General features: G+C 38.5%; 6 protein-coding genes and 1 long non-coding RNA gene across 27 annotated transcripts in view; 3 read left to right on the top strand and 4 right to left on the bottom strand.

Annotated features, from left to right (window-relative positions):
* Positions 1–215: 215 nt before the first annotated feature.
* LOC111948031 lies at positions 216–1882 on the bottom strand. 2 transcript variants are annotated; one of them, XR_002874017.1, is made up of 3 exons: positions 1831–1882; positions 919–1059; positions 216–388 (listed from the first exon to the last, which is right to left on the bottom strand). It is a non-coding gene; the product is annotated as an uncharacterized LOC111948031 (long non-coding RNA). The 2 variants fall into 2 exon arrangements; XR_002874016.1 differs by lacking the exon at positions 1831–1882 and having other exon boundaries at positions 919–1140.
* A 256-nt stretch (positions 1883–2138) lies between these two features.
* Positions 2139–3096, bottom strand: syce3 (synaptonemal complex central element protein 3). The gene is made up of 3 exons (XM_023959327.1): positions 2820–3096; positions 2512–2689; positions 2139–2419 (listed from the first exon to the last, which is right to left on the bottom strand). Exons 2-3 carry the CDS (start codon positions 2615–2617, stop codon positions 2241–2243), a joined length of 285 nt encoding a protein of 94 aa, XP_023815095.1. The 5' UTR covers positions 2618–2689; positions 2820–3096; the 3' UTR covers positions 2139–2240.
* Positions 3097–3294: 198 nt separating this feature from the next.
* On the top strand, positions 3295–6355 carry LOC111948029 (forkhead box protein I1-ema-like). The gene is made up of 2 exons (XM_023959326.1): positions 3295–5015; positions 5134–6355. The coding sequence occupies exons 1-2, from the start codon at positions 4415–4417 to the stop codon at positions 5700–5702; spliced, it is 1170 nt and encodes a 389-aa protein (XP_023815094.1). The 5' UTR covers positions 3295–4414; the 3' UTR covers positions 5703–6355.
* An 18675-nt stretch (positions 6356–25030) lies between these two features.
* Positions 25031–33297, top strand: LOC101171011 (gamma-aminobutyric acid receptor subunit pi). 2 transcript variants are annotated; one of them, XM_023959324.1, is made up of 10 exons: positions 25037–25770; positions 26810–26891; positions 27015–27127; positions 27217–27284; positions 27378–27595; positions 29251–29333; positions 29476–29613; positions 29706–29858; positions 31734–31927; positions 32003–33297. In XM_023959324.1, exons 2-10 carry the CDS (start codon positions 26839–26841, stop codon positions 32333–32335), a joined length of 1353 nt encoding a protein of 450 aa, XP_023815092.1. In that variant the 5' UTR covers positions 25037–25770; positions 26810–26838; the 3' UTR covers positions 32336–33297. The 2 variants fall into 2 exon arrangements, with proteins under 2 accessions (XP_023815093.1, XP_023815092.1); XM_023959325.1 differs by lacking the exon at positions 29706–29858 and having other exon boundaries at positions 25031–25770.
* afap1l1 (actin filament associated protein 1 like 1) lies at positions 32805–67141 on the bottom strand. Of its 6 annotated transcripts, none has more exons than XM_023959323.1 (19): positions 67042–67141; positions 45842–45967; positions 45461–45544; positions 45290–45372; positions 44095–44230; positions 43849–43944; positions 43547–43761; positions 43294–43473; positions 43127–43210; positions 42613–42682; positions 42284–42388; positions 41995–42206; positions 40704–40849; positions 40547–40619; positions 40184–40298; positions 35932–36099; positions 35198–35373; positions 34896–35021; positions 32805–34050 (listed from the first exon to the last, which is right to left on the bottom strand). In XM_023959323.1, exons 1-19 carry the CDS (start codon positions 67061–67063, stop codon positions 34024–34026), a joined length of 2244 nt encoding a protein of 747 aa, XP_023815091.1. In that variant the 5' UTR covers positions 67064–67141; the 3' UTR covers positions 32805–34023. The 6 variants fall into 6 exon arrangements, with proteins under 6 accessions (XP_023815091.1, XP_023815090.1, XP_011478686.1 ...); XM_023959322.1 differs by having other exon boundaries at positions 45836–45967; positions 67042–67114; XM_011480384.3 differs by lacking the exon at positions 67042–67141 and adding an exon at positions 49344–49824 and having other exon boundaries at positions 45836–45967.
* Positions 67142–68414: 1273 nt separating this feature from the next.
* Positions 68415–111372, bottom strand: ablim3 (actin binding LIM protein family member 3). 12 transcript variants are annotated; one of them, XM_011480374.3, is made up of 23 exons: positions 110994–111372; positions 100222–100356; positions 89076–89259; positions 85194–85309; positions 83276–83405; positions 83038–83131; positions 80990–81077; positions 80834–80892; positions 80650–80721; positions 77967–78128; positions 77099–77128; positions 76847–76973; positions 76289–76384; positions 75930–75980; positions 73152–73286; positions 71659–71729; positions 71287–71455; positions 70562–70591; positions 70171–70226; positions 69995–70061; positions 69897–69907; positions 69731–69811; positions 68415–69577 (listed from the first exon to the last, which is right to left on the bottom strand). In XM_011480374.3, exons 1-23 carry the CDS (start codon positions 111004–111006, stop codon positions 69464–69466), a joined length of 2091 nt encoding a protein of 696 aa, XP_011478676.1. In that variant the 5' UTR covers positions 111007–111372; the 3' UTR covers positions 68415–69463. The 12 variants fall into 12 exon arrangements, with proteins under 12 accessions (XP_011478676.1, XP_011478677.1, XP_011478674.1 ...); XM_011480375.3 differs by having other exon boundaries at positions 83276–83402; XM_011480372.3 differs by lacking the exon at positions 110994–111372 and adding an exon at positions 110096–110406.
* Positions 111373–115666: 4294 nt separating this feature from the next.
* Positions 115667–121896, top strand: part of sh3tc2 (SH3 domain and tetratricopeptide repeats 2) — a 19136-nt gene continuing 12906 nt past the window's right edge. Inside the window, exons 1-2 of one of the 3 annotated variants that reach the window (XM_011480370.3) lie at positions 115667–115900; positions 121015–121125. In XM_011480370.3, the coding sequence (XP_011478672.1) occupies positions 121101–121125 (25 nt within the window). In that variant the 5' untranslated portion in view covers positions 115667–115900; positions 121015–121100. Of the gene's footprint in view, positions 115901–119993; positions 121126–121896 lie in introns of those variants that run through there. The other 2 variants (XM_011480371.3, XM_004073528.4) reach the window with 2 other exon arrangements.

The raw sequence follows: 121896 nt of genomic DNA, 5'->3' as shown, positions 1-121896 counted from the left end.
GGACACCAGTGAGGTTCACAAATCATTGAAGAAAAAGGTTCAGCGCACTGTCTAGTGGGTCTAGGTGACCCAACTCCCAATGTTAAAGGGTCTAGGATGGCACAAGGGTTAAAAACACTGAGGTGAAAGTGTTTCCACAATTTACTGAAGGACACCTGATGAAAACACAAACAGCAGGTGGCAGTGTTGTTGTAAAAGCAGAACACAGACCATCATTAGAACCCAGGAACTTGTTTTTATTAACATATACTTAATATGTTTTATACAGAACTGGGAAAATGGAAATCCAGACTCTGGAACTAAACTGGTCTAAAGGAAAACTGGGAATCCGTCAAACTGCAGACATCTTGAAGGGGGTCAGCAATCGGCTGCGTCTTTCTTCTTCCGTCTTATGCAAAAACAGACATGAATGTTTATTTTTAAAGAGCTGTATACATGCGAGTGCTTTGATGAGGTTGTACATGCATTCCTGAAACTTTTAGAGGAAAAAGATTATGAATAAAATAAAAAATAAAAAGATGCCAGCACATCAAGGAAAACAAAATGCTGCAAACAAAGAAGCAAAAGAAATCAGCGTGCTCACTTAGATTAAAGTGAAATGTTTATGTCCTGCAGCAAACTGCATCCAGCGCGGGATTCTGACTGTTCCTCCGCTGCGTCATTAGGTCTCTGCGTTGTTGTTGTGTTCTAGTTTCACACACACACCTCCTGCTGAACATCACCCCCACCCACCTGCTGCCCCCTCTGACCAGCTAACGCGACCCATCTGTGTTAAATGTCAGACTATTTAAGTTTGAGTCACAACTCTCCCAACAACTCTTATGTAAAATTACAATGATTTATTATTTAAAAAAGTCAGATTTTTACTTGAATGTGTTGCATTTTTTTTTCTTTTACTCGATTCGCAGACAGGATTACCTTTTTCTCAAATAGTGCAGTTTGGGGTCAGGGCTGAGTGCTGCTGCTGCCTCGCTGGCTCCAAAGGTTTCTCCAGAAGTGCCAGCTTGTCAGGGTGGCCAACACAAACGATCAGATCGCATTGCTTCAGATGGCTTCTCACTGCCACAACAGACAGAATAGCTTTTGTCACGACGGCCTCCACTCCGCAGCAACTTTTATTACACCCAAGACCAAAACAACCTGTGTGAAAATAAAAAAATAAAAAACAGAGTATCCTCTGTCACGATCTGTTCTCTCCTGTTGTGTCAAACGGAAGTAATACTACCTGTCAGTGTGACTTATAGTGCTTCTGTGCTTTAACTGTATAAAAAGGTAAGTTATTTACCCAGAAATATGAACAAATTCAGATACATTCTAAATGCAATTCACAACAAACTGTGGGAGGTTAATAAAAATGTTTGATTTTCATAAAAAAAATGAGAAAATGGTGCATTTATGGCTCAAAATACTAACAAAATGAGAGCTTTTTATAATTTAATTGACACTAGACCCCATTTATTTGTTCCCTTGTTTGGTTGTCTGAAGGTTTTAGCCATTTAAGGGAGCGGATTGTTTTCATCGAGTAGGACCAGAGGGCTGACGACTCCAGCAGCCTCCTAATCCACCACTGTCCCTCGCGGCAAAAAAAGACAAAGTAAATAACAGCGGCCTCGCATCGGAAGGATGTTATTGACCCCACCCTTACATTGAATTGTTTTTTTACACATCAGCCAAAGCACAAGCTGACAAACGTCACGGAGCATCACGCCACCAGACAAGTGACGTCTCACAAAGAAAAGGAAAAGCTGCAGCGTCCAACGTCCACTTGAAGCCTTATCGCAGTTCGAATCTAGGAGAGGAGTATCAGCTTGCAGATATGAGGAGTGATACCTCCTAAGAGCGTGTGGGTGTGAAGTGGGCGAATGAAGACAAACTAAAAAGAAGAACAAAAAAAGGAAAAACTTGCACGCCATCTCTTCCATATGGTTGGACAGGGTGTCCAGCCCTCTCAGTATGTTCTCCAGATCAGTGGAGGAAGAGGAAACAGGCTCAGAGTTTTCCATCTACGGAATAAAAAAATTACACGTAAACAAAACATCATGACGTTAGACGAGTTGTAAAAGAAGCAACAGAAGAGTTTATCCATTTGTCAAAGTTTTGTAATAGTCCAAAAGTTTTACCAGAGGATGGAAAAAAAATCCCAGAAACACTTTTTATTTGCAATTAGTTTATTCTAAAACTTGAACAAAACACAAGACTGTAACGATGCAGCAAAGTCCGAGCAATTCCTGAACATCACATCACATTTCTGTAGGTTTCGCGGAGGCAGAGTCTGTCTCCCCCTCGGGCTCCGGGGCCGAATCCCCAAAAACTGCAGCTCTGCATCTCTGATATGCCTCCTCCAGCTGCCGCATGGAAGCTCCCTCCTCCGGGTTGGTCCGCAGAGCCACCATGTCGTAAGCCATCCAGGTCAGCTGCGCTAAAGTGGACAGCAGAGAAGAACATGGCTCCTCCACTCTCTGGTGTACTAACTAAGCAGAGTTTCACCAGCCAAATAAAATTGTTCTTTACCCGACATGTTCTCCGTGTCTTCAACCATTCGCTCCAAGTTCTTGTTCAGTTCCAACACGTCGTCGTTGCTCCCCGGAAGCTCGGACGCCGAAGACGAATCGCTCATGTTGGTTTTATTGTCACAAACGGACTGGCACGCGACGTTTTGGTTATGCTATTGCTAGCAACAGTTTAGCCGCTGAAGTGCAAACGTAGAACTTTTAAGTTAAACAGCGGATTGTTTTGATGTAAACATGATACTAATAATAACAGAGCCTCTCTCAATGTGTTTTTAGCTTTATAAATATTCAAAATGTATTAATACTTACGACAAGTTAGCAGAAATGTTGCCTCGTGCTTTTGAAGAGAAGTTCTGAAATTTGAACTAATGACTTTGGAACCGTTCAATGACAATTTACACGGTGGGATTTTTCGTTAGTGTCAGCCGTGGTTCGCAACTTTTTTAATATAAAATATATATATAAAAAAATACAAATCATAGTCTCAGCTTTTTTTCCTCTAATAAGCACTTTTCCTTTAACACAAAAAAACTAAGATTGACCAGAAAAAATAAGTTCAAATTAAAAAAAAAATTGAAATATCTTTATTGTCATTGTACATGTACAACAAATTTACAATGCAATTTTTCGGTGGAATAAAAAGGTCATAATAAATAAAAACTAAAACTGTGATATAAGACAATATAAAACACCAGCCATTGCACGCTTCGCTTAATAATTTAACCTTAAAAATGGTTAAGACATATGAAAGTTTTTATTTTTTATTTTTTTTATTTTTTTTATTTTTTTTACTATTAGAAATTAAAAGGAACACTTGGTATTCAGTGTAAAGCCTTTTATATAAAAAGTAATGCCTGGAATGTCCACAACTTGAAAGCTATTGGGTTAACTGACAATAACATGGACAACAATAAAGTATAGTGTTTTTGTTTGTTTTTTATGTGATACATAATACAGAAACAATGATAAAACATTGTTTAGTCCCCTAAAGCTGTGGAAAATGTAACCTATTTTTAGAAAGGTGTCTGTACTTTGTTATTTCAACGTAGTTGAAAAGTCAGAGGAGCAAATGTTAACATAAAGTTGTATTTTAAACCTAAAGTTCCATTTTAAAATTTGCGTAAAAAAGTATAAAGTGTCATTAATTTGCTTATAAGGAAACAAAAATAACAGACAGTACAGTAAAACAAGATAAGTTTACGATATTTACAGGATGTCAGAAGAATAAAATGTATGTATTCTGTATTATTATATACAAATGCATGGTAAAGTGGTAAATGGCGTACAGTACACTTATACGGTGCTTTTCTATTTTCTGTGATGGCCTCAGAAATTTTCCGGTCAAAGTTTGATTCATAACCGTCAAAAGAAGAAGAAATAACTATTTGGTTTTCTTTGTTTGACTGATTATTTAAAAACAAACAAACAAACAAAATCTTTATTTTCAATGTGCATCGCAACATAAAAATCTAGCAACTGAATTGTTCCAAAATGCGATGAGCTTATGCTAAACTGACAGGTTAAAGTGGAAAACTATTAAGATGACAGCGAACAAAAGCCCTCGGGGGACAGAACAAGCTGACAAGAGGAAAAAAAGGGGAGAAAAAGCAAAGACTATTCTCACCTGAGAAAGCAGCCAATCAAAATTTGACAGGGGGCGTTTCTAAGGGAAGGCATAAAGCAGGTGTGACAGGTGACATCCTGACATAGAGCAAGGGCAAACATTCAAGAGAGGAGTGGAAAAGACACTCCGTTTGTAGTTTAGAGACGCCTGGATGAATGAACGCTAAGACGCCCACGACGGACTAACAGACAAGAAAACCATAAAATTGTCAAGAATTTGCCTTAAAAAGGAAGGACGATAAAAGTTGAGGACTATTTGAGAGGTGAGAAGAAGTTTAACAATGTCTTCATTTGAGACTCAGAGCCAGTCTCCTCCTCGCTGTGGCCCACAGTTCCCAAACCTGGGTCAGGAGCCCCCCGAGCTCAGCTTGTACGGTGACTGTTACTACACGCCTCCATCACTGCCAAGTCCTCAGCGCACAAATCCAACTTCCTACGAACTGGCCGACTACGCCAACTCTCCACCAAATCCATACCTGTGGTTCAACAGTTCTGGGATCAACTCTTCGTCCTACCTTCCCACTACTGGACCTCCTGGTAATCCCGGTCCACCGTTTGTCCCTCAGCACTACGGTATGCAGAGACCTTATCTGGGTCCAGCTGGTCCTGGAGGCCCAGGAGGAGAACTGAGCTGGTTTTCTCTCCCCTCACAAGAAGATCTGATGAAGCTGGTCAGGCCCCCATACTCGTACTCTGCTCTCATTGCCATGGCCATCCATGGAGCACCAGACAAGAGATTGACACTCAGTCAGATTTACCAGTATGTGGCTGACAACTTCCCTTTCTACAACAAAAGTAAAGCCGGCTGGCAGAACTCCATCAGACACAATCTCTCACTCAATGACTGCTTCAAAAAAGTACCCCGAGACGAGGACGATCCAGGTACAACCTTCAGATATTTTGTGTTTCTTTCAATTTTCCCTTTTAATAAAGTTTCATTTCTGTTTGAAATATATTTAACTAAAGAATTGCATGTTTTAAAATAACTCTCATTCAACAGGCAAAGGCAACTACTGGACGCTTGACCCAAACTGTGAAAAGATGTTCGACAACGGAAACTTCCGTCGCAAAAGGAAAAGAAAGTCTGATTCCCTCTCTGGCGGCGATGGTGGTTCAGGTGCTCCAGAGTCGGGTGACAGTGAAAGGGGAAGCCCCAAGCACCCAGCCCTGAACATGTCTCCAACCTCAGACAGGATTCCCTCCCCCTCATTGTCAGGTCCCACACCTTGCCTGAGCAGCTTTTTATCTGAGATGTCTACAGTTTCTGCTGGAGCAACAAATGAGGTCGGGGGTGACGGGTTAAACCGGCCGCTGCAGATCAACCTTCCCTTAGATGGTTCTCATAGATCCACACAGCCGGGGAGCTTTAACAGTTACTCCCCCAACCCAAGTGGGCCAGAGTGGGTGCCACAGGTGCCGCCCCCACCTGTGCTCACTTCTTCACCCAACCACTCATCTCTAGGCTACTCCAGTCCCATCCTCAGCCAGTACAGCGGTTCCAGCGGGCATTTCTATCCATCCCTGAGCTCAGCGGGAATAATCTATCAGCGTGACGGTACAGAAGTTTAAGAAGACGTGATGGGGAGGAAAGCTGTTTGAAGAGACTGTTGAGAGGAAGCTTCACCTGGTGGGTGAAAAAAGTATGTTTGCGCTGACAGAGACAGTTGAGATCACTAAAGCGTGTGACAGCAGAGTCAAAAACTCTTGGATTCCCACAGGAACAGCTGAGTCAGCCTTGGATCGAGACTCCGTGGAAGCGCAGTTTTCCTCACTATCAGATCCTGCGTCAGCTTTTACTCCAACTGGAGCTCTTTCAGATCTTATTCATTGTTAGCAGATCCCAGATCTGATCTGCTGACTCCAGGCTATTCCACGCCGCTATCTGATTCTCCGATAAAATCCCCCTCACAACGCAGAGACAGCACATTTATTGGAGTAGTTAAATTACACTTTTGTCAACAATGCCTTTTTGCTAAGGTAACAGAACAAACAAAAGTGAAAGCAGACTGTTTGTCTATGCTGGGGGAAAAAAAATAGAACTTTTTTTTCCAGTCTTGTGGTGTTGAACATGTGGGGTAATTGTTATATGTTGTGGATCCGCATACACTATCACTGGTTTGTTAGCATAACTTTTATTGTACAAAATTAATTTGTAAAGTGTGCTACGTGGTGTTTTTAATATGAATAAAAGGTTTTGGAGTACTACTTCCTATATGACAGCATATCCATCTTTTTTGTTTGTTTTTTGGCATGTACCCATACTCCGTAATCCAAACATACACAGCTTAAAAAGATGAGAGCAGAAAAAAAAGACAATAAACACCTACTGACAGAAAACTGTCCTTTCGTGGAATCAATGACCAGTAGAGGAGAACCTGCATGTCAGTGTAACCTGATCTGATGGTGATGGATTGCCAACTGATTTTTCTTAACAGTGAAAATCCACATTCCCATGGTGTTCCTTACGCTAAGCACTAAAATCCCCCCGTGTGCCACAATCTATTCCCAGATACTGCTGACTGGATAAAAGCAGCTTAATAAAGTTGGGAAGGGGACCAATGACTTTGAGATGGCGATAAAGATGAAACTGCTAGAACAACCAAATGAAAGCCACTCAACCAGTACAGCTTTTACAGCTGTTAGAAGGCATCTGCTCTCTGTTTTGCAGCTAAACTGACCTTTTTATTCCAAATGAAGATACTTATGCTTAAAATCTATTTGACTTTAAAACTTTAAAAGCACAAAAAGTAAGTCTGGATGTATAAACAATTGCACACTAAAGCAGTTTTTACATTTTTTTCATTACTTGTTTACTACAAATGCTGAAGAAATGCACAAGAAAAGGAACGTTTCCACAGGATATCAAATAAAAGATCATCAGCATGTGTTTGTTAGTTTGTCAGGACAACCAAAAACAGAAAAGTTTGCATGGAAATATTTTTTTTAATGATGTAAGCTGAAAATGTAACTTACACATTAAATTTGGTTGTTTGGGGTTTTGTTGGTTTTCCTACAATCAATATGAGTTGAATCAGATTCTCCTGCAAACTGGAAATAAGTACAAACCTTTCACATTAACAAATGATGAACGTTTTTAAAGCTGTTAAAATATAACCATGTGAAATGTCATTAAAAAAAAGGGGGGAAAAAGAGCATTTTGTCTGTGCTGTTTTGCTCATTAATAGAACAATGGGTATGATGTTCAAATAAACAAACAAACACTTTTTCTGATTTCAACCTTAGGCTTTTATTTACCCTGAAACACAGGCAGCATGACAAACATTTATACCGAAAACAAGAGCACAAAAAACAAAAGAGCAGGAGAGATACTCTGCCCTCATAACACAGCACACTTAAAAGGATCAAGTGGAGTCTAACATCTCTGCTCTCGTAACAAAGTGTGTTAGTGGCAGGAGGTCAACCTCTGGAAATTTGCATAACTGATTTCAAAGTGAGAGACAAAGCTGCATTTGGATGGAATATGAAGCCTTACTTTATTTGTTTGGTCAGGCCTGCAAGCATATCTGATTTAAAGTGTGTGTGAGAAGTCTTGGATTGCCCCGCACCGCAAAACTCCACCGCTCCTTCCGGGAATTCTGACTGCCAAATTCTTATGCAAAATCAGGAACCCCTTTCAGCAGGTATCATGCTTTTTAGAGCGGGAGAAGAGATTCCAAAACAGATAGCAAGCATTAAAAATAATTTATGTAGTCTAGCGCGATGGGAAGAACATCACAACTTGGGAAAGAATTGAAATTAATACAAAACAAATAAACAAAACAAAAAATGAATACCTGAGCAAGTCAAAGAGAGAGCTTTAAACAGACAATCAACCAAAAAATAGAAAACATTATTGATTGAGAAAGTCTTTTAAAAAAACAAGTTCAGATGAACTTTTAAAAACCTTTTCTGCTATGTAAAGATCCTGGATTAACAAGAGTTTTAACATACATAATGTTTAGTATTTATAAAATGTTTTTAAGTAATTATAAAGGTAGTTATAAAAATCAGTAGTAGTTATAAATAAGTAGTTATAAAGAACTTTAAAAATCATTTTTTGCATGTGATGAAGCAGGACTGGCACAACTGAATGAATAATTTCATTGTTTTTGAAGTTTTTAACTTGCCAAACAGTGTAGGGATTTGCATGTAATGAGGCAGGTCTTAGACTGAACTGTGAAAAACAGATCAATTGGGGATGGGATTGAAATCGGATCTGTTTGTTGACCAGCAGAATCTAGGGAGCAAAAAGGGTAAAAGTAAAATATAAAGTGGAGAGAAAAAATTGTGATAATATAGAACATTGTTATTTCACTGTCTAAGCATGTTGCTTCCCTGTCTCACATTGTCCCTTTTTCAGTATTGCTTAGGCGTCTAATTGGTCCTTTTTTTCCCCCTCCCCATGTCAGGGCTTAGACTTGTGCTGACAGGTTTAACAAGGTGCACAGAGAACAGCGGAGGTCCTCCACCGAATCAATCCAAGATTAACACCCCCGCTGCCAACGGGAATACAGTTTGATATTGTCTTTGAGATCCCATTAACAGCAGACACCACCTTAACGTTGAACAAGTGTCAAACTGATGCAAATTTGTAACTGTCAATCCCCCCATGGGTGGGGATGTCAACTGGGGATTCCATGGATTGCAGTTGCAGCTTTGTGGATAAAAATCTGCAAAACCTGAACTGTTTATTTGAAGAAAAGTCAATTACTTTTCCCCCCTCAAATACCTAAGACGTGATATATCCTATAACCATGGAACATTATTTGTGTGTTTTTTGGGGTCTTTAATTAATTTAGTTTATGGACATTTAATGTCATGTTTTACATCTGAACAGAAAACCTGTTTCTGGATGTTTTTCTTATCTTTTCTTTACGGAAAACCAATTTCCTTTGCGAAAATCAGTCATGTAAAAATAGATTTCTATTTTCTCATTGGAAAAAAAAAACATTATGACAGAACTTTGTACTGAAAGCTTCCATTTTACCTGACACTCAGTGCCTTGTCTATGATTGAAGGATACCCAAAGAAGTCATCTGTAAGTCTTATGTCACTCTAACTGTGGACAGCTCTCGCCTCGGGCAGGAGAATTATTGCTCAACACAGCTATATGATTAAAATCTATAAATCCACATCTTCACCTGCTGCCTGGCTCGTGGCCCTCTTCCACACACCTGTTGAACTAACGGAACTCACCCGCACACAAGACGTCACACTCTTAAGAGAGATGTGTGTGAAGGCACTGCAATGCAGATGGGCCCGCTGTTTACAATATAAACTCAGACAGAGCCGAATATTCCAGAGCTGCCATGCATGAGAGATTTCGGATTGTCAGAGCTGTCCTGGGTTAAGATTTGTAGATGGAAAAGAAAAAGAACTCATCCCTGGGGGGACATTGGTTCCCCTCAGAGTGAGGAGATTCACTGCATCCCCTTGGGTAACTGTTGAAGTTCTGCTCCTGATGACACAAAAGCATTTTTCTTCCACTCATGGTTAGTGGTTGGGTGAAGCCATTTATTGTTAAAAAAAACAGTGCTAACACTTTATAAATCATAATGACAACAGAAACATCCCAAGTTACACAAATCAAAAGGCATTCATACCTCGTATTGTCTCCTTCTGCATCAATAACAGCTTAATCTCTATTGTGGTAGTTGTGAATTTGGTTCTTTCTTTCTCAAAGAGGTTTTGGCAGAAAACCTCAAGTTCCTTTAAATTCTTGGGCTGTCTTGCTTGAACTGCTCATTTGAGACCTCCCTAGAGCGGCTCAATAATATTGAGGTCAGGAAGCTGTGACGGCCACTCCAGAACCATTACCTTATTCTGTTGGAACCAATGACAGGTGGACTTGGCCTTGTGTTTTAATCGTTGTTATGTTGAAATGTTCAAGTGTACATTGGAGCCTCAGAGCAGAAAAGTGCAAGTTTTCCTGTAGTATCTTCTGATAACCGTGCTGCACTCATCTTAATGTCAATTTTAACCAAGTTTCTCATGTCTTTGTAGCTCACACATTCCCAAACCATCAGCGATCTGCCTCCATGTTTCACAGTAGGAATAGTGCTTTTTTTCATGAAAGGCCTTGTTGACTCCTTACCAAATCTAGAGTTTATGGTTGTGGCCAAAACGATTAATCTTGGTCTCATCACTCCAAATGACTTTGGTCCAGAAGCGTGTTTGGTGTATTGCAAGCCAGCTATTTTGTGGCATATGTGCAAAAAGGCTTTCTCTTTGCGACTCCACCATGCAGCCCGTTTTTCTTTGGGTGCCTCCTTATTGTACGAATTGAGACATCCACACCACAATCTTTCGGAGCGTCCTGGATTAAGGCTGAAGTTATGTGTGGGTTACTGGGTTTCTTTGCATCACTAATGATTTTTCTGATTTTTATTGGTCTACCTGACCATAGTTTGGTTTCAACAGAACCCCCTCAATTCCAACTTTTTGATCAAAGTTTGAACACTGCAGACTGGCATTTGTAGTTCCTTGGACGTCTTCTTATATCCCTCTCCTGTTTTGTACAGTTCAGTTACCTATTCGCGTACATCTTTTTGTCAGCTCTTTAGCTTTCCCCATGACTCAGGATCCAGAAATGTCAATGCAGAACTGGATGAAGGATGCAAAAGTTTGCTGGGAGACCAGAAACTCCAAAACCTTTTGTGCCCATACACTGATTACAGCTGAAAGAGTCACAGGTGAGGGTGATTACCTTTAGCTGCCTTTCAAAGCCTTTCATATCAACTTGTGTTCATGTATTCAGAACAAAGTCATCAGTGCATGTGCACTTTTGAATAGGGACATGTGGGAAGTTTCTGTTATCATTATTGTTTAAAATGGCTAAATGGATTTTTTTGACAATACATGGCTTCACCCAAACACTAACCATGAGTGGGAAAAAGGTTTATGCGTTATCCTGCATAAAAAATGATCATGAAATCCTCATTTCTTCCAGGGTATGTAAACCTATGAGTACAACCTCAACAGAAAGTGAAATTTCCAGGTACCAGTTCAACCCAAAACATGCACAAGGACACACACTCACACACACACATGCCCTCTGTATTTACTAAAACAGTGGTGTCCTATCAAAGATGTTTAGTAAACGGTAGCACAGAACGTCAAGCCCAGAGACGGGTGGTCATGCCCACTGCCATAAGCCATAAATCGTCAGCTCGCTGTTATGTGTAAACAAGCACACACTCCAGACACACGAGCGCAGGTGATGAAAGGCAAGGAGGTCATTTAACAACCTTTCTGTCTTTTTGCCTCTTCAAAGGTTAGTGGAATTTGCCGGAATACACTCTGTGCCATTCAACTTCTGTCCGCAGTTTAAAAACCACGAAACACCCCCCCCCATACTCAGACCTTTTGTTAAAGAACGATTAAAGACTTCCAATCTTCAAATGGGTTTTTAATCACACAAACATTTGTTCCTAAATTGCCAGCGTGCTGCCAGCGCAGTAATCCAACGAGCCCAGAAAAATCCACAGATGGAGTCCAGGTGTTCCTCCGGGGAGCCTGAAGCGCAGCAGCTCCTTCTCCATGAAACAGAGTCCAGAGATTAAGGCAGTAAATGATCGGCTGGTCCTAAACATGGTTTATATACACGATTTGGGGAAAAGTGAAGTTTAAAGACAAACACAGAAGGCAATGAGACGGTGTGTATATATGAATCAATGCTATTTCACCCTAAAATATTTTCCATGTCAACATGTAGTAAACATGGCAATATGAACAGAGTTTCTATGAGGGAGGGAGAGAACGGAGAGATCAAGATTTTATAAATGATAAGAAATCTGAGAGCTTGACTTTTTTTGTCCCCATTAAAATCCATTTTTACAGACAAATATGACAAAAAAGGCTTGACTCTGAGACTCTGAGCAAACCAGTTATACTTTAATAAATGGCTGTTTGACTAAATTAAATCCAGATTTACCGGTACAACTTTTTTTACAAGAAATCTCACCACAGCTATGTTGCAGTTTCAAGTACATTTCTTAGATTTAGTGCCACTTTTGAATTTAACCTTCTCCACTGAACGTCACAGTCTTTACAGTGCACCACATGCCAAAACCCTCACATATATACTAGACAGACAAGTCCTATTCATGAAAAAACACACTCCACTCCAGATGTGCTTCCATTCACATCATCCCATACTTGGATCAGTGATGTGAAGTTTAGCCTCAGCTTTGCAAATTATGAAGCTCCTGCTGGAGTTTATGAGTAGCTTTTGATGCCAGCAAAAGTCTGGAACTCTTTAGCTGTAAGATAAGAAAAGCTTTGCATTTTTTTATGCATCGTAGACTCCATTTGTTGTGTTTCTTCCATGTCCTTACTGCTACCATAAATAGGAATATGACAGTTTATGGTTCACTGTGTTGCAGCACCCTCTACTAGAAAGTAAGAAGTTACTGAGCCTTTAGAGAGAACATATTTAGTTCCTCTGATGTATCATTGTATCCATCTTTATGACAACAAAGGATTTTTTTGAAAAAATAAACATTCATAAAAAAAGAAATATTGTAATTTTTTGTACAAAACTGAACCAACCTATCCTCAACGATACCAAATTCAAAGGCTTAAAAAAGAAAAGAAATTCTATTCCTACTCTATAAAATGGATTATATATATTTGACATGGCTTATTGTGCACACTGCACAAATTCTTATATATATATATACTGTAAATGTATTTCTTTTCTTTATTTAAACAGTGACTGTGGACTTTAATTAACATTATTGCAGCTGTGAGCTGTGCAACAAATTTTCAACTCCTTGGGAAAAACATAGCTTAGCTGTCATCAGTATGCATTTGTTCAGCCTCTACAAATACAAGTTCCAAATATTTTTAAATATATAACATAAGGGTATCATTTACACATAATGTCCTCTTTCTAAATTTTCTATTTTACTTTGCACAGAAATAAAAAAAGCCCTTTTTGTTGTTGTCATTGCTAAACTCAAAACTAGAGACTATGAGACTAATCCTGGTACTGACCATTAATAAACTTTCTGTTTAAAAATAAATTCTGAATTCTTCGCACTGTTGAGCCAAATCCCTTTTTTTTTTGTTGGTTCAATAGTTAGGCTGGCTAGGTCAGGCAGGTTTGCCAGCCTTCGCTCTTGAAGGGAAAGGCACATGTCCCGGCATGATGCATCTGTTTTGGTGTGAGACATCAGTTTCATATTATCACCTTTTATTGTCAGTAACACTGTCATTATTCAAAACACACAAAAATGTATTACTGCTATCAGATTTCCAACCTGAAAAGTGTTTGACTTAAACTTCCAAAACTAACCACAGAAAGAAAACAAACAAACAAAAAAACTCCAAAATGCTGCCTTTGGTATAAATGAGGGAATAGCTTGAAACAACAAAATATTTCTAAAAAAAAGAACAACACAAACGATTTAATCTATTCACACACAGTCATTAAAATAATTAAAGTCCCAGTTTAACAACTTAATTTAGATGAGACACATTTATCTACAAAAGCAGCTTTTACTGGCTCATAAGCTTTAAATTAAAATGTCTGCACTTACTAAAATGAACAAGATTTTATGTGTTATTGTTGGCAACATTCAAAGCTTTTAGACTCTAAAGTATCATCGGGGATAAATAATTTTTTGCTACTTATTTTCGTAATAACAACAAAGCAACTGCACTGTTTGATAGTTTTTTCGCTAATTAAATTGGCAAAACATTGTATTGACATTAATCAAATGATAATTTAATCAACACAAATGCAGAAACTCAAACACAAACTCCCTCACTTAATCATTTCATCTGAAGAAATCTTCTGATAATTTGTGGGTTGGGTTAAAGTTATCACCTGTTCAGCCTGATTATAAGAGACTTCTTGGCTTGTTGATCGGTAAACCTATAGCTTCCTGTACAAACGAAAGCATCACAAACTAAACATGAAGTGGGAGGGGGGCAACAACCAAGCTGTCTTTTGATTTGGATGATAAGGAACCCCCTTCTCTCCGTTAGAAAGACAGCAACGCCAACCAAAATGTGGTCATCGCTGTGGATTGGTAATCACAAAAACTTGGTTCAATTTGATATATCAAAATAAAATGATAAATTAGAATAAACTTTAGCCCACCGCCAAAAAACAAAAAAGGGTTCACACAAACACACATCTTGTGTTTTCAAAAATCACAGTCTTAACAGTAAATTATGTTGTTTGCTCAGGTCAGCAGACACTTTTTGGATTTTGTGCCACAGCGCCAATGCAAGACTGTAACGCTAATTTTTGGGCAAATGAAGCTATTAAGATGACTCAGACATGTGTCCTGCATGTTTACACAAGCAGACACTGGTTTTGAACCACTTGAATTTGATTATTTTTGTCATATGTCATCAGCTAAAGCTGGGCAAAACTAGCTAGTTTGAATCATTTAGTTGCAAAAATATTTTTTGAAATGTGGTTCAATAAAGAAATAAAAAACAAGTTTAAGTCATGGGGGAAAAAAACTAAAAGAAAAAATTGGTCCCTGTCTTTGACAGAACCTATTTAGCTATTTAGCTTTTTGGTTTTTGTTTCTTTGTCTGTTACTTTAATGAACAAACCATTGTTTTTATCAAATGGGAGTGAAAGACTTAAAACCTTTGTTTCTTGAAACCACATATTTATACCATTGGAGGGGGATTCAAAAAAAAAAAAGAAAAAACCCTCAGGACAAATTTTCCCTGACTAGTTCGGGTAGGCACCTTGTTTTTACCACAAGTGAAGGCAGTGTTTCATAACATACAAATTATGAGGGAGATTTACCCGCCTGATGCTGCTGAGCAGGAGTTCTGTCGTTGGGACATTTCTTGCTGTGCACACAGTAAATGGGAGCTGTAAAAAGTCCAAAGTAACCTTCAGGCACTGGCAGTTTTAAGTTTCTAAAATTTGCTTTCTTTTAAATTTAAGAGTGGCAGATAGTGATCTCACTAAAAAAAAATCCCAATTGTACAAAGAAAAAAATAATAATAAATTGAGCAGATGCCTAAGTTCCTCTGAACCTTTAGACCAGACAGACAGGAAGGGAGAAAAGGCTATAAGAGTTCTTTCACCTGGATACTAGGATCACACAAGTTCACCAATCATCTAATTTATTTTGTTCATAGGTTTTGATTTTTCAAATCAGCTGTGTTTATGAATTAGGTTCGGAGATAACTGAAACTGGATGGAGTTTAAGTACCGTTGTTGAGAGAGAAGGAGGAAACAACTTAAGGGTTCACGTAAACCCAAAAGTAATTCCATAAAAACAAAAAAGGGTTTGCATTTCAAAAAGACAAAGTCAATTATGGGACAAATTAGGGGCGAAATAAACTAATGTTCAAGCATAAAGCAGGATACATATAAATGCAAAGTATTCCCTATTTTAAAGTATAAGAACAGGGTTGCAGAGGGATATTTTCTTGTAAATTGGTAATTGTGTATATAAAGAATAAAATAACAAAAAACTATGTTTTTTTTTAGGAAACAAGACAGTATGTTCACAGTCTGACTGCAAGCCAAGTATATTAGGTCTAAAAATGAGGTGGTGGGGGGGGGGGGGGGGGGGGGGGGTTGGACTATATCAGGGCAAACTTAATTCTACAACTATTCATGAAGTTATTTCATGAATAGTTGCAGAATATGAGCTGAAATAAATTTGTGAAATTTACTTCCTAATAAGTTACACGTTTTCTATTATTATGCTTTGGATTTGCACTTTACTTGTTTCACATGGTCTTTATTTCGTGTTGCTACTAATATTTATCATTTTAAAATAATTTATGGTTTCTTATATGTGTAAATAAAGTATTTGTTTTTATTTGAAAGGGAGTGGGGATGGATGAGTGAAGGAAAGGGGTGTGGGGTTGTTTAAATCCCAAGAACAGAGAGGGGTGTGTTTAAAGCACATCAACCTATTTTGTAAAAACACAAGTTCAGCGTCAGCAAATTCAATGATACTATTAAAGAATGGACCAAAGAAATGCCATCCTGTTTTTACACAGTTGTGAAACAAAACATAAAACCACACCTTTTAAAATCCTAATTGTTTACTGGATTAACATAAAATAAATTAGCTAAATTTTTATAAATTCCAAAGTGAAACCAGGAAAGTTACTAAACCTTTTTATTTTGCTGCAAGTTCCCCTTATTTCTGAACTAGTTGGATCAGTAGTAAAAAAAAGTAGTTTTGTTTTTCTTATCTATCTCTTATCTTGTGATTTAAAATGATACCAGGTCTGCAGTTTACTGCTTCACTTTTATTTTATAAAGGTACCAAAAAAAAAAAACAGCAAAGCAGACTGAAACACAGAGGGGTCATCTAAAGTAAGAATGGTTTTTCAGTTCACTGATTTTGAAAGTGGGAAATTAAAAATGGGACAGAAAATGAAGTGTGGAAATGGACAGAGTTCTTTGCAGATGTCTGATGAGATGTAAATGAGGATTTAAAAGCATGACAACACAGATGAGAGAGTAGAATTTGGATTGGAGACCATCACACAAATTGTAACAAAGGAAAAGGAAAGACTATGAGGGCAGCTATTCTGTAAATGGAATAAATGAATATATTTGCACAAAACATTTGTCTAATATAATCTATTTTCCAAGAACACCTAAACAGAAAGGATATTTTTTTTATTAAGGCATTAGCAATATCTAAAGTACTTTTAAAATGATCAAAATGTACTATATCTCTATACCAACCCCCCACAATTACAAAAGTATAGCACACAAACAATATGGTAGTTAAATAATACATTATAATACATGTCAATTTCCATGCGGGAACCTCCCAAATGAATAAATAAAGTTGTCTATCTTGTCTATCTAAAAGAAGAATATTTGTTTGTTCACTGAATTATTTCTCATAGAGGAACAAACAAATGACTGCATCTCCTAAACTGCAATACCCATTACTCTATAATTGTCTATTTAGCTCCCCAAGTCATTAGAAGTTTAGTATCCCTAATTATTTTCCTGCACTTATCAATTCTAATGTCTGTCCAGGCGAGATATACAGCATCGGCCACACAAACCTTTATTTTCCTACTGAGCTTTCTGGCTGGTCCTGACTAAATCAACTGGTGCATACTAATTGGTGTGTCTTAATCCCTGTGGCAAGAGGAGAATCAGCGTGTCTGTGCTTCCATTCCGGTACGCACACGAGTGTGTGTGTGTGTGTGTGTGTGTGTTTGTAGAGGACCCTGCACATGAGTTGGATCCTGCAGCTAGAGGGAAAATTCTTCCTTCACATCTGTTTGGACACCATGCCCTGAAATATAAACACACACGCACCAACACACCAAGGAGGAGAACACTGTTTTCATTCTAAGGTGGATTTATTTAGGGTATTATTCATCAGCTTCCACTGCTCATATTTATGTCATGAGGATTCACGAGAAAATGTGTTTACAGATGGGGTAATGAAAAATGGCAATTTATTTTTATAACTGAACCAGAGCCTATGTTTTTGGCTATAAAAGCTAGATTGATAGGAAAATGAGTATCTGGTTGGTAGCGGGATTCACCTCATCCTCAGCATAAAGGTGAATGAGCAGAATTCCCAAAGTAAAACAAGATTTTTCAATTTGACTGGCCTGTAGAAAGGCAGGATGGAAGTTGCCTGGGAGAAAATTCCCAGTATTACTAATGCTCCCTCTTTGGAATTGAATGAGATGCTGCACAGGTCAGGATGATAACCACTCCTGACATTTGTCTCATCTGAATTTAGAGTAGAATGACAGAAGAGACTAGATTTCCTCTGGGGAGAGGAGGGTGGGGGTAGATTCTGAAAGGAGAGACCATGGGTCAGTAGACTGATTTGATAAGTGCCACGCACCACAGGGGGGAGTCCTGCTTCATCAAGAAAACCAGGTTGGTTTGCCACCTATTGGAAAATAAATCACAAACTCTGGATTTAGATAATCATGAGGCAATGTAACGTATCATACATGACATTGTAGAATAAGTGACAGGCATACCATCTTTGAAGTTGAGATTCAGAAATTCAAATGATGTCAAATACAAAATAATAGCAGTTTAATGTAGAAAAACAAGGAAAATATAAAATATAGGGACTAAGCACCTAATATTTTCCATCTACACTCCCACCTACCTATACCTCCATCCATCCATCCATCCATCCATCCATCCATCCATCCTTTTTGGAAAATGTCAAGGTCATCAGATTGTAAAAAAAATGATGAAATTAAAACATTAAATAAAAACGTTTGTCATGGTGCAATTGTGTCTTAAAACAAAGTCTTAAAAATGCATACTATACCTCGTATCATTTTGCTACTTGCAGCATTAGGCCTCTACTTCACTAAAAACTATGACTTTTCTTTGGTCTGCAGTATAAAAAAGGTCAAAAAACGAAAACTGAAAAAACAATCTGATTTGTGTCTCGATTTAAACTTCAGTACAGTTCATGGCAACGCTTTTTGAAAACAACTAAGTAATTTTTGTTTGGAAAGCTGGCCAAGAGAAAACCTGATATGCCTTTAAAGACCCATTCCAAGGAAAATTGTTTTTATTTGGTGTTTTTAACATGTTCTTAAGGCATTTTATCAGGATGGGGAACATATTTTAAGAAAATTAATCTTAAATTTGCATTTCGAAATTTCTCTGTCTCACAGTACATTGCAAATGTTTCCAGTACTGGTGTGTGTTTAAAATGCAAATCAATACAACAGATTGTTAAGTGTGCTGGAGGTATGTTTGCTGCCCTACAGTCAAATCTGTGAAATGCCCTCTCTGAAAGCACCAGCTTGTTAAAGCTCCTATGTGTGATTTTAATGGGGCACAGCTCATCAGTGCAATGCGCTTTGCCTTGAGAGAATGGAACATTTTTACATATACTAGCAGAAGTTCAATTTAGAGATGTTGTTTGTTTTAAGATTGAATTGCAGCTTACTTCAAGTATAGAGAACTTTTGTTAATAATAAAAAGGCTGAAGTCAGATACGAGAAAACAGACATAAATATTTTCTACCACAAGGAAAAAAAAAGGTTTAGCCGACATCCAGGACCAGTGTTGCCCTCCTTATCCTGGCTGACTGAGTGACCTGAACCAACAACAAACCCCTTGTGATCCACCAGTGGTGTTGATGGATTCACACTCCAGCACACTCAATAAAACGGATTAGAGCACTCGAAGTGAGGAAGAACTGGATAAAAGTGCTTAATGTGGCTGGTCAAAGGAATGATGATGAAAAGAGTGAGACAACTGAGAGGACGTCAGATGTGGAGAGAGGTGACCGAAAGTTCAATTCTCTCGTGGTGCAGTTTAAGGACATATATTGTACTTGGAAAGAGCTTCGCTGAAAACAACAATCCTGTAGTTCCTAATAATAAACATAAAGGGGAGGAAAACCTTAAAAATCAACTTAAATAATTATCTAATATAGAATTTGCTTATAACTGTATGACAAAACAACCACTAATGGTCAAGTCAGTAAAAAAATATTTAAGTAAATATTGCTCCTTGATTCAGTGTATGTTATTCTCCATTCAAATGACCTTGTTTTGTAATTTTTGTGCAGACGGAAACATACCTAGCTCTCTGAAATTCACTCATCCCCTTTTGGGAACGCCTGTCAGAGGTCACAGCAGTTCTGGTAAAATTAGGAAGATAATGTATGCTCTCTAGCATAGCAGTCACAGCAATGTTGATAATGGAAACAGGAGGCAAAAACAGGATGGTGACGAATGGAAACCAATATGCTGGTCATGACAAACTCCCTTCAATGAGTAATGAGGTCATTTTTCAGTCAGGAAACTCTTCCACCTCCTCTAACGATCAATTTCTATTAGTTTATTTACAAAAGATTCATCTTTCTTCATGTGAGCATTTAATAAATTCATTTTAAAATTCTACTTAACAGCATCAACATTTTTTAAATCAGTAATTAAGGAGTTGGCGGTAATCAAAACGTGTTCAAAATAGGACGAAGGATATTAGACCAATCATTTTCTACTGAACGAATTTTAAACTAATTTTAAAAATCTACGCCAATGTGAGGAAAGTTAAGTGATTCTAAAGCTAAATCTTTTGTTATCTGTCAATACATAGTAATAATAATAATATTAAAAACGAATTAAAAGATCTTAGCCCCATTTGAGCAACATTTTGGTCTTAAAATAGAATTATTAGCTACGGTACATTAAAATACTGTTACATTTGAAATATTATTGATACCAGAGTATGTTTATTTTTGTAGTAAAGATAGGTCTTTTTGACTTGAAGTAAATTAACACCACTCTCCTCGTCTAACCAGTCACACAGCAGTTAATGATTGCTTATCTTTTTTTTTTTTTTTTTAACTTGCTTCAGTCAAAGAAGCCATTGGATTGCCTGTTGGGAAAAACAGACACACAACAGGCTTTAAGATGTCCCTGTAGTTCTTCAGATTCTCAGAAAGTGACATCCTGAGGAAAACAGTTAGGGTGATTACCAAGCAGAACGTTTACATCTATCAGGTGCTTTCATCTGCAGTGCCTTTGGGGATTTATTCAAATACCACAAGCTGTAAAGAGTTCGACCACGTCTGATCTCCCAAAGCCTCTGGTTTGCTCAACTAGTATGATTCCTCTTTCCTTTCCTCTGACAGAGTTTAAACTTTTCTAAAAGAAAGTTGGCTTTAAGCATTGTTCAGAGGTCTCTAAAAGTATCTGGTGTCATGCCAAAAAAACAAACAAAAACCAGCTAAGACTAAAATGTGCCCAAGCATGGTATCACCCAGCATAATTACACTGTGAGGTAAAAATGAATTGTGATCCACAGCACCGATAACAGACGCAAATGTAACATGGGTTTGTAAATATATCTGCTGGAAGGACTAAAGCTGCGGCATTTGACGCACATTCAAGAATGCTCATTCTTGAATGTGCATTTAGCCCACAGTGTTCACACTGGACAAGGAGGAAGGGGCTTCTTCTTTGTTTCATTTTTCTAGCACATGTCCACCACCTTCAGTTACATGGGCTTGGTGTGAAATGTTGAAGCGAGGCAGATCTTGCTCCAGGCTTTTTCTTTTACAGCTCAAATCCGATGTACGATGGACTTGGTGTCGTATAATTCATAATTATTGATTCTTCTTCGTGCTCGATTTTCAAATGTTTGGCATGTTAGTAAATTAAAAGGGACACCATCCATATGTCACTATACCAAATCTGAGTCCCTGATTGGTCAGTTTGACCTTGTTTGACTTTTAACATGTGTTCAATGGCCACATGTTTTGTAAGTAGAGCCTAAAAACAGTCTTAGAAACTTGCATAGTCATACATTAATGACACAGAAGCCCAAAACACACATTTTCATAGACTTTTCATTGGAAGTGATTGCTTGAACGCGCTTTGCAGAGCTCGGTGTTATCATAGCTAAATATGTATTTCTTTTTAAAAACTCTTTTTTTTACCACTTGATGGTAAACCTAGGAAAAAGACTGCTTTCTTGGGCAGTAAAGTTAAAGCAGAGTGTGAATTCATACCAATGGGGAGTTGTAGACCATTAGTTAAAGGACACTAAGAGTGATGGAAGCACACAAGTGTAGTTTTTACTCTTGTAAACTCCCAAGCTCCTACAGACAATAAAAGGGTTAGAATACAACACCTAATACATTGTGTATTTAATGACTGTTCATTAAGATTGTTCATTAGCAAAGTTTTTCTATGAGGAGCCAGAGAGCGATGAACGCTTGATGAAGGCAGCACAGGCGGCGGCTGGGTAAAACGATGACATGGTAATAGTTAGTTTTGAGAACTCATTAGAAAGTTCCTTGGCTTATAATCAGCAGTGCAGGAAAGATGACATGTTCCAGGAAGAGCACTTGTTTCGCAACAGATCAAAATGCTGGATTGCATCAGCTTTCAAGAAAACAATCTAACATTGTTGTCTCCCAACCAGAAGCTTACGAGGTGCCGCAATACACTTGCCAGCCACACAAAGAGCAAATGACAAAAAAAGATGTTAGAGTGGGCAGAATAAGCCGCTTATTTCACAGTGGATTAAGCTTTATTTTTTCCTTTTGAGGATAAAATACAAATCTCCAAATCTTCATGGATAGAAAATGACTTTTTTTGTATTCAGAGAGTCACTCTTACAATCAGAATTATTGTTTATGTTTGTTTTGCAATATTTTTTTAAAGCCAGCCGACCACACATATTACAACTTCTCAAATGTCGCCATAGTGCTTTCCTTCCTTGGAGACATCTCTTTTAAAAAGCTTTTCCAGTGTTGCACTAAACTTGTCATTAGTTGTCCTTAAGGTTGGTTTTTGCTCCCATTCCCAAACAGATTGTTGTGCTAAGCTCTGTAAACACAGAATCCAGAACATTTTAATTATACTTTTGGGAATAATTCTAGTCTTCAGAGACCCAAATACAAATATCATACAAGTAATCAGGGAGTGCAATCAAAATGAGACTGTAGATGCAGCTTTAGAGTAAACAAGAGAGAAGACAAGAAGAGTGTGATTAGATCCTACAGTATATTCTTTGGCAAATATGACAAAGAAAAAACACAATGGAATGCAGGTTTTCCCACTTAAAATGTCTCAAAAGTCTTGCACCTTCACATTTATCAGATTCCTTCAAACCTTAGAGACCATCAAGAACTTTGAGATTATAAAGTTCATGTACTTTAACTATTCTGTGTGTCAAAGCAAAAAATCTTTTTGTTGTTGTTCTTCAGGTCCTCACTTGAAGAACAACCTTCCTGAGGATCTGAGTGTTTCTGGAGGCTTAAAAATATATGAAAAACATTTTTTCCAATTTATCTTTTAGTTCGATTATTACATTATTTTTTAGCATTTTTTGTCTTTATGACAAAGACAATAGGATTTTATTTTAGGTAACTTGAGAAAAATATTAAACATTTTTTTTTTTTTCAATTCTTGCGTTGCTATTTATTTACTGTTTTCTTCCACTAGTCTAGTTTCTCTGCAGCATACTTGATTTTTTCATGCTTTTTTTTTCATGTTGTCCGTTGTTCATTTTTTTAGAAACCTGTGTGTTGCATAATTTAATATTCATGATTCATGAATTAACCTTTTTTTTTTTTTTTTTTACTCCAAGTGTATGCTGCGTCCAAAAGCAAGGAGGTTAGAATGATACTGATGGTGTGGTGGATTCTAAAAAAAAATTTAAGGGGGTTAAACAAAATAAATAAATAAATAAAAATTAAGTCAAATTGCTCATTTAGACCCATATCTGATGAGACATGACAAGAAACACTTCATTTTCCAACTTGCAGGTACGGTAGTCACATTAGCTGGCTGAAGCAGGAACTCTCATTAATTCATTTCTGCTCCCTCTGGGCATGGCAGCTGCTGCAGTCATTCATGTGAGCTTCTTCCCTGTCATTGGCAGCATTGTGACATTTCCATTTGTCACACGGCAGCAAGACAGTGGCTGATGTGTATCTGTTTCTTGAAGCGTTAGCTGACATGAAAATGAACTTTACCTGAAGAGTGGTGTGGGGGTTCAAACAGGCACTGGGACAAAGGTCTGAAAATTGGTTCAACTTTTGATGAAAATGCGGATGTTAAAAAATATTAATTACAAAAAAATGTATGCCAGGAGGAAACCCAGAACTGAAGCCAAGTAACAAACAAATGAAGTGATTTCTGAGACAAACTGGCATAACCGATAACACACACGTTGTTATCGGCTTATAAATTCTTTGAAGGGAACTTAAAGACAACTAAAACTACAACTAGCAGAATTACTTGTACATTATAATTCATGTAAATTTATAAAAAGTTTTGGAAAAAATCTGTTCTCTGTCTACTCCAGGAATGGTTTGACTTGCCTTGGCCCCTTTGAGGCATCACAAAAACAAAAACAAAAACAAAATTAAACAATTCTAATCATTTGACTATAATCAGTTTACTTTAATCTGTGCATCTATTTAAATGAATCTAAAACTAAATAATTTAACAAAAATAAATAATTGAATGAAAAACACAGTTCTAATTTATGTAACTTTGGGATGCCTACCTGAATCAGAACAAGTGGCATTATTAAAGTTAAGGACATAAAAAGGCAGACAGAAAAAAAAAGAATAAACAGCAAGAAATATATTAAACAAAAAACAATAAATACATAAATTAAACAAACAAAAAAACAATGTTTGTCTGAAACTTTAATGATCTAAAAATGGCTTTCCATCTTGCTGCTGTTTACCTGCATCAGGTGTGTTCAATCAATCCAAACATGGAATCATTCAGTTCAGTGTCAATCACCATCAAGGCAAAGCTGGAAAGCCCAGAAAACAAGCAAAGCGGTCAATCTCAGGAAGAGGAATTGGGCAGGCATACTCTAAAAGATTATTACAGAGCCAATCGAGACAGAAACTCTGTGAAAGATTGCATCCTACCTGCAGTCAGCGGATCAGCTTGTTAGTGTTCAGCCACTGGGAAGTGCAAAGCGGGAGATTGTTGGGCTGCAGTGGTTGTGAGAAGGACAGCTGCAGAGGTTTCGTCACACATGTTGGAGCTCTAATCAGCAGGTTTTTTGAAGCTGAGGACTTGTGATTACAGTTAAGACTGTCAAGCAGCCACAATAGAACAAGGGGCTCATAAAGATTAACGACACACCTCCAGCAGGATCCCAGATTAATGACTGCTGGGCACAGATTGCGGCAGCGTGTGGTCACCATCTTTACCAAGGGGAAAAAACAAGAATTCTCCAGTTGTGGCTAACACTTATTTTTACACCTTACAGTTTTTTAAAGCTTTATTGAGATGTCAAAGTTTTTTTTAACATTTTTTGACAGGTACACTTTGACAAATTAAGTAAACAACAGAAATCTTTTAGGGAAAAGCAGAAAAAAAGTAGCTTTTATGTCCTAACCGTGTGTCTCTTTTGGAGGCTTAGAAGACACTAATTCAAATAATGATGCTGATGTAAAGGAACGCACATCAGAGGTGAGGATGGTGAGGGCATGGGAGAACTAGATAGCGGAAAGCTTGGGAGCCCAGAAGGCGGGACAATGTCAGGGTAAATTGGAAGAGAGGGACTTAGATGGAAATTAGGTGCCAGAGGGATGAGAGAAATATAAAAAAGGAGTAATTTGGGAAGATTTTTGTGAGGGTGTGTGTCTATATGTGCGTGTTGACTTATCCAGCTGTTTCAGTTAGACTGAGGATGATGTTTGTTTTCTAATTTGGGGTGGATGTTCTGGTTGATTAATAGTTAATAAAAATCTTGTGTAATAGCGAGGTAAGAACACAATCAAAAAGTGACAGTACACATCTGTGCAGAGGTCGGAGGCATCTAGAAAAGGCAGCTCATGTGCGATGTTGAGTGGCGTGAACTAAGCGAGGGGATAGAGGGGGGGTGGGTGCAGCCAGGCTCTGTGCAAAGATGAATACAGCTGTGCAGAGAGGCTGTGCATGTTGCACAAACAGTAAAACAACCTGCAGCAGCAGCTCACACATCAAGATCACGTTATTATTCCTTATGGCTCACTGACAACTGCAGGAAAAACTGGGACCGACTCAGGAATCCCTGAAAAGAGGTGACCATTGGCAACACGGTGGGACATAGCAGGTGGAAGATTTGGAAAGGAAACAAAGGATAAGAGCCAAGAAAAAAGGAGCGGAGGAAGAAAATCACAAAAGACGAGTACTGACACTAATTAAGGTAAGGAAAACTTCAGTATAGCAGATGTGGAGACAATCTGGGGAAATGAGATGAACAGGTAAAGGGTTGATTTTACAGTGTTTTATATGCATGCACAGGCAAATCTGAACAACAGTGATGTGGACAAAATCCAGGATGTGGTAATGCGGGGACGCCCTTTTCTGGTTTGGCTTGTGGTTTAAAGGGTGGAGGCAGATTCAGATGAGAGGACTTCTCAAAAAAAATAAAAAATAAAATAAATGCTAAATTTCAAAGTGCTAATATCATTTTAAAAAATGTATCTAATGCAATATTTATACCACCTGTAAAGTGAAAGACATTTTGTTTTGAAACCCCAAAATCCTAACTTTCATTATGGTCATTATTATTAGAAACCACTTGTTTTCTCTGCTCTGCTAGGTGAAACTCATCAGCAAAAGAGTCTCGAAAGAACAGCTGAGGCGCAAACATATTTGCATAATTTCGATCATAGTAAGAGATGAAATACTGAAATGTATTAGTGGAAACAAGATTACTCTATGAGAGGATAAGGAAGTGAAAAGGTTGCGAGGAAAATCTGAACAGCAGCCACTGGGCCAGTTAATGACTTGGTTTAATTCAAAGGAGGCATTTTGATGAATAAACCATGAGGCAGCGGCTATCAAGAAAAGCTGACAAGATTCAGTTTTTCAATGCAAAACAAACATGTACTAAAAAATGTATCTGTTTTTTTTAATCTTCATCCATATCATCAGGATGCTGTTATAATGGATTTTAGGAGAAATTACTACAACTACAGCAGATTCTGATAAATTAAGAGCAGCTGGAGGGAGGAGGGGGAGATCAATACAGCATTCCAGCACATTTCACCAGCATCAATACTGCATGAAAGTGCTGTTTTATTAGATATAGGGGGGAGAATGGCCACTGTGCTGTGGATTTCCCTTGAGGCTACCTTCAGATAGATGCTGCCACCAAATGGTGAACCAGTGTCACCTTCTAAATGCGAATCTGACAAACCTTTTGTTCCTATTCTGGTTTCTTTTCTTTACCTGTGCAGCCGTGGTGGTCCCAGCCTTCCGATCCACAATGTCTGTTCAGCTGCACCAGGTTCTTCTTTTCTGCCTGACTCTCACAAAGGGGTAAGGGACACAAGAGTGAAAACAGCCAGGCACATAGCTGATCCATTGATATGCGGACAATCTGCCTCAGTGCTCAGTTCACTTTGTTGTCTTCTTGCTTCCCGTTGGTTTTCTTTACGTCAGAGGGTGCACGTTCACCAACAACCATTGGGGTGACTGGAATGACTCTCAGCTTCTACCAACGATTCAGAAACTCATGAAGGGATACAATCGATACCTCAGGCCTAATTTTAATGGTATTTAAATAAATAAATACACTGATGTTAGTCAGTTGTTGTGTGTTTGCTACTAAATTTTACTTTACCCGTCTCCCCTTCAAACAAAGAGGGTCCTGTGGAAATCGGAATGAGCCTTGACATTGCCAGCATCGACGCCATTTCTGAAATCAATATGGTGACCATCATCCCTTACGTTTTGTTTTGTATCTTCTAGCAAGGTGAAAATGTAGATGTCAAGTGTGGATCTTTGTTGACTCAATCCTCTCAGGACTACACAGCAACTATCTTCCTCCGTCAGCGCTGGCGGGATTCCAGGTTGGTGTTTCCCGGGAATGAGAGTGTGAGCGTAGACGGACGTCTTGTGTCTCTGCTCTGGATCCCTGACACCTTCATCCCAGACTCCAAGCGGTCCTTCCTGCATGATGTCACTGTGGAAAACCGCCTCATTCGGATCTTTAGCAATGGAACTGTCCTCTACGCCTTGCGGTACCTTTGTTTTTTTTTATTTTTTGTTGAAATTTCAAGTTAATCAACCATGGACAGACCTCAGGTTCCAAAAAGGAAACAAAAAACCACAATGATTCATGTATCCTCAGTGAGTTGCACCACCGGAGGGAATGCTACCAGATATCAGCTTGTTTGTTGCCCCTTAAACTTTTAGATCTGTCAAATTATGTCTTCTGCGGCCTGGTTTAAAAGAGTTTTGGCGTCTCGTCTGTCCCGTCATCCGACCCCAGAACGAACTGTTTTTGACTCAACAGCTTAATTGAGGGCAGAAAGGACAGCTTTTGTCATTCGCTCAGGGTGATCTTTGTTGTGCTTAACAAAAATGGGGATGCATCACATGCATTTTACACTTACAGGAAACATTGTTATGTTTTCTGTCCTGCAAGAAATATAACTTTATTAAGAATGTTTTTCAATGGCAAAATAATCTTAGTGTAAGTTAGCATGTGTTAGAGACGAGATTTATTTCTGCCTGATTTGTTGCTGATTTAAAGATTTCTTTTTAAAGAACCTCTGACTTATTTATATCTGTCTTTGCAGTGTTACATTTAACTTAAGAAGATCACAATTAATTTTCCTATTCTTTTTCATTTTTGCTTTATTAAAAAAAATGTTCACACAGTGTTTTAATCTTAAAAACTCTCTTGATTTCCATCAAAAAATCCCTTAAACATAAATAGCTTAGTTGTTGCCAAAGTAAAATGTACATGTAGTGGCTAAAATAAATGTGTTTTTTTTTAAAGTCTTTTAAGTCCCTACAATGAGCCCTTGCAGACTTTAGGGTCTTCTTGTACAGGCATTTTAGTAATTCCGAAAGTTAGAACCAAAATTTACGGCAAGGCTTTGTTCAGTTTTTATGAACCTCTCCTGTGGAACAGCCTCCCAGAGAGTTTCAGGGCTCCAAAGACTGTTCATGCTTTTTAAGGAAGACTTCAAACCTACCTTTTTAATCTGTCTTTTAGTTGAAATGCAGGAAAATATGCATTTGTTATTTATTGTAAATTACTTGATATATTTGGTTTTACTTTCTCAATTTGATCATTTTTATTCACTTTTAGTGAACTATAGGATCTATTAAGGTTTATTTATTTAATTATCAGGCTTTTAATCTCTGTTTTTGCCCATATGTATTTGACTTCTTTTACATTTTTTTTCAACTCCTCTGAGGGATTCTCCACATCGATGATTGAGCCTCCTTAATAAACAGGGTCACTGCAGCAGGGTTCCTTGCTTTGATGGGGGAGTCCTGGGGTAGAGTTCTCTGTGAATATGACTGTGGGGATCACTGTTGTGGACGGGCCCTAAATATAATTTCCCCACTTCTACTTTGCATCTTATTTTTTTGAAATAGTTGCATTCCTGTGTGTGTGTGGGGGTGTGGGGTGTGTGTGTGTGTGTGTGTGGGGGGGGGGGGGGTGAGAATGGTCAATGGTTAATACATTTTTGTGTGAAGGTCTTTCTTTTGGTTTTCAAAATGTTTTTGTCTCGTAAAGCACAGGTTACATCATTAAGAAAGGTGCTTTACAAATAAAGTTTGATTTAATTTGAAATGCTGAGGTGCATTGTGCAATGCCTGTTGAGACACAAGCCGCTTCTTGAGAAGTCAGTGATGTTTTTCTTGTGTGGTCCAACAGTATAACTGCTACAATTGCCTGTAACATGGACCTGACCAAATATCCCATGGACAAACAGGAATGCACGTTGCAACTGGAGAGCTGTGAGTATTGCTCCAGCCCACTCCATAAAGCATTTATACGGAATAACACAAACATCTTTATCTTGTCTTTATGTTTATCATTTCCATCATGTAGAGCTGCAGCCCAGTCAGCAAAAACCTAATGAATGTGTTGTGTTGTCAGGGGGCTATAACATACAGGATGTTGTGTTCTACTGGACCAGAGGGAATGATTCAGTGAAGGGTTTGGACACCCTGCGGCTGGCTCAGTACAGCGTGGAGAGCTACTATACATCAGTGTCAGAGGCCGTGTACGAAACAGGTAACATGTGAAGTCATGCAATGAAAATGAATCCTGTAATCCACAAACGTGCTGCATCATTTCTTTTGTCTGTGTGTTTAAATGCTTCTCAGGACATTACCCCAAGCTGGTGCTGCATTTTGCGCTGCGTAGAAACGTCTTGTTCTTTATCTTGGAGACGTATGTTCCTTCCATTCTTCTTGTGGTTCTGTCCTGGGTCTCTTTCTGGATCAGCCAGTCTTCTGTACCGGCTCGGACCTGCATCGGTTAGCCCAAAATTGTGCATGTTTAATTAGTTTCATACTGAATGACTGTTTATTTATTTTATTTTTTTAACGGAAAAATATCCTATGAAAAAAAAAAGTTCCCTGTTCCTGCGGGAATTCCCGTTTCGTCTGGAGTTTGACTTAGAAAAATAATTTTAGCTCTATTTGACTCACAAATCACTCCTTGAGTATTATGTGCAGTTATAATGCCAAGTACTAGAAAAATAATCATGCAAATACTTACCCTTACAAAATCAATACTTTGCAAATGTTATTCATGCAGCAGTTTCATCAGCAGCTCAGTTAGCATTCCTCATGGCTCATCATGCCACATAGATTTTTTTTTCTCCATGTTTCTTCTTCCAAAAATGCTCTGCTTTACTAGGAATTCTGCTGGTGTACAAATTATGGGATTAAAGCTTTAGTTAGATCATGTCAACGACTTAAATGTTATTTGAGCTCAAGGTGCAGTCATTGTCATTGGGATTTTAGAATCTTTTGACTGTCTCTGTTTCACAGACAAACATTTTCTAAAGAAACTCTTCAAATAACTTCCCAAACTGACTTGTTAATGTAAAGCTCTTTAAAATAACATAATGCGTTTAAAATATATTTTAAATTACAGCCGCATGCAGAGTTTTTTGGCCTGCATGCGCCACCTGCCCTAGTCGCTCCTCCATTACCCCCTTTTTACCTGCCCCCCACTGGCTGAGCGGCTTCTTCAAACCCATAACTCTCCACTCTAAATTTGCCGGCGTGGTCAGAACTATTTTCTTCAAAATGTTGGTTTTATATAGAAACTTTTTGTTTTTTAGCCGCCTGGCTAGGGAACAAACATGTCTATATAATTTTTTTTTAAATAAGCAAAAGTAAACTGTCATATTGTTACGGTCAGCTAGAAACCCAATATTCAGGTGTTAGATTTTCACAATTCTGGTAAAAAATGTGCAAACAGCATGGGAACACCACTTTTGCAACCCTAACGCCTTTTAAATCTTTTTTTTGGCTTTTAAATCAAAAACCATTAATTCCAACCTTTTCCCACTTAGGTAGCTTCTCAATGATGCTCAAGGTGATTTTTTATTTTTTTTATTTTATTCAAGATGGGAGCCTCTTCCCCAGATCAAAGGTCAACAACACTGGTGCTGGTAGACTAAAGCTAGTGGCTCATGTGTTCAAATTTGTGAACATCACTCAAGTAAAAATGTAATTTTCCCTAATAGTGGGAAAATAAGAAAAATTGCCAAATTTCACACTTTGCCACAAAATGCCTGCCAAGCCATAAAGGTCCTGTGGCTATCCAATAATAGTTTCAAAAGTTTCTTTTGAGACCCTCGACAAGTTTTTTTTTGTTAGTGAATTTTGAGATGGTGTGTTTATTAGCCCATAAGAGATTTTTGTCCCATTTTTGTTTGACCGTCTTGTCTGTTGTGATGTCATCACTTATTTTAAGGGGGGGCAGGGGCTCATTTACCATGCCTAAAACTACTTTTCAACCAGTACTAGGTGCGTGCAATTTTTGGTAAGCTTTTCAGAAAGTGGCGGAGCAAAAACTTTCGTTCATTTAAAAGATAAATTGCGAAAGCGATTTAATCCTTGCAGTCCAAAACTGACATGGGCCATAATAGTAACAAGTTTCACTTTAAGTGTTATTAGATAATATTAACCTTTCTGATTTATTTTTTCAATTTTGGTGCTAAAAAGTCATTTTGGATTGTTTTTGTTTATTGTCTTGAGACTTTTCCATTTCTTGCTTTTTAAAAGGCAATCTAAAAATTACACATTACATTTCAAGATTCATTGTGAAGAGAAAGAATAAATCAAGATTACATTTATATATATATATATATATATATATATTTTTTTTTTTTCCAGGAGTGACAACAGTACTGACGATGACTACTCTGATGATGGGTGCCCGCACTTCCTTACCTAACGCCAACTGCTTCATAAAGGCCATAGATGTCTATTTGGGCATCTGTTTCACCTTCATCTTTGGCGCTCTGCTGGAGTACGCCTGTGCTCATTTTTACACCATGCAGCACCAAACCCTAGAAGATCTCCACAGGGTGAGAACCACACATGCGCTGAACATGAAGATGCAAAACTCATTTCCTCCGCTCAAATATTGTTTTGCTTTTTAGGAGCTTCTGAGAGAGTTCTGTGAGTCTAACGGAAACGGCTTGATCCCCATCATGGGGCCGAGCCAGCCGAGCCAGTCTGCAGAGATTGGTTCCACTGCAGAGGAAGCCACTGAGCAGCCAGTGAACAGTGACATTAAGAATCCTCCAGCAACCAGAGAGAAAGTGCAGAGTCAGGGCTGTGGGTTGTCGTCTGTGAAGGATGCGTCACGCAGAGCAGTGTCTGTCTTCATCGTTGAAAATCCACACAACATCGATCGTCACGCCCGCACTGTTTTTCCCACAGCTTTCCTGGTTGTCAATATCCTTTACTGGCTTTATTATCTCTTTCTCTGAGTGCCAGTTCCAGGCTGTGGAATAGGAAGATTCACCACTTGAGGCTATTCCAACTCAGTAACTGTCATCACAGCCTGGATCTGAACTGATTTGATGCAGGTTTATCTAGGATCACCCTGATAAAACCTTTTAGCAAACAGATTGATTAAAAAAAAAGCTAAAATCTAAGTTCAGAACCGTTTTAATGGTAAAAAAAGAGGACAATGTCTCTATAAATGTGCATGTGGAAGTGATGATGAAGCATCTGTTACCTGTTTACAAGTCCATAAGTCCAAAAAAGGAGCAGTAAACTTGTTCCTATGGGCAGCTTGTTTTGACCCCACCCTATGCTGTGCTGCATTGAGATGCCTTCATTAAGTGACTCATGTAGATGTGCTCTTTTTTCTTGCTTTGGCTGTAATACATGGAGTCAACATAAATTTGCTTAACAGCATAAAATGTGCAATTAAAAACAACAGTGAGTCCTTCATTGTGAGTGTGCCGGTACATTTTAATGGGAAAACGTATCTGTTTGCAACATTAAACTTAAACTGTTTTCACGAATGAAAGCAACATTTATTTTTCCTTTATCCAGGTAAATCAAGTAAAGTGCAAAAGTCAACCACAAGTCCTGCAGACAGGAAGCTAAAGTGACATTTGAAGAATTTTTTTGAGTAGAAAAATTAAAATGTTTTATCCTATAAGAATGCATTAGTCATTATTTTTTATATTTCCATTATATATGAAAGACAAATTCCAATATGTGAACCAACAACTTCAGAAAGGTGAAAGACTGTCCAACTTTTTTTTAATTAGCAATGCTACTTTGAACTAAATGTTGCAAAAAAATAAAATAAAAAAGGCAGCATTTTAAAATTAAATATGCCACAATAATATTTTTATAGGAAAGTGCAAAAGCATCAGACCCTCCAAATTTAGATATCTGTAATTTTGGACAAGGTCTGATGGATCTAATCAAAAAAAGAAAAAAAAAGAAAGAACAGAATTTAGAGCTGGAATTGTGACAACTCTTAAAAACCCTCAGTCTTTCTTGGGTGAAAGCAAATATGAAAATGAAAGACAATAATATTCTAAATTTATCTTTGAAAGCCTTATGTTTTGGCACACTTTTGGATAAAGCATTATTGAAAGAAAAAAAAAGAAATCATAAAAAAACAGCAGTCAAAGTTAACTTTTGTACAATAAAAGTATCGTTAAAGCACCATAAAAAGAACAAAAATAGAAATAAAGTAAAAAATTAAACTTTTTTTTTTTTTACAACACATCACATTACTCAGGTTTTCTTTTCAGACATTTCTCTCAAACAGTCAAACATCGTGCTTTCAGTGCCATCATTGCGTATTTCTCCTTTTTTTTCCTCCTCGTCACTCTACTTTCAAATTTCTTATCTTGCATCCATCTTTCCTAAATACATCTCTTGTATTTTTGGGGGAAATTTACTTGAGTTCAAAAATTCAACAATGATCCAAAAGAGCCTTTGAAGGAGGCTGGAGAGAGAAATGTTCAGTGAGACTGTGTCTCCCCCTAGTGGCAGATATTTTTCTTGCATGTTTGACATTGCGTTTTCAACCATCACACGTCTGGGTTTCAAGAAAAGAACAGAAGATTTTCCTTACAGAGAGAGAATGTGGGGGAAAAGCCACACCCTGATATCCATTTAAAGATTTACACTTTCCATTAAACTCCTTCTAGGTTCCTTTTTTTGATTCCCATTCCTGTGGAAATAGAACACCAAGAGATTAATCCAAAATAATGTTTTAATTTACAGAGATAAATATTTTATAAACTCAACATACATTTTAAAACACAAAGTATTTCTTTCTATAAGAAATATGCGTACATTGTCTGAAAATATCTTTATATACACGATTTATTACAAACATTGCTAAAAAAACAAACAACTCCCAGCTTTTCGGATCTTATTTAAAAACAATGAAGGAAAAATGACACTTTGGCCGGTTTTTGACATGCACCATCACTGTCCTTACAATAGGGCTATGTTGGAAATTGGTTTTAGGAGGCTTATTTTTCAGAAGGACCTGGGGGAAAAAAACAGCTTTTTTTTCTTTCCAAATTATTATTTTCCTCTGATAGTTTTATTTTCTACTTATTCTCATTTAGATATCTAGCAGGCACTATACTGCAAAAACCTAAAAAAGAAAAAAAACTGTTTAAAATAATGTATTTTTTTCTGTCTTGCAATAAAATTATCTTATAAAAAAGTTTTTCAACAGCAAAATAGTCTTAGTTTGAGAAGACAGGTCTTAGTTACCTGATTCTTTTTCTTAAAATATGAATTATTGGTAAGACTATGCCTCTTATCCCATTGGTGGATTTTTTTTGGCTTATTTAAAGAAACTCTTTTTTTAAAATTATATTTACTTTTCTTATAAGTATTTTATCTTGTTATATAGTGGTTGTTTATTCTTTTTCTTTTAATTTTGCTACTGTGGGTTCAGAAATGTCCATGATGGCAAATTATGAGTCAACAGTATGTGCAAACTATAAGCAAAAGATTGCGTGACAGTTTACGAAGTTCGTTCACATAAAAACTAATCACCTTTGCTTTTTGCATGACGCTTCCAGAAGAGGATGCGTAAACAGAAGGAGGTCTTCTTCGCAATTCTGAGGCGCAGTTCACAGGCAAAGAATCACTGTAGATGTTCTGGATCTTTTTGCTGGATGGCTGCACAACAACGGGAGAAGATTTCTGATAAATCTTTTCTTAAAGAGATGCAGTTTTGAGCTTAATTTTCTTTCATATAAGTCCCCCAGCATCAGAAAAATGCCACAAGAACATGTCAAAAACACCAAAAACAAATTTTTAATCCCCTCCACACACACACAAAGCAGCAGATTTACCCTAACAGGGCGTTTTGCTTCCACCGGTGCCCCCAGAGCTCCACCTGCCTGGCTCTTCTTCAGATTTTCTTTGACCTGAGTTAGTCGCAGTTCCAGGTCCACCCTCTCCGCCTCTTTGGCTCGACAGGCCTCCTCCAGCTCGGACACCCGTGTCTCAAGGAAAAGCTTTCTGCTATCTGCTCCCCACATACATACATTTGCAAATGAGAGTGTTATGTGAGTGGAAGTACAAAACCCTACAATACATCAACAATTTTGTAGTAAAAAATACAAATCCTAAAAGTTCTGGTAGTAAACTCATGCTCCTTTCCCCACAGTTTTGTCCCACAAACAGGAAATGAGCTCATTAGATTTTAATTTAATTTCATAACCAAGTTGTTGGTTTTAATATTGGTGGTTTTCATTTGTGCCTGTGGGGGAAACGTCCCCTCACATGGCCTTAAAAAAAGGAGCTCAGGATCAAATGAAAGGAAGAAATAGAATTTTTACACAAGAAATATTTTTCAAAAGGTTTTCAAGAATAACATTTTCAAGAAAAAAGTGACAAAACATTAGTTATATTATTCTTGATTTTCTATTTGGGAAAGCAAACTTCAGAGTTTTTCTTGTTTTAATTGTAAAATATATAATAAAGATGTGTTTCACTTTACAAATTCCCAAAATCAGCATGTTTAAATTTCAACAGTGGCAGTGATTGCAGCATCTGTTTTATGTTCAGCCTTTGATGTTTTTACCAGAGGCTGTCTTTAGCTCTTCCTTTAGTTCCCTCTTCTCCTGCCGGAGTATCACCAGTGCGTTCCGTATCCCGTTTTTCTCACTTTCCAGTTCCTCTTTGTCTCTCAGGTAACGTTTGGCATCTTCCTCAGCTCGCGTTTTCCCATATTTTCCATACTGGTTGGCATCTAGACAGGAGCAAAGGTGAAGGTTCAGATGTGCAGAGGTTGTGGGAAGAAGATGCCTCACACAATGATTTATTTCCTTGTCTAAATAAAGCTCCTCATGAGAAACATTGACGCGGTGAACGGAGGTGTAATCATTTGACCTTAATAATACAGGCAAAAAAAATAAAAATTGGAAGAAAAACGTAATGCATAAAATCCTCATAACCAAAAAAAGAATGGCAAAGGTCAGAGTTGGGATAGGAGATCTCATGAGAACATCAAATAAATGTCAGATTCCACCCTGAAGCTCTCAGCCATGGAAAGTGAGGGACTCTTTGAAGTGAGGAGAGGGGAGAAGCCACAACTACCAAAACATCGTTATAAAAGGCCGTCATATCACTTTCAAGAACCGACCAATCTCCTCATCCCGTAAAGTAAATGACACCACCAGTGAAAGTGAAGAAGCGAAGCAAAAGCCAGGAGATCAGGAATGGAAAATTAGAGGAGGAAGAAGGATTGAAGCAGATGGTATCTGATGAGATAACTGTCAATGAACTGGACCGTCAGCAGCTTGAAGGCAGTGAAAGCATTACTGCTGTGGGACAGAAAACCAGGGGCATTATTATCTAAGCACATCTGAGGTGGTTCTCTCTGAAAAACTGGGAACTAAAAGTGTGGATGGATGTAAAGCTTACAGATGATGTGAAATACAAATTTGTCAAAACTAACGAGGTCTCACAGGGATCAATTTTAGCCTACATCTGCTTTTGACAATGGATGCCTTCCCCCTTTACAGGAAAAGGGATTCAAATTGACAATAAAAGATAAATAAATAAACTTGCTTTAATCATACAAAACAAGTTAAAACTGTCCATCTTGAGATTTTGAGGTGTTAGAGTACTTTGTTAGAGTTTCTTCTGATAAACTATTAACAATGACGTGGATCAAAAAGCAAGAAACATGCCAGACTATGTGCCAGTTCGTAATAGACAGTCACAAACTTTATAAATGTCACAAAGATGAAGGGAATTACTAAAAAGTGAGCATCAACAAGAGACACCTCTCTAACTTCCAGACCAAAGCCAAAAAAAATCTAGTGGCTGCAGTTTAACAAGTTACCACTTGGGGCTTTTAACACTAAAACAAGTCTATAATATTTTGTGTTTGCTTAGCTACATTTAACCCCTTTAAGCCTGAATTTATACCCAGCTATGAAAAAAAAAAACATTCAGTTAAGTTTTTGCTTTCAAGTTGATGCTAAATTCAGGTATTTTGGTAAATGGCGTATACTTATATAGCGCTTTTCTACCTTCTTTCAAAGGCCCGAAGCACTTTACTACGGAGCCCGTGTCCTGACATTAAGATATAAAAATATATCTTGTTCCCACAGGTTATTATGTCGTTCGCACGAAATACTATTCCGTTCCCACAAGATACTATTCCGTTCCCTCGAAATGATTAACTCATGCGAACGCAATAATTATGTCGTTCGAACGCAATAATTAATCCGTTCGAAGGCAATAATTATTCACGTCATAAGTCATTCACGCGGATATGCTCTTTGTACGCCGGCAAAAGCCGCTTTCAGCTGTAACTTCCGTGTCTCTGTGACCCATATTCGTTCAAAAAAGGAACATGAAAAACAAAATTGATCACTTTATTACCGTCTCAATGAATATAAGAAAAATATCAAAAGATTTATGATAACTAGGCTGCTTTGTCAAACGATAGCTCCTGCTAGGCTAGCTCCGCCGCAGAGCTCTCTGTTTGATCATCTATGCCGGCATTTGGGCAACTGGCTGGTCTGTTGTCAGACAGCTGATATTGTAGTTTAGGGTCGAATAGGAATAATAATATTCAGGACTTGTCTTTTATTAACTTTAGCAGTCAGTATCTTTACATTCGAAGGCTATTAGGCTACATGCTAACTGACTAGCCGATCATTTCCTGTTATTAATTTACGTCATAGATTTACAGCAGATACCTTCACATTTCTGTCTGTGTGTGTCTCATTACATTGCATTGAAGACACGGAGGATGTTTAGAGAACGGATTTATTTATTTTAAAAAGCACAGAAGCATCCATCTTATTCACGTTCACATCATCTGGTACGCCCTCAGTCATCTTGCTGCAAAAGCCGCTTCCTGCCGCTACTTCCGTGTCTCTGTGAGCATTCAATAGGGGTAAAAATAAAAGCAAGAATGGTCGATCTGTTATTTTCTCGATGACAATCTGAAAAATATCATATTAAGCTGGCTGCTTCGCCTAAAGCACTTACCTTTAGCTTGTAGCATAACAACAATGGCAGTACGTCACGTTTCCCAGAATGCTTTCCTGCCAATCATTGGCCAATCACCGTGTCCCTGTGACCAAGGTCTAACAACAAGACCAATGGTTGGCCGCAAAGCATTCTGGGAAACGTGACGTACTGCCATTGTTGTTATGCTACAAGCTAAAGGTAAGTGCTTTTGGCGAAGCATCCAGCTTAATATGATATTTTTCAGATTTTCATCGAGAAAATAACAGATCGACCATTCTTGCTTTTATTTTTACCCCTATTAAATGCTCACAGAGACACGGAAGTAGCGGCAGGAAGCGGCTTTTGCAGCAAGATGACTGAGGGCGTACCAGAGATCATCATCATGTGAATGAACGTGAATACGATGAATGCTTTGTGCTTTTTGAAATAAATAAATCTGTTCTCTAAACATCCTCCGTGTCTTCAATGCAATGTAATGAGACACACACAGACAGAAATGTGAAGGTATCTGCTGTAAATCTATGACGTAAATTAATAACAGGATCAATGATCGGCTAGTCAGTTAGCATGTAGCCTAATAGCCTTCGAATGTAAAGATACTGACTGCTAAAGTTAATAAAAGACAAGTCCTGAATATTATTATTCCTATTCGACCCTAAACTACAATATCAGCTGTCTGACAACAGACCAGCCAGTTGCCCAAATGCCGGCATACATCAAAGAGCTCTGCGGCGGCGCTAGTAGTAGTACTAGCCTAGCAGGAGCTATCGTATGACAAAGCAGCCTAGTTATCATAAATCTATTGATATTTTTCTTATATTCATTGAGACGGTAATAAAGTGATCATTTTTGTTTTTCATGTTCCTTTTTTGAACGAATATGGGTCACAGAGACACGGAAGTTACCGCTGAAAGCGGCTTTTGCCGGCGTACAAAGAGCATATCCGCGTGAATGACTTATGACGTGAATAATTACTGCGTTCGAACGGATTAATTATTGCGTTCGAACGACATAATTATTGCGTTCGCACGAGTTAATCATTTCGAGGGAACGGAATAGTATTTTGAGGGAACGGAATAGTATCTTGTGGGAACGGAATAGTATCTTGTGGGAACGGAATAGTATCTTGTGGGAACGGAATAGTATTTCGTGCGAACGACATAATAATCTGTGGGAACAAGATAATAACCTGTGGGAACAAGATATATTTTTATATCTTAATGTCAGGACACGGGCTCAGTACTTTACAGTCACAGTCCCATTCACCCATTCACACACTGGTGGCGGCTCCACTGCCAAACACTGGCGCCAACCTCCCACCAGAGGCAAGGTGGGGACACTTCGACTTGTGTGTGCAAGGCAGGTATTGAACCTGCAATCTTACGATCATTGGTCATGGGTTGACCACCCTACCACTGCACCACGGCCGCGCCAACCTTTTTATTTTATTTTTTGAAGCCAAAATAGGTATATTTTTGATAACAGCATATGTGAAGGAGTAGACTTTTAAAATTAAGAAAAAAAATAAACATTTAAAACCTGTGAACAAATGAAGGTGCGTTTTTGACTGACAAGTGACAATCAGACCATCAGCTGTACAACATCTTTAATGGGATTGTTCCAACTATGGCCAGGATCATAAGCCCCGCCTTTTCTGTGTTAGATGTAGGAAGCTGATTCGCTGTGGTGCCCCCTAAAGGGGAAAGCCGTAAGGAAAAGGAGATGATGGAGGTCACAGCTGACACTAGCAGTCAAAATCTCCCCACCTTTACACTTTTAATGGCAGTTCAAACAGGATATGTTCATGTGAGGCTCTCACTCTTTGCTTAGCTCAACATACTTACGAGAGTTTATTCGCTTGATGGAGGTCAATGGCTTAGTTCTGTCGGAGTCGCTGCTTGAAAAGTTTGAGCGCCGCTTCGCTTGATTCCCACTCTGCTGCTTACGGGTTTCCCTCAACTAGTCGGAGAGGATTAAGGAGGAGAGGCATGGGGAGGATGAAGGGAAACATTTTAGAAGTTAAGTTCATATGTATTTAGCTATACACTTAAATGAGACTGCTAAGTGTCTATATTTTTGTCCATTTGGGGTCAAAGGTGGATGTTTAACTTGTTAAAAGACCACTTTCCTTACAAAGTCAACTATTTTTTCATTAGTAAAGCTCCTTTAAGTACAAAAAAAATAGAGTGTCTGAGAATATGTCATACCTGCACGTCCTCATTAGGGACTTCATCATACGTTCTGAAGTCTTTAGAGGAACTGCTGGAGGAGGTGGCCCACCTGAGATCCCAGAGAGCAGAAAAAGTTCAGATCACAACATCCCTGCTTTGATCGGACCTCACCCAAGCATCCCAGCTCACTTACAGGAAAGAGCATCGTGCAGCATCTCGAATGTTTGCGATCGTTTCCACGTCAACATAGTCGTAATGCAAAGACTCCGGGTCTGTGGAGGAGCCCATCTCTGCCAAGAGGACGCCGAGCCATCGTCCAAGCTCCTCAGAACTGCTCGCCTGCCCAAACAGAGGTAGTTTTTTTTTTTTCACAGGTCAGTGGTTTTTTCATAAAACAGATTTGTTTGGTATTCCTATCCAAGATAAAAGAAAATGACCACTGCTAGGAAAGTTTGTTTATGAAGTTTCTATATTTAATCATATAAAAAAAATAGTTGAAGACAATAAAACTTCTTAATTTCAATCTGAATTTAATTTTCTTAAAAAAAGTAAAGAGAGGTTTATGCCAAATTTCCAACTGCGTTCCTAAATTTGCAAAATTGATGTGAGTATTGAGGCCAACCAATGAGCGGCAACTGTGAACCTACAGGACAACTTTGGTAGAGAGGCAGAACGGCCAGCCTCTGATCGGAAGGGAACAGGTTTGGTTACTGACTTACTTGCCTATGTAGCAGTGTCTATTGGGAAAACACAAAACCTCACAAGTATTTAGTGGTTATGTTGGTACCATCAGTGTCTCAATGTGTGTGTGACTGTAATGCTACATTCACACCGGGCATGTGATGTGGGTTCAAAAACGTACTAAACACGCAATTTTGGATGCGTGTTTAAGTGTTTACGCTGAACTGTTGCTACCAGATAATACTGCATATCCACCACCCACAGTTGGAAAAGCCAGTGCAAATCTCTTTAATCATGCTCCAGGCTTTTTTTTTCACAGCTCTATTAAGATATAAAAGACTTGGTGTCACATACTTCCCGTAACTACTCCTCAATGATCAATTTTCATTCGATTGGCACTTCCATGAATTGAAAGAGATATCATCCATATGTGACTATCAAAGCCAAATCCCTGACTGGCTGAATTTTCAGGCTGGTTTAACTTTCAATTTGAGTTCCTTGAACGTGTGTCTTATATGTAGAGTCCAAAAACGGTCATAGAAATTTGCATAAAATGCATGAACACAAACGTGTGCATGCACATTTACATAGACTTTTCATAGGAAATGCTTAAAGGTGTGTTGCTGAGGGGGCGGTGTCACGTAACTTCAAGCAAGGTAGAAAAGCACTCTATAAGTACTGGTATACCATTTTTAAGTTTACGCCATTGAGGATTGCTCTAATAAAGAATATGTCACTTTAGTAGAGCAATCCTCTGAATCTAACAATTGTAATACTAGTGCAGCTTTAAATGGAGCAGTTACCTCTAGAGCAGCCACTTCTGTGCTGTTTTTTAGAATACGGAAGGCGAAGGGGTGTTTGGGTCCAAGACCTGGAATGACCTCACACCCGTGAAGGGACAGTGAAGGAAGGGAGGTGTGAGGGTCCCCTTTGTCATGGTAAAAATGCAAAGAGCCTTTGCAAACGCAGCACCACCTTTCCCTCCACACCTGGTTAATCAGCACCGACAGGTAACCTGCAGAGAGGTGGGATGAAAAAGAATGACGTTTCTACATCCTGCAGACAAGGAAACACCCAGGAAAGTTGTTATACCTTGTCCAGGGTCTTTGTTGTTTGCTCGAGAATATTTTTTCTTAGAGAAGCTGATGATCTGTGAGATCTTGCGACCTGCAGCGAAAGCACTACGTTTCACCTTCCCTAGAAGAACAGAAAAATGATTTTAGCCTCAAGTTTTTAGTATTTAGCACTGGAGATTGGACAGTCAAACCAAATGTCAACTGATCAAATAATTTCCACTATAACACGTGAGAAGAAGTGACTAGAGATGGAAACTGCAATGTGAGTTGATGCATGTAGTTGGATAGTGGTTGTCAGCATCTTCATAGGCTTCTGTAAAAAATCAGAGTGTGGCAGAAGCTCACCATTCTCCTTGTCTCCAGCTGACACAACCACACTGTCAGAGTCAGACGTGCTTCTTTCAGCAGATAACCTCTGCAAATGAAACAGGTTTACACTTTCTCTACAAAACCTCAATGCTGTTCTTTTCTTTGCAAAGTTAAACGAGAGCAAGTGCTTGAAATGACTCTTTCTTATAACTGCAGAATCACGAAAACAGAACCCTACAAGTTTTTCTTCTCTACTTGCATCCTATCTGTGCTTCTTTGCCGTACATTTTTGTTTTCTGACTAAATGGTAAGCTTTACAGGATGCGCTTCTATGACACTAACTCACAGAGATCCCTGTCATTGCTGCTTCAGCACAAAATTACACTGCATATTTCCCCTTTCCCTTGCCAGACCTTTGTGATGCATAGAGGTGGGTGAAAGCAATTTGTCGGTGACAGAACAATTGCTACTTCACGCAGACCTTTCTTAAAAATTACATCTTAGGAATAGGATCAACAGGGAGGCCGATCATCCTCTCCTCCTCACATACCTTGTCAAGCTCATTTTTCCTTGGGATGACAGGAGATGCCGACTCCTCAGACCCAGTACTCTGACCAGTCACTTCTCTAACAACCTGTGAAAACATTTAAATGTCTTTCCAATCTGTTGTTGAGGACAACAGAATAACAGAAAAGTGTGTTTAAAATCTGAAATTACTGTGAGCCATGTTTGAGCCTGCTCCTTGCTCTGCACCGCCAGCACAATGCCATCTCCGTTGGGTAAGGTGAACCGAAGCTCGTGGTGCTTTCTCTTGCTGTCTTTGGGCACGTAAACTACAGTACACTGAGACAGCAGGAGATCCACATTGGGGGATGTGTCCTTGGAACTCTTGTAGCACTGTTACAAACAGATCCACAGTTTATTGAGGGCTAAAAGGGGCAAACAAAGTGCTGTCATTAAAGCCTCTAACTTGTAATCTGTTCTCTCGTATCACTGTGAGCTGCTTGCCCCACTGGCCGAAGCGTTTTTTGCGGAGCAGAAAGGCACAAATGCGGCAGTCTCGAGCGGGAGGCATGGAGCTCTCAACTGAGGGCCACTGATGAGTGAGCCGGATGTCAGGACTCCGCTCTTCTTCGTCATCCTCGTAAGATTCGTAGGAGCTGCTCAGAGCATCAGAGTCGTTGTCTGAACGAGAAGAAACAGATCACAGAGATTGACTTTTGGAAGAAAGCTGGCGAGAAAGCTTGAGTTTTCATTGTGTTTTCAGCTCACATGAGTTTTTGCGCTGTGAGTTGATGCATGTAATTGGGTAGTGGTTGTCAGCATCTTCATAGGCTTCTTCTATAGAATTTGGAGGGCTGGGCCTCCCTGTAAAAGCAAGGAATGCAATCGTGGATTCACTTCATGCTCCTAATTGCCATTAAAACATAGTGATTATTTATGTTTGGAGCAATGGAGGCCATGACAGAGAACTGCCACTAAGGTCATGAAGCTCAGCTGACGTGGGAAAAGGCTAACCTCGTGTGATTATGTACTCGGGCATCTTGCCAGGGCTGAGGGGTACTGCTTCCTCGTAGTACTCCTCTGGAGGTGGCGTTGTTGGCAGAGGGGGAGGAAAGATGGCTGAATGTGAGGCAGGGGAGTCTGCAGAGACCTGCAAAGGGTAAACAGAAACAAAAATGTTGTACAGTTTCTCTACAGCTGAGTAACAGCACATGAGAAAATACAGGAAAAAATAATGCATTTAATTACAGTCATCAGATTTATATTCCAGACATGCTTGTGAAGAGTGATGAGTATGTGAACATGGAAAACCCCCACATGGAATATAATCTGTGTGGTTTTCATCACCCTGTCTTTAAAAGCCATTGCAGGGAGGTGTTATGTTACTTTGGAGAGTAACGTTAAGAGAAGCTAGATATGAATATGAATAAAAAATACACGTCATGCAAACATATGTTGTCATTTCACCTTCATTTTTTAAAGCAAGGAAACTTCATTTGGATAGAACAGTTCATGTAAAAGAAAATTCAACAGCTTTAATTAAAACATGAAAAGAGAAATTCTAAAGAGATTTAAAAAAAGGGTGATCAATAAAATAAAAAGTTAAAGAAAGTTAAAAAAAAAGTTGAATTCACAGTAAGCTTAAAGTGACAGTGTGGAAGTGAACTTTCATAAAAGATTAATCAAATGCAGCTAAGACTTTCTGGAAGTCGCTCTCCAAACAGGGAGTGGATTTCCAGATATATGAAGCATTGAAGCTGAATGCATTCCTCCATGTTTAGCTGAAGTAAGTTGTGGCACATCCAGTCTTTTTCAATGGAGTCTGTAAAGGGCCTAGGTCTCCTGATGTCATTGTAATATATATATCTGTGTGTCATCTGTGCAGCTATGGTCACTAATGTTGTTCTTTGTAATCTGGGCCAGTTGGAGCATGAAGATGTTAAATAGAAGTAGCCCCAAAATAGAGCCTTGATGAACTCCACAAGTAATTTTTGTTGGCTCAGATGTGAAATTAAGAATTTATACAAAATAGTTTCTGTTTTCCAAGTATGTATGTAACCCCTTTTGCACTAGTCCAGTGAGACCCACCCAGGTTTTCACTCAATTGAGTAATATAGCATCGTCAACTGCATGAAAAGTGGCACTGAGATCCAAGAAGACCAACATGCTGGAAAAGCAGTAATTCACCTACAGCACTTTTCACACTTGCCTGCGGTTTTACAATGTCCGTATTCATGGCAGCGTCTTCCCTCAGATCCTCTCCAACGTCCTTTAAGTCTCCTATCGCACAGTCTGTCGCGGCATCAAAACGCACCGTTACATTTCAGTGTAGCGGTTGTTCAGAGCATGTATGCCTAGATGTGCTTCATGCTTAACGCACCAAATGTGTCAAAGAGCGACTCTACAAAGCTTGTGCCATTTCTGTAGACGGATGAGTTCATGTAGATGTAGTCTGTTCCTGATACTTGTGGATTGGAGCAAGAAAAAAACAAATATTACCGTAAGCCTTGCATCAAAGTATATACAAACTGATTCTGCATTAAAATAAATGGTGTAATCATCCACCTGTGTGCAAGTTGTGCATTGAGATTTTAGGTATAAAGGATTTTTTGCATGGTGTAGTTGCTTAAAATTCAACTTTCTTTAGTTGAAACAAATAAGTTTAAAATCAAATAAAGCATGTCTGATGGCAAATGGTATTTTGAAAGGGAATTTCTGATGGTTCTGCAAACTTAGTTGGATCTTTGGTCCTCACCCTGACCTGGTGGTTGGATTTGCTGAAGGAGATTCCACACTGACGTCTTCTTCTCCTGAATGGAGGAGCTGAGGTTTTCCTGGTCCAGCATCTTCAGCAGCACACTCAGCTCACTCACCAATGCATCCATGGCTGAAGAGGGGGAGGTGAAAAAGGTTCAAGGGGGCACGGATTTTGTTTATAAGCAGACAGGGCAAAGGTCAAGCCAACAAGTCTAAACAAACCCCAGGTGTATGTCCAACAACCTCTCTGCGCTTTGCTCTCCTTTTGTCCGGCTTTCATTTAATGTCAGCGTGGCTGGAGGTCTGTCAGTATTAATCCAATGTGTCATCACAGTCTCCCACCCAGGTTAAGACAGACTAAACAGCCAAAAAAAATGGGGTTTGTGGGAAATTTTCTAACAGATAATTAACTCAGAGAGTAAAAAAATATCAGGTTGGTTAGAATAAAACATTTCCCAAATAAAGAGCAGCTGTTAGCCCAATAACAGAAAGAGAAAAAAACTTGAGTCCAATTTGATGTAGAATGCTAAGGAGGCAGATTGACTGTTTTCTTGGCAGAAACCTGAGATCCTGCAGTTAACATTTAGAGGGACAAGTAGGAACAAGTAATGGCCCAGAGAGCAAAACAAGACAGCATGTAAAGGAGAACTTCCAGAGTCGGCTGTTGGAGCTAATAATCGTTTATAGGGTCTTGACCTTTTTCCCCGTTTGAGAAATGTAAGTCGTGGATTTGCAGAAAAAACAATCTGACAGGATTTCACAGGATTTTCTAAGTTCTTTAATTTTAAGAAGTCAAATTATTGGAATATGTGGTTCACACCATGTGTTGACCTGAGAGGTGGGACAGCTCCACTCCCTGTTCGGAGAGCAACACTCAAATAAACTGCCTCAAACCTCCAGCTGCTACACACCCTGAGAAAGATTTTCAAACTTACTACTGATGGGGCAAATTTTCCTTCTGTCTCATCTCCAACAACTAATAATTTCCTTTGTGCATGCTTAACTTATCCCCCCTCTTTAATCCTCAAATCCTTCTGGGAGGTCAGAGTCTCCACTAACAGATCTACTGCCACAGCTTCCTTCTGTCTCCAACCTTTTCCTTTACTCGCTCTCCCGTATCTCCATTTATCACAGTCTAGCTAAAGTGGACCCACTGAACCGTGCATCTTGTTGGGGTCAGAAACAGGACAGCCGCTGAGCTAGAAAAAGGCTTTGTTCACCGAGCACTCATATGGCAACAAGGCCTGTTGTACCAACACACAATCACAGACTTAGGGTGCACAAATAATTAGCTGTGTTATCATATAATAGGAAAGTCACAACCTCAGTTCCTCTGTGGTGCAGATCAGAACCATGCCACTTCTTGAAGACAGAAATACTTTTACAAGGTGGGTCTTCCTATAACAATGCCAAGAAGGCATTCAAGCATATAACAGTAACAGCAGGAGTGTGTTTGTGAGTATAAACACTCAGTTTTCTCAAATCCAGAGGTTTCCTTGCATTGTGTTTAGAGTTATGAGTGGCTATGAGGGATTAATTCATGCAGGGACCTGGTATTTCTCCTCAGGACAACCCCATTCACCCAGAGAAAATGAGGAAGTGGAGTTCATGTGGAGGAAGTTCCAAAAAGTGGGATGTCTTGGCCTGGTGGAGGCTGCATCTTTGCCAGCTGCTCCAGCTGTTTAGATTTTGGCTCAGGCACTGGTTTTTCCCCTAACCATGTAAGACAAAACCTCTTACCTCCTCCAGACCATGACTCATTGACTTCACAGAGGTTGAAGTTTATACCAGTCAGCACTAAATCATACACAACACAAAAATCAGAGCAGCGACTTCAAGGAGTTGGCGTGAAATTAGAAGCCACGCTTGAAACTACTGAGCTACTTCATTTGGCACAAGATTCAAGACGTCTCTTAATCCTCCAGAGGATCAAAACATTGTTAACCTCATGTCAAATTGAGTAAAGAGGTAATACTTTGTTGTGTTTGGGGTGTAGGTGCATAAGACCACCCTTGGAATTCTGACCAGGCTTATAAGAGAATATAATCTTCCAAGTCCCTAATATGGATCTAAGAAAACTTCTTTGGTCTGTCAGAGGTTTCACATTAGTCAAGCAAACTTGAGAGGGAGGGGAATACATAAACTTTGCATTCCTTTATTTATTTTGTTTTCTTTCCCATTGCGTGGACCAAAACACCTACAAACACCAGAAACTCATAACAACTGGGGGTTAAAGGGTAGTATTGGGCAAAATGACTACTCTCCAGGAGGAAAAACCTAAAAAAAATAAGGAACAGAACAACAACTGGTCAAACAAGTCTCTACTCTTTTTACCCCGGAACTTCTGTTTACGTAACTTAATACGGTTGCGTCACTTCTGCTCTTTGATCAGCTAATTAGTTTCTATAAAGCCAACTTCCCAGATTTCATTGGCAGAAGAGCCAGATTAACGTTTCCTCAGATGGACCAGGGATTGGTGTTTTTGTTTTTTCTTTTAGCCCATCACAAAGTTCAGATAAGCTTTCCCATCTGCCAAATGAAGCAGAAAAATAAAACCAAAAAACATTCTCTGGTTTAGATTTGACATGCCACTGTGAGTGCATCCAAAGACATCAAAAAAGCTCCAAAAACTTGCAGGCAACTGCAAACAAGCTTCTGAAATAAACAAATAGATTGGAAAATGTTTAACCAGTTTTGCCCTAACCAAAAGGTTGGTCAGCATTAGTGCACTATATACAGAATCTGTAGAGCTGTTTAAAGGTCTGCACACGCTCAAGCATTCTGGTCTTCACGCATGCTTGGCATCTGCCGTTAAACACCAGTTACATTCCTCACCTTGTTAACAATGCAAGGCTCTGCATAGTGCATTTGTGTGTTTGTGAATCAGAGAGGGGTCTGTTTAACCCACAAGTCTCATGCCTTTAGGAGGAGCTTCCACTTATGCACTTTTGGCTCTAAAACTCTGCAGGGGATGGAGCGTGGGGGCGGAGGTAGGGGCGAAGTCAGAAGGGTGAGTAGCGTTCGCGAATTGAGCACCTGTGCTAACATGTCCAACAAGCTGATCCGACAAATATGACAAACTGGATCTCGATCGAGTGAAGCCTTTTTTTTTTTTCTCTAAGCTCCAAGCTCAAACCAAAGAAGTTCATTATGTTGACTTTTACTGAATTAACTTTAAAGAAATACATTCAGAGATGCGGCTGCAAATGGATTTCACAACATCACACCCGTACTCACTATTACTAATCACACAAAAACCTGCAACTTAAAACTTTAAAAAGATAAAAAGTAATCTTAATCTTTTAAATAACTTACATTCCAGCTTTTGCTCTTATTTTAAAGAGCTAAAACAATGATCAAAGCATGAAAAGTGCGACATCTTCTGCACAGTGACAGACACCTTTTCCACCTTTGACAACTACATCTTTTTTTGTTGTTCCCTTTAAAAGCAGCATTTGCTGCAGCTTCCTGCTGTGTTACCAAAAAAGCTTTTGTGAAAAACTTACCCTCAGCAGCAGTGGACGAGAGTCCCACCATTCTGCAAGGTTTGAAAGCAGACAAACTACCTTTATCATGCACAAAAACAAATACTGAAACACTCCTTGGTTCGAGCCTGCTCTGGGGCCAGGAAGCCTTTGTAGTGCAGGTCTGCTGAATTTACACTCCTTTTACCTCTCCCTTCCTCCTTCTGATCTGTTATCTCCCTCCACCTCCCTCTCACACTTTGTATCCCCTCCTCTATTTTTTTTCTTCTGTGGTGGAGTGGGTTTTCAGGGAGATGGTTGAGTGTGTCTGCTGGATCTCCCTCCACTGTAATCCTCAGGATTGTACAGCACCTGGGAAAGACTTGCAGTGTAAACACACATGTAGGTGAATGGATAACCCACACTCTTTTGTACCTTAACATTCTTACCCCGTGTTAGTATTGTCAACCTTTTACTTGCTACTCGCCATAAAACTTTGGTTCTAACAGAAATCGGTACATTTCTCAGTAAAGCTAATCTGCAGGTAAAGAAAAAAAAAAAAACAAGAAAGTTTATTTTAGCTAAAGTGGTTTGAAATAAAAGTATGTGATACTAGTAACTGCTCCAAACTGGATGTGTGGACAAGTTGAAACTTTGAAGGATATGATTCGTTGCCCTCAGCCAGAGTCACATCCCCCGGCAAGAGGTAACATGTTACCCTAAATCGCGCAAGCAATAACGCCAACGCAGCACAAAGAGCGCCCGAGCATGCACGGTCCAATACACAGGCATACGCAATGCAACACAAAAAGACAGACATAACAGTGCTTCTTCTCAAAAGAGGCTTTGACTGTCAGCTGTCTGCCACAAAAAAATTTCAACATTCAAAGTCAAGATTAGAGTCTTACTTAGCATGCCGTCATCAAAAGTTCATTAAGTTTAACACATTTGGGTTTGAAAATTCCTGTCCTGTTTGGTTGTTTTTTTTTTAAAGTTTTTTGGACTGTTTTGGAAAACCAGAAGTGCAGGGACAGATGGTCAAAGCAAGTTTGTAAAGATTTATAAAAAATAGAACCATGCCGCATCCAATCAAATTTAGGTTATTCCGTCACTGAGCTGCAATAATTCGCTGAAACACTCCCAAAAAAACGTATAACTCAAATTCAACTAAAAACTGGCCAATCAGATGCCTCATTTAAAGTATGTGGTGCCTCTTGGCCCCCCATGTCAAACGTTTGAAAAGTTTGATTGACATATTCTCCCTGATCTAGCTTTCACTGGACGTGGAGTGGACTTACAACAAGCTCACTCCTGATTGGTAAGAGTGGTTGCAATAGAAACGTTGAGTCATATGGACTCAGACCAATCACTGCTTTTTAACGGTGTCTGGCTTCAACATTTCTTTGGTTTATTATAAACTAAAGAATGAAAAGAAAATGTGTAGAAGAAAAAAAATCTGTGTGCAAGTCAAAGTGTGGCACGGTGGAGCAGAGGTTAGTGCTCTCACCTCATAGTATGAAGGCCTTGGTTTTTGCAAGTACTCATGCATGTGCAGGTTTTCTCTGGGTACTCCAGCAGCGACTTCCTTCTACAGTCCAAAAAACATGCTTCATAGGTTAATTGGGTTATTTTTAAATTTGCCCTGTGAATGTGAGGGTGTGGCCTAGCAATGGACTGGCGACCTGTTCAGGGTCTGACCCACCTTCGCCCAACAGTAATTGGATTGGCTCCAGAAAGAGATGCAGCAGGTTCTGATGATGGATGGATGGACGGTTGTAGTCAATTTGTTTTAAATTATCTGTCTCGTAGAGCATAAAGTTGGTTTTGGTTGTGTTTACACCAAGCCATTTTGAGAAATGATTCATAATAGGGGGTGTCTTGTGAGTGGTATCCTAGCTTTGGAAAATCTGACTTTGGGACGCTTAGAAATCAAACCAGATTCTATTCACACCAGAGCCAGAAGATCTATGTTCTGGTCCACCTTTGCACAAAGTGATCGCAGTAGCAAATCAAGCACATTTTGGGTTCAAATGTTCTTCGGCACAGTTTAAGCAGGCCTTTAGCCAACAAAACATTTATCTTAAATTGTCCCAGTTTTTTTTTTTACAAGCAAAGCCTACATTGAAAATGGCTCAAAATGGGTTTGAGACAGCTGGGAGGATTTCATGACTATTTTGCAGAAAGATTTATCTCCACTTCTTTTGAATATGTCAAAATGGTTAAGGGAGAGCTGCAATGACTTATGGGAAAATTAAAAACTCCAGTCAACTTTTAAAGACATAATAAGGACCTGTGAAAATACTGTTTAGAGTAAAGTGCAAGGAACTGTTTCTTATTTTAAAAACAAAGGATGGTCCAGTGTTTCCTTCGAAATTAGAAATTCCAAGCTAATGCAGTTTTTTTTTTTGTTTTCATATTGGGAACTCTGCTAGGTTGCATCAGGATCTATCTCACTTTTTTCACTTGTTCTTTAGTATCAAAAACAAAGATGGCAACTAAAAGAGTTCAAAAAGTATAACCCACAAAGCTATTTTAATACCACATATCTCTAAAGAAAAGAAAATCAGGAATTCAGATTTTTATCTCATGAAATACAAAAAAGAGAAAAAACTTTGAAAACAAATCTTTGCCAAAACTGTAACAATACCCAAATTATATTTTTTACCTTAAAGATTTATGAGAACCCCACATAGAGGTCATAGATCCTACTCCCACGAATAAATCCTTCAGTTCTCTAAAACATGGGTGGACATGAAGGCTTTGCAAACACTAATGTTTTTTCAGGAGAACCTTAACTCTGAAGGCAAGGCATAACACAACAGTGACTTTCTGTAGAAGGGCATGTTAGGTATATTTGATGCTCAGCTGGGATATCTTCTTGCATAGCCGCACAATAATTGAAGGGAAAGATCAAAGAGATAGAAAGAACTTAACGCAATAACCTTGTAATCTCAAAGGATTTATCTTGATATGGTATGATATATTATCCTCAGATGTGGAACAACACACTGCTACATATCTCTAAAGAAAAACAATGGATGCAAAGAAAAAAAGAAAAGCTGGCCATACAAATGCCAGAACTTATCTATGGTGAGAAGTTTGTTTTCATCATTTTCTTTCAATTCTCCGTCTGCTCATACAAATACAAGAGCCACACCCCTCTAGGGCCCGTTATGGGATAAAAAAACTACTTCATGCTGTGACTAAATGTGACCTATGGACTCTTAAGTTCCACTGTGGCCCCTTACAGAGCTGAGGAAAGACAACAATGCACTTTAAGCTGTAAAACACACAAAAAATCCCTTTATATCTGATTTGATATACTTGTAATATTGGTGTGGGTTAAATGCCAATCATGTGTTACAAATAGCATTCTTAGAACTTGAGTATGACTAATTTAATAGTGCAAAAAAAACAAAAGTTTAAGAAAAAGTTGGTGTGAAAACCTCAAAGGGCTGTATCATCTGCGACCCCACAAGAGACCAGTACCTTATGAATACTGCTGGCTTTTTTCCACCCTTTTTTTTCTGGAAGTCCCCCCTTCAATGTTTTCTTTCGACATGTCAAACATATAACTGTTTCCCAACCTCATTTGAGATGAAAGCCCAAAGCTTGTTGAAGAAAATGATGTATCTAGAAACAGCGTGAGTGCATGTCAGTGCACCCAAAAAGACTCAAAGCATAATATTGTTAAGTGGCTTACAAGTGAGGGGTTTCAGTACAGAGATGACACAGCGTGAATACTATCTTCATGCTGTGAGAAAGTTTTCCAAATACCACCATACTACTTTTCGGTGAGACAACCGCTGAGTAAAAACATACAACAAAAATGTCTGAGAAAAAGTTTATCTTTCTGATCAAAAACCCCTAAGTTGACCTCACCTGTATGTATTAGTTAGAGATTTAGAATGTAGCAGATGTGCAAATGTGAACTAAACCAGACAGTGTACAAACACTGTTTTCTCTCATGTAAAAGTCCCCTATAATGATGAAATATCCTCCTACTAAACTCCTTAGATTCCAGGCATTTCCAGAGGGTGACGGATTTCATCTCCTCTCCCTGCATTAAACATGTCTAGGCATTTCCAAGCCAAAAAAATCCAGAGCCAACAACAAGTAAACAGAACTTGGTCATGTTTGGGAAGCAAACCTGAAGCTTCTTCCGTCTTTTATTACCGTTTAATGTCATTGGTGGAAAAAACATGGTCAGTGTAGCTTTGAGTAAAAAGGTTTTTTATAACCCGCCAAAATTAGGTATTAAAATGGAAATTTTACAAATAAACTAATATGTCATTGAATTGCATTTTGTCTCAAATCAAATTGTGAAGCTCTTAAAAAAATGATCTTTGTGAACAGTCCTTCAATTATGTGTTCACAATAGAATATCATCAGTCACTCAGAAAATGCAAAGCTCCCAATGTATACAAAAAAGCAGTTTCAAAAAAGCAGTTTTTACTGAATATGAATATGTAATTACCATACTTTACATTTTTTTTTAAAACATATAAAAACATCTTTGTAGTTTGTTCATTTTTAAATATTTCTACTGTACATGGTTCAGCTCTTGAAAGTATTGTAATCTAAACCATGGTTAGCTTAATTACAATTAATTATCTGTCATACCTGCCCAAAGAAAGCAGCAAAGGAACCCCTGCCCAGATGTGAAAGTGTCCTTCTTGAGCAATGATTTGAAATTCAAATGTGGACTTAAGAGAATTAGAAGGCTATGTCTTGTTAAATTAACTAGTAAAGTAAAACAAATGAAACTTAAAATACTGATTAATGATTAGTTGAAGCTTCAGTTGTCACTTTCAGTCTTTCAATTTTTTAGCTCAAACAGAAAACCATATTTTCTTAAAGGAGACCAAAAGTTAAAAAAAAAGTTAGATTTCTAAGATTCCTTTAAAAATGTCATAATTCAATTCATAAATCTGCTTTAAACCAGAATCTTCACCAAAATTTGATCAATTTTAGTGTGATAAAATTTTCCTGTGGTACAGATATAAGCTTTGTCCAACAAACTCAAACTTGAACAATTTTCTCCACATCATGCCGAGTGCCTAAATTCTCTCTTGCAATTAATTTTTTCTCCTCCTCCTACAGTTGATAGGGTTTTCAAGTAACTGCCTTTGTCATTCATGCTCCCTTTAGAGATAGACTTCCTAATGATGTTTATGAATTCACGTATCGCCTTAAGCCTTCTGTTTCCTCTTCCTGTCAGCGGGCCCACTGCCACATTTACTGCAGTGTCTCTGGTGACCATGTTCTCATTGTGCTGCCTAGATCTTAGGCTAGATAGAGCTAAACATATGTGCTGGCAGAGTAGCAACTGCAAAAGAAAGCATAATGGAACCCAGAATGTATTCACCAACCTCTGGTCAATCCACAGTGAGATTTTATTTTATTTTTTCAATGTAAATTCAATGAATGGTTGGTAATGTCAGACAGACATACCATAGTAAATACAGTTTCCCACATGCAAATTACAAAGCTCTTGCAGCCCAAGAAGAAAACATGTGGAAAAGCTTATTTAGTCTGGAGGAGTTGTAAAGATTTAAAAAATGAAGGAAAGAGGAGAAAAACCTGATCTCCCTACTGTTTTTTTATGACACCCAGGAAGACGCTTCAGGTTACAATAAAATGCAACTTCAGACCCCTCACAACATGATACATACAAGTGTAAAAACACAAAAAAAGCCCAAAAAAATGGTCTGCACTTTATCATCCAACATGTTTACTTATGACTCCAGATGCTTACTAGATGTTTGCTGTCAACGCTTGCTAAACGTTTGTGGCCCACCATGTTACAAACTGTCGCCTCAGCATATTGCGTCCTACAACACACCATTTCCCAATCCTACATTTGTCAAGAGCATGCATTCCACAGCTCAGTTACTTTCCTTAATTATCTTAGTTAAAAATCTCTGTGAAGTAAAAAAAAAAAAAAAAAAAAAGGGCTCAGATTAAATCCAGCACATTTTTGCAAATGTTTGTCTGCATCATTTTGGGTGTGTCACTTTACTCCAGACATTATGTCTGAAAAATGTCTGCCATAAATATGCATTCTTGTTCTTTTAATTAAAACTATAATGATTTAGTTCCAGATTTGAGGGGGGAAAAAGGGGAAAAAACTCTGCTCCAACTCATTATTTTTCCTTAATTTAGGTGACTGTGAGGTTTCTGTGAGGATGGTGTGGGAAAAATGATGGATCCTTGCACTTGCCTGTTTATGTATTAACTATCCTCTGAAGGCCGTTACACACTCAAGCTTTGAAACTTCAGAAGGACATGGTTTCACTGTAGCTTAGTAATGTGGGAAGCACTGGTCATGTCTACAGTGGTTATCTCAAAGAGTCAAGGGCCACAGTTGGAGGTCAGGTTAGAAAGGCATTCCTTCTCATGTCCACCGTGTTTGTTCAGTGGCATTCTTTGAACTCCAATAAAGTTACAGTTAACCATTAAAAAAAGAAAAAAACGATCATTGAGAAACAAATGGAGCAGCAAAAACAGTACTGCATAATAAAAACACAATACAAATCAGGCTTTAGAGAGCTTTTTTTATATTTAAATTAAAGTTTAATTAAAATTAAACTTCACCAATAAACTTTTTTTCCTTGTACAAAATGACATAAATCTGCTTTCCTTTGTGAATTCCCTGAGATCTGACATCTACTTTTGAAATCATAAATAACTGTTTCATGCAAGCTCACAAGTTTCGACAAACGTTTAGAAACTGTAAAGAATTTTTCCATAAATAATTTATAATGTTTCAGTTGCAATTTGCCAAATACATATCTGCATTGGTGAATTCCCCATAACAGCAAAGACACAAAAAGGTATGCAATAATAGGACAAGAGGTAGATTTGCATGTTTTAGAAAACAACACAGATTTTGGATCTTCCCCCTAGAGTATTTTTTTTTATTATGATCATATCATTCATAGACAAAAAAACAAAACATGTTTTCTAGGACAAGGTTTCTCCAGAGCAGGAGGAGCAGGAGTTCATCAAAAATTTGCCTCCGAGTTATCCTGTCCTGTCACTCATATCTCAGAGCTGTTTGCTCCTCCGCTAGCTTACACCCCCTCACACCCCCAACCTATCAAGTGCAACTAAAATATTGGAGCTATCCAGCCGTACAGTTTGAGCCAGATGCCAACTCGGACGAACATGGATCTCGTGGCCCAGCGTATTTTCTGCATCACGAATAAGATCTTTTTCAAGCAGCATTTGTTCGTCTGCCCCGATTCACGATTTGAATAAAGAAATAGTCAGAAATGCTATTTCGAGCCTACTTTTCTTAATGTGCGTTTATGACAATGAGAAAAATACCACAAGAACATGTTAAAAACACCAAAAGCACAATTTTTCAGGTGTTTAGACATGCAGACGCAGTGAAACCTTTATTCAAATTCACAATTAACAAACTAAATTTACCATAAAGGAGCAATTTAAAGCATTCTAAACCTAGAGGGACATAGGACTGATCTGATGAAGGCCAATTTGTAGTATAGTTCACAGTCCTGCTATGTGGAAGAAATTGTGTCTCTTATGAAATTTTTTTGACAACAGAGTTAAGTCTTTGTTAACCTTTCTTTGCAGTATGTTGTGTTGTCTTGAATTTCTGATAAAAATGTACTAAGAAATCAAATCAATCAAAACAATTGAATGAACGAGAGTGATAAAGAGTTTTTTTTTCTTCCTTAGTAGATTTCGAATTATTTTGTCCTTTAAGTTACCCTCAAATAAGATGAGCAGTTGAACGAGACTATGCAGACAGCTGTTGTTAGAATCATTTTTAATCTGAAATAAGGTCACAGGCCACAAAACTGATCAATAAGAGTGGATGCCAATCTGCTTTCGACCTCTCACCTTCAACCTTCCTCTCATTTTTCCGTGTTTCACTCTGATTTATTCAGGTCTGGGATGGCAGAGAGGGACTGACTCAGCCTGGTGTCAGACAAAGACCCTACAGTGCAGCCAGTATTAATCAGATCACAGAAGTGCCCTGAGTCCTATGAGATCACCACAATGCTATGTCTCGATTACAGAAAAGTATTCACTTACTGAAAAAAAAAAAAATCTATTTTGCAAGGGGAAGTCTTACTTTATTGATGCTGCACAGACAGGCTAAGAAACACGGCCTTCAAACGCACACACAAATATGAACAACAGGAGGAAAAGAGGAAGCTTTGTTTCTGTCTTAACTTTGCCGATTTGGTCTGGGACCAGAGCTCAGTCTTTAGTTCTTTGGGAAATCTTAAAAAATAAATAACCATCCTAATCTGCGTAGCCTGTTGCTGCATAATGTTACTGAGAAGTTTTTACATTTGGTAGATAAACTTAAGAAAATCATATATTTTAAAAAATACCAACTTTACTCATTTTCATTTACAATTTTTACCTAAAAACAGAGTTGAGGTTTCACGCGCTGTTCAAGCTTTGTTTTTTAATCGAACAATAAAATATAAATGAAATAAAGGAAGGTTTCCCCTCTACAAATGTAATGGAAATTAGAGCTTAGCAGCTTCAAACGTGTTTAATAATAAATAAAAAAAAACTAATAAATAACGGCAGAGGAAATACACGCTGGATCCGTCACTGTCTAGCCAAAACCGTAGAATAAGTGGAACTGCGCCCAATTACGCATTTTTACTGACGCTCAAATAAAAAACTACGATTTTCTTAATATGCAGCAAAAAATGCAAAAAAAACACCAAGCCAAAAAAAAAAAAGAGACAAATATTAATTAAAATATTTTCTAAATTATTCAACACTTATATTTATTAATCCTCTTCACCCCTGTCGGGGCATAGGGCGTCTACTAGGTCTCTCCAGCCTCTCCTGTCCTGGGCCGTGGTTTCTATCTGGCCCCATGATAATCCAAGAGATTTGGCTTCCGCCGCCGTTGTTCTCTGCCATGTTGTTTTGGGCCGTCCTGGATTTCTTTTGCCTTGTGGGTTCCACTTTAGCGCTTGGCGAGTGATACTGTTTTGTGGTTTTCGGAGCGTGTGTCCGAGCCATCCCCACTTTCTCCTTTTGATTTGATTCTCCACTGGCTCCTGTTTGGTTAACTTCCAAAGGCATTCGTTCGTGACTCTGTCTTGCCATCTGATTCTAGTGATGGTCCTGAGACATCTATTGACGAAGGTTTGGAGTCTATGGATTGCGGATTTGGTAGTGCGCTATGTTTCGCATGCGTATAACAGCACAGATTTTACGTTTGTATTGAAAATTCTGAGCTTTGTTGCCTGGGTGATGTGCTGGGATGACCAGATAGGTCTAAGCATCTTGAATACTGCGGCCGCTTTTCCGATTCTTGCTTTAATGTCTCGGTCTGTGCCGCCATCTTTGCTGATGATACTGCCCAGGTAAGTGAACTGCTCCACTTCCTCTATGACCTCGCCGTTCAGGATCAAGTTGTCGACTCTGGTATTATTTGACCTCAGGTTCTTGGTCTTGACCATGTTTATCTTGGGCCCTACGTTTGCTGCCGTCACATCAAGAGCTGTTAACTTGAGGTTCATGTGGTCAAAGCGGTGAGACAGAAGTGCGATGTCATCTGCAAAGTCTATGTCTTCCAACTGCCGTAGATTTTCTCCTCCTGGGAGGAGGAGAAAATCTGGCCGGATTGTTAATGAAGCGAGGCAGTAAAAGCCGTAAGGAAGCTGTCGTGCGGACGAATCTACTCTCGCCCAGGACAACCATTCAACACTGGTTTAGTCCAATTTTGTCGACATTATTTAAATAAAAAAATAAAACGTTTTAATTATGCAAATTCTATTAGATACTAGTAGATACTGAAAATAAATTTAAGATGAAGTTTTTTAAAAGAACAATTTTTTTGGAGGTAATGTTTTTCATAACAATGAGCTATTCATTAATGTATAGAACAAGGTCCTAATGATTTATTCCGAAACATTTTGAAAAGATGACGGGGTTGATTTCATTCACGAGCACTCGACTGGTGACATGTGTGATGTCATCCAAAAAAAATGACTTAATTCTGCCTCCAACCAAATTAAGTCAATTCTGTCACCCTTTTTTTGCCGTACGGGCGTTGCCATGTTGGAGCCAGACAACGTCAGTAAGCAGTCATTGGTCCATATTGGTCTGAGTCAGCATTTCTATGGCAACCCCCTCTTGCCTATTAGAGGTGACCTTGTTGGAAGGCCACACTTATTCCACTTAAAAGTAGGCAACACAAAATCTGTCAGCAGAACATTTTAGACATTCAAAGTGAGACCATATAGTTTTATTGGGGCACCTGACTTGCCAGTTTACAACTCTTTAAAACACTGTCAAACACTTTTGGAGTGCATCGCTTAATCAGCACTCTGTTGAGAGAGGGAGGTCATTTTTATTTTTTAGATTTTATCAGCTGATTTTTTCTTCTTTTAACTCAAATTTGAAAGCTCCTTTTCTAATGAAAACTGGGTGGTCTCGAAAAAAAAAATCCCTTTACTTTGTCATATGCCCCTTTTTTGTGTGACGTCCGAGATTATTGATCTGCTATCTATACATTCATAGTTTTATTGAATTCTAGTTCAACAAGTAAAATAATAAGGTACATTGAAATAAAATGACATTGTAGTATACGTTTTGGAAAAAGTTATTCAAGTAAATATAATGTACTAAATGCAACTTTGGTTTTCCCTCCACTTCAGTCTAAGGTGTCTGGATTGCCTCAATTTCTATTTATCTGGGTAAGCTTTTATAATATCCTAGCAGCGGGTGGAATCCAGCTGTCACTGCATCTCTGATGGTGTTCCAAAAGGCTCAGTACCACATCTCTGATCTCCGTCATTTGCTCACATGGTCTTTTTAAACATCTCTATGCTGACGACACACACCTCTTCTTGTCTTTTCTACCAAATAATATGAATCATCAAACAACTCTGCCGGCCTCACAGATAGATAAGAGACAAACGTCTTCATCTTAGTCACTTAAACACAAGTGACCAGATCTCGTATCATCCTATTTTGTACAGCAAAGCTTCAAATCGTCAAAATGTTGCTTTACGTCTTGTTTTTTTATCAGCCAAAAAAAGGACACATGCTCTTTTCACTGCACTGACTCCTTGCGCTGCCGACATGCGATTACAAGGCCTTACACTTGTCTGTAAAGTAGTATCTCACGTCTTCCATTTGGGTCCACAACCCTCGGTGATAATAGAATTGTAAAATGAGCAATCCTATCCGACATGCACATCAGTCATACTGGATTGAACTTTTTACTAGCTTCCTCTGCACTAAAAAAAAAAGTCTACTTTTTGTTCTTGCAGCTGAGAGTTTTTTTCTACAGCACTAAAATTTAAAATGTATTCAAACCCAGTTTTTACATTTACTAGATGAATTATACATATAAACAAACACATTATTATTGATTCACAGAGGTTCAGTACACCTATTTGTTGAACACATTTTACTTGTGTTTACTTTAGTGTAACTCTTTGACTTTCGAACTGAAGCACCTAAAAAAAGGTAAATGAAGGCAGGTGCAGTTTACCAAGGAACATCAGGTGTACTCTTTGTACGGCAAGCAAAGCACTTCACACTTACTACAATGTAAAATTATCCAAATTTACAAAAAATGAAACAAAAAAACCCTAAACTTTAAGAGCTTGGTTTAAAGAGACCAAAATAAATGTTAATTCTTAATTTCTTTGAGATAATTTGATGAGCTAAATAATTTTAGTTTAGGCATTGAAATTGAACACAATTTGGACACAACCTTTGAGTGACAAGTCACTTAAAAAAATCGCACCTTTTAGTTTCTCTCTTCACGAGACACTACTATTCCTAAAAACCAGTATCTTTAAGGCCTACTGTTTTGTCAGTTCGAGCAATCTGTCTGGCTTTTCTATCTTTTTTAAAATTCTTGAAATTCTTGCATAATATTTTGCAACAATCCATTTCAAAACAGCTCTGTTTTTTACAGATAAAACTGTTTTCTATGATTCTAAAGACTCCAACAAAATTATGGGTCAGAGTTATTCCTTGCATAAGATGAATGTTAAAACTATTTCAGTGTTCCCATGTGCTTTATTTTAATATCGTATAAAACTGCAGCAGGAAATGTTGAGCTGATGGTTCAAACATGACTGGATATGAAAAAGAAAGGAAGGTTGTAAAAGAAACAGATGCCATGTTAGAAAAAAAGAAACAGATGCCATGTTAGATCTGAGGTAAATAACATACGCAGGTGAAATGTCATGCATGAATGAGTAAACTTATAAAGCACTTTTATGGTATTTCAAGTGGAATGTTGGATGTTCTGCGTCAAATTTTATCTTGAATCTCAGGGCTAGGACGCGTTTTGATTGGTTGACATTATGCATAAAAAAACAATGTTCACAATGGGCTTATTTTAGATAAGTCTATAGTTCTGAGAAGAGGCTCCTTAAAATGTTGAAAGAGAAATGTAACACAAAAAAATCATCATAAAACCTTCCCTATATATATATATATATATATATATATATATATATATATATATATATATATATATATATATATATATATATCTTTCAAGAAGGATGCACTCATAATGAATTATTTTGCTTACATCACTCCTTTAACAGATTCTTCTTTGGTAATTTTTCTTCTGGAGAGCTCTGCAGGATTACCATTGCCTGACAACATATTAACACAAATCACCTTAAATTATGGCTGCTGTCAAATAACACAACTGAAAGTTCAAATGATAACAGGTTAGGTTAGTCTTATTCTGCCCGGTCTCTGCAATAAATCTGTAATTTCTCTGCACTGTTTGTACTTGTGCTTGCACTCCTCCCCAGGCAGAGTCACGTCACCCCTGTGAAACAGACATAACTTTTTGTGCAACATACACTGTAATAGAGTGATGTTTAAAGAAATCTTCATGGCAACGCTTTGCAGAAAGCTGCATGGAGACTGACCCTTCTTGCCCTCACACAAAGCACATATGCACTTCCACTTGTGCAGATGCCTAGAAAAACCCTGAACACAACTCAGTCATATGAATCATAATGATCACTCTGTTGCTAAAAGGGGATTTCCATTTCTTGCAGGGGTTGACTACAATTGTGAAAGATTTAGAGCTCGAGTATGACAAGGCATACATTTAGATAATACTAAATATGAAGATTAACTTAAATCTGATGTCCAGTATGTTCCAAATATAAAATAAATCTTGAATAAGTCAGATCAACACAATAAAACATAACCCTTGTTTTTAATTGAATAAATAAGTAGTTAGCTGAAACTGCATGAATTTGTTTAAACTTTTGTGATATTGTTCTATAAGCAACTTGGTTATGGTAATCAATAACTAAACACCTCAAACTGTATTTTATTTTAAGTACAGATCATACAATGAAATTACCGGTACTGTAATACGTGCAGGTTTTTCCTCTAGTTTTTGATATAAGATAATTTTCTCCATGTGAGGTTAAACTTTTGTATTTTTAAACTTCTGTTATGTGACAAATTGGTGTAACTGAGCAAGATATCTTACAAACTGCTGTGAGGGATAAGAAGCCAATTAAAAAGTGAAGTGATGAGAGCCCAGCATGTAAAAAAAAACTAGAGAGAGGTGAATCCAATAATCATTTGTTGTGGTGAAGGTGGAGCCAGGTGCCAAGCATTATGATGAAGGCAGAGCCTGTAACAAATTGCTGCGATGGAAATGAATGCCTTGACAAGCTGTTGTGATGGAAATGGAACTTGACAGAACTTTTTGTGACAGAAGGTCATTAACCCTCCTGTTATGTTCATTTGTGAGGAACAGATATGATGTTCCTGTGTCAATTTGACCCGGTGCATGTTTTATTAATTAAAAAATGTCTGAAACCCAAAAAATGCTAACAAGCAGTGGGAATATTTCATTACTAACTCCATTACTAATTATTCTATCAAAACTTAGTGAAATGGTGTTTCTTACCTCTAACAGGTAGTGGTTCAATTATTAGATAATTCACTCGTTTTTCTTAAAAATATGCATGTTCAAACTTTTTATTTTTATTTTTCACTATTGTATTACTTTTGAAAGACCACCATATAAAATACAATAGTTTTACTTAACATTGAAACGTAATCTTGAAATTTTGTTTTACATATATGCACTGTGAACCAGAAAAAAACAAAATCACAATACAACAGACAAGCAACTGCATAATGAAGTTGTGTGTGCGTCTGTACATATACACAACACAAGAGTGACCAGTCATTACAGTGTGCTTTGTGCACTGTCTTTATTTTGTTTTCTGCAGACAGGTTTGTCTGACGCATATTTGAGGATGAAGACCAATGTATTTCACAATTCTTTGACATGAATGTCTTGCTTGGAGGAACATGAATAGCATTTCCCTCATCTGGTTCAAAATCAGAATCATTAGAATCAGAATTTAGCTGAAGATAGTCTTCTTCTGATCATGATCAGTGATGACTTCCAGAGCCTCCTGGACTGTCACATTTCTGCTTCTGCTGCTCATTTTGTAAAGGCCTGCCTGTGTAATTTTGGAAGGACTCCCATTCAGAGAATCTTTTATATGTTTTGCCCCTCCCCTGTTGAGTGTCCACTGAATGTGGTTTGAGTTTTCTCACCAGAACATAAATGGTTCCTGTCAAAAGCCATAACCCCCTGTGCACCTGTGTGTGTGTTTGCGTGTGTGTGCCTATGTGTGTGATTGGGGTGAAATATGTCTCAAGCTGCAAATAAAGGAATACAAATAATAATAAGACATCTTTGTACCTTTGACTGCTGGGTCAAATTGACCCGAACAGTATCTATGTGATATAAACATGCAGGGGGGGTTGCAAATATGTGAGATGAACCATTTTCATAATATATGTTGATTACGCAAATTAAGGCAAGCAGAAGAAGTTTCATGCTTAAAAAAATACTTTTAACTATTTTTCCTAGATGTTCAAACTTTAAAACGGGTCAAAATGTTGGTACATCGGTGGAGCTTTTCATAAACAAGTGGCAGGACCAATGAAAAACTAACACAATTAAGGCTGAGCGTGATGTGCAGGTGCATCTTGTGAGGGAGACGGAACCAAATAAAAACTGTTGTTATGGAGATGGAGCGTTTGATAAAGATACCTTTGATAAAGATTACATTATTTTGATGACGGTGTAACAAAGAGATGCTATGTATGTGGAGCCAGTGGCGAACTGTTGTGATGGAGGTGGAGCCTCTAACAAACTGTCGTGATGGAGGCAGTGCCTGTGACAAAATGTTGTGATGGAGGTGGAACCGGTGACAAACAGTTGTCATGGAGGCAAAGCGTATGACAAGCTGTTGTGATTTTTTTACTTATACAACCCAAAGTCACAACAACAGTCATCTCAATGGGCTTCGTACCGGTAATTGTAAAGTAGACATAAAATCAAAAGGATAATGAATACATAGAATTCAATAGGGTTGTTGTGATGAAGGTGTGGCCCATGACAAACTGTTGACATGGTAGTGGATCCTGTGACAAAATGTTGTGATGGAGGTGGAGCTACTTTGTAAAATGTTGTAGTGAGGGAGGGTGGGGTTTATAACAAACTGATGCGATGGAAACGAAAAAATAGAAACTGAAAAAAAACCAACAAATTTCAAACACTATTTAACTGAATATATTGATATTAGCATGCTTAATATCACATTAGAAAAACATTATTATTTCTTTTAAATGCTTTGGTTTGGATGAGCTTTGTGTTACAGTTATGCTTTTTTTTTGTCTCATCAGGTGACTCTTAGCTCAAATGTGTTTCCACAGACTCCAAAAATGTCTAACAATAGAAACATTCATCAGATCAGATGGGATGAATCACAGAAAATCCCACAGTGTCTCTCCAAAGGGACAGCCTCTCCCGTCTCACACCCACCTGATGCTCTGCATCTGCTGGTGTGGAAGCAGAATCTTATCCACATCAGACTCTAAAACAAAACGTTCAATATGTCCGTGGAACAGCACCTTTAAAATGGACATTTTGCAGCCACAAAATGAGAAAAAAGCTGTCTTAAGATGATTGCACGTCTTTTCTACACTCAAGGTCTGCAAAGAATCTGTTCATGTATTACATGAACAGATTCTGCAGAAGGGTTTAACAGATTTGTTATTGAAATGTTGCAAGAAAAAGCACAAAGTAATTTTCTCACATTTGACACATTCAGGTTCTTTTTGATTAATACAAAGTGTAAGACAGCTGAAACCTTTGGTAGTCATGGTTTAGTTTAAAAGGAGAGAAAAATTCAAAGCCATGGCCAAGCAGAGGACTACAAATGTAAAGCCCTTTAACACTGTTTGTTCTGTACCACAGTTTGTTTCCTCAGAATGCCAGTTTTGCTGGGCAGATGTGAAAAACCACAGCAACCATGGTCCACCTGAAAACGATGGTCTAAGCTCAACATAGCACAAACACTGAAGACCTATCCAGGAAATCAAAGGGCAGAAGTCAGCCAAAGACAGTCTGTTCACACTTCAACTGGTATTAAAATAAAAGCATGAATCCTCCACCAATTAGACAATTATTCTGTGGATACATTTGTACACTGCACCGATAATGTCTGAAATTTTACATTTGTTGCCTATTTTCCCCCTATTTTTAACCAAGCTTTGGGACCCCCACCTCCCAAAAAACCAAAACTATATCTGTATTTCATTTGAATGAACCCATTCATTATTTGGCGGTTTTATCACAAACCGTGACGCTTTCCCGTCACATCATGTCACAAACAGCAACATCTTTCCAACAGAAGTTTGAGTAGACCTTACTTACGTAAGTGGGTTTAAAAGAAATTATTTGAAGTGATCTAGACCAGGAAAAAAGTCACAGAGCAGCAGCCAGTCAGGGGTCTCAAAAAAAGGTAGGTTTTTCCCCAGGGGGGAGTCACTGTGTGTTTACACTGATGGTGTTAATCTAAACACACAGCATCAGCCAGTTAAGTACATTCCTGTGTGTGTGTTTGCATGTGTGTGTCGAAACTGATAGCAATGACAGATGAGGATTGCTTCCACCGTGGACAAGACCTTAACACTTCCTTCCTCAGTTACAAAGTATAAACCAAACACACCAAACCACACACAATGTCATTGATTTATCTTATACACTAGGAAAAAAAATGAAGAATTCAGTTTGGAAATTCAAAATGTCAACATGCTTTTTTAGGTCAAAAGTCTTGCAAAATGAGATAAAGCCCAAACACTTGGACTGTCTCCAACGTCCTTTAACTGCTAAGTCAGTTGAGCAAAAATGTCCATTAAATTGAACATTATAATCACTTTCACATGTCAACCTGCCCTGCAGCTGGTAACTAAACTTTATAGCAGCAGGCAAACACACCAGCTGAGGACTAAAAACCAAACACCAAACAAAATGTATGCTTGGAAATCATTAAATTGTCTTTTCAGTTCACTTATGATGGAGTCATCTGGAGTTTTTAAGCCCTAGTAAGGGAGGAAGTGCATTTGTTTGTATTACTTTGAAAACAGAGCACTTTGTTGTTGTTTATCTATAAAAGTGGTGGTGGAGGGGGGCATACTCAGAAAAAACAAAGGATGCATATAACTGCCGGTATTTCAATTATTCTAGTACAAATGTCCTGAAAAAACAATTTATATGAGAAAAAAAATCAGCAAAACAAACAACAGAAAACAGAAGTTACTCCAACTCACACGCGTGATCTGTCATTACCATTTAAAACTAAAACATGCACAATCAGAAAAAAATGAAGAGACAAATAAAAACGTAAACCAGTCTTACACATGGTGCTGCTTGTGTCCATTGCGCTGCTGATGACATTTAGTGCATGTCCGCAAGAGACTGAGGGCGTACAACTGTGCAGCCACAGCCAGACATGGCAACACAGACCGGCAAGACGGGGTTTGGTTCCTGCTGGGTCCTAAAGCCCGTAAAGTTTATGTTGATTTTGTAAATTAAACTGGCAAATTTTTTCTTTTTTGAAGAGGAAGTATTCTGGAAAAAACTGTATATTTCCTTTAAAAGAAATTACCTTTATTATTATTATTATTATTATTATTATTATTATTATTATTATTATTATTATTATTATTATTATTATTATTATTATTATTATTATTATCATCATTTTGCATTATAACAGATTAGCACCCATTAAGATCAATATCTATTTTTGCAAAGGCAAGCTGCCCCCCCAAAAGAAAACAAACACTTTGACAAAATAAAAACAGACAAATAAAGTGTGCAAAAAATGAAAACTATAACAGAAAATAGAAATTATAAATAAAACAGCTATTTCAGAGAAAGGTAAAGAAACAGAGAAGTAACAAATTAGAACTGTTAGAATTGTTAAAAGGATTATCATTGTTTTAAGTGAAATATAAGGAAATTAATACATTCAGAAGAAAAAAGGCGGCTAGATGGAGCTTGTTTTATGCGTCATAAAATTTCATCTGTTCTGAAAGAGATATGATCATTCACCACAATTACAAACAGTCTTGTTCACTGGGAAGATCTTCATTTGTTTATCTTTTATTTTCAAGATTGCTGTTACGGTTTCAGATTATTGCATTTGCATGCATGAAAAGTAAACTGTGACTGGTGCTCCTACTTGTGTGCATCTGATCTGCCAAAAACTCCAAATTTTTTATTAAGGAAAAAAAAAAAAACATCGAGAAACAAACTATATGATATTGGCCTGAAGTCTAGATGTACTGTAAGAATTCCTTATAGAATACTTGGAAAAAACGAAAAATATCATATCCCCCCTACAAAAATTAGGGCCAACTGGACAGTTTAAAAATTAAATAAATGCCAGATTAAAAGGATTTCTTGCCTAAATGGAAATTATCTTTGATTTGATTAGAAAGTCACACCTCGGGACAATTTAAACTAATCAAAAAAATCTTATAATAAAAAGATGCAGGTGCACAGTTTGATATTGGGCACCTGTGTGAGTGAATGCAATGTTTTTGTTCAACTTTTAACGCGTCAAACAGTTTATCTGCTCCAACATGCTTGTAAAAAGAGGTCAGAAATGCAGGCCTCACCTTATTTTTCTCCCACATATTATATTATAATTTATCAAAAAATGAATAGACACACAAAAATAAAATGAAGGACAGCGGTGCTGCTTAAAAAAGGAATAAAAAGACAGTGTTTCAATTGAGCTTTTATTTTTGTGACAAAACCTGAAAAGAAAAGTATTCAAATGAAGTCAAGTCTACATCAATCCTGGATCTGGGATTCTAAATGCCTCAAAGAGCATTTCGTTCAAAGAAAAAAATAATCTCTGTAGCTACAAAATTGTTGAAACAGCATTTTGACAGAATAAAAACGAGAGTGAATGAAAATATACGGATGGGAGCAGTGCTCACTCAGAGTCATCCTTCTATTGCAATGTGTAGAAAACATCAGAGCTGCTGTTTGTTTTCTATCAAGTCTAGTCGATTGCACATTCTTTCAGGTTACCATGACAGCTGCACAGTGATCTAATCATGACCTTGACTTGTTGAATCCTTATTTTTTAAACTGTCGATTTTCATCCTCACTTTGGTTTCCTTTTTTGAAAAATCAATGCAGGTCGCACAAACAGCTGAAAAAAGCTTTCATCCACTTCAGACTGTTTTCTTTTAATATCAGGTTTTCTTTTCTAAACTAGAGAGGACACTTCATAGAACAAAGTCAAGATGGGGAAATAATAGTAAAATGCTTCCCAAACCAGAAAGAAACTGATATCATTTTTAAGCCCACACTCATTCTTCCTATCCATTCCTGCAGATAAAGTGTCTACATTCTACTCATTCAGTTTGCTGGTGCTGCACAGTCATAACTAAAAGAGCATAACAAATAAGGCAAAGCCAAAACTCTCCCTATCACCTTCATTTCTGCGGTGCTAGTCACAGGCAGACGTTTGTGGCCTCACAGGAGCACAGTAAGATCTTCTTCTACCGAGAGAGAAAGCACAAAACTACAGTAAGACAGCCTCTTTTGCTTGCACTGCACTCCAACACACAACCACAGTCAGCTGTGCTGCCAGTTCATTCTGCATAAAGCCTCTGTGGCCTTCTGTCCAAGTCCAATCTGGCAGGACCAGACTTTGGTTTGTTGCTTTAGGAGACCTGCAACGGGTTCTCAGGCATGGCAGTGTAACTGAGTTAAAGTTCGTCCAGTCTTTCTTTATGTTTTTCACGCTTGTCTGGAATTAAAACAGTCGGGCCTGCTTTTTGAGCTCATTCCTCTTCCACAGGGCCAGCCGGTCAAATTCTTCCACGGTCATACCAAACACTTGGACAAACTCTTCTGGAGACAGGTGGCGCTGACAAAAAACAAGCAAGAAAACAGAGAAAAGCTATAACAATTTTCCTCAATTTATATTTGTTTCAGACATAACTTAAAAATAAAATTAACATTTTTGTCAGCTCTCATGTCCTCCAAACCCAGTTTTCCTCTGGCTCCATTCATCACTTACTTCCAGTCTGGCTCTGTCTACATCTTTTGGAAGCTTGTTCCGCCCTCTGGTGGTGACAATGAGCGCCTCATAGGGGTAAATCTGGGAGAAAAACATCCAAACTATAGATGACTAATTTGCCTCACTGACACTCTTTCAAAAATAGGAATCCAATGTTAAAATTTACCTTGTATTCAGCTGTGAAAAACGATAAGATAGTCGGGTAAATGTACATGATAATTAATGAAAATGTATAGCTGGTTTATGATTAATTGTGACAATTACCTTTGTTTCCCCAGTTCACCTCACTGCCATCATCATACTGGTAATGATAGCAATCTGCACTCTGAGGCTACAAGAGCACAATAAAAAAAAGAAAGAAAGAAATTGAGTTGGAAGCAAGTTAATAGGGTTTATCAAAATATTTAATTGGATTATATATCTGTATATTTTTGTCTGACCCGCTGGATGCCATTGCGCCCATATCCTGGTAGTGAAGCGGACTTACAAACAAAGTCTGAGGTATTAAAAAAAAAGTAAGTAAGTTAAAAATAACAGTAAACACTTTTAATTTAATAATCCTACAGAATTGAAAACACAGCAGTACCCTCCATTGCCAGAGGGTGGTGGTCAAGGCTTTCTAATAAAATGTTCCAGACGTGTTGGCTTACAGAGGGTTAAAGAGATGAACCCACAGCAAACATCTAATTTCTGATCTGGTGAAACCAGCTTCAGTGAATTTTAAAGCAGTTACCAATTAAATAATCCACAACCACAAACCTCAGGGCAAAACAGGCAGCTTTTTTAAGAGGAACACATTTTTTTTTACCCCCCCAAAAAAAAGAAACTCACCACTGTCAGCGCTGTACTGAGAACGTGGAGCTGTAAAGTAAACATATTTAACAATGAAAGCACAAGTCTCAATATGTTTTAATGTTAAAATCCAATTAAAAAAGTATCTGTTCTTTCATGTTTAACACAGAAATTATTGTTAAAAGGAAATGTGCAGAACACACTCAGTAAAGACAAATTAGTTAAGACAGCGACATGGAGGGAGATGCAGAAACCAGTAAGCCAAAAAGGTAGAAAAGCAATTGAGATTCGGCCTATCTCCTACTAAACAACAAGTTTCTGGATTTTGGCTGAAAACAGCATAATCATATTTGAAAGACCATGAGAAAGCTTCTAAAATACCACAAAGTGGGTCTTTACAAACTTCAATATCTGAAATGACTTTAACTCTTTTTTGAGATTTTTTAGGACACTTGGAAAAAAAATCGACTTTTATCAAAGAAAGTTCATGAGCTGCCAATGGTTGATTTCAGATCTGACATAGGGTGTTGAGCCAACTCGGTGAATTTCTTTCTCAACCATCCTCCAAGCTGGCTGCCCTCATAACCCCCCTGTGTAGCATATATCATCCCCTCTGGCCTCAACTCAAACCCCAGTAACAAGACTAAACCCTGTGATCCTTCTGGCAGGCACGTAGCTGAACAGAAACACAGTCAAAGGATCAGACATTTATGAACTTGTAGAGAAAAATGGAAATATTCCACAGGGGGTGGAGGGATCCTCACAGCCATTGATGGTGTAGTTGTAGGTCGATGTGCTGTAGCCTGTTGTGTTGAGGGTTTCCTTGCTCCCACTGCGAGAATTCCTTGCACTGCCCCAGGGGTCATTGTCATAGAAACCAGATCTGGCTTTCATCTCCTCCTTCAGGATCATCCTCCCGATGCCACTCCCAATCTGAGAGGGGAGAGTGAGGGAAGGGAAAAAAAAAAAAGTCAGGGACAACTGCTGACTCAGTGTAAAAGCGAATGAAAAAAAAGCAGGAAAAGTTTGGAAAGACAGTTTGCGTGCTGTGTCATTAAAATTGCATTCGTTTGTTTTTGAAGGTTAGAGCATCATCAGTGTGACGCTGTGAGGATGGAAAATAATGAATCTCTTACTCTTTGAAGACTCTGACTCCAACTCTCTTCATTTCCTCCCGTCGAGAAGCGTCTTCTTGGCACTCGATAGGCTGAGGAAAAAAGGGGGAAAAAAAGATGAAAGAGATTTTGACTGTGTGACTGTGGAGCTCAAAGTGGGAACAAAATCAGAAAGCAAACAAACACGACAACACGGTTACAAAATGAGCTACACTGCTGTGTCTGACTATAAAAATAATATTTAAAGATGTTGCTTGCTACCCTTCCCCTTTTATGTAAATGTCCACAGACAGTGGGCTATAGTTAGAACAAGGCAGGGATATTTAATAGACTTAAGCTTTTTCTTCAGTTTATAAACACACAAGTGGTCCATTCAACCTGTCAAAATTGATTATTTTCTGGCTGGTCTATTGTGCCACACTTTAAAACAAATGACTAATCGCATAAACTTGCAGACAATGGTGTCATGGTGGTTTGCACTGCTTTGCAGCTCGGCACATTTCTTTTAACAGGGTGTGGCTTTCCTTTTTTTTTTTTCTTTTTCTTTTTTTTTTTTTTTTTTTATATATATATATTTTTTTTCAAATGACATGGAGAAATGCCTGAAGCAGTTTTCTGCTTTTAGTATTTTTTGTTTCCTAAATTAAACAGAGGACTAACAAAAATGTAGTTAGGTATGTTAAATTAGTTTATAACTTTTGACAGAGCTTCCTATGACTTCCTTTCAAAATAAAAGACACCCTGTGCCACATAGGATCATCCCGCTGCAGAAAATGTAGTAGTAGGTTGCATAATGTCAGTGCTGATAAAAAAAAAAAAAAGAAAAAAAGAAAACAAACGTTAATTTTACCAGGTGTTGGTAATTCTGTAAACATAGCAAACTAAGATCAAACCAGAGCTACTGAACTAATTGACTCTACTCACATTAGTGGACCATACGGTAAACTTGTTCACCTTTTCTGCTTTTCCTGTTATGGATCACCACAGCGAATGAGGTGGTTTGGCAGAAGGTTTTTTACAACGGATGCCCTTCCTGACACAACCTTGTAATTTCAAGGCACAGGGAGACCAACATAGGGAGCAGCACAAAGGGTCTTGCCTATGGACCCACTCTGGATTAGCTCTTTGCACTATAAACTTAAAATCCTTTAATTTTACTCAAAAATCAACATTGCAAACTGATTATTTGTGGCACAAGGTGCTTAAAACACTTTCCAAAGGTTTTAGTACGACTTTGGTAAACTACACAATTGCACCGCTTGATGGATTGTTTGAGCATTATGGGTACCGTAGTCAGAAGGCCTGCACATGTACTGAGCTTTAACTGTTTGTATAGGAATTTTTCTTCAATCAGAGAGCCACAATGGAGAGGGTAAAAGAGCCACATGTGGCTCCAGAGCATCAGGTTGCAGACTCCTGATCTATGTAGCATAGTTCCACTCTAATTGATATCATCTTTGCGGTTGGCTCAAAAACAACTGCTGTACAAAATACTCTTTAGAGGTCCCCCTTACTCCTGGGAGAGCTGGTGTATGGGTAGTAGTCAGCCTCTGATTGCGTGTATGGCTCTGGGGAGTATGTGGACAGTCTAGAGGATCTGAGGATGTCCTCACTGGTCCTGCTTTTAGTAGCTGCTTCAAGAAGATTGTCTGTGAAGAGAAGAGTTGCAAGGAAGCAAAAATTGAACTAAATCCATTTGTACTTTATCATTAGGCAAACAAAAGGTTAGTTATTTTTATGTGCATATAGACCATCAACGTTACACCTCTTATTTTTATAAAAAATAAATAAGGTGATGTCTGACACTTAACTGTATCAGCTTCTACTTGTAATTTACTTACTGACTTTTTTACTAATTGTATCTTTTTCCCCCAATATTATTCATAAAACTGTTTTCGGGCTAAGTTGAGGTGGATGTTGGCCCGGCTAGTCAGCTAGCAACCACACTTTGCCAAAAGACCCACTCTAGTGAAAAATGTGTTGTTCTTTTTTTTAACATGTACTTGTAGCATTTTTTTGTAATGATAGACAACAAACATTAAACAATTTAAGATAAAAATTGTATTTCTGAGTATTTCTTTAATCAAACCGTGATGAATTAGGGGCAGTTGACAAAGAAACTGAAATGGGCTGGCCAAAGACTTCTTGCTTCCCTCCATTCGTATGCATCCACTTGCAGACAAATAGATAAATTAATGTCTTAATTTTCCTCATCTGAGCTGGCATCTGGCTCAAAAGTGTACAGCTGGATAGCTCTAATATTGCTTGCCATTTTTGTTTCACCTGCTGTAAGCTAGTGGAAGAGAGTGTAAACAAGGGGATGATGGGATGTCAGCGGAGGCTTACTTCCACGCCAACAGTTCCATTCACAACTCAGTGGCAAGTTTCTGATGAACTCCTGCCACTCTGCAGAAACTATGTCCTAGAAAACATTTTTGTTTTTGCCTAAAAGTGGTTTAATCATAATTAAAAGACCACTGGGAACATTTTTACAAAAAGTAACAATATGATTGGAGTGGATCTTAAAGATTATAAAGTCAGAAGGCAGCTTGTCTTATATCAAACTGGGTTAAAAAAAGAAAAAAAAAAGAACATTTTATGCTGTTTTTATTTTCTGAGAAAAACAAAACAATACACAGTGTGAGTACTTTTGCACTTCAGGTATGGAATTTACATGACTGGTTTTCCTGACAGAGGAGATCGATATTTGTCCCATAGGAGAAAAAAAAATTGCATTCATGTGGATTCAGTTACATCTTAGCCTGAGGGACACAGTCATTTCTCAGGCTGTGCAATGATACTGATGCCACTCTGCACTAAAGAACAGTCAATGGAAGTCAATGGGGATAACATGCAGCATAATGTCAGATGAATCGCTCTTCACTCTGTCAGCCATTATCCATGTCAGCTCCAATCTATGATCCATTGTATTCCTATGTACATGATGAATGACAACCGTGCTGACATTCTCACTTTGACACACAGACGCTCAGCTCAGTTGAACACACACGTCGTCTGCGAACCACGCACTTTATCAAAAGACACACATAACATCTATCCACTGAGAGTGAGTGAAGCAGCGAGGAGCGAGATACTTACAGTGGCAAGGTCATCGGGTAAAGTAGAGCAGAGGGTGAAGGGAAGTGAATAAAAGTGATCAGATGCAATAAAACAGAGGCAAAAAGAAAAGGGAAACATTATAGGAGCATCCCAACGGGGAAGGTGGGAAGGTGAAAGCTTTGCTGCCCATATGGAAGACAAGTCCAAACCCTCAAAAATGACTTCAAAAGACTTATTTTCCATTTAAAAAATGGCAAAGTTAGTTCCTGATTAGTTAATAACTGGTCTAATTTCCACCAAGCAACACATATTCAGGTGTGTCTGTTAGGATTTTGGTTGCTTAGACTGGAAAAGAAGAAAATATATATTACCGGCGAAAAATCTCAAAATCTATCATTTGCTGCATATGTTGAAGTGATTCTATCAAAAATGTGCAATTGGAAACATGGTGACCAGTGATGAACTAATCTAACAGGAAAGCAACAGAAGAAGGTGAAAGAGTCCACATGCAGGTTGACACAGTGCTCACAAAGTCACCCATGCACCGCTGCACAGCAAAGCATGCAGGTCAACAACGTAGGTTAAATATCCTCTGTCAAGAGATACTGAGTCTCCTAACTCAACAGAAGGAAATGTCGTGGGTTCAATTATAATCAATTGAATTCATTGTAATTATAAATTCACCAAAGTAGGTGTTGTTTGATAAACACTGTAATGCATTTTCATTACAATAAACTGCAGTTTTGGGGATTTAAGTCTGTTTTTGAAAATTACCAGCCAACAGGTCACCCTAAAGAACAAATCTAGCAGGTTGTTGAAGTTTAAAAAGACCTCAAAACAAACAAGAACTTGTAACTTCAGCTTTCCTCATTTCTTTATTTTTTTTCCTTTGTTCTGTTCTATTCTGGGCAAATGTCCTGAGAGTAGCTGAACAACTGTCACGCCTGACCAACCCCTCGCTTCATTCAAGACTTGTTTCATTCCCATTGGCCATCAGGAACCTGTTGGGAGCAGTGCACAAAAGCTGCTTTTCAACATACAGCTACTGGTTCTGACCCCAAAACCTCTTCTACATCAAACACTGTTCTTCGTCTTTCTCTTTTACCTGTGTTTGATTGCGAAGCGGCACTAACAGGGTCAGCAAAAACATCTACTGGACATCCAAAATATCAAACACAGCATGACTAAACTGACATGACAGGAAGGCTAAGGCGGTGCTAACTGCACTGTACCAGTTCTCTTATAGATGGGAGGCTTCCTGTAGATGTTGGGGTCCCCTGTGGCTGAGGAGAGACAGAGGAGATGAAGAGGTGAAACATGGAGGAGTGAAGGAGGAGAGGTTGTGAGTTGCTGCTGGGTTGACAGACAGGACAAGAGAAGGAGTAGGAGGGGGTGGTTGGGAAGGAAGATAAAAGAAGGTAAAGATGCAGCATGAGGAGAAGAATATGCCAGAGCGATTATGTGTTGTACAGTTATATACAACCTAATCACGCTTTAACACATCCTTATGGAAACTCTGAATGGCTTAGTGAGTTGCGGCTGATGAAGTAAGTGTGTGAAGTGGTTTTAGCAGTGAGATGAGGAGTCCTACCTGGTACATGAAAATGTTTAGGGGGCTGGTTTGTGGTGGGTGTGCTTGATCGACCCTCTTGGCCATAATAAGGCGAACTCCTGCCACTCTCAGAGCCTGCAGCCAGCAACGGCCAATCACGGCAGAGAAACACGTGCATAAGAAGGAATCTCAGGAAAGGCAGATGGAAACTAGATGGCTAAAAGGCTTGTTTAAATTACAAACTCATTTTTTGTTTTTTTTCCAAGAAATTCACAGTAAAGCACACAAACTTAGAGTCTCTCAATGTGTCAAAGCGATATGGTGGCTAAAAAGTGACTGCATGAAAAGCAGAAAGCCAAACACGTCATGTTTCTCCCAATGTCTATTTCCACACCCATTTATAATTGTCTTCCTTTAGATGTTAGATTAGGGATGACAGACACTTTGATCTGAACTAAAAATAACTAGATTAGGAAATTAGGAAATAAGGAAAAACAGAATTTTTGCTTCCAGAGAATCTCTATCTTTACAAGTTTATGGCTTGTTTGTTTGATTTGAACAGACTTCCTTAAGGAGGAGCTGCATTCACTTCCTCACCAGCGTAGCCAAAGTGCTGTGGAGAGCGAGGCATGATGGGTGACATGCCTGGACGGGTGGATGAAGGGGAATCGATGTAACCTGGACTGGAGCAATGCCGCTGCTTTGCATCCATGTTGTCATAATCCTTAAAATAAATAAGATGACACACTTTAGGAGTAACAGGAAGTTTTAAATAAGTTCTTCATAAGACTTCAATATAACAGAAACATTTTTTGTTCTGTCACTTGGATGTAAAGCAAGAAGGCTTACCTGAGAATAAGGGGAAAGGGTCCCAAGTGACTGTAGAACAGGTAGAAAAGCAACTATTATTTTGCCGATCATGTCTACATGTGTAAGCAAAAATGAAGCCCACATTCTTAAAATAATGACCAGGCAAAAATAAAATTGTTAAAAAAAAAAAAAGGAAATGCATTCTTATAAAGACCCACTCTGATAAAAATTTTGTTTTTTAACGTGTTCTTGTGACATTTTTCTGATAATGGAGGACACATATAAAGAAAAGGAAGTATTTTCTTTATGCAAATCGTTGTAAATCAGAAAAAGGCCAAAGAAACGGTTGTTTAAAAAGACTCCGCTCTTTGTAGACAACTACATGTCTTCATTTTCCACGTCTGAGCTGTCATAAAGCTCAAAACTGTACGGCTGGATAGCTTAAATATCGAATGAGATTTTTGTTGCACCATTAATGTTAGGTTGGGGGGTGTGAGGGGCTGTTTGTAAGCTACCAGGCAGACATGTAAACAGATAGCTTAGTTATGGACGATGAGAAGAGGAGGGTAGGGTTTATTACTCTCACCCACAACTAAGAGGCAAATGTCTTATGAACTACTGTTGCTCTACAGATACTATGTCCTAGAAGACGACACAGGTTTTTTGATTTTGCCTAAAAAAGGCATAATCGCAAATAAAAGACCATTTTAAAATAGATCAAAAAATGATATGAGTGGGTCTTCAAATATTTGGACTAATGTATAACATCATATATATAACATAAAAAAAGGTGTATGCTGTCAACCAGGCAGAGGTCAACCAGAGGCTCACATTTCAGGTTTTCAGCTAACAGACAAAATAATAGACTGGCACTATGTTGGGCCTTGAGTGTGTAAAAAAGTAGTACCTCCCCATAGATGTAAGTGTCTAGCCTGTCATCAGTGAAGTAACTGGGGTACTGCTGGTTTGAGGACGGTATGAGGTCTGGCTGCTGAACCTCATATATGGCCTTGACCTTTGGTAGGGCTGCTAGGTCCTTATAATCTAGGATTTCATTCTCCACTCTGGCCTGGAGAGAGGACACATACACATCCACCAAAGACTGAAACAATGACAACAAGATGCAACGTCAACCCCGTGCACAATGGCCAATGAGAGTGAAATGCAGACTTCATTGGTGATGTTGAGTCCATCATTAAGCAACAAAAAACAAGGTGTGGGCAGTAAAAGCTCATGAAGTGCACATAAATGCCAACAGACACATGCACACTGCAGGACTTCATACAAGTGTGAGTAATTGACCTTCAGGAGCCCTGCATTTCTCAGATAGAAAGCGAAGGAGGCAAAGAGAGCCAGAGAGGAGAAAGGGAGGGGGCACAGTGTGGACGACAAGCATGCTTACACCGCATTTCTCCCTCATCTATCACTTTAAACAGAAAGGTCATTGATTAGGAGAGAGGAGCAAGGCTGAGTGCAGAGCAGTGACTCCTGCAAAAGCATGCAGACAACCCCTTGACATGCTAATACCACTGTCACATACAGCCGCGCTCAGCAGACTGACAAACTGCAAGCTGAAGTGGGCTGAAATGATGGAACTGATCCAACTCTGAAGTGCGTAAAGTGACAGCCTTCACAGACTGAGCTATCAGCATTTCTGTCCGAGCACCGCAGAGCACGATGCACACACATCCATAAATAGACACAGATGCAGGCTCATTAAGATAATGAATTTAGTAAATCCTAAAGGTTACTTCATCAGTTTGGACTGACTGGAGTTGTGCAAATGCTAAACAGGCTCAGATGTGGAAGGGAAACTTCAAATTAAACCCCACCCAGCAGTTTTTTCGTGAAGTCATTTCTGAACACTTGTGGATTAGAAGGTTAAATCAAAACATACAAATGATCTTAAGGCTGTTGAGGCCACCTTTTCAGACAAAAAAGGTTAGATGAAGTTCAGCTAAAACCTTTTATTGAAGATGGCATCTCTGCACATCCAATTGTAGGGGAAAAAAAGCCTTAAAGACTGTGTTTTTGGTAATTATGGTGGCATTTTTCTGATTTGAGCATAATATGGAAATTAAGCTCAAATATGCAATTCTGATTATTTCATTATTTAAAGTGTTGGGAATCAAAACATGTCATTTGAAAAAGAACTTATTTCTGATGTATGTTCTTTAATGTTTGCAGTTTTTTATTCGTCCAATTTTTTATTTGTTTGTTTGCAATAACATTTGGTGAGCTATAATGCTTATTTTCTTTTTTTTCCCTTTTCTTTGAGTGGCCACCATTAGTGAATTTCTGACAGGCTAAAAATCCCCAAAGCAACAGCATAAATGCAAAAAGTCAGAACTCCAACAGCTCACAACCAAATTTCACAACAACAGTAGATTCTGTTTCTTTTTCCCCGCCTGCAACTAAATGGAAAAAGAATGTTTGGAAAACTGCCGATAATGTAGCTCACTAACATTTCTCATGCTCAGGATTTGTTTTTGATCTCCCAGGTCTGCTTAAACCCAGCAGTCCTCCTGGGCATCATTACTGCAACCCTGCTCACTTAAAGCTGCCTCTCATGCATTCATTCCTTCCTTCTAACCATGCTCTCTTCTGATCCATTGAGCCATTCCTTCTTTTCATTTATCTCTCACGCGTGCTCTCCTTTACCCTTTCATCTTTTTCTCTTTCTACATGTCATTTCACCGTATTCATTTATTTTTAAACCTTGCTCTTGCCTACGTGTTCTCCTTTATTGCTCCTATAATTAGGCAGTGTCGAAAGAGGTCAAATTCTCATTTAGAGTTCTCACTGACAAATGAATTGTTCAGCTTCTGTAGTGGCACAGCCTCTAATATTTAAGTCAATCTTTATTTTGATAACCATATTCTGAAAGGATTTCTGCCTCTGTTTGTCACAGATGGATATTGCTGCTAAGTGGAGGAAAAGTAAAGTGTAAACTCTCATTGTGGGCTTTTGTTCGCATTGCTGCTTCTTGTATTTATGTGGCTTTGGGAAACATGGACCTTCTTGACCAAAGGATTGCGTCTTAACTTATGTTTAACAACTGGGGTAACTGACAAACTTTTTCTAATTGAAAACAAAAACAAAAAATAAATACATTTTAGTCCTTATGATGAAGCTAAAGTTCTGATATATTCAAGTATGTCGGGAAATTTAAATTAGCCCATATTTTTGCCTTTGTTATTTTGGTAATATAAAAAAAATACATTTGAATTTGTGCAAAAAATCAATATTGTATCTATGACTGAAATGCAGACAATTTGTCTTAAAAATTAAAATCATGCACGCAACTTTATAATGGCATAGCAACTTTAATGTTTGTTCAGAAATAACAGCACAGTCAAAACAGCGGGTTGGAATTTCCTTTACTTTCTACAGTGTTGCAACAGGTTCCTGAATGGACAGTGAATTGAAAAATGTGACGGATGAACAGGCCAAGGGAAAGAGCAGCTTTGCTTGTTCTTGGCGAGGAGCGTCGCTGGAGCTCCTGTAGTGGTAGTTTTGTGTTTCTGGTGTAGCAAATGTACCCTAAAGAGTGACAGTCTGTTTAAGTGGCTGAGCGATTGTTTACTTACACATATAACTCTGCTGGGTGAGCCTATGGACGAACCGGGAGGAGAGATGGAGGTCTCTGACAGGCGTCTGTGCTGTGAGTTACAGTCAGACGTGGGGAAGTGGACAGAGGAAAAGTCACACACTAAGGAAATTTCAACTTTATTTCTGGACCATATAGATACATTTTTTTCAACTCCAGCTCACCCTGAGTCTCCTCTCTGCCCTTGCTGCCTGCTTGCATAATGGGTGCCACACCTCACATCCTGAAGATCAAAGAAAGCAGGGAATGAAAAAAAAGAGGGAGTGAGAACATTCAATAATGCGTATTTTGTAGTTATGTGGGAACATATTTGAGTTTACCTGTCAGGTACATCTCCTCTCCCTCCTTGAACATCATGTTGCAGCGTGCGCATCGAGCGCAGGACGGATGGTAGTGTTTCCCCCCTGCCTGAGAGAAAGAACTGAAAATAAATGATCATCATCATAAAGAGTATCACAGATTGAGATCTAACGTACAAAGTGTACCCTAACCTTGAATAGGCCATTGTCTACATGTTTTTTCCCACTGTGTATCACTTGACAACCAGTAGCCGCACAGTCTGCGAATAAATTATTGGATAGCCTGTAGCTGCTGCATGCAGAAATCACATGTAAGCTGCAACCCCTTCTTCCCCCCTGCTATAATTAGCGTCCATATCCCAGTAGGTCAGTTACATGAGGAAAATAATGTGCGTTTGAGTTGTGTTACACAAAATATGGGCATGTTGGTGAAGGAAACAAGAATAAGAATTAAAAAAAAGAGGAGATATTCAAAAAAGAGGGCACATCAAACCTACATGAGATTAAATTGATTCCAGTAAAAGGTTCAGTTTATGGGCCTGATGTTTTTCTCATTTGTCTCTGCAGAGCTGATGGCATCCTGTCATTTTTGTCTTCCCTGACACAACATTAGAGACTATCTATTTATAGAAGCACTGCTGACAAGCAGACCTGAACTATGTCAAGCAGACACACCCAACGTGCTATAAGTGCATAGCAGAGTGCCATTTTATTAATTTCCTGCTGCGCCGACTTTCCCTGCACTCCATAAAGCCGATCTTTTACGCGATGATGTGCAAGAACTAGTAATGTAGAACACAGTTCTGGATTGAGTCGGAGCTGGAGCTTAAAAACAAACCACAGAGAGCTGCTCAGGTTACTGTGAAAGCAAAACCAGGAGAGGATGCAGCATTTTCGTCTCCTGTTTTCTAAGCCGCAGAACCCATACTGTCTGGTCTTTTTGGCATCAGTTTAGCAGTGACTGTTAACCTCTTCTTACTCCTCTTCTGTCTCTGCAGTTGCGTTAATGGGCTGCTAAATATATAGCGGAAGTGATATGTGAAGTTAAATAAAAGATGACCTCCTGTCATCCACTTCCTCTCTCTTTAATGTCTCCATCTCAACAATTGAGTATCAAAATGAGATCTGGATGGGTGGGAGTGGGTGGAACAAAAAAAAAAAAACTTCAGTCAAAGTTCGTGATAGAAAAAAAACAACAACATAATAACTAACGAGTTCTCTGGAGAAAAATTTCGAAGGCAAAGCAGAAGTGTCTTTAATGCTATAAGGAATTGACAAGAAGACCAAAATATGTGGAAACAAACACTCAAATTTAAAGAAAGAATAGTGGGATCTATAAAAGAATGTAAATAGCAAAAAAAGACTCAAGCATAAAGGCGAACACACTCACAATGTCTAAAAATAGAGCAGAGAGTCTGACAGTCTGGAACAAAGCTCTTTCCAACAGTCATTCTTACAAGAACAGGGACAAAGACAGTGTCTACGTGTATGTTTGCCAAAGTTTAACTGCATGCGTTCCATAAAAAAACCCCTCCAGAGACTCAAATTCAGGAACATTTAATTAGCATCTGAACTTAATCACTTCCACTGCTTTCACCCCCACTACTATGATAAACTCATCTCTGCAAGCAATTTTACCTCCACCTGTTCTTCTGACCTTTACGGCCTTCCTTTAATCAAATTCATAGAGACTCCTTCAAAGTAAGGCCCTAAATTTGCTTTTTTTTTTTTTTAAATCACAACAGAAACATCTTTTCCTTTTCTTTTCTTTATCAAAGTATAAATATTTTTTTATTTACTTGTTAATATTTGCTCCAGCAATTTGGCTTTTTAGGCAAAAAAGGTGCATGCTACCTCGCCACAGCTGAATCAGTAGTGGTTTAATAAAGCTTTAATAACTTTTTGTCGCCTTGTAATCTTAAGTCGTTTGCTTCCTAAAGCTCAGCAAAGCAGTGGAATGCGAGTGAATGCTCCCTATCGCAATTATCTTCCAATTTGGACGGCTGGAGATCTGTGCAGGTTTTGAGCAGCTTAGTCTTTGTTGGCTGCATCTCATGCTGGTATCTCACCTCCAAAACCCGTCCGCTGATGTATCTGCTGCATCCCTCGCATTTCACCCCAAACTGTGCGTGGTAATCGGCTTCACAGTACGGCACTCCGTCTCTGCAACGCAGAAATACCTTCAAATTGTCGAAGCGTGTCAAATTTGCATTCAACCACATCTTATCTTCAGAAAATATATATAAAAAAGTAGTAGAGAGGGATTAAAAAAAATAAAAAATATATTTTCTAAGTTTGCACACTTACTTGCTGATGTACTCTCCTGTCAGGACCATGCTGCAGGTCTGACACCTAAAGCAGCTGACGTGCCACTGCTTCTCCAATGCCAGGAGAGACTGACCCTGCTTGATTTCTGCCCCACATCCCGCACAGTCTGCTTAAAAAGTGTTAGAAAGACAGACAAAAAATTGACACAAGGTCAACGCTTCATTAGTTTCAATTCAGAAGATGTTTGGCTTAGCCTCACTTTTATTGCCATGGTGTGCAGCCCCTATGAGCAGACCAGTAGCTCATGTAGGACTACTCTGCTTTATTAGTCAAGAAAAACAGTTTTTCATTTTTTTGTAAAACTAAAGACACCTGTAGTTTTTTTTTTGTTTTCATTTTGTTTTAATCTAGTGAGTCTTTGTAATGATTAAATTATTTCTCAATTTGAATTTTAAATTTGAGCTGAAAACTGCAGAATGAGGGTTATTACATTCATTTGAAAGTCACTTAACTTCCCCTTGAGGACTAACCCATTACTTTTTATTATAAATGAACAGCTGAACATGTACACATAACAATTCAAACGTATATATATACACCTTAGTTATTAAGTTTTATAGGTAAATATCTGATAAAAAATAATTTAGAAAATACATTTTCTTCAAGCACTTTTTAAAAGTGCAATATTAATTAAAAAAAAATAAACTACGTCTATTTAACTGTTAAATACTGATGTATTTTTTGTGATGTGATTCTGTATTATGCTGTAGATGAAACAAGCCTTCTGATATGGGATGTAGAGTAGATTTAAAGTGTAAAAATTGCTGTAACTCCTAAATATGAAGCATTTTTACATGAAATGATGCTCATTTTTAAGAAAAATAGGATGATTACACCAAAGCTCTAAAAACCACAGGGAAATTCGATTTCGCCAGGCATTGTGGTTTAAAAAAGAAAACATTTCCCATCCAACCCTGCTTTTTGCATTTCTTCCTAACTAATTATTTTCTACTTAGGAAACAGATGTCTACCTCTTCGGCCCACTGGTGCACAATTGTGGATCTGGTGAACATTTCCAAATAGAGGGCTGTGCCTTAGGTTGCTGTATTTGCACTTCAATAGAGTCTCACACAGTGAATCCTCATATGACACAGTGATAAACATGTAGCTGGGGAGCCGTTTGCTTTTTATTCAGCTGCATAGAGTGATCTGGAAAAGAAGTTTATTCACTGCTTCCCTACCATCTGTGCAGATGCCGTTAGTGAGCAGCAACCTGCTGTCGGCCTCACTTTTAAGGTCATGTCACACAGCCACGTAAATTTTGCGCATATTGCACGAATGAAAATTGATCATATGGTAATATAGGTAGAAAAAGTGAGAAAAGTTGTGGTCTTTCACAAAAAATTTTCACAAAAGTATCATAAATGAACCACGTATTAATTGCTTTTAATATTCTTAAAATACGCATAAACTGGGAAATTCTCAACTGACTAAAAGCTTTGAACAGCTCAAAACCGAATTCCCGCCGGGCGAAACCCTTGACCGACATCTGCACACATCGACAAATGACAATCGGGGAAAAACTTATGAATATCACACATATATCACAAAAGACCAAAATTTCATACGTGAAAAATGGATAAAATGTACGTAGTGGCTGGATGACACGGCCTTTACACAATGCAAACGCTCAAACACAAAACTGTCTGGACGTTATTCCGTAAAATTTACTTCCTTTCTGGTTACGTTTTCTCCATGTGACCTTAACACATCAATGATTGTGCACAACTGTCCAACATTTTCTGCTAATTTAATCATGTTGAAGCTGAATAACTCAGAGCTGGTAGATCAGCACAACGTCTTCCAGGAACTGTTTTGACAAACACTAATTAGCTTATACTGCTGACTTGAACTTGTGAGCACATTGCGTTTGATGTAAAGCTGACGCTGGACTTACGGCTGGGTCCATGGATCTTGATGGGTTCATTTTTCTTGACAAGTGTTTGGGAGCACTGCTGGCACACGCAGTCTTTGCCACTGAACGTCACTCTGTCACCGATGGGGAAGGGTTTACTGATGAAGGAACAAAAACAGGTCTCAGATTAGAAGCAGCAGAACAATCTGAGCCGCGTTCAAGTGTGCGGCATTCATAGAAATAACAAATGGTTGCTGGCAGTAGTGAGACTGCATGACAGAGGAGCCGTAAACCTGCTGACACAAGCTGAACGCGTTTTGACAGTCCTTCATGAGGTCGAAAAAACACTTGCAAACAGTCAAGATGACGGGTTAATGGGATGTTGATTGTGGCAGGAACACCTGGCTTCTCTGTGATTAAAGGGGCGATAATGTGACGCTGCCACAAGCTTCTAAGCGGAAGCTCGGCTCTCTCAGTGAGAATGAAAACTCATTAGGGTGACTGCGTGGAGTGCATACTGATCTTCATATTGCACCGCTTTTGCTTAGACCGAATGTAGAGTCTGCCTTGCCTCATTCACCCCCAACACAGCTGTTGCCACTGGGCTCATTTTTTTTACGGCTTAAGAGCTACTTTACAATAAAACTGAGAAAACACACACATGCCGACAAGCTGGGAACATGTCAGCCACGTAATGTGTATGAAATCTAATTTCCCATTACATGATAAACTGTTTTGACTCTTTTATTTTTCTTTCTAAAAGAGACAAATTGATTTCTTTATGACTGCTAAAGGAAGGAAGGAAGAATGAATGGGGGGGCTAAAAGGCTTAGGGAAGGCTGTTTAAAAGACAGACGACAGTAATCCTTTTAGTCCCCTGAGGCCCGGATCCAAAGCCAAGATCTGGAGGGAGGCTTGAGTCGACAAACACGGGGAAAAGATAGCCAGTTTTAATGCTCATAGGTAGAGTATCAAGCTGTGCAGGCTGGGGGCTGCACACAAAACTCTAGATTTACTCAAAAGACTCAAAAGGGGGCAGAAAAGATCACAGGCCAACATTTTAAAACACTTTAAGTTTATCAAAATAGATCTGGAAGTCCAACATAATTACAAACTGAAAATGTTAAATGTATTTAAGTTAATTGGGCATTTCCTAAGCGTATCCATGTGGTCTGAAGGTCAGACAGCCTTTTTAATGTATACTTCATGTCCGGTTTTCATCAGTTAAGCTACTTTCCTAGGAGAATTTTATGTGATTCCAGTTCAGAGACTTCTGCATTCCAAATTGTGTTTATAAATGTCACGCCTTTGCAACCTAGAGACTAGCTGGAGCCGTGTTTGACCTAACCTTTACCTGTGTCTTACTTTCAGTCCCTCTTGCATTGTCAGCCTTTCTTGGTGTTTAAAAATTTATTCTGTTTCCATTTTTAATGCTTTTTTTTTTTTTGCTGACTAGCAAAGTAAAGTTACTTCATACTTCAAGGATGTGTCCTATAACTATAATCATTGCCACTTTTTTTAACGGCAACTTAAACAGTCATCTACATAAAACCGAGCAAACTTTATTGGAAAAAAAAAATAGAAAAATAGAAAAAGTCCAAGAGGACGTTGACAAAAGGATGTGTCAGAAAGGCTGCAGAAAAAAAAGAAAGCTGTTAAAGTTTATCTTTTGAGCTATTTTAAAAGTGTTCCCAGTTGTTGTTTGAATTGTGTTTCTAGCCAAAATTAAAAAAAACCTGTGTTGTTTGATAGTTTCTGCAGAGCGACAGTTGTTCATTAGAAATTCAGCTTTGAGTTGTAGGTCACCCCACTTCCTGTCACCCATCTGATTACATATTCTCCCACTATCTTACAGCCCCTTACACGCTCAACCTAACATTACCGGTGCAACTAAAATGGTGACCAACATTGGAGCTATCCAGCCATACAGTCTTTAGCCAGATGCCAACTCAGATGGGAAAAATTTAAGATGTACATGGATCAGCATGTTTTCGATGTCACAACTATATTATCCATTGCGCCTTTCATATGGATTAATTTTGGTCTTGCTTACTGATGTCGAAGCAATTTGATAGGTACACAGCGCTCTGTCAAAATGTTTCATTCAGTGTTATTGTGATTACGCTAACATTACTAATATGTATAGGAGAGTTTGTAACATTTTTTTACGTGCTACTAACAAGGTTGGGAGTTACGGGTATTGTGAAAACGCCAAACACTGCTAACGCTTCTAGTGTGGCTAACCCTGGTGTTAGAGTTACTGTGAAGCCCAGCGAGATGACTATTGTTGTAATGTTGGGCAATATAAATAAAATTAAATTGAACTGACTGCCTTATTTCTGACTTTTTTGTCTCACTTAATGCACCAGCATCTTATATGTGTCATAAGTTTGGAAACACACCATTCATTAATGGTGCAACCCAATAGTGTAAAAAAGACTGTGCAACCTTTTTCCAAGAGGCATTTTTTCATCTGCTCCAGATTTACAATGATATGAATAAAGAATTAATCAGAAATGGAATTTTGAGCCTAATTTTCTTTATGTGTCCTCCATCATCAGAAAAATGCCACAAGAACATTTTGTCAGAGTGGGTCTTTAAAGACATAAAATGAAGAGGGAAAGACTTTATATACAATGACGCAGATGGAGCAGCAAGCAAACCAAACAAAGAGCTGTCTGTTCCAGAAGCGAGTTGATGTCTTTCCCGTTTTACTCTGCACACACTGACAACAGCCTGTCAACACCAAGGCTGCTCCACTGACCGCCACTGGTCAGTTAAAGTTCCGCTGCTGGGTGTGATCACCGATGTCAAAAAAATACAAGAGACAAATGGTATTCGCCTGAAGCAACGCAAGGAACGATCAATGTTTAGGAAAACTTACCACCCATCAAAACAAACGAGGTCAAAGAAAGCAAAAGGAGACAGATAATCCATGAAGTCATGCCGGCGCACCAGGAGCAAACAGACAGGATGGGCTTTTATCATGAATGAAAGACACCCAACAAAAAAGCAACAAAGACAAACAGTAAAGCCACGAGTAGTGTAGAGTGTTGTGCGGAAGGCGGAACATGAGCGTGGATAGAGGTCAGAGGAAAGACGATGGACTTCTGCTACATCTGACAGTCTGTTAAATCCAGTTCCTTCCCCGTCCAAGCTAAACAAGTCAATGATCTGAGCAGTCTGACACTTGTCCGATTTTTTTTAGATTCACAGCTTTAACTTGGGACTCCGTGGTCATGAGACTCTAAGCAGGGGCCCCTAGTACAGCTCTTCTGGAGTTCTTCAACAATCCTCTCTCTGTTCTAAAGCCCTTTTTCTTCTTTGAAGGAATTTCCCAAAAAAGGCTGCTTCCAGAATAGATTCAAAGCAGCAAAGATAAAGAAGTCAAGTGATGTGCACAAGACGCATTCTTTATCCATGTATAAAGAAACACAAAAACGAATTTCCAGTTTAAAGAGCGACTACTTCCTAAAAACACAAAAAATACGTGATCAAAACAAAAAACTTGTTTTCTAAGCCACCTAATATCACGATGACAATACATTTGTGATTTATTGTGCAGGACTAGTTAATGCAATGATTGTGTTGTGCTTAATATTTTACTTTTCTGTGTCAGACTTTCTACTGTGCCATGAGAACTTCACTTAATCATATTATAAGATTGCAGGATTCATTGAAATTATTAACATGGAACAGCCAAACCCAATTTTGGCGAAAAAACACAGCAAGAATCAATAGGATGAGGAATGTCACCATATACAGTGCTCTGAGTCGGATCAGGTGGTTTGCTGACGAGTCACAAACATTATTGCTAGGAAACATGATAGCATAACAAGAAATAGCATTTCCCCAGATTTCTAGCCCAACCATACCCATTTATCTACATTTGTGCAAGTGCGATGTGTGTGAATGACTGCGGACCTGCAAACGCTGCAGACGAAGCACTTGGGGTGGTACGTGCGTCCAAGGGCGGAGACCACCTCTCCTGTGATGAAGCTGTTGCAGCGGTCACAGCGAGTGCCGTACAAACGCTGGTAGTCTGCTGTACAGATGTACTCGCCCTTCTTCTGGAAGAAGCCGGATCGCGCCAGATCACAGTTACACACTGTGGAGAGACGTGGGGGAAAGAAAATTATGCTGGGACAGTGTTTACACAACGCCATAAATGCTATTCTGACTTCATAAGCTTTTGTTCTTGTTTGTTTTCGGAGCACATTTGGCTTTCACACATGTCTACCACGGAAGTGTCTCAGTTCCAGACTGTGGTGAGCCAAACTCTTTGAATGGGAATATAATGACATAAGCAGTGGAAAAGTCCTTTTGTAAGGAGACAAAACAGCAAACCACATTGAAATAGTGCATACAATCCTATCAAATACAACAAGGAAGTCATAGAAGTAACTGCATGTGTTGTGTTTGTTTTTGTTTATTATGTCGACCCTATATGCTAGAACTCTTTGCTTCCTGAAAGGGATTTCCAGTGGGTGAAACACTATAGCTGGAGGCACTTTCCAAAATGTGTGTGGTTTCTGTTATCCTTTTTCCAGTCTGTGTGGTTCACCAGGAAAAGTTGGCAATTATCAAACCCTCTGACAAAGAAGAAGAAAAAAGAAATAATGAAAGCCTGTCAATTATTTGGACGAAAGTAGGAAAAATCTCTGCTCGACCTTAATTTTTTCCCTTACCCTCTTTATGTAGATTATAATCCTAACCAAGACATTTGATGTCTTTATTACCCAAAAGCAGCCATAATAAATTCATAATTTAGAAGGAAAAAATTCTGGCTCTTATGTAGATTTGGCTTTCACTCACATTTATTTCATATGTAGGAAAAAAAATGGTTGTGGAAATACCCCAAAGATTACAGGAAAGCCAAGGTAGCGATACAGATGATGATTTATCTAAATTTCCTTCTGATTTTGCATTTTTTGCAATGTAATGAAGCAAATCCACAGAGGAACCACCCTATAAATCCCTGTCCCCAAAGGTTCTGCTGCGAACCAGCACCACTGATTTGGATCTGTGCACCAGTCAGTCATAGCGGGTGGAAATGCACTCTATTAAGGCTTACTGTACAACCAAAACTTCCAAAAAGTAAAATCTTTCTGGAAATACACCTTAAAGACAAAGTGCTGCAGCTTCCCCAAACATAAAAAAACCCTCAAAACTACATTTACTTTAAACATAGATCCCTGGCAACAAATGACAGCCAGCTGTAGAAGCGGTTCTATCAAATCAAAAAACAAATAGCTTATTTCAAAATGGTGACTTTTTGTTGGTTTAAGCTCCATAGCAACCTTTTTTTTTTTTGCTTGCCTGGGGCTGACGAACAGATCTATAATGTTTTAGTAAAATCGCCAAAAGTACATTTTTACACTTGCTTGGCAACAGAGGTGTTATATTTTGGTCAGGGGTCATTTACTTTGTCAAAAATAATTGTCACAGGGTAATAGGTCCGTGACAATTTACATAACCATGGGGCAGGGACAAATTTTTTGCTCAAAGTCCTAGTAGGGAAGAAGAAAGGCAAAAACAAAATGGGTCTTGCAGCCAGGATGCAGCGGGCCAGAATACTGTAAGGGGCATTGTTGGAAAAAGCAAGGATCTTGGGTAAGTTTTACTTCTGCTGAGGATGCAATTTATACAATAGCAACATAGTATACAGCATCCTGCAGGCAAATCTGAAATTATTTAAATTCAATCAAATGTGGAATTTGAAAAAGAAGCAACCTCATATAACAACCCTAATGCTAATGAATGACTTCCTGCTGCAGAAAGGCAACAGAGACTTGAGCTTGTGCATCAAGGATGCTTGGCTCCCCAGAGCAACTGGCATTTAGTGGTTACTGGCAGGCGGAGAGTTCAGAGACAAACGTGCACATAAACCCTTCAAAGGGGCTCGTTTAATCTCAAGCTGTTTATGAGCGGATTGTATTGACTTAATAGTGTAGTAAAAGATCAGTGGGACCTCACTTAAAAACAAAACAATCTCAGCTCCCTCAGGAGGACGAAATCACATAAATCCATCCCTGATGAGGTGGCAGAGTGCACAGGCGGAAACGGCAAGATGAAATAAGACAATATGTACAGAGAGGCATGATCATGGATCTTTACCATGTTGACAGCTCAGTCTACTGGAAGCAAAGTTATAGCTGAAAAATATCAGGAGATGCAAAACAAGGATCAGTGTAAAATTTGTCTGGAAGTGCCACACATTTTTGAATCGATGCTCAAAAATGCTACCATGCATAATTAAATATGCAATTTAAGACTCTTAGCGGATACTTAAATCATAGCTTTCCAATGCATTTGCAGAGTAAATATTTTAACATGTATTAAGCTTTAAAGTGGCAATTAACCAAATATTTCCCCAAATTATCTGAGTCACGAATATCTTTATATCTTATCTTGTTCCCTCAAAAACATTACTTTTCCAGTCTTCATCTAGATCTTTGCTATAAAGGTTTGTTTCTGGAATCTGCTCAGCCATGCATTGTGTACATTAGTCTATGGATACCCCAAACTCCAGACAGCCTTCTGGATCTGCTCAGACCGGATTGGATCAGCTGCGTGGATTGCTCACCTTTTACCTAATCACAGTTTTCTTCTAACAGGACGATTGGCTGGATGTGTTTTATAGGACATCCCCCTTGCTCGGTTGCCAGGAGGATGTAAACCTTCCACGGTTACCCTAGAGACAGCCAGGTCCCCATCTGAGTGATGGTGTGGTGGCACATTTGAAGATGCAGGGTTTTACCTAAAACGCATGAATATTAAACGTAGTCTCTAAATTGCAACTTTAAATTAGAAAGGCTGGAAAAATGTGCTTTTCCCAGCAAAATGAATATAAATATCCTTGCATTGCATTATTATTCTAAATTTTTTATTCCTTGATCACATGAAACAAAAGATGTTGAATATTCTTCACAGCTCATAAAAGAAGAAATATGAAGGTAGATGGAGTGTCCAACTCACAAAAGCAGAAGAGACTAAGTGATGTAACCAAACAATAAATGCATAAAATGTCACAAACGGCTTTTAAATTCAAAAGTAATCCAAGGTGTTAAAACTATGCATCCCTCCGAACTTAGTGCAAAAATACTGATATGGTTTCAAATCCATCTGACAGATCAGCCATGACTTGATTTGTGAAATTCACCCTACAAAAATGCCAAAATGTGAAATATATATTTTCTATTCTTTTGAGGGATATTTCAACAGACTACTTGCAGGCAGGCCTTTCACTTTTCAAGATTTCCTGAGACTCCCATTACCATTAAACAATATATTAAAAGCACAACCCCCCCACATGTGTGGAGGCCAGCATGATGGGTGGCGCTGGGATGGATTCCAGGGTCTCTGCTGCAGCACAGCGGTCGCTTCACGTGGCTAGAAGAAAGCGTCGAGTTGCAACCGCACTACCAACACCATTTAGCGCAGACTGCCATCCACAGAGGACATAAAACATGTGCACAGATGTTGTTCGAAAATATACTTCTGGTAATTAAAAGCTTTCCCTTCTAAATATGTTGCTAAGAGCTAGATTCCAGTGAGTTAAACTAAACGAAGTAAACCTAAAGAATTAAAGCACATCAAAGAGTCAGTATAATCTGTTTTAGTGATCTTTCCCTTAATTGAACTCTACTTTTTTCAAACACAAAATGAAAATAAACACAGGGGTTAAAAATAGACCAATAAAACAAAACAATATCCTTGAAAAGAAGTGGGTAGAAGAAGAATCTTCTATGTTCCCTTTTTACAATACATTATTTGTGCATATTTCTATTTGCACTTTCACATTACCTTCTGTATAGCCCCTATGCAGAAGTGACATTTTTTGTTTTTATTGATCATTTCTAGCCTTGTAAAGTTCCATCAGTGACATATTGTTGGTTTTTTGAATACATATAAACTTTTGCTTTGTTTTAAGCCTTCATCCAACCCGTTCCATAAACACATTTTCTTCTTTGCAGTACGAATGCACTGCTTTTTGAAGTTTAGCTGATTTCTTAACTCGTAACCCCATCTCTGTCCTTGAACATTTGTTTTATGTTTAATGGAAGTAAGTTATTTCTGGTTTTAAATATAATGCGGGCTGTTTTAAGTTTCAATAGTTTCCATAATTTCAATAAACCTGACTTTAAAAACAGTGCATTTGTATGTCGCATAATCCACACCATGAACTAGGGAAAAAACCTTTTTTGTATGATGTACAAAGACTGTGGATTTGTTTTATAAGTATTTCCCCAAACTTCTACACTGTACTGTAAATATGGTAGTAATGATTTAAACTAAAAGAAATGGCATCTCCCTTTCTTATTACTCTCTTTTCAGGAAGTAGGCATCATGAAATCACAAATCTGGTGATAGCATGTAGGCAGCTGTGGTCATTAGAACTTCACTGATTAGGCGTCCACAGGGGTCCTGCCCTGATTGGATATTTATCTCCATCCAACAGACGTGACGAACATTTCCTTATCAAAGTTGGACCTGGCTGGACGTTCGATTCGACACTGCCGCTCTCCTCCTCCTGTCCTCTTTGGTTTTGGAACTTTTTCCAAGTCTTTGTAGCTACGAGCACCAGCTCTCCACTTCATCTCAGTTTTATGCCCACAGTTCCCATCGCTACAGTTCTGCACCTCAGTGCATTTGTGTTTTCCTTTCACACTGCTTCCCTTTCCTCATCACCCCCCCCCCCCCCCCCGGGCTCTCTCGTGGGTCTAATGGACAAGCTTTGAACAGTAAACAAAACCAGCTCAATCTTTACTTTAAAACAAATTCAACCTTTTGTTTATTTTTAAGCTTTTTTTTCCTCTAGAAAATCTGTGACATCAGAGAAATTACTCACCTATGTAGCAAACAGAGAGAAAGCCCACTGACAGAAGAGACAAGAAGAATCGGTGTGTTTTTTACTTAGTTGGGCCAAATTGTGAGGTGGGGGAAGCATTGGTCAGACAGGAAGGAAGTAAAGGCACAAAAGTCTGCAGCTCAAACAGCACTTTTGTGGGTTTCAAGCCCAGAAAAAAAGAAAAAAAAGCCAAGCATGGTAGCAGATCTGCAGGAACGCATGGGCTAACAAGCACAGCGCTCCCACAACTTTTAAAAACTCAACACCATTTATTAGGAACAGCAATGAACTGACTGTTTAGAAGAAGAAAAAGTGTTGGGCAAGAACTGCTGAGCCAAATGGTGTTGATGATATGAATCACAAAGCTTCAATAGGATCAGTGTGCAATACCGAAACCTTCAGTAGAACAGAATTCTCGATGATTTAATATAATAACCATTCAATTTTTCCACAATAATTTATGGCAACGTTACTAATACAAAAAAAAATTGGAAAAACTTCCGACTTTTACTTTTAACAGCATTTGTAGACTATTCCAACCAGTTTGATGAAATTCCACAAACCTTCAGCTCCTGATTGGTGTTGGCCTTTTGCTTTAAGTTTTAATGTATGACAACCATGATAATGGGACACCCCAAAACAACAAGTGTTAAAAAAGGAAACAGAAAAATATCTTTAGTTTAAATCCAGAAAATACACTGTGTTTACTAATATGCATAGAAAAAAAATGAATTGGAACGACAGCGTGGCAACTGACACTTTGCTAGCTGACTTGTCTTTCTTGCTACAAATCTGTGATGAAAAAAGTTTCTTGCACATATATATTTACTTTGAGACAAGAATGTGGCTTATATTTCTCAAGCTTCTGATCATTGCTATAATGTACTAAAAAAAATGTACAATACTTATATGTTTTTTTTTTAAAAGAGCCAGACTAAATTATGTTTGTCTATGACAAAGACTTGGAAAAAGTTTGCAGATGGTGACAAACTTATGGGTAAAACACAAATAATAAAAACATCTAAACCTGAAAGCACAGCTCTGACTTTTTAATCTAGACTTAAGTAATGGACAGAACAATGAGTCTGGTTAAGGAATAGCATGGCTGGAAAGGACAACAACAGTATAAGAAAATAAAACCCATAAAGAATGTATCCCAGTAGCTTAGCAGAAAGAAGTCATGCATATTTGGCAGGGTCTCCCTTTTTTTGGCTGCTGGGTTTGATAAAGACCCAAGGTTGTCTTGTGAGGCTCTGTCCGAACAGCAGATCAGAACCACTGCTTCAGCTTTTAACCTTCTGAAAGCTGTTGAGGGGAATAAAAGAGGAAATGAGATCACTGACTTAAAAAGATAATCTCAACAATCACTTGGGGTTTTAGTAGAAGCAGTGGCAATCTGAGTGTCTTAACACAAATGGATGTGTTCGTCTCACACAACAGGAATTGCTAAATAAAAATGCCTTTTAATCATTCAGCATCTGAAAGCTTGGCTTTAACGTGCAGCTGTGCCATATACTGTATGCTAATGCTCGCTTTGTCACAACGGTATATGTATGAAGCCCATCACAGACGTGGTCCCCCAAAGGAGATGCAAACAGAGAGATAATTCTTGTCATATCTCAAATCCAGAGGAGTCATCAGGGAAAAGCACAGTTTCCCACCGTGCACCCATTTAGCTCCGCTGGAATCTCTCCCTAGCAACCACACATTGGTGTGGTGATTGGACCAGTGTACCAATGGTTGCTATAGCTACAGGAAGCTCCCCTTTGCTGTAACCCCCAATGTTCCTTTCAGTGATTTGTTTTTCTTTCTGGTTCTCCTAATAACCTTGCTTTCTTCTGCTCTTCTTTCTTTCTGTCCATTCCTCTGTTTTCTTTTGTTCTTTTCAGGAGTTGCTGTGAGGCTGCTGGCAGTACAGACAGAAAGCTGGTGTTGGTAACAAAGATGCTGGAGATTGAGGGACAATTTATCCGGAGGTGGGATTGGACTGATTCGAACTGTTATGCAGAAAGAGATGCAGCTAATTTGTGGGAGCACTGATGAGAATACATGCAAAAAATCTGCATTTTTGCACAAACCTTGAGTGAAAATCTCTGCTCACTCTATGCCCTAAAGTAGACTTAACATTAAAAAAAGAAAAATCCTGGTTAGTTTCCTAAAAATGACTAAATGTAGGGAGCAAATCTTGCCACAGCTTGTGTATTAGTTTTACTTCTGTGTGAAACAAACACACAACTGTTTAGACTTATGCCTGTGATTTAAGAGAAAATGAGCGTTATGCTTCTAAAATAGAAGAATGTGTATTTGCTGGAATGTGAGAGTGGCAATTATGCTTTTGGAGGCCGGGTAAATGTGGTCACTATGTCAGTAAAGCGCCATGCCCGAGTCGGCCTAGACACTTGTGATGGTGGCATTTGCTGCCACGCCCGTGGCAAAATGATGGTCACGGCCCATGCACTGCACACTCTCTTTTCCAAAACAACTGTTTTTTTTTTTTTTGAATAATGTTCTGTTGCTCTCATTTGGCAACTTGGTCCCTCATATCCTCTACAGTCAGTGATGACCTGGATCCAATCATAGAACACCAGCAGGTTCTTCTATTTGTTCAAAGTCAAAGCCTTACTGTGTGGGTTGACTTCTGTCTTCAACCTTTTCTACATTTTACTTAAGAGCTGATTACACGCTGCCTCTTTATGTTACAATCAGCGGTGGTGATTGGTTCAAATGAGAGGCTAAATGCACATGATTAGTTATCTGCTCCTCCTCTGACAGATGCATGAGCGAGGAGTTATGATAATGTAGCAGACAGAGAGGCAGCAATATAGGCCAATGGAGGGAAGATGAAATTATGGCTGTGTATATTTTTACATGCCGACAATAGAGGTGAAAGAGATCCCATGTGATTATTCAGACCATTTAAGACTAAATAGTCAGTCTTTTCAGGCAAGGACAATCAGTCCTTTTGGTTTAAATAGATGCTGGGATAAGTGTTAAAAAGGAAGCAAGAAGCAGAAGAAAAGGGTCAAATTCTGTGATGTTATTTCAATAATTCTGTAGTCGAAATGAAGGTAAATGACAGAGCATAACATTAAAAGTGGCCAATGAATTGATTTACATAAATAAGTTTAATATTTCTGTATAAAAAAGAGGAATACAGTCAAAACTGAAAAACAAATTGCAATACCCGAGGCTTTAAGTGCAGATTGTCAGTTTGTTGAAATATTGCAACTTGGCATCCAAGTGACAATATTATTCCCTCTTACTTTGCAAAATGAATTTCATGCTTGAATGACGTTCATCAAAAAGGAAAACAAAATATGGGAAAAGAAGAAACTGACAGAAGACATAAATACATTATGTTCTCAAACCCCACAGTTCACAGTCTGTAGAGGCAACAAATGAAGCAGACAGACTGAAAATAGAGAGCTGAGTAGACGTAGAGTTGATGAAGTTCAAAAGAACATGCAACATGTTTATAAATGGGTGGCACCCTGAACAATAAAGCTTTAGAAAACTGCTGGCTATGCAGAAGCCTGTTCTGGACTGTATGTGGCAGTCTCATAGCACAATAACGCCCAATCATTGATTCTGGGATGACAAAACCTCACTTGTGAATGAACCGACAGAGTTGTCTGGTAGCTTTACTGAATTATTCAGATCAATGATACAAGGAATCAAAGAATCAAAAGACGTAAACTGAAATTACACTAAATGATGATGTAATGTTGAGGCAACAGAAACAGCCTCCCCATCCCCCCTTTTCTTCTCTGTTTCAGTGCTCCCCCTTTTCTCAGAGGCACCAAACGGAGCCTTTTGATTGGTTAATTCCACCTTAGAGATGCTGAGAATATCCACCAACCAGGGCCCAGGTGTCCCTTCACATAGTTACCACAGCAACCACTCACAACCACAGAGAGCGCGCACACATATGATGATGTGCACACTCAAGGGCATCAGTTCATGATTGTATGGTGTGACTGAAAGCTGGAGTTTTCAAGCATGTTCAATTTACAAGCCATGCTTGTAAATTTTCGTGGAGAAAAACCCGGCAGAGCCGGTTTGAAGGGACAAAGAATTATAACCTGAAATTATAAATAAAATAAAAATATATTGAAATAGGAAAAAATATATAACTATAATTGGAAAAAATAAAACCGATAGTTGTAGATTTTGACTTACACGAATATGTTTGGTTAACATAAACAGTAGAAAATGACTATTTACTTGCACAACTCAGCAAACATTCACACCTGGTGGGTTTTAAATGTTATTTTGACACTGAGCACAGGTGCTTTACGTTGGCAAGCAGCATGAAAAATGGTATGCTTCTCCTCCTTTTGATGACTAGTTCTAACTTGCACAGATACCTTACATTCACAAGAACCTGGATACTGAATTTATTGTCAGGAGATGCACATTGTTTTGCAAAGTATTAACTATACAAGATTAATACTTTAGTATTATTTTTCATTAAACAGTATTTATTTCTCAAGTTCATATTAAAGGTTTGTTTTTCCCAAGAAATTGTTTCCCAAATGCTTTTCTGGACCAAAAATAGTTACTTGGCAATAAAGTTTCTCCAAAACAAAGTGGTTAACTAACTGAGCGTTACAATGCAGTGAGTGGTCCTGGCTAATCCTGCCCTGCTGAATGGGTGATTATGTCACTGCTGAGTCTATTATAGGTTACTGATGTTCCCACATAGCACTGCAAAGCTAATAAAGTTAATCTCTTTAGGCAACTGCTTCAACTGAAGGAAAATCCTTTACAAGATGCAAGAACAACAAGCTACGTTAGCAGGTGCCAATGTGCCCCACAGTCAAGTCAGATCTATTCCAATTCCCACCGCAGGAGAAAAACTCTCAGTCTAAGTAATGGCAAATGGAGGATTACTATGTTTCTGACAATATATAGAACAGACCAAAAGTTTTGACACACCTTCTCATTCACACAGGGAAGGTGTGTCCAAACTTTTGGTCTGTACTGTCTGTGTGTGTGTACAGGTGTGTGAAAAAGAATGTGGTCAAAAAAGATTTAATTATCTCTGTCTTTGAAAGAAGTTTTTGCCTCACTGAAATTAGTAAATAGCAATAATGGTCAATAATATCTAGGAATAGACACGGTCTAATGCTTTCACACCGGAGCTTTAGCTATTCAACCGTTTACGCACTTAACGTAATACCAACAGATTCTAAATTGTAGAAAAGCAGGCTTGGGCTAATATATAAAATTGCACAGCACTGAAGTGCTTACCCAAACCATGTAAATCAGCTAATTCTGTTTTGGAGAAAAGCAGCTTTGCGTCATAATGCAACACCAATATCATAGATAACACCGATTTGCACCAATATGCAACACATTACTAACGTAAAGGGTTGCATATCGGTGGAAAACCGATATAAAAAGCAACTTTTCTCTACGTCAGAATCAGCTAAGTTATGGTATTTCAAAGAGCACGTGTTATTTAGGAATCACCGGCAACATCTCCGGTGTTGAAGCGGTAACACTTATAATGTATATTGTAAATAAATCGAGGTAAATCTCTTTTCTAAGTACTGCTTTTACACTAGGCCAGTTTGGCCCAAGCTACATTTTGTTTCCTTGGAAAATCTACTTTGTTTGGGAAGCGTGTGAGCTTACATTACAAAATATTTTTTACTATGTTATATTTAGAATTATATTATACAATCATATCATCTTATATTTAAAAATCTTACAGGACTCTGTGGAGGAAGTGTTTCGTTTAAAAATATAATGACTGATGACTTATGGAAGTAGAGCCCCCGACCAACCAATTCGCAGGAAGCTGCTTCCCACATATGAAGACAGCTGGAAAACAAAGGTATCTTCCCTCTTGCACAAACTATAGTGAACCTTGGTGCAGTTTACTACAGTGTGATTTCCCAGGAGTCCAAAAAGACAAAGAAACACAGAAAGTTTTAAAATTACTCAATGATAAATATTGTTTTGCATGGAAATTAAAGTTAGAGAACCGCCAAGACTAGCAGGTTTTCTTTTCAGTTTTTTATGTTTTAGGTTAAAGCTTGTTTAATGTAACACTGCTCTCAAATGATAAGCAATGGTGGTTGTGTAATGAAAGGGAACCAGGTAAAATGAAGGTGTGGGATTTGTTTTGCATTACCCGAACATAGATCAAGAAACCCTGCTAGTGTTAAAGCTTCCTGACTTTTGTCCTGGGAGATAACCTCCCGTTCTTACCAGTGCAGGTGAAACACTTCACATGAAAGTGAGTTTCTTGGACCCGGACCACCTCTCCTTTGCAAATCTCACGACATCGCTGGCATCGGATTGGTCCAGAGCACTTTTCAGAGCCTGTTGAGCTTTGTTGATAAGCTGGAGACACAAAAAGACACAAAAAGAGTATTTAATTTAATTTAGCCGAGAAGTGTATTTTTAAGGTGGTATTTTTTTCTTACGGGATTAAGCAATGTTCAAAATAAGAAATCCAAATACGATATCAATTTCTTTGTCCACTATGTGAATGTGTAGTTTGGTGTGCCTTATACATTGCAAACATTTGAAAATATACCATTCATTGACAATATAACCTAGATTGTAAACTACAATAATTGTTTTAATGGCTCAGAGTAAATGCACTATATAAACCAAGACTGCCATTGGACTAGGTGGTCAACTGCAGTTGCGTGGTTTGGTACAGATTGTCTGGTTTGTAGAGTGCGGTCTGATTGTACAGCAGACTACAGCCTGCATTGTCCACAGAAAAAGATGAGTGTGTAATTCTGTCGACACTTATTCTGAAGCTGCGAGGTCTGACACTTATAAAGTGGGTAAGCTCCAGTCTCTCTCTCCAACAGGTCTCCATTTTTACACACACTCATACCTCATGAGACACACAGAAGATATTGCAGCGCGACTTGAGGAAGCGGATGGATCCTGTTACCTCATTATGCATTAGCTTACAGGTCCGACTCCTGCAAAGCCGATAGTTATTTCACACAGTCAGGTAAGATTGCCCTCCCATCCCGCCTGCCCCAACGCTGCTTAAATTACGGGCGTCATAAAAGAGGAAAAAGGTTACCGTGATTTATCAACTAAATTATAAATGAGTAATAAAACTAATGTGAAAATAAACCTTTCGGGCTATTGAGAGACTGTTTCCTCCTCTGACCTATAAACAGACTTGTTTTTTTTAAGCCTTACAATATAGACTCTGTGCCAGAACAGCTGGGCTCATTCTCTTATTTATCTCCATCTTCCATAAGGAACATGAGTGGTCCAAGTGTCTGGTGACGGGGATTAATGGAGGCGCATCCAGCTGGCCTGACAACTTGAACAACTCACTGCGGGCTTTTGCTACTCCAGTAAGTGCAGCAACAGCAGCCAGCATATCAGAACAACAAAGCAGCTGGTTTCATCTGAAGAATCCCAAAGGCCTTGCATCACTTAGAAAGTCTATAAGCTGCGTGTATCATGAAGCATGAGAGCTCACTGTGTTCTCTGACTTTGGGAGCAGTAGAATCTATTACAAGGGCACCAATTATTTCTATTTCATCTCTGCTTCATGCTTGTTGGTGTTTTTCTAAATGCCCAGAAGACAAAAAATAAAAAATAGGCTAACTATGATGGTAGCGGACGATAATAAGACCAAAAAATTCAGTATTTTTTTATTCCACACATGTCTTATTTGCACCAAAACACCCAACATGTGAGATATTAGTCTTATGATTAGACAGGGCTCCACAACCGCCACCAACTTGGTCCGATGTTAATAAACCCATTGCTTTCCCAAAATGGACAACAAGTGGGACAAAACAAGCCTGAAACGTACCAAGTAAGACCTAGACCTTACCTTAAGGGTAAGGACCTGAAAGACACCTGCCAACAAAAAGGTCACATTTTAATGTAAAATCCGAGTTTAAACTTTTCTGAGTTTGCATGTCCCCATTGTGGGTTTTCTCCAGGCATTCTGGCTTTATCCCACATTCCCAAATTATGCTTTACAGGTAAACTGGAGACTCTAATTTGCCTCTAGGTGTGGTGTGCATGTGAGTGTGGGTGTGCGAGTGTGGATAAATTGGATGGATGGGCAACTGCTCCCAAACAAAACCATTTTAAATAGGAATTTGAAACGTTAGTTTTAACATGTTCACTTAGCAGGACTTAGATATTTATGTAAATTGTGTGCAGTCCTGTAGTGAATTAGTATTGTTGGCTAATTATGTGGGCTGCACTGTGGGGGAGTGGTTTGCACTTTTGCCTTACAGAAAATTTATCGTTATCGTGATATGAAGCTGTGTAACGCGAATATCGCAAAAGACTGTGAAAATTGCAAAAATGGTTACCTTAACAACAATCTTATGACAGCGTCAAGTATTTCACAAATCTAACGCATTTGATCAATTGCATGGACCCCTTCACATTGTTGACCAATCGGATGAGGCTCTTTTATGTTAGATGTTTGCCTCCCATGTAGACAAGGGTCATTTGGAGTATGATTTAAGCTATGTTGACTCTTATTTAAATTAAACTTTTGCAGTGAAATGGAATTGATGTTTTTGGTTCTTTTGCTATTTGTTCATGTATTGCAAGTTATATCGTTATCACAATGTTGATCACCAATATCGCAAAGCGCAGGTTTTCCTCATATCGTGCAGGCCTCCTTTGTAGGTTAATTGATGACCTTAATTGATGATCCTTAGATGTGAATGGGTGTGTGAGCGAGTGTGTGCGTGTGTGGCCCTGCAACAGACTGGCAATCTGTCCCCCACCTTTGCCAACAGTAGTTGGGTTGGCCCCAGCTTCTTTGTAGCCACAAATTGGATTTAACAAATTCAGAAAATGGATGGACGGATGGATGTTCCCGATTTTTTAACTTTGTAAAAATGTACAGTTAATTCTGTAAATGGCAAAAGCAGAAAAATACTTTTTGATCAGACCCATCTGGTACTACTGCATTCAGGCTGCATCTCCGCACAATCTGAAATTAACAGTTGAGCATTTTTTTTCTGCAGAGCTGTTTAAACGGAGTAAACTGGCAACTGGTCGATCAGTTTTAGAGCATCAGTATTAAATTTAGAGATAGGCGAATGCACCTTAAAAGTAGTTTGCCGAGTCCAAATCCATTACACTTTACCTTTAAACACCAGGGGTAAAACTGTACTAAAGTTGATGTTTCTGACACTTATGATCGCTGAAAAAATAATCAAATAAAAAAAGAATCTGATTTGTATTTGTTGGATCACTGAAGTTAGGGGCAGTCTGTGTGATACACTTACACTATGAAGTAGTCTGATGTAACTGTTATTTATTATACCTTTAGTGTGAGAAATTGATGTAGCAATGAGGGCATAAATCCACAGATGGATGAGAAAATATTTGCACTACGTAGGTTGTTTATTTTCCTGTTCAAGACAGGAGTGTGAGCACAAGAAGTAGGCAAGAATGATCTTTTTCCGCTCGCCGTCTCCCACACTTATGTCTCAGTTAGTTCATTGTTTCACACACAATGCTGGCAGGACCGCTGAGACCCATTAACCTGCCTGATGAACACCAGCCACGGCTCTAAATGAAATTCTCTAAAAAACGTTTATGCTTCTCTTTTAAAAACTAAAATGAAAACATTGATCGAAACAGCCCGGGAATGACAAAATGAGTGTTTATTGAGCATGCAGTCGTAAAAACATTAGTTTGCATCAAAGTCCCACTACATTCATCTTTTGATCTGCTTTTAAAGGCATTTCCAGTGGTCTTTTAATTATAATTATGCCATTTTTAGCCTGAATCAAAAAATCTGTGTTGTTTACATAGTTTCTGCAGAGTGACAGGAGTTTATCAGAATTTTGTTTTGGCTGGAAGTGTTTGTGCAAAGTTGAGCCTACCCTAATTTCCCCTCATCCCTTTGTTTACACTCTCTCCCATTAGCTCACAGCCCCTCACAACCCCAACCTAACACAACCAGTGGAACAAAAATGGGTAAGGGGTCCAATCATACGGTTTTTAACTATAAGACAATGAATCTTTTTGTATGTACATGATGCTTCTTCCGTTTTTTGAAAGTGAATACCACAAAAGCTAAGAAAAGAAAGAATCCAATAACATAATCAGCTTATGAGATGATACATTATGTAACTAAATGTGCCTGTGTTTTCACTCTAAGACGAGACAAAGCTCTGGTGTGTCCAAACCCATTACAGAGATCCTAAAAATCCCACCACATCCACCTACGCTGAGGTGTTGAGTCATCCCTCTAATGATAGCAACCAGACTACAGGTGTAATCCACTGAGTCCACATCAGCACGGAGAGCCTCAGGGGAGCGGCTCCAGCGGCAATCAGTTGATAGCAGCGCAGCGCACCGGTCAGAGAGGCCAGTAGCTTCCCAGGGGACTGGCACTATTTCTGCCCTTCCCCTGACAGCTCAGAGGAACAACATGCCTGGAGTGCAGCCAAAATGGAATCCTGGGTGTTGACGAATCCAAATTATGAGTATAGGAGTACAACAGACTTTCCGTATTTTCAATGATTGCCAAAATCTTAAAATGCTACATTTTCTGTCTAAACAGTAAATGTTTTTTTTATTATTGTTTTTCTAGTTTCTACTCATCTAATGTATATCAATATATATAAAACACTATTTTTCAAAGTTTCTTACTGACTGCAGTCTTGTTTAAAAGTCAATACATTTGTTTTGAAATCACTTATTTTATTTTTGAGCTGAGGCATCCCATCATGGCATGCGGATGCATGTATTTGGCCAAAGTGCATAGACAAAATACATTCCAAAATAACCGTTTTGCTATTTCAAAAGAACATAGTCGTGAAGCTTTGGGGCAGTTTCAATAAGGAAGCTGGACCTTACTTATAGATATGCTGGGTTGTTACATCCCTCTGCACACCATCCTCAATTAGTCTTTCACTTTGAACCAGTAGCTAAACAGCCCGCCTTCTTTTCAGCTAATCACAAAAATATTGTTGTCTTTAAATTCACGAAAGGTTGTCTCTCTCTGCCTTTTTGACGATTCACCAGCGCTTCTCCACCCAGCGATGTTTTAGAACGGTCTGGTCTCCAAGCACCATCAGCGTGTAGGCTCTGGGGTTTATGGTCCGAATTCATCCCAAGCACACAAGACGTCATCGGCCCAGAACCTAACCAAAGATTAACATCTTGCTGTAATACAAAAAAAACTATATCCACATTCATAGTAACTCATATCTCATTCATTCATTTTCTATTCCGTTTGGTCCCTTTTGGGGTAATGAGGCTGCCGGAGCCTATCCGGGCCACTTGTGGGTGAAGGCAGGGGATGCCAGTCTGTCACAGGCTAGAATGTCCACAATCACACACCCATTCACTCTCACACTCATGGACAATTTAGAGTTGCCAATTAACCTATGAAGCATGTTTTTGGATGGTGGGAGGAAGCTGGAGATCCCAGAGAGAACCCATGCATTCATGTCCCCCAGCTGGGACTTGAACTGGGGGCCTTCTTGCTGTGAGGCAAGAGCGCTAACCACTGCGCCACTGTGCAGCCCTCATTATACTCATTATATCTCATTACATTTTTAAAAGAATCAATATTTTAAAGTCCCATTCCGGTCATCTTTTGATTTATTGTAAAAGCATTCCCAAACTGGTGTTTTGCAAAGCCGCAGTAGTTCATTAAAAATTTGTTTCTGAGTTGAAGGCGGGACCAGTGGAAGCTTGTGGCCCGCCCTGCATATTTTCTACATAACAAATAGACTCTTTTTTCATCTATTCCTGATTCACAACAATTTAAATAAAGAAATACGCAGATATTTAAAAAAAAATCTTAATTCATTCTTAATTATAAGGCAAGTATTGATAGAAATGACTAGATTATTTTTCTGAATTCATGTCCTACATCATCAGAAAAATGCCACAACATGTTAAAGACACAAAAAAAACACTTTCATCAAAGTGGGTTTTTATATCTTTATCTATTTATAAAACAGATTAAAAAAGGCTTAAATTCAACTCTGTTCATTTAAAATGTAGCTGGTATGAAAAAAGTTAAGGCTGAAAAAGGGGTTTAAGAGTTAAAGTTTATGAAGTTTTTTAAAATATGGATGTTTATAATTTTCCTTTAAATTTTTACGTTTAAACTTCTTTTAATATTGATATATGACCTAAATATTCAATCACATCTTTAAAAATCTTCATCTTATTTAGAGCTTTTGCAGATTCTCCTAATAATGAATGGTTTTAAAAAGGAGGATAATCCCCACCCCCCCATCAATTACCAATACTTTTGCCGTAAATATAAATGACTAAACACTGTCAGCTTTGTCATGGTAGGAATAACACGTCAATGTAAGGGTGGGGTCATCTAAGATAGCACAAGGGTTAACTGACTAAAAACCTATAAATATCATGAATCTCATCTGGCGTGGATATCCTGAAAGGGTTTTCCAAGACCAGCTGGAGCAGTAAAATGTCCCAAACTGATCTTTTTTTCTGCTGTGGACTGCATATCTTCAACCATTGCTCACTTAGAACATTTTCAGAGTCAGTAGGCTCAGTAAAAATGAGCAAAAAACACTTTTTATTCACCAAAGACTGGAGTTTTCATACTAAGTCTCTCCACAATGAACATCTCTATTATCTGCTCTAAATCTGAGGCAGCCATCGATTGGGGCACTTTGTGACTTCCCCCAATCCCATTTTCTTTATCTATCATCATCTCCATCAGGTCTTGGGCTGGAAACAGCCATTTTTTTGTACAGGAGTGACACAAACACTCCACAGATAAAGAGAAGAGGGTTTGTCTGATCACCAAGTCCTTCCAGAAGCCAAGGTCATTAAAACAGGCTGGGTCCTCAAGGACAGAGCAGAGCTTTAGCACCAAATCAGTTATTTATTCAATTTAACAAACTAAGCTTAGAGTTTACAAAGACAAACACATTTTGGTTCCATGCCATCTCTGTTGTTTGTTTTCCAGGTTATTAATGAGCAGTGTACACCACTGTCAAAGATGAACCAAAATACACATTTTTTTTCCCCAAATTGATGCCAGTTGTTGGTGACTGCAGATAAAAATTCCTTGGAACATCCCAGTATCTGTGTTTGCATCTGTGCATACTCTCCTCCTGCCTTTGTTCCCAGTGTTATTGAGCGGAGGCGCCTGGCATTATGGAGTGATGAATAGCGTTTGGCTCTGCTTTGGACTGTGCACCAGATGAAGCAGGAGCACAGAAATCATAAACGATACGACTCCCCTCCTTCCCCACCGTTGCCTCTAGTTTATTCCCTCATAAAAACCAGGGGAGCGCAGCTGACAACAAAACAGTACAAAGAGAAACCCATCATTGAATCTGCAGCTGCACGTTCTGTTTAGGTCTACATTTTACGCAGCCCATCTGTGGACGAAGATGAGGAGCAAATAATTTATCAGTTCTCAACTTATTAGCCAACAACTGAGCTACTCAGCTGCTACACTTCCTTATTTTTACATCACAATGATGTACTGACTGCGTATACCTGTCATAAAGTTTTGAGTGCAGTTCTCACTGTTCAATTTTTAAGCATTTTTAAAAAATAGTTACATCTATTATCATCATTTTTTTTATTGCCAGCTGTTTTAAGCAATCATACCGAGGCAGATGAGTATTACCTCAACAACAGGGAGACATTTTTTTATTTTTATTTTTTCATTTAAGTTGCAAAGCACAGACTTTCATATCATTTATGCTCCTGGATCATCAAATTCTCTTCTAGTTTCAAAATACAGTCACCCGTGACAAAGTTATCAAACTGTTTTTGCATTTTCAGATCTACAGTAACTAGATCAAGAAAATTCACAAAACAAAAGCTTATCAAATCCAATGACTGAAACACTAAGGACTTATCTAAGGACTTAAAACAAACAGATTTAATATTTTTTTCAAGACATTTGGAAAACTTTTCTGCTGAATGCCATTTTAATTTTTTATTGAGTTGTAGAAGCATCGCTGTAGTGTATATGTTTTGTTAGGTGCATCTCACATAGCTCAACTATGTTCCAGAAGGTATTTTGCTTAAAGACACACTCCGTTAAAATTGTGTTTTTGGTTTTTTGAGGATGTTCTTGTGGCATTTTTCAGATGATGGAGGACATACAGTATATAAAGAGATATAAGCTCAAAATTGCATTCCTAATTATTTTTTTATTGAAATCATTGTGAATCAGGAGCAGACGAAAATATGCAATTTGAAAAAGAGCTTATTTGTGACCAAATCTGTAAGCTCCCCGCTCCGCTATATTCCAAACAAATTGATCCGTGTACGTCTTTGTTTTTCCTCGTCTGAGCTGGTATCTGGATCAAAACTGTTTGCCTACACAACTCCGACATTGCTCGTCATTTTTGTTTGGTTGTGGGGGTGAGGGGCTGTAAGCTAGCGGGAGAGAGTCTAAACAGAGAGCTCTCAGCAATGGGGAGGTAAGGGGGGTGGGGTGGCACTGTGCCAACAGTCCCGCCCACAACTCAGAGGTGAATTTCCAAGCAAATATGTCGCTCTGCAGAAATTGTCTTAGAAAAGACAAGATTTTTTATTTTGGCAAAATAATGCATAGTCATAATTACAGCGGTTCCTTAAACACAAGAGAGTTTTCCCATCACTTGTTATCTAATCTGAACAAATATGAACCTAAAGTGCTAAATTGTAAGATTAAACAAGAAGCAAAGTAGTTTTCTAGAGTGCAGTGAAAGACCATAAAAAGAATCAATCAATGTCACATTTCATAGCGAAAGACTGAGTCAATTCCCAACATCTACTTTTTTAAGCTGTGCTTTAGTCACACGAAATGTTATGTGATTAAACTAAACCAGATCAAAATCAACACATCCATCTAATTAGCCTTCTACCTTTACATCCAGGTATATCAAAGGTTATTCATCAGAACCCAATGCTTCAGCCTAACCTCCATTCTCCTGTAAATTCATTTTTCCAGAGTTATATAGTAAAAATGATAAACTTTATTTATAAAGCACTTAAATTGCCCACACAGACCAGAAGTATAGTAACATAACCGAGAATAAAACGTAAATAATAAGATAAAAACTGATAAAAAGTGCACAAGGATATTGTACATTGTTGAAACAAAACTAAAAACATTACATAAAAGAATAAACTGAAATGTGGTGGGTTAAAGTAAGAGAGGGAACCACTTCTTTGTGTATTAAAGCCAAATTTAAAAAAGTGGGTTTTAAGAGTTTATCAAAATAAAATGATTTGTCTGCCAAAATATGCTTTGCTTTAACAAATTAATTTATTAGTAAATTAAAATAGTTTAGTTATTATACTATAAAATAAAGCTTTTATCTTGGTAGGTATATCTGATCAAAATGACACAAAAACATGCTGTTTTCTTGGTACTTGTGTATTTTAAACAACTTTTAAAAGTAGTTTGAAATAATAGAAATTTCAAAGTAGACAAATAAATTTAATTTTAAATGTATACATATTTTTTTTTCAAATTCCGGTATCTTTAACTGAATTTTCTTTGTCGTTTTTTGTGAATACAGAAAAGAAAGAGCAAAGAAAAACCTGTCAGTGTTGCCTGTGATTTATGGCTCTGCAGATCCCCTCTGGTACTTGAACTCAATGATCTGTATATTGATCAACATGTGTTTTATTGCTCCCTTGAAACACACAAGCTACACTGTACTGCATGTCCTCTCTGACACAAAAACACTCAGAATCTTATATTCTCTGTAAAAATTCATGGGTCTCATCCTCAAACGTTTTGTTTTTTTGGTAAAAGAACATGTTTTTCCGTTTTGTTGGACAACCGTGGTACTAATCCGGCTGACCGCAAAGTAACTAAAAGGTAAAGATAGACATTTAAGATAAAATCATGTTAACAGCCTTTGGGCAATCACACCCAAAAAGTGGGAAAAAAAAACTGCTCAGAGTGCAGCTTTACAGGCCCAGTCATGACTGAGCATGAGCAAACGTGGTCTAAAAACTGGAAAAGGTCCCCTCATGCCTGCAGTGTTGGAAGACCAAAGTTCATGCACCGACCTGAGAGGTGTGAACACACACGCACACACACACACGCATGTTATTAACTTCAGCCTTACAAGCAAACCGTAAGTTTGAGCGCGACACATACCACATGCTGACTTTGCCCTCATGTCTGTGCACAATCCTGTTTGACCACATGCTTCTGATTCCCAGGGACTTTGTAGTTACAACCAAGCTGGCCGTCTGTGCTACCCCTCCGCCCTCGTTGTCAAATGAGCTCGACTACAGATGTGGTCATACTATTTCAATTATACAATAAGCATACATAGATGGAGCATCCCGGCGAGCTCAAGGGCGGACAGGAAGTGCCTGACGCCATCAGTCCCCTAAGTAACCAGGTGTAGATCAAGTCCTCCCAGCAGTACAGACGGACAGCTAAGCTGCAAAGAATTTAAAAACCAAAACATCAACACCCGGACATCTACATAACAAAGTAAAGGCGTGCACACAGATGAATGCAGGAAAGCCCTGATTCAGCTGACAGAGGATCAGAGTCAGCTGACACAAGGTCAGCTCCGTATTATGATTGTCCCTGAGCCATTCTAGGGGAACAGTGACAGAAGCCCCCAGGCTCGCTGTCAGGTTTGTTTGTCATGTGCTGCATCACAAATCTGCACAGCTGGAAGGTCAGAGGCTTCCCATCAAATGAGGACTCTGCTCCTACAATGTACAGGTTTGAGGACGGGTGGGCTAAGAGCAGCTAAGAGTTGTGATGAAGACCCTAAAGTGTCAAAATAAAGTCACTAGGAGCAGAAGTAACATGCTGATAAGAATCTTAAAATATAATGTTCCTCTTGATATATTTAGCTTTAACCCCCATAAATCTGTTCAATCTTCAATATAGTTAATAAACACTTGCATGCAAGGGAAGAAATAAATATTGAAATTGAAAATTGGTACTTTGCATTTTCCCTGAAAGAATTCTTATGGATTTTTAGTGCACTTCTGAAAGATAAAGCGCGCTCAACAACAATCACTTCACTTACCACTGGAACTCATGATGTCCAATGTCTTCTTCTCCAAAACAAAGCTACCTGGTCGATAAGAATCCCATAGAGGACACCATCAGCTTTGTTTCCTAAATCGAAATAGTATTAATGAAAAACGATGTCCGGGCAAAGCAAAGGATGCTCCTCTCTTCCTGACTGCTTCCAGTCCAATTCATGGGAAGGTCTGGGTGGATGCAGGGATTAAAGAAAGAAAAATAATAAGAATAAGGGAACAGAAGAAGAGGAAATGATGTTTTCAGCGGCAGGGTCCGGAATAAAACTCTATTGCTTGCTCATCCGCTCGTCTGTTTATGAAGTGAAACCGGGGGGGTGGGGGGTGGGGGGTGGAACAGAAATACGACGTCGCTCACTTGGATTCCACCTTTTCATTCTGATCCTCCACAGCCGCCTCGCGCTGTCAATGCAGCCGCCGGATGCTCCCGGGCTCATTTCTTTCAAAATAAAATACATCCGTGAAAACTGGAAACCGTATCAATTGCTGTTTGAAACTTCTTTAACCCTGTTAACCCCACTACACATAAAAAAGAATTAAGGGGCGGGGAGGGTAATTGACATTTTTTTAAACTCTTCAAGAAAATCCACACAGAAAAAAATACAACACAATTTTTATGAGATATTACTAGTGTCATTTATTATATGTTGGGATATTTGGTGTGTTTTTCCTCACAACAATGCAGAAATATTGACAAGAATTTCGGGGGGAAATATAACCTTATTTAAGAAGTGTCTAAAATATAATAAAGACGTTTTTACATTGGCGCAAATCAATGTAAAGAATTAATTATCAACCAATGTTCCAATATGTCAATACGGAAAGCACTCATTTAATAAAATAAATAACAATAGATTTGCTATTCTCAACAGAAAGTTTTGAAAATCAACAAACCTTTCCTGCCAAAAGTGTTTTTGAGATTTCAGGGAAACAGAATTTGAAATGAGCAGAGAGGCTCTTCCACCGCCAATAATGCACTACAGGGCTGAAAACACGAACCAAGTCATTTATAATGGGTTTGTAAAGAAAGTTTAAATTATGCTATTGAGATAGGGATCTCAGAAATGTGTGGATCAAATATGATGCAAATGGTTATATGGGGTTAAATACTTTGGCAGTTATAGAACTTGACAGAAACACTGAAAGCCTGGACATTGAAACCACCAGAAAACATTAGAATTAAAGTTTTAAAGGATTAGCAGCATCTGAACGATTAAAAGTTTGGACAATAGCAACAGTAATAAATAATGAAAAAACGTTGAATAATAGCAGAAGACATTTTGGGTTGGGGAAAAAAAAGGCATGTCACCATCACCCATCCATCCATTTGCTAAACCAGTTTTTGGGGTTGCGGGGTTGCTGGATCCAATCCCAACCACTGTTGAGCAAAAGCAGTTTACACCCTGGAAGATTTGCCAATCAATCGCAGGGCGTGTTCTCTTTGCCTAAAATATTGTTTTTGGGCTAAATATATATTTTTTGACTTTCCATTGAAGGTTGGAAATCATAACACTTAAAATGTTATCAATGAGGCCCTAGGATCGTGTTTTGTTTTTTATATATTTAAAAAACATCAACTGTATAACTTAATTTTTTTACTTTTATTTCTTGTATCCATGGTAGTTTCACTGCTTTTATTTTTAGTCTTAATTACCACATTTATATTATTTTGAGGAGTCCAAGTACCCCTATTCAAGAACCACACATATCATTTCGCAAGTGCTTCTTAGAAGGTGCTAACATTGGCTGTTTAATTTGATCTGTTTCATTTAGTACACTGCATTTCTTTATTTAATCAAATTTTCCGACTGCTTTTTATGTTTTTTTGTTGTTTCTTTGTGAAACAAATCTATTTCCTGTTTCATTTTCGTCCCATAGGTGTGACTTTTTTAACTGTTTCATCTATTTCTGCTAGGGGCATTAAAAAGTCTATAAATACTGTAATATCTGAGGCATTAATAGATTATTAGTAATCTAATTTGTTTGAGATTGATTGTAATTAGTAATGATTTACCTTTAACAGTTTTCTTGTGTGTTAATTCTTTTTGTTTTCTGTTTTGTCTGATTGTTTGTTTGTTTGTTTGTTTTTTTACATTTAAAAAGAACAACTAGGTGTTAGCTTCTAATCTTTAAGAAACTCATTAGAAAAAGAAATGTATAAAATAGCTTTTAATAACTTAATAATAATTTCAGTCTGCTGACGTGGGCTTGCTGCTAAAACTGTTAAGATGCTGCCCTCTGCTGGTAGATTAATGTAAGTAATTTTGTTAATTTGATTTTCGATTTGGAGGAGATATCCTATTAGAACACCAACTTCACTGTACTTTGCCTGGAGTTAAAAAAAATAAAATAAAATATGTTCTCCATAGATTTTACTGATAATAGATGAACAGTCTTGTGACATGGCTCAGAGGTTAGATTTGGAGCTTTAAAGGCAGTAAAGGATTCATTAAAGCGGTATAACATCCAGCCAAAGTTTGAATACATTATTCAGCCAAAGAAACTCACTAGAAGTCTGTTAAAATTAATATTTACTAATGAAAAAACAATTATTACTATTCAATTCAAAAAAGTATGTTTTCTTAGTTGATCAAGAAATTATTTTGCTCAAAGCCTCGGCCAAGAATCCAGCAGTTCAATCATGAAATACAATCAGAGTTGAACAGAAAATAACAATTCAAAATATGTAGATTTTTTGTATCTTTACCAATTTCTTTAATATAAATGTAATGAATATTTGTACATACCAAAAGCAGGTAAAACTATTAAAATTATTTCAATAAACATGAGCACAAATGTTCGAAAGATGCCGATTCAAAAGAAAGTTACCATTTCAACCTTTACAACTACAAATGAGGGTCATATGAATCTGTACATTGTTCTGTATGGCCAATTTCTGTTTCTGAAAAAAGGCACGATGCTTTACTTAAAAATTCGCCTACATTCGTCTTCATGGGCCTGTCACTGACCCTCAAGGAAGCTCTGGTTCCGAAACTTGTAGGAAGCTGGACAATGGTGGGATGTGCACGGTGTTGCCCTATTCTCACCTCTTCAATTCTAAAGCAGTTCCAGTCTATTCCAGCTCTATCTGTAAAAGACAGGCTTTTCTCAGAACAGCAAAGTAAAATATGCCCAAGGCTGTAAAGATGATGATTTACTTTAAGTACTAAAAGGCTTGGCTTCGATCAACGCTAACTATAGTTGTTATTGATAATGATTTACCAAAAGGACTCATTTTTATTGGCTGTGTATGCGTGGAAGGGAGGCAGATTTTTTTCTCTTCTTGTTTCAACCCCACATTGTGTTTTTGTACTCTGGGGCAGAAAAACAGGAAGGTGTCTTTCCTGTGCACAGAAGGCAGTGGGTTAAAGACTGTCGGGTCAAGAAAGTGCTACCACTGTTTAAAAGGACAACAGTGGATCCACAGCCAACAATAAAACACTGGAATGAGCCTGAACAGAGTTTGGTCACTCTTCCTGTCGAAGGAACTGCCTCACCAAATGTCCTCAACAGAAAAACATAAACAAATCATCAAAAATAGATCTTTATGGTTGAGGTGCTAGCACGCGGTGCTTGTTTGCAGTTTTTTTTTTTTTTTTAATTTGCAATTCAAGTGTATTGCTGCATTGTTTGACTTAATCGTTGACCGATGATCATTTTCTTGGAGGTAATGACTCCTTTGTTTGCCCCACAGAGGTCATGCGTTCTCAGTCAGTGGAAGTGATCAGTAATAGGCTGCATTCTTCACTAAGTCGGAAAAATCCTTGCTCTTTGTTCATCCGCATGGCCTGGGTTAAAGTACAAACACTCCCACACACAACCCCCAAAATTCTTAGTGCTACCATGTTGCAATCTTCATTGATCCTCATTTTGTTGTTGTAAAAAGTGCACCAAATTGCATGTCTTTCTGTGCCACACACACACACAAAGTCGCTAACAGAGCAGAAGAAATGATCCGTGTCCTGGAGCTTTGCACAGTGAATTGCGCCATCACATGACCACATGTCCAGCACAGTGCTGATATTCAGGGTGACTTTGTCATGGTCTGATTGGGGGCTGGAGACACAGTTAAGTTTACCTTTTAAAAAACAGACAGAAAAAAATCCCCCAAAAATGTGACTTGCAGATATAGGTTCACTCAAGTTAAGCTTTTAATAACCTTAACAGATTCATTTCCTTGTTACGTTATTGTCTACACAGAAGTATACACACAAGTCCGGGAATTGTTAATTTTTTTTTTAGCTGTTTCCTAATGAAAACAGTTTGGGCAGGTATGTTTGAGGCTTACCCTTGGAATGAAGTCAGGTGAGTCTTTCAGTGAAAGGAAATGTTGTGATTGCAGTGTTTCAAGTAAGACTGGTGTGACTCGTGTTTCAGAATAACAACTTCTCCTGCGGTAGCTTCTCTAAAAGCAACAGGTTCCATCTTGATGCATGAAACTGCAAAAATAAAAATAATCCCATAACATTTCTGTCTCATCAGCATTTTGGACTCATGACTTTAGACTTTGACGGAGAGAAAAGTGTGTGTAGGTGTGTGTGTGTGTGTGTGTGTGTGTGTAAGGGGTGGGGGTTTTTTGGGGTGAAAGAGGCGGGTTTAATACCCTCGACTCAAAAAATGGAGGGTGGAGCTCCAGCGTAGAGCTTCCTCCTCAGTGACATGCTGCCTTCTATAGCACAGACTCTCACTGGCTTACACAATCTTTCTGTTTTGGATGTTCTCCTCTTTTTGTTTTATTCAAGGGGGGAGAATGGGAAGAGTTACTGCAGCTGTCCCGACATGACTGTCACTGTTGATATGGTGAAACCCCCAAATCCCAAAGAGACTTACAGATATTGAAGCAAGCACAGGAGGAATGGATTAAGAGGGAGGAGTTGAGAGTAACACAGAGGTAAGAGATTTCTCTCTGACTTAAAGACCCGGTGATGTCTAAAACATGTTCTTCTCACTCATTAAAGTTGTTGTCATTCCACAGTGTACAGGAACTTACAATAAGCACCACTGTCACTGTAGTTTCCTAGCTTTCATTGTAGGAGGTTTTGAGTCTCATGTGACATTCTTCCAAAAACAGATACAGGATAAAATGCTCAGTTTTGTGCTCACATTGTTTGTTCCAGAGTAAAGAGCTGTGCAGCTCAGCTCTGTCTCACAGACAGATGCAGGAGAGTGAGCTGACAGAGCCTGGCTAGTCTAAACTTAGAGTCAGCAACCTCTGTCTCATATTACTATATGCTTACGATTCTCTTACACACCACACATTCAGGCAAAAATACCCCAAACAAGCCCATCTGAACCAAGCTGGTGTGGCTGCCATATGATTCTCATTAGCTTGAATGTTATTGTCGTGGACCATTGAGTGACACGACTGTGATTCTCTGGGGTTTCAGGCTTCAGGTCTTGTATGGCATGTGCTCATTAGCTGGACAACCCTCGTCATTATAGGCTGATCACAGTGGGTCTGTGGCTTAACAAAACATAGGGATTGATGTTAGAAATGTTGTTTTTAAAGCAGAAGGGGTTTAAACTGCAGCTGCAAACTGTACAAAGGTCTACAGGTGTTGTGTAGGCATCTCTGCAGCAGGGGTTTTCTCCCCCATTTGAAACACTGCATAGTTTAGAGTTTTTGTCAGTAAAAAAAAGAAAGAAAGAAAAAAACCTCCTGACCCTGGTGCACTCTTTTGTGAAAACAAAGGCCATGCACATGTGACTGCACACATTAGCCTTGGGAAGTCTGTGTTTATTAGATTAGACATCTGTGCAACTTGTGAGCAACAAACAGTGGAGCCTAAAGAGTGTTGGGATATGTTCCGACACGCCTTCGGCCTGTTTACAGCTTTCTGCCTCATGAGGTACACATGCACTGACTCAGCATTGACTGTAGGCTGCCATATAATGGCAGAAACAGGGATAAAGGTATTATCCTCTTGACCCTGAGATTGAAAAAGTAGAGCACACAGAAGGAAGAAACGTGAAGTTTCCCTTTGGGTTAAACACAAGGAAACTACAGGCAGCAACAGGTGACAGAATAAGTCAACTGAAATGAGCCATCAGGGATTTCCTCTTTTGATTAACGACAAGTTGTCTTCCCTGACCATAGACTCAATGAAAGAAATGTAAAACTACCAGCATGTACACAAAGAATTGATGAGTTACTCTGGTTCAGCTTTAGAAAGACAAAAAGGGGATTTTAATATTGATCTGAGTGGAGAATTCACACACAACCATCCTTTTGATTTACAGAGCTAGAGGATGATTACCAGAATGATTTATAGCAATATGAGGCAACACACACTCCTACACACACCAACTCAAAGGATAATTGTGTTTTCTGTGTTTTTAACATGTTGTAGTGGCATTTTTCTGATGATGTATGACATTTGTTGGTAAAATTAGGCTCAAAATTTTGTTTCTGAGTGTTCCTTAATTTAAATTTCTGTGAATCAGGAGCAGATGAAAAAAATGCAGTTTGAAAAAGAGCGCATTTGTGGTGTCGAAAATATGTCAGGTTGGCCACGAGTTACCTGCTCCGAGCTCTCTGAAATAGGGAGAGGAAGAGGGGGTGGCATTGCTCCATGCCCAATGGTCTGCCCACAACACAGAGGTAAATTTTTAATAAACTACTTCCGCTCTGCAGAAACGATGTCCTTGACATCGACACAGGTTCTTTGATTTTGGCTAAAAATAGCTTTATCCTCAATAAAAGATCACAGGAAACACTTCTGAAGTAGCCTAAATAGATGATTGGAGTAATGAATCCCTTTTTACCACAACATTTCACAGATAATCCTTTTCAGACATCAGACACTGAAGTCATACTGCAGTAGAAAAACACAAATCCCCTCATTGTTGGTATTGCTGATGCAACAGGGGTTGAGTCAGAATTAGGAACTAACAGCGTGAAAATCCACATGTGTTCATAGCCAAGGATGTGGTGGCATACATGTGTGCGAGATAGTTTCTTAGCAAGCTGGCACCTTTATAATGCCTTTGCCTGGAGCAAAGTTGCTGTTTATATATGCATTACCATTTTTTTCCTCATCTTCTCCAGTTTCCAAAATAAATAAACATATTTTTCACAAAGTTCAGATCTTCTTTCTCTTGTTTATTAAGTATACAACAGGCGCATTATTGTGCTTGAATGACCTTCTCAGTCAGCAGATCACAATTCAGGACAGTAGCTTCTCGCTTTTGACAAAAGACTGAAGCGGTTTTGACGGCCCAAATAGGCAAGAAGCTTTTTTATGCCTGAAAAAATGGTCATAGAGTTTTTTTGTTTTTGTTTTACTTTTGTGAAAGCAAACTCCATGTGATTGATTACGGCCTGATAAATTGGCATGATGAAATTAAATAGTCCACTGGGAGTGTAAGGTTTGAAGATTGTTTATATTTGAACAAGCACTTTTATGAAATAGTTTAGTTTTATGAAACTGTGTAAAATAAAATAATTGAATTTATTTCATGTTTGGACAGTTTATACATCATGTCCTGGACTTTTCTGTGGTGTGCAGGTGTCTCTTTGTCCAAAAGGAAAATATGTTTTTATTTGAATATCTGGCATGTTTTGTGAAGAAGAAACATCTCTTTTGGATTTATCAAATGTTTACATTGCATCTCACCTTTTTCAGAACTTTGTTTCTCATTTTGATCGTTATTAGATTTCTAATTCAACAAGTGTTGTCAGCATTTTAGGCCTTATTGTTTAGCTGTAGAGGACGCAAATATTACTCTTCCTTTTGACCGTCACAGGTGTAATTTTGGCTGCTGTTATCTTCCAGAGCAGCTGTTTTCAGTTTTACCTGAATCCTTTAATAAGTGAAAGCAAGGTGTGTAAAAAGATTCTTGGGCATCCATGTTATGTCATCACAGGCCTCTGCTCTTCAGACTAACTGGACTATAAAGGTGGATCTAGAAGATCTTTAGCTGCCAATTCAGTGGTGTTGCAGTATTGAGCTGCACCATCAGGCTCTGCAATTCAACTGTACCTATTCACATCACCACACATTGATAGCATTTCAGCAGCTTATACGTCTAGTTATTTGACTTTTTGTCACACCCCTGAAGGAGTAAGCTCATACATAACCTGAGTTTCCAGCAGCAGTTAGAGCTGAAGAAAACAGATTCGCGGTCACAGCTCTTTAAGGATAGATCAACCGTCAATGTCCAGTTACCTTAAGAAACAGAACCCTGGCATGGATACCAAGTAGTCTTTTACGGGACCCACTGTCATGTCTTGAGGTTGAATAATGCCATTTGGACTTCAAGTTTTCTTTCACTGAAATGTTTCACCACTCATCCTAATGGCTTTATCAGTCTGATGCTGATTTAATTCAAGCTTTCTCCTCATGTCTATTTCTTGTGTATGCAATTTTCCTGGACTGCAGGGTTTCCAGTCGTCTTTCTTGGGATCATTTTCTGAAAGGTTCTCAACTTTAATAGAATTTGTTGATAATGGCCTTTTATCTGTATCTGAAGTTTATCTTCTAACCATAACCACCAGATAGAAAACCTAACTTTGGCTCCTTGTTAACTCTATAATTCCATTTTTACATTTGATACACATATTTCTGAGCCTTATTTCATTGAAAACTATTTTTAAAACACATTTTATATAATCCTAAAATAGTCTTCTTCTGCCCCCTGGTGTCTGTAATTTTGTCTGCACTTCTTACCATGTACCACTCATGATGCAAACAAAAACGTGTTAATGTGATGTAAGATTTTGTTACACTAAATAATTAAAGGCTTACAACTTAAATAAATTTGATATTAAATATATATAGTTGGTTGGGCACAACCTAAACTTTTTTTTGTTTGTTTTTGCCATCTCAAGGTTTTCCTCAGATAATTAAACATGTTAAAGAGTTGAAAAGGATTTTGTTTCTACTTAAGAAAGTGTAAAAAAGGAACCTCAGCCACTTAAAAGTTAAACACTTCCTGTAAGTGGCCAAAAAACATATTCTAAAAGCTTTTTTAAAAATTAGATTTTTTTTCTAGAAATCTAAAACTGTTGCTATTAATTAAGAAAATAGTATTTTGTATGAGCCTGTCTTTTTCTGCAGGACAAGCCCTCTAAAATCGTCCTGACTGTACTCATATTTTTTTAAATTGTCTGTAGTGTGAGATTATCACAAAATATGATTTTGTGAGATATTAGAAGAACATCTAAAAAATACCCACTCATGCATTCATCATTGTTTAAAGGAGTATTTCCCTCTCAGAAGGAAATCCTTCATGCAAGGTCAACATGTAGCTCAGATTTGCAGCTTAAGTTGCAGCAAACACACAAATATTGTCTTCATCACGGGTGGATGCACAAGTCTCCTTAGAACGCAGTTCCTGATCCAGAGTCTGGGACGCTGGGCGACTCTCAGCCCGACTTTGCTGTGACCTTGCAGCTTGGCTTTCTGTAGCATTGCCTTACAACGGGTCAGCATTAGATTATGTCAGCCACTAGCACAAAAGACACACACATTGACTTTGTGACACACATTCTGTGCATATTTGTCACCAACACACACAAGCAGACGGCACAGGGAAACTCAGGCTGATGCCTGCCCCCCACACACTCAATTGCAGAGAGCGCTTTGTGCATTCACTGGCTGGGCAGCTATTGAACACAGAGAGAGGGACTGGTGGGAGGGGGAAGATGGAGACAGAAAGAAAGAGAAATATTACAAAGAGCAGCAGACCTAGACAGATAGAGAGGAGGAGAGAAGGACTGCAGGAGTGCCGGGGAGCAGATCCTGCTAAGACAAACTAGTTGGAAGCCAGAGTTAGCAAGGCAGGAAGGGGACTGGAGAGAAAAAAAGGACAGGAATCAGGGCTTGGGGAACAGAAAGGAAGAGACTGAATGTTGTTTGAGAGGCTGGGGGAAAACTGATGGAATGGCATTGATCCCTGGGAGCTGCCGACTCTTGGGCCAGATGGCGTCTTGTTGCTGCAGACCTCTCCTCAACTGCTCCTGCTGTCAACCGCTCATCAAGGTCTGCCTCTCCTCCTTCACAGGTCGGTCCCAGCCCGCTCTCTATGCTCTGCTGTCATGAGACGGACTGCTACTCTCAGATAGGCAGGAACATAGTTGATTACACACCATGGGTAACACTCTTAGTCATGAAGGTAAAAAGAACCTGGTGTGATCCTGCCCTGCATCATGACTCTGCTTGCAATGACTCAAGCAGTCCTGTTGGTGCTAACTCTGCTTCGATTGAAAGAATAGGCTCTTGTCCTCTTCGGTATAATGTCATGTTGGATGCTGTGTGGCTCCCTACTGTCCTGTTTGCATCAAGATAATAATGTTCCATTGTGTTTTTGGACTTACAAAGCATGACAACAAATGAATAGGCAATCTAATCAGTATTAATATTTGTTTTGTTACTATGTAGCTAAAAGAAATGTAGATTTCTGTGATAGTGTGATCAAACTGACACAAATGTGTGCTGTCATGAATCAGAGGCAGGATTGCTGTCTGTACAGCTGTGTGTTTGCCTGGCTTTATCCCCATGTTCCCACTCATAACTCCTACAACTAACATTAAGCTCAAAAGGTCCTGTTTTCAGTTAGTGGCAATTGAGTTCCCTTGACTTTAACCTTGTCCTGTCAACTTTCTTTGCAAGTTTCAGAAACACGGACAGAGCTTTTATTATTAAAGGAATTATACTGTTTATTGTACGTCTACAAAACACTATTTTGCATCAAATGTGCAAACAAAGTAGAAGGGAGTAAAATCTCCTAAAGCCCCACTCCAATGAAAATCCTGTTTTGATGTTTTTATAATGTTCTTGTGGGATTTTTCTTATGGAGGAAATATTTAAATAGATTAAGCTTAAGCTTGAAGCAGTAGGTGTTACAATCGGCGGGCCACAGGCTTCCGTGAGCATTCCGTAGTAT

The sequence above is a fragment of the Oryzias latipes genome, chromosome 10, assembly GCF_002234675.1.
Source record: "Oryzias latipes chromosome 10, ASM223467v1".
Classification (NCBI taxonomy): Eukaryota; Metazoa; Chordata; class Actinopteri; order Beloniformes; family Adrianichthyidae; genus Oryzias; species Oryzias latipes.
This window is presented reverse-complemented; position numbering and strand designations above follow the sequence as displayed.

Bases quoted from the DNA above. Each gene is read 5' to 3' on its own strand.
- syce3 (XM_023959327.1), bottom strand. From the start codon at position 2,617: ATGAGCGATTCGTCTTCGGCGTCCGAGCTTCCGGGGAGCAACGACGAC. The intron at 2,420-2,511 runs GTAAAGAACAAT...TGTCCACTTTAG, and splicing joins AGACACGGAGAACATGTCGG to CGCAGCTGACCTGGATGGCT.
- LOC111948029 (XM_023959326.1), top strand. From the start codon at position 4,415: ATGTCTTCATTTGAGACTCAGAGCCAGTCTCCTCCTCGCTGTGGCCCA. The intron at 5,016-5,133 runs GTACAACCTTCA...CTCATTCAACAG, and splicing joins CCGAGACGAGGACGATCCAG to GCAAAGGCAACTACTGGACG.
- LOC101171011 (XM_023959324.1), top strand. From the start codon at position 26,839: ATGTCTGTTCAGCTGCACCAGGTTCTTCTTTTCTGCCTGACTCTCACA. The intron at 26,892-27,014 runs GTAAGGGACACA...TCTTTACGTCAG, and splicing joins TGCCTGACTCTCACAAAGGG to AGGGTGCACGTTCACCAACA. The intron at 31,928-32,002 runs GTGAGAACCACA...TTTGCTTTTTAG, and splicing joins CCCTAGAAGATCTCCACAGG to GAGCTTCTGAGAGAGTTCTG.
- afap1l1 (XM_011480384.3), bottom strand. From the start codon at position 49,374: ATGGTGGGACTCTCGTCCACTGCTGCTGAGG. The intron at 42,207-42,283 runs GTATAACAACTT...ACCTCTCTGCAG, and splicing joins CAACAAAGACCCTGGACAAG to GTTACCTGTCGGTGCTGATT. The intron at 34,051-34,895 runs GTGATTAGTTTT...CTATTTCCACAG, and splicing joins GCGTCATGCAAAAAGCAAAG to GAATGGGAATCAAAAAAAGG.
- ablim3 (XM_011480372.3), bottom strand. From the start codon at position 110,117: ATGAGGGCAAAGTCAGCATGTG. The intron at 78,129-80,649 runs GTAAGTAAACAA...TCCTCTCTCCAG, and splicing joins CACCCAGCAGAGTTATATGT to GCCAGAGTGGAGAATGAAAT. The intron at 71,456-71,658 runs GTAAGAGATTCA...CTCCCCTCTCAG, and splicing joins GGAGTCAGAGTCTTCAAAGA to ATTGGGAGTGGCATCGGGAG.